Raw genomic sequence first — 121,896 nt, 5'->3', positions numbered from 1 at the left:
GCTAGTAAGTGATGCGAGTCACGGTAACATCTACTTGAGTCTGGTCTTAATCACGATGATGCTCCTTTGACGATTTCTTCGAGTACTGGGCCCTATTCAACCTCATCTTAATATCACTAAACGCTCATGAGTGTGTCAACACTGGTGATTACATCTTCCCAAACTGGATTTTAAATGAATACAGTGAACCCTAACGTTTTTCAGGTTTGGATAGTAAGTAGGCACATTGGGGTAACAATACTTAGGCTTCCATAATTGAAAGCATTTTTTAAAATGAAGATGGCCCTATTTTGGAAATGCAGAAAGGCGAGATGAAAGCCAAACTCCAGTGAGTATAGAAGAACTAATTAAACTTCGGAGACCATAAAACCAACAAGTTTTTTTTTATATGTAAGTTCTAGGGTACATATGCACAACGTGCAGGTTACATATGTATACATGTGCCATGTTGGTGTGCTGCACCCATTAACTCGTCACATTTACATTAGGTGTATCTCTCTCCTAATGCTATCCCTCCCCACTGCTCCCACCCCACGACAGGCCCTGGTGTGTGATGTTCCCCTTCCTGTGTCCTAGTGTTCTCATTGTTCAATTCCCACCTATGAGAACATGTGGTGTTTGGTTTTTTGTCCTTGCAATAGTTTGCTGAGAATGATGGTTTCCAGCTTCATCCATGTCCCTACAAAGGACATGAACTCATCCTTTTTTATGGTTGCATAGTATTCCATGGTGTATATGTGCCACATTTTCTTAATCCAGTCTATCATTGATGGACATTAAAACCATCAAGATTAATGTTACCAATAAAACAAAACAAGGTGACAGGGGCAGGAAGACCGATGCTGAGTAGAAAAAGTATTCTATACACACATTCTACATATTAAGCAGTCAGCCTGGCTTGGTGGCTCATATCTATAATCCCAGCACTTTGGGAGGCCGAGGCAGGAGGATCACTTGAGGTGAGGAGTTTGAGACCAGCCTGGCCATCATGGCCAAACCATCTCTGCTAAAAACAGAAAAATCAGCGGGCATGGTGGCGCATGCTACTGCCTGTTACTCAGGAGGCTGAGGCACGAGAATTACTTGAACCCAGGAAGCGGAGGTGCAGTGAGCCAAGATCGCACCACTGCACTCCAGCCAGACAGACAGAGCCAGACTCTATCTCAAAAAATAAATATTAAGCAGTGAGACATGACTCCACTGAACTTCTCATGTTCACCAGAATACCAATTGTGCTTCCCATCTTTCCACTACTCAGTGAAATTAAAGTCTTAAACTAATGTTTTAGCCATCCCAGAATATTCCCGAACTTCCCTGAAAGCTGCAGAGATTAAGAGGCAAGAATGACACTGCCTCTAAGACACATACACTATCATCTCAAATGTTAAGGGTCCCTCTGTAACATGATAAAAAATAAAATTCCACAAGAGATCTTGCCCCAAGCTTATAGCTTATATAGCAAGGCTCAAAACTATGAAAACATCTTTTTCTAAGGGCTTTTTTAAAACGAAATGCAAAACATAAATTATATAGTTCAAAAGTAAAACAGCGTAATGTCTTAACTACAGCATAAAAGTAACAAATCTGCATGTAAGTAGATATTCAGGATCAGCTCATCAAGAAGATAAAATCACTTCCCAAAATTTATAAAAAGACTTCAGCCCAATGGTCTAGAATAAGGCTATTTACACAAACACACCCCCCACACACACACACGCACACACAAATCTAAGTGGAGGAATGAGAATGATCGTGTAGACTGAAAGCAGAGGGCTGAGTACAATTTGAAGTAAAGGCAGAACCTAAATTGGGCTTTGAAAGAAAAGCAGAGAAGCAGAAAGGAAGGTCTACTAAACAACAGAAATGTTTTCATTAAAAGCATAGAGATAGGAACGTGTGGGTCCACCATGAAAAGAACTGATACTTAAGAGATCAGATATGCCTTTATTGGCCAGATCACAGAGAGTTACTCTTTTCCTCTCTCCTCCTACAGAATCTCAAAGGTCTGTAGCTAGAAATTATAAATTGACAAAAAAAATTTCCCTAAAATAAATGTAAACTAAATTTTCAAATGAAATTTCCAAAAACATAAGTGTCTATCCCCATCTTATTCCAAAGGGTATCAAACTCATGGTGAGGTTATCAGAAGTTTTTCAGTGCAGAAAACACAAAAGGAAAGTGTTCCACACATGCCAAATGAGAAACACACCAAGACCTGTAATTTTCTATTAAGGAAAATAATTCATAATAAAGTTAGTCACTAAAAACAAAGAAAGAGGCCGGGTTCATGCCTGTAATCCCAGCACTTTGGGAGGCCAAGGCAGGCAGATCATGAGGTCAGGAGATCAAGAGACCATCCTGGCTAACACAGTGAAACCCCGTCTCTACTAAAAAAAAATACAAAAAATTAGCCGGGTGTGGTGGCAGATGCCTGTAGTCCCAGGCTACTTGGGAGGCTGAGGGAGGAGAATGGCGTGAACCCGAGCCAGAGCTTGCAGTGAGCTGAGATTGGGCCACTGCACTCCAGCCTGGGTGACAGAGCCAGACCCCGTCTCAAAACAAAAAACAAAAAACAAAAAAACAAAAAAACAAAACAAAACAAAAAAAAAACAGAGAGAGAAAGAAAGAAAAGCCCTGGAGAGTTCAGTATTATAATGAAAATCATTACACATCACACAGCAAGATTTCTAAAATCAAGGGGGAATAAATGGATCAGCCTTTTCTTAGAGAGCTTTAATTTCAATTATTTCTTAACCAGCAAACGCTGTTGTGAAACAAACACTGTTTTATTTTTTTCACAACGTTTCCTGTTTTCTCTCTCCTACCAAAGCCTAGGAGTATTAGGAGGCCAGAAACAGACATCACTCATTTACCTTCCTCTCCTATCCCATCTCAAGCTGAGACAGAGATGTGGTTCTCCTAATAATCAGAATACAAAGTAAAGACAATAGCCAACAACTAATTAAGTAGATTTTTATTGCTCAATCAACTTCAGTAACATCTCCAAAAAAATAGTTTTCATCTAACAATTATGAAACAAATTTGAAAGGCAGGATCATTCACAATATAGACCTGGTAGAAGCTTATACTTCATATAAATGAAAAAATATCAGTTCTACAATTTAAATGTTTACTTTGGATTTTATTATAGAAGAAAATATCATTGTAATTATAAAAGCCATAAAAATTGGAACTGTACTGTGAAATTACATCAAGGTATCAAATTTTATATAAATGAACAATAAAATTCAATTTTTATTTATTTAAACATAGTAAACATTGGAAGACAATCTCCCCCATGGGGGAAAAAAAAAAAAACCTTGAATAATAAAGCAACAAAAAAAAGCCACAACACAAAAACTAATCAGTGTGCAAAAAATCTGACTTAAAAAAAAAAAACAACAACAACCTGGGGTTTAACAATTACTCTAAGTCAAATGTTGAAGTCAGTATGTGTTAATTAAATTTCATTTTTAAAATGATCTTTGGATGATTACATTTCCAACTATGTTTTCCTATAATTGACAATGTTACTTTTTGAAAAGTCAGAAAAGAAACCAATTTATATTAAGATGGCCAAATTTTGCAATTTGAACACTATTTTAAACTTTGAACGTCCTTAAGGTCTTTAAATTTACTTTCTAAAATAAATAATTGTTGGAATAAACCAAAAGACATTTCACATATTTGCACTGCATATGATAAAAATGATGCGATCTACATAAATAAATTTAAAACATTAAGTTATTTCATATAAACATTTTTAATTACAATGTTATATCAATGGCTTACACAGTTGAAATCTGAGCACTTTAAAACAGGATTCACACCTTAAACTGCTGAGCACATTTATAGAACTGATGTACATCATATAATCCTTTAAACAGCAAACTCTGGTGTTATACCTCAGTTTCAAAAAGCATTTTTCTTTCAACAGAATTTTGAACCTGCCTTTGTGAAAGAAAAAAATTAGAAAGCTATTATACCCACACAGAAAATTTAAGTATGTGGAAGAAATAAACTTTTTTGGATGAAGAAAACAAGTTGATTTTGAGTGGTAAACAAATCTGGTTTACAAATACATGCATTAGCACATAAAATATTTTGTCCTAGACATCTTTACAGAAGACTTGGCAAATATGAACAATGGTATGCCACAGCTTTTTAAAACGACGTTTAACAGATATAAGATCAGAATCATTCACATTCACACAAACACACACACACTTTAGAAAGACTGTGTGCTTTGCTTCAGCATATTTAATATCATTAAAGAATATATAGAATCATCCTTTTATCATAAGGAATTTACGTCATTGTTTTCTCAAAAGCTGCTATTTTAGATTGAAACAGCATTCAGAAAAAAGTACATTTCAGATGGTCAGCATCAGGATTTACTACAGACTTTGTAAACAGGTATCTATAAATAAATAAAACTAGGGTGGAGAAAAGAATATCCTGAGGTGGCTCTGTGGCCAGGGTATTCAGTAGCACTAAGCTCCATTCTGGAAATCAAGGCATCTAAAGAAAAGTGCAGGGCTGAATTTATTTTGTAAATGGAATATGTACAGGTTTAATTATTTTGCACCTTGAGGTAAATCAGTACACAGCAACTACTACTGCTTATATACACTTATTTAAGGCAACTTTATTTAAAAATCAATATATGTAGTAAATTATATCTGTCACTGTCTCAATGAATGTTATCTATGATTATTTTTCAAAAACAGTGGAAGAAATATAATCACTTAAAACAAGCAGTTAATTACTTAAACATGAGTTACCTTTGCTCTTAAACGGAGTAGTCAGATCATTTTGTCAGTCAAGTAGTCAAAAGAAAGCAGAAACCAGTAAAATTAGAAGCACTGTGAAAACATTTTGAGTGCAAAGTATTTTGCAAGTGACGGTTTTTCTGGCACTGGATACTTACTATACATAAATTAAATAAAATCACAGAAACACTATGATCCCAGGTAGTTTTCAGTTTTAAAATTTCTTCCTGTAGAGTAAGTACAGTTGTTACCCCCGATGTCCAGACACAAGGAAATGATGTGAGGAAATCCTCTTGTTCAGGTACATCAGGGGAGTTTTAAAAATAGCAGCAAATACTGGGGTCTTTGGAAATAATTATGCTGCTACAAATGAAAAGGAATCATTACAATGGAAGCTCATAAACAATAATAAGCACCGTGGGTAATACTCTATCAATTGCCAATAGAGTCTAACTCTTTTTAGGCAGTACCAAATGATGACAGCTATATATTTTCTAAAGAAAAGCAGCTACATTTCCAACCTCTCATCCAAGGCAGAAGTTGAATCCATCATTTTAACTAGACTCTTACAATATGGTCTTAGAGGAGGACATTACCTTAGTTAATAAATAGTTTATAATGAATTTAAAACACCAGACTTGCTAAAATTTCAGCTTTTGGCATTCCTCATGATCCTTTATTAGATTAATTATGTATACTTTTATAATTTAATTATATGGTTAAAGGGCATTGGAATTTCATTAAAATTTTCATCCTAATAGTCATGTCACCATTTTTGATATTTCTGTGGCTTCTCAATACTCATTTGATTTTTGTAAATTATTCTCTTGTCAAATCAGTTTCACAACCCCCTTCATCCAGTCCTACAGGCTTAACAACATTTATTTATTTCACGTGGAGCTAAAAGTATATAAAAGATGACTAACAAGATTTGTTAGACTGTAAAAAGCTCAGAAAAGCAAAAACTAACAAATACACAAAATAAAAATGCCATTAATCTGAGCTACATATAAAATGTCTAATTTCCTTTTAAAATATAAATATGGCAGTGCTTTATATCAAAGATGTAAAATCTATCAATTGCTTTAAGATAATAAACATAAATGCAAGTGAGCACCAACTATTTACATTAACAATTTACTCTATTTGTTACTTTTCCAAATGTTTATATAATATTTAAGCATCATATCAAAATAAATATTTTAAAATAAAATCACAGGTAACAAGCTATTAAATGTAATCTACAAAAGAATAACATAAAGAGAAAATGAAAGGTAATTCTTAATAAAGTAATACTGATCACAGACCCATCTGAGAGAATTCTGACTCCTGATTATTTACGCCCACTACTTATAAGGAATAGTCAATAACTTGAACCTGATGGAAACTAAACCATTTTAAGACAAAGAGAGACAAGGCAGAGAACAGAGTGGGAAAAATAGGATTTAAAAGAGTATAAGGATTCAGAAAAAAAAATTCTACAAAGGCTTCAAAATCTAACTACTGCAAACTGGCATTGTATAACTTTTTAAATTCATGAAGTTATAAATGGTATGGGTGCTTAATTATCAAATCACCTGCAATTGTACTTGTCTGTCACAATGGATACCCAGATATGAAGGTTTTGAGATTAAAAAAAATTTAAACATAAAAGTTAAAAACTACCATTATTAAAGTTTCCATTGTTCTACATTCATCTCTATGGCTAAGAAAACGCCAGTTAGTGAAACATGATGGACATCTACAGAAATGAAACACAGAGAAGCCCTGAAATGTTTCCACTTTTCCCACAGCACTGGTATAGACTCCCTATTCTTCCCATAAAGCACTAACAAAAGTGAAATAATATGTGAAAATTTCGAGAAACACATAAAAATTATAAACATAAACAAAGGATCACTTCAGGTTTTTATGAATTGCCATTGATGAACAAAGAGATGTAAGAAAAGCAGACTGAAAGCATTTCTCCGCATCCTTCTATTGCAAAACAGAAATTTTTTTTTTCTAACAGAATAAATATTTGAATAGTTAAGAACCATGTACCTCACTTCAAAGAGAGCATTTCATTATACACATAGTCTCCACGGTGCTCATTACAAACTCCAGACACTACTTTTAAAAACTCAGTAGTCACACATAAACAGCATGACATACAATATTCTTATATATAGTGACATGATACGCACACCTTACATATGTATATATCTATATGTATAATGCCTCTTGGTTCAGTTCTATAATGAAGTTTCAGCATCCACATATTTCTTTCTTGGTTCATCTTCAAAACTTATTTTCACACTCACAGGTTTATCAGGACTATTTAAAACAAAGAATGAAAATAAATAATTTTTAAACATAAATATTCAATTCTAAACATGGCTAAGAATGAATATATTAAACCTTCTGAGATTACTATTAACACTACAAACTTATGACTTGCTAATATAATTTTACCTTTTTCTAAATCAATAAAGTGGAAAGGCAAATATTAAAAATTCTGTTTTTAAAAATTACAAATATTAAAAATTCTGTTTGCAATTTAAATTCATGTTCTTCTTACAACTAAAGAGGGGGTCCTTAAAATAGGGCAGTATATGGTCAGAATCTGTTGGATTACTTTTATTTAATATATGAAGAGCTATAGCATGAGACTTTTATTTCACTGAAAAATCTATTAATATATGAATCTTTGTTAATAGATAGGTATCAAATAATTTCCAAGGTTATAAATTTATAAAACTTCACTCCAAATTTGATTCATAAATATAAAACCAATATATTATATATATTCTATATACATACTGGTTCTGTATTTATGAATTTTATTTATGAATTTTATTTATGAATATGTATTCTATATATGTAGAACAAATATTTGAAATATATATATATATTTTTTTTTGAGAGACAGAGTTTTGTTCTTGTTGCCCAGGATGGAATGCAATGGCACAATCTCAGCTCACTGCAACCTCCGCCCCCCAGGTTCAAGTGATTCTCCTGCCTCAGCCTCCCAAGTAGTTGGGATTACAGGCATGTGCCACCATGCCCAGCTAATTTTTGTAGTTTTAGTAGAGACAGGGTTTCTCCATGTTGGTCAGGCTGGTCTCGAACTCCTGACCTCAAATCATCCGCCCACCTTGGCCTCCCAAAGTGTTGGGATTACAGGCCTGAGCCACTGCACCTGGGCGACCTATTCTATATTTTCAACTTAGTATCACACAGTGACTCCATGTACATGGATTTAATTAATTGTAACATATGAATATCTGAGTTCTGGAAAAGGTTTTGAGAAAGTGTAAAAACACACTATGGTTTGCTGTCTTCTCTAGACAAACTGAAGAAAAGACCCCCTTCCCCAAGCATTTTCCTGTTAAACAACAAAGCCAAGACATTCTCTTTCTTCCTATGTGATTCTGAAGTGCAAGGCAACCCAAACAAAAGGTAAAAGCATAAAACGTATTAGTTATTATTGTAAGGCCTTTATTTTTTATGATAATTATACTAACAGGGCCGGGGGGGCTGACACTGTGTGAACAATTACTAATAGTAAAAAGAATATTTAGAAAAATTCTGGCTGTACTGAATGATCCAAAATTACAAAGAGTTTAACTTTAAAACTTTTTAAGTTAAAGACAGAAGAAAGGAAACAGCCAGCTGAGAAATCAGAACTCAGATGACAGAAGAGAAAAACATAGGATAGAGAGTAAGTAGGAAAAAGGTTCTAAAAGAGGGTAGTCAAACAATGACAAAAAGCTAATCACTTATTGTCAGAAGACAGAGCTAAGACAGCAAGTGAACCAAAACAGCTACGTGACTGAGTGCCTAGAAAAGTTTTCATCTGATGCCCAAGCAGAATATACAGACACCCAACATAGCATCTTGCACAAACTGTACATAAAAAGAAGTATTTGCTGAGTATGAATGACTGAGTACCCTATAAGACAGTAACTCATTTCTCCAGAGGCTTAAGGGATTAAAGTACTGATGATTACCAAACAGAATCCCTGAGGGCTTAGTTCTTGAAGTGAGAACAAAAGAAAGAAAATAGGTTATATAACAAGAAATGTAAGAAAGAGGTTACATAATACTTTCAATACATGGTCCACTGTAAAACTGAATGGTCTTTATGTCAATGGATTCGATTTCTTCCAAATATCTCCAAGCAACATGTTTACCTCACCTGAACAAATGGCATACTAAACCAAAACACAAGAAGGGAAACAACTTGTGTTTCTCTTTTCTTAGATCATCAGAAAGCATGATTGAAATAGTATTCAATTATAGTAGTTAATCCCTAGTAGTTATCTTTATACGGTTTCTGATCTTTTTTATGTTCACTCCATACTGCTATATGAAATTTATTTTTATTATAAAATAGCTCGAATTATTATTATTACTATTTTTGAGACAGAGTTTCACTCTTGTCCTCCAGGTTGGAGTGCAATGGCACGATCTCGGATCACTCAAGTGACCTCAGATGATCCTGACCTCAGACGATCTGCCCACTTCAGTCTCCCAAAGTGCTGGGATTACAGGTGTGAGCCACTGCACCTGACTCAAATTCTTTTTTAAAATAGGTAACTATATAAAAGACAAAAACATAATCATTATTTATACCTTATTCCAAGTATACATTAAAATGATGGATGAAAGAAAGAAAGAAATGAAGCTATCATAAGTAAATGAAAATTGGCTACAGTTAGAAAACACATAAACAGTTATAACTACCTCATATTAGATCTGGTTACTTTGGCATTCTCAGTATTCATGGAAAGTGCCTTCCACTGTGCAGTTTTGGCCATTTCATCTGATATGTTAACAACTGAGGGATCAACACTGAAGAACAAATACACTTTTTGGTTAGTATTCAGTACTTGCAAAAGCATTAATATTGTCATTCTTATTATCTGCTTTCATCAGCTAAATTGAGAAAACCTTTGCCATGCACTTAAAGGTCTAGCAGGATATCAGAATTTGAGTTCTGTTACAGAGTCCTTATGAAGAATTACATCTTTCTTTCTAATCAAAACTAGGAGTAAGATTAACTAAGTTAGCAAGATTTATTTATGGAACTTCGCTTCAGAATCCAATTTGGGGTTTCAGCAGTCCTTCGGCAGCACTCTAGCAATGATGCCCTATTATCATCTTGGCTGAAAATATGCTACTGAAATAACATAAGGCTATGTTAATATGTTTATGCATACAAAAAATAATGCAATCTCAAGTCAACTAGAAAACATTTATAATTGGCACACATTTAATCTTATCAAATAAATACCCAAAGTATATAAGGAAAACTTAAGATTATGATTTTTAAAATCTTATTTTTCATAGCTTTTACAAATCATTATAAAGAATGCTTGGAAAGATAACACTCTGAAATTGAAAACAAAGTTCTGAAAATATGTCACATATTTAGTGTGATAAAGGTGGTATTTATCAAGTTCATCAAAATTAAAAGAACAGAGTAGGCCGGGCATGGTGGCTCATGCCTATAATCCCAGCACTTTGGGAGGCTGAGGCGGGCGGATCACAAGGTCAGGAGTTCGAGACCAGCCTGGCCAACGTGGTGAAACCCCATCTTTACTAAAAATACAAAAATTAGCCGGATATGGTGGCACTCGCCTGTAATCCCAGCTACTTGGGAGGCTGAGGCAGGAGAATCTCTTGAACCTGGGAGGCAGAGGTTGCAGTGATTCGAGATCGCACCACTGCACTCCAGCCTGGGTGACAGAGCAAGACTCATCTCAAGAATTAAAAAAAAGAAAAAAAAGAGTACTATCCATTTATTACAGTAAGACAACTGTTTCTGTTTCTGTATTTCTATGAAAATTACTTCAAGACCTCAAATCCAATAATACCCATAAATAATTAATTTGGGGCTCAAGGTTGTCCATCACAAGTAATAGGAAAGTATCAAAGTTAATACAAATACATTTGCAAGTCCTTTTTCTTTGATTAAAAAAATACATTCAGACAAACAAGATACAAATACAAATGTCAAATTAGGTAATGTTAAATTAACAATGTGATGGCAACTAGTTTACAAATGACTAAACAGCGGTCATTTAGAAAGTGCTAGCTCTGTTCATACTTAAAGTCAGAATGTTATTTACAAATTTTAGATTGAAGAGAAATGTGAGGTGGTCACTGAAAAGTCTCTATGAATGGTTTCTTTACCTTCGCCACGTCAGATTTTTAAAAGTACACAAAATCTGAATACCAAAGTTTATAATGGCATAGCCATCCAACTTGAAACTGCCTACCCCGAGTAAACATTTATTCACTTGGTTGCCAACTTCATATAAGTGAAGAAAGGAATTCCTGATAAACTTTCTAGCTTCTAAATATCCTCCACTATGAAGAAAGTACATGTTTTTTTTTCCCTCAAAATGAAATTAGATGGGAAAAACTTAGCCTGCATTATATAAATTATTTTCATCTTTTATAAGGGCTTTACAGTTTCCAAATACTTTCATATATCATCTCATTTGATCTTCCACCCAAGTAATCCAAAGCTATTTAAGATATAAAATTCTGGCAAATAAGCACATTAGCCATTTCCTGGCATTCCTGATGTTAAAAATTTTAAACATAGCCATATTAATCATGGCTCATGTCACCACTTAAAAGACAAAAGGAAAACTACAGATATCTTTTTCTTTATCAGACTATAGACTCCACTTAAATTTATCAAGGTTCATATATAATTACACTGAAAAAGTGATAAAGTAGGGTACAGAAATTAAGCGCAAATACTCTCAGCAAGTTGGTGATAATTACTAACAACCATCATGGCAGTTCCTATACTCTTTTTAGAAGTACATCAATGAAGTTAACATATTAAATCATTTAACAAATATTTCTAGAACCCATCAAAGCAGATCACTGTGGCTGGATATATTAAATATCCATATTAAATGCCTCTATGCTTGGCATTTAAAGTATACAAAAATTTCAAGAGAATAATTACAATAGTGAAAATAAATAGCAAAATGTATAGAGGAAAATCAGTTGAATTCATTCATCACAACTAATCAACATGTACAAGTCAAATGTCACTCCTGTAAAAGCTATAAATAGCTAAAAAATAAAAAAAAGAAATGGAAGGAAGTTAATTAAATACCAATAAACATTTTCTATCAACTGATCAGGGAAGAAACCTGTACATTTTCTAAGACTGATTTCGCTAGCTAATCAGAAATGGAATAGATGTGTAGAAACAGGAGGGCCAGGAGCTGTGGTTCACGCCTGTAATCCCAGCATCTGGGAGGCCAAGGCGGGCGGATCACCTGAGGTCAGGAGTTCGAGACCATCATGGCCAACATGGTAAAACCCCGTCTCTACTATAATTACAAAAATTAGCAGGGCGTAGTGGCAGGCGCCTGTAATCCCAACTACTCAAGAGAACCGAGGAGGCGGAAGTTGCAGTGAGCCAAGATCACACCATTCCACTCCAGCCTGGGGGACGAGAACGAGACTTCGTCTCAAAAAAAAAAAAAAAAAAAAAGAAAAATATAGAAATCAGGTGTGTACACAAATATAGGCTGTTATTAATATTATTTTGAGACTGAGTCTTGCTCTGTTGCCTAGGTTGGAGTGCACTGGCATGATCTTGGCTCACTGCAATCTCTGCCTCATGGGTTCAAGCAATTCTCCTGCCTCACCCTCCTTCGTAGCTGGGATTACAGGCACCACCACACCCAGCTAATTTTTCTATTTTTAGTAGAGACGGGGTTTCCCCATGTTGGCCAGGCTGGTCTTGAACTCCTGACCTCAGGTGATCCACCTGCCTCAGCCTCCCAAAGTGCTGGGATTACAAGCATGAGCCACCGCACCCGGCCTCTAAGACTGATTTCTCTAGCTAATCGGAAATGGAATAGAAGTGTAGAAATAGAAATCAGGTGTGTACACGAATATAGGTTAATCTTTTAATACTACAGAAGTCTGCATTTCCCAACCTCTGTATCTTTAGTTCTTACATTTAAATATAAATCACCAAAATCACACACAATGAATTATACATATTTATTAATTCTTGCATCATATGAACCCTCACTGCCAATAATCAAATCACATCTTTGAAAAGTAAGAGACTTCTAGGGCCTCTAAACATAGTTATATATTGGAAGGCTATCAGAAAATGAATTACTGGTATCTGAATGGATACTGACAAAGATTACTGAAAACTTTTATTTTCCAGCAGCCACTGACCACAGCCCTAATGAAGGGCACAAAGGAAAAAGCTACACTACTGGGAAAATGGAAATATTCTCAGACTCATGTACTGATTTTAAACTTCACTAAGACAGATGGAGTGATAGAAGACAAGTCAATTTTATTGGCTTGGCATGGAAGTTTGTTTAAGGCTCTGGTCCAAGTCCAGCTTGGGTGGGAAAGGAGCAAGGGACTTCCTTTTCAAATTGTGTGACACCCTCCTTTAGTTGATACACCATATGCAGATTTTATCATCTTTTATAAAATAGAAATCATTTTAAAGAAGCATTGTATAGCTTATTAATACACTTGACATGTATATAAAAGTTTTAGAGCATAAAGTTATATCTCACCTATACTTTAGGGCCTTAACTGGAATTTGCAAGAGACTTCCTCCTTCAAATGGAAGGTGCACAGTATCATCATCGTCTTGAAGCATCCGTTCAGCTTCCTTTAGAACACATGTGTGAAGAGGTTACTTTTCCCAGAAAATTTTCCAACAGAATCGGTTAATATATAATGTTTTAAAGACTTAGAAACCCAAACTGACATTATTTAAATATAACATATCTGCCATTACTGAAAAATTAATTTTATAATCATGAAGACATACTTTTAACATAAAATAAAAACAACCACTTGTATAACAGGACTAATTTAACACTGATATAACTTTCATTTCTTTATGTAAATCACTATCACTCATACTATTTAACTACAATCTAATTACATAAATGTGATTATCAATTATTATGTAGGTTTATAATGAGAGAGAACATTCTGTGAAACCTTATCACAATATGATACGAGCGGAATGTCATTTAGATAAGGCAGGGTTTCTCAACCTCAGGAATACTGACATTTAGGGTATAATATTTATCTTTTGTAGAAGTCCTATGTATATAGAGTATTTCACAGCACCCCCGAATTCTACCTATCAGATGCCAGTAGCAGCCCCTCCAGTTATGACAATCAAAAATATCGCAGAAATTGAAATACTCTCAGCAATGTCTCAAATACTCTCAGATCAATTTGCTGAGAGTATTTGTTGTTTAATTCCCTCCAGCCCAACCCAGTAATAATTACTAATAACCATGACGGCATTTCCTATACTCTTTTTAAAAGTACATCAATGAAAGTACTATCTTAAATCATTCAGCAAATATTTATAGAACCCAGCAAAGCAGACCACTAAGGCTGGTTAAGATCAAGGCTCAAGCTCAGGTTGAGACCAACTTGGACAGTGGACACAGAAGAAAATTATGATGTTAATAATGGGGGTGATGGATAGGACAGTAGAGGGAGACACTGAGAGAACATTTGTATTTCTTTTCCTTACTAATAGAAATTCTACTATTTTGAGGTGCCAATGTGCCCAGATCTTAAAAACAAACAAAAACAAAAACACCTCTAAACTAAATCTCCCAGCATTCCTTGCAACTTAGTAGGATCATGAGGTGCAAGCAGAACTTACTGGAAAGAACATTCTGGAAAGACTCTTTAAACTTGACAATATGGTAAAGTTATTTTGCCTTCTATCCCTTCCTTTTTCCTGCTGTCTCTAATGCTAACATGACAGCTGGAGTCTGACAGCCATTTTGACTCATGAAGTGAAGGAGAGGATGGAAACTATATGCTGAGGTCAGGAGAAAAGTACAAGGAGCCCCTGATAACTTTGTGGGGCTTAACACTACATCATTTGCTTTCAAGAATTCTTTTACTTGAAACGCAAGAACAACCTTGTGTTTAAAGACCACTTTTACTTTTGTTTTTTGTTATATATGACTGAACCTTATTCTAATTAATACAGAAAGTAATAAACAGGCAATTTGGCCCATATATTTTATAGGTAAATTACATCCCATTTCAAAAATCACCAAAAACTCATACAGGCCAGGTACAGTGGCTCACGTCTATAATCCCGGCACTTTGGGGGACCAAGGCAGGCAGATCACCAGAGATCAGGAGTTCAAGACCAGCCTGGCCAACATGGTGGAATCCTGTCTCTACTAAAAATACAAAAATTAGCCCAGTTTGGTGGCGGGTGCCTGTAATCCCAGGTAGCTTGGACCCGGGAGGTTGAGGTGGTTGCAGTGAGCCAAGATCATGCCACTGCACTCCAGCCTGGGCTACAGAGCAAGACTCCATCTCAGAAGAAAAAACCAAAACACCTTACATATATAACTCTGAAGAAAACCAAAATCTTAATTTTAAAAATCTGGTGTCTTAATTCAAATTAATATTGTAATTAGTATCTAATTAAAGAATTTCAATTTTTGTTGAAAAATAAACATAAAACCAATAAAATTTTAATCTCTATTTAAACAGGACCATAACATTTTAAAATATGTATCTTTCTTATCTTTGATTTCCAAACAATATTCTGAATGGGAAAATGGAGCAAGGAAATACAATCAAAAAACCATCAATGCTATATACTCAAGTCTCTACTTTTCCTTCTTATTAACTGATAGTATTGAGTTGGTTATTAAAAATCAAATTCCAATTCAGAATAAAGTATGTTTAAATCTTGGCATACAAATCAACTAATGGTGGTACACAGTAAGTGCACATAAAGACTAAAACTTTATTATACTTTTTCAAAAAGATAATTACTTAAAAATCCTTTTTGTCATTACGTATAAAATTAAATATATGCTAAAATTTATATTAAATGTATTTAACGTTTACTCAGATAATATACTCTGATGTACAACTATTTTGTGTTACCTATATTTTAATATTGCTAAAAGCTGTAATTCTTCTGATTGCTGATTAAGTAAGCACATGATATTTAATTTTTGAAAAGTATTACTGTGTCAGAGCTATGGAAGTACAATACAATGAAATAGTTAAGAGCCTACATTTGGAACAGTTACCTAGTCGCTCTCTGCCTCAGTTTCCTCATTTGTAAAATGGAGATAATAACAGTACCTACTACACTTTATACAAAGTTCTTAGAAGGATGAAAGGAACTGATTCATGTAAAGTGATTATAATGGTGCCTGCAATATGGTACAAAATATTAAATAAGGAAGCGGTGTAAGTTTAAAATGGTTATCTTTTTACCTCCTTCTCTTTTTTCTTTTTGTCATCTTCTTTCTTTTTCTTACTTTCTGGCATGAGATCATCAAGCCAACTAAGTTCTCTCTTCGTGAAACACAGGTCCATGAGTTTGCGTACAAACACTAATGCAAGAACCTTTAAAAAGGGGAAGGAAATATTAAGTAACACATAATATAAACTGTATCACTTAAAGAGCAAAAGCATATTTGTTAAATCTTATAATAAAAAATGCTTCATATAGTTTAAAAATTATTCACACATTATCTTGTTTCAAAGGAATTGAGTCAATTATTTCTTTTTTTTAACTTTCTGCTAAAAAAAAAAAAAAAAGCTATAAAGAGAGGAAAAAAGGAAATGGCATTCTTAACCTTCTCCTTAATAAATCTCTTGCACTCCACATGAAATTATGAAGCAGGTTAAACACTGACTATCAAAGCAAAAACATTACTTTTTAAGACATTATATATTATGTAAGTATATATAATTTTTAAAAATCTCTTGAGCAATGCATTAGAGTACCTATTCCCAACATTAGGTTTTAACTTTTCAATCATATGGGAGAAATGAACTACTACTTTAATTTGCTTTAACTGCTTCTGAAGATGAGCATGTTTTTGAATGCTGATTGGCAAATGAGATTTCCACTTCTCTACTTGCTATTTCCTAACCTTTGACTGTTTTTTCTGTTGGTTTTTACGACTTTTGTTTATGAATTTATGAGTTCTGTGTAGTTTGAATAGAAATTTTTTATCTGTGTTATATGTTACAAACATTTTCTCCCAGTTCAGTCTGATTTCACTGTTTTTTATGCTTTTTGAACACATAAGAAACATTTAATTATCATGTGGTCAAATATAGCATATATCTTCCTTTTACACTTGGGTTTTCCTATGTTCTTTGAAAAGTTAGTCCCAATCAATGGATTATACAATACTCTTTTACATTTTCTACTACAATTTATTTTACCATTTAAATACTGAATTCAATTATGATTTTTGAACATGGTCTCAGATAAGGAATACAACATTACTTAGCTTCCGGTATACATTTAAGTCGTCCAATACTAAATTCTCCCATACAAAAGAAATATTACCTTTAATGAAATAACCTGCTTATGGTATTCAAGTGATAAAATTCCAATGTATTCAGATACATTTCTGGACCCATTTGTCTATTTTTCTGATTTGTCTATTCATATGCCAATTCTATATTATGGTGGCTACACTGATTTGTCAGCAATTTTTAAATATTTGGTTATCAAAACAGTACAGTATCCGCACACGAACAGTGAAGTGGATGACAAAGCAAAGCCCTCTATGCCCAATCCTAGCCAGGAATCCTTCTTAGTTATAATTATCATTATCTTGTCATTCTCTAGTAGTTATGTCTCTCTAATGAATATATAATTTACATACAGAAAAATTGAAAAATAGCACGTGTACAGTTTGATACTTTTGACAAATGTATATACTATTCATATAATGCACACCCAGACAAGATACAGAACATTTCCACCATCCACGTTTTTGAGTCTGGCATTTATTTTTTTCTATAAGCTTCCAAATTATTTATCCAGTTCACAATGACACCATCCCCCACCCCAACACATACATTCAGATAAAACTCCAGTAGAATTTGTACTTGGCACTGTATTACATTTCAATGCGATTTTTCAGAAAGCTGAAAGTTTTATAATATGAAGTCTTTAAAACAAAGAACACGGTATTTGTTCAGGTCTTATTTGTTGTCCCTTAATACTGTTATTGATTGAATTTTGTTCCCCATTAATAGTTAAGTCCTAACCTCCAGTACCTCAGAATACGAACTTATTTGGAAATAAGCTGTTGAGGAACACCAGGTGACAACAAAGGCCCCAATTTCAGTTACCCAGCTGCAAGCCAAAGGAATGCCAAAGACAGCCAGCAAATCTCCAGAAGAGAGGAAGAGACAAGGCAGGATTCCCCTGGAGGTTTCAGAAAGAGCATGTTGCTGCCCACCCCCACATACTGCCTCTGGTTTGTGGTACTTTGTTACAGCAGCCCTTGGAAGCTAATACAACCGCTATTATAAAGCCTTTTTCTTTAAAGGGGTTTTTCTTTTAAAATTTATTCTTAAGTATTTTATGGTTTTTGATCATTGAGAGAGACTGCCTACTAATTCATCAAGTTTTCTAACGTGCAGTCACCCTAACACAATTCTTATTAATTCTATTACGGGCTCAGTCTTTTTTGTTTTTAACTAAAATCACTTGGGTTAATACGTATACTATGACATTTTCAACAAATATGTTAATAATTGCTTTGAAGCCAAAGTATCATTGTCTACTTAATTAAGATATATTAATCTCAGAAATTCTGCTAAATTTACTTGCTAATATTTTAGTTTAAGGTTTTTGCATTTATATTAGTAAATAGGAAGGCAGCATAGATTTTTTGTGCAACTTAATTAGCCTTGGATGTTAATAACTTGCTAGTTTTTTTTGAGAAAAAAAATGCATAGGTTTCCATCTTTTCCTTTGGTCTAGAATAATTCAAGAGGGCATTATAATGATCTGTTCTTTAAAATTAAGCTTTTAACCAATCTGACCCTGATACTTTAAGGACAGGTCTTTAACCACTTTTCCAGTTTCTTCTATGCAACTGGGCTATACACAAATTTTATACTTCTAGTGTCAATTTTGGAAATTTAGATATAGTATGAAAATAATCCATTTGTTCCAGGTCAGAGGTCAGCAAACCATAGCACCTGAGTTAAATCTCATCCACCATCTATTTTTGTATAGCCCATAACCTAAGAATGTTTTTTTACAGATAAACATTTGGAATTAACTTGATAGTAGAGAACAAAAACCATGAATCCCGATTAAAATAATGTCAAATAAAAAGTAATTCCATTCTTCTAGTAGTCCTATATTTTTAAAATTATTTCTAAAATTTCATCAGTAAGATTACGTAATTACCCACATAACACTCTCGTGACCTACAAAGTCTAAAATGTTTACTCTCTGGCCCTTTACAGAAAAAAGTTTATTGACCTCTGCTCTAGATATTCAAATTTACTGATATTCATGCAAGTGTTATTTTCATCAAGTCCCTCGAATCACATCCATATCTCTGGTTATCTCTCTTTTCTCCTTCTTAATCTTGTATATCCATTCTCTCATTTTCTTCTTTACATGGGCTTGGAGTGGTTTATCCATTACTGATTTTTTTTTAAAAAAAACTTAGCTGCATCGAAGTCTTCTTGAATAATAAAGGCAATGAAGTGCATACACCTTCCTCTCAGTGTTTTAGTTGTGCTCAAAGTTTTACAGCAACATTGTTATAATTTTCTCTCTTTCAATACCTCTAGATGGTTTTTTTATTCAGTTTTCTATTCAGAAATTATTTAGAACAGTGTTTAATTTCCAAATATTCAAGATTATTTTAGTGGCTTTCCATTATTTATTTCTAATTTAACTATTAGAAAATATTACTTGAGTAATTTTTATAGCTTTTTAAATTCTGTAAGGTTTTCTCTGTGGCCATGTACAAAACCAATTTTTACATGGCATTTACAGAAGAATGTACATTCTCTATTTGTAAAATGCAATATTCTGTGATAATTTAATGAATTATCTTGTCTTATTAAAGTCATCGGTAGTCTTCATTACTTTTTAACTTCCAGATCTGTCAATTTCTGAAAAAGATATATCAAAATATTTTAATAATGAACCATGTTGTTTTGGTTGCTTTGCTTTTACATTTGGAAATGTATTTGTTCCATGAACGTCCTGAATTCTGAAGTTATTTAAAAATACAAAACCAAGTCCTATAGCCTAAGGACTAAAAAGAAAAACAAACAAAAATTTACAAAATAAGAAAACCGAGGCTGGAAACAACTGGTTTGTATCAAGTAACAGCTAATTCACATTTTTCAAACACCGAAGGTACTTAGAACACATTATTCCTTTTCTCAAAGTCAATGATAAATATTAATAAAAAATTACTGTAAAAATATTATTAATTAGTGACAAAGTAAGTGTGAAGAAATCTTACCATCATAGGAAAAACCACTGCAGCAGCTGAAACTTTTATCACCCATAAAAGGACCAAACAAGTAAGCTGAATGACTGTGAAAATATGGACCTTCCAGAGCGGCACGTAACGGAGGTATATCAAATCAGGCTGATGTTTAGCAGGCATTCCAAATAATTTTATACGGTCAAATAACTACATATAGAATAAAAAACAAAGAAGTTTTCAATAAAATATTTCTGCTATTTAGGAGAAGAATCTATACTCAACTTTAGGATTTTGTGTATTAAACTGTAACTTCCTTGACATTTTCTGATAGTACAGGAGAATGTTACAGCAAGGATTCTCTGGATCCAAAGCAGGGAGAGGGGTAGGGGGGATGTGGCGGGCAGGAACCAAGCAACCACCTGCACTGCTGTAATTAATTTAATCAGAAAACCCAAGCCAAAATGTTTAATTCAGTGGATTAAAATATCTAGACAAACTTATCTGCTATAATTGAATAACACTCTCGTGACCTTTGAACTTGTTTTCTAATGTGCACGACAACAGAATAGTCTGAGTGACTTCTAAGGTTCTTTCCAAATCTAACCAGAAAATAAACTGAGATAACAATTACAATTCTTTACTAATTGAAAATAAAACTGAGCAAATGCCTTCATCTTTTGGAGCTTTAATTTCATCATTTACACACTGTGAATAAGATCAGCACAAAACTCTTAAAAATCACGTGAGATAAGGAAATAATTTCTGGACCAGTGAAGAGTAGATCCCGGATGGTGTTGAAAAAATAAAGATGCTTTCCTGCCACTAGCCTATAAGTTGGAAACTTTAGACAACATCCTTTTCATGAGAAGAGGTGGTCATGTAGTGCTAACTGTGCTTTATGATCATTTTATTTTATTTTATTTTATTTTTTTGAGACGGGGTCTCACTCTGTCACCCAGGCTGGAATGCAGTGGCATGACCACAGCTCACAGCAGCCTAAAACTCCTGGGCTCAAGTAATCCTTCTACCTCAGCCTCCTAAGTAGCCAGCACTACACGTATACACCACCACAGCCAGCTAATTTTTAAATGTTTTGTAGAGACAGGATCTCACCGTGTTGTCCAGGCTGGTCTCAAACTCCTGGCCTCAGGTGATACTCCTGCCTCAGGCTTTCAGAGTGTTGGGATTACAGACATGAGTCACCATAGCCAGCCTAAATGTTTTATACTAAAATTACATTAGTACAAATCTTAAGAAGTTTTATTAGGTTGTTTCCCAGTAACTACTAAAACAAAACAAAATAATGAAATCACTGGCTTAGCTAATAATCTTCAATAAGTCCTTCTATTTCTGTTTCCTGATTTATATTAGGATTTCTTCCTTTCCTCTCTCCCAACTGGTTAGTGTTTTGAGGATCACAAAATGATGTATCTGCTAGGCTTCATAAGCTGTATTTTGTTACACAAATGGTGGGTCTTGCTATTTTTATAGGAAACTAATATCTACCTTTTTAAGTACCAAAACTTTTTTTCAGTCCAATCCTTTTGATCTTCCCTCTCACTATACTAGTCTTTATTGAGTTATAGGGCTTTTCATTGGCTTCAATTAAAAACAGGTAAGGACCATGTCAGCCCATGACCTCACTCTCTGGAGGAAAAAATGTGCAGTAAGCAAACAATCACTTGGCAAATGTCTGAAGTCTTCAGTTAGGAAACTAACCTGCCCACAAGATGTCAGAGTTGAGAATAAATCACTACCATCATTAAAATAATCTTTACATACTTAAAATATCAAGTTTCTATAGAAAATCATTAAATACTTAAAACTTGCCTGGATTCCTTTTAATGAGGAAACTCCCATATAAAGGAAAACACCATACAGAACAGGCATCGGAATAAACTGTAAATAAAATGACCACAATTAGAACTCATGAGTAGTAAGTACACAAAAACATAATCAGTGAGTAATTACAGGGCTAGAATTAAAAGATCTTTCAGTCATGAGGATTAGACCGACCTAACATTTCCACACATAAAAAAATTGCTAATATACAATAACCTGCTTGAAAAATGGCTCATCTTCTACATATTGTTTCCTAAAAAGGGAGTATGTTCACTTAAGAGCAGGGGTACTGCAGTCAGACTTAGTTTTAAGTCAAACTTAACCTTTCTGTACCTCGATTTCTATATCAAGATTATTGTGAAGATTCAATGACTTCAAATACATAAAACACTCAGAAAAGCACCTGATACATATTAACCACACAAAAGGTGACAACCATCATTATTGCTATCACTACCTGCTGCAGTGAATATTATTATGCAGTACACTTTACTGAATACAGTAATTAAAATCCACCTCAAAATAAAATCCTGAATACTTTGGCAGTTATGACGATCCCAAACTGTCTACACAGTTCACACCTATTCATCCTGCAAGAAGGTCTGGCTATTAACAGAACCCATCCATTTACTCGAAAACCACAAAAAGCAGTCTGACCTACGGGAGAAGTGTACTATAAGGAAAAATGAATTAAAAAACTACAGAGGAAAACCACATCTACTACATCTCTTCTAAACAACTTAGCAGGTCTTTCTAAGGACACTGGAAAAAAAGAAAACAATTTATGAAGCAGACATATTTTTAAAAATCCAAGCAATGCCTGTAATCTCAGCATTTTGGGAGGCTGAGGTGGGTAGGTCACCTGCGGCCTTAAGTTCGAGACCAACCTGGCTAACATGGTGAAACCACCATCTCCACCAAAAACACAAAAAGTAGCTGGGAATGGTGGCATGTGCCTGTAGTCCCAGCTACTCGGGAGGCTGAGGCCGAGAATCATTTGAACCCAGGAGGCAGAGGTTGTAGTGAGCCAAGATCATGCCACTGCACTCCAGCTTAGGTGATGGAGTGAGACTCAAAAAAAGAAAAGAAAAGAATGCTCGGAAAAGGAAACAATAAGAATGGGAAAAGCTCATGAAAATTAAATCTATAAACATCAAAATAACTAAAATTTTGTAGTAACAATTTTGATAAGACTGAAGACCAATATAATGATATGAAAAAAGGAGGAAATTTTCTTTAATAGCAAGGGGGAGGAGGGATAAGAATGTTAGACCAAATCCAAAAGGTCTGAGATCTGTTTAGCTGGAGTTGAAGAAATCTGTAACAGAGACAGTAGATGAAAGGGAAGTAAACGGGGGAAGAAAATTCCCCACAGCAGAAGCCACAAGTTTCTTGAGGAAACTCACAGAGACTAAGCAGGGTAAATGAAAAGCCCCTAACTGCCCCCCTAAGGATCTGAATGAGATTTCACAAAAATGAAAGTTAAAAACAATTTTTTTGGTTTATCTTACAGAAAAGAGGGAAAAGGTCTCCATAAAAGTACAAAAACCAAATAGATTTCAGATTTCTCATTAGAAAATTGGTCTCTAGAAAACAATGACTTGAAGATCCAAAAGAAAATTATTTTGAACATCTAACTATGGATCAAAGGTTGAGGTAAACAGAGACATTTTGAAATACGCAAGAACTCTGAACAAGTTCACCACTCATGGTACCATGTGTAAAAAGAATGTATCAATACAAAAAATGAATACAAGGAAAAACGGGAACCTGCATATACAATTTTTTACAGTAAGGGAAGGCAACAGATATTAGAAAGACTTATTTGGCCTCGAGGCTTGGGCTGGAGTAAAATAGGGTGTATTTCTGCCTCCCTGCAGGCAAATCACACTGCTTAGTCCTCACAATCATACTGCTTAGTCCCCAGCAAATATCATCATAATATCATTTATGTGTTCCCAGAGGGTATAAATTTCTGTAATCTAACTTACAGGAGAAGCAAGGAAGGCTTATCATCATAGCACAAAATGTAAATGTTAATAACAACTTTTACAATAATAAAATTAAAAATAAAAGCCAACAAGAGGGATGTGATGGAAGAGAGAATGAGGATAGAGTCATAGGTGAAAGACACAACAACTTTAGGTCTGAAGCTCTCAAACTCTGCGGTCTCAAGACCCCTTTATACACTTAAAAATTACTGAGGTCATTTCCCCTCCCCCACAAATACTTTTGTTTATGAGTGTTTTATACATATTGATATTTGCCATATTATTTTTTGTTTTTTGAGACAGGATCTCACTTTGTCACCCAGGTTGGAGTGCAGTGGCCCAATCACGGCTCACTGCAGCCTTGACCTCCCAGGTTCAAGCGATCCTCCACCTCAGCCTCCTGAGTAGCTGGGACCACAGGAGCACGCCACCATACCTGGCTAATTATTTTTATTTTTATAGAGACAGGGTCTCACTATGTTGCCCAGGCTGGTCTTGAAACACCTGGCCTCAAGCAATCCTCCTGCCTTGGCCTCCCAGAGTGCTGGAATTACAGGCGTGAGCCACTGCACCTGGCATACATTATTTTAAAAATATACACAGCTTAACACTGAAATGCTTGCTATACTAAAAACCCAATGAAATTATTTCCCAAGTAAACTGTGGAAAATAAACCCAATTTTAGATATTTTAAGTTTCATTTTCACATAACTAAGTATAAATGTTATAATAAGACTGTAAAACATTGCAATAAAGAGATTTTACCTTTAGGACTGAAGTCATGAACACAGAGAGGCCCATTAGAATAAAAATCATTAGCCCTGTAACCCGCTGTTCACGAATTCCCAAAAACTTGGGTTGTTCCCCTGGAGCAGAACATTCAGATTCAACTTTTAAGCTGTTGACATGACTTATTGACAACACTGTTGCAGCCACAAACCATGGAAGTCCCATGACAGAGCAAACTCCCAACATAATGCCAACCATGAGCAAATCAAGGTGATAGCCAGCTCCTTTCTGAAAAGTGAAATGAACATAAGTATCTGTAAGTCTAAATTGTTCCCTCAATTTAACATTCTACACTAATTATAAAGAGGGAAGAAGCTAATTTTCATCTTACATCTTTTAATGTTCCAATCATTACGAAAACACCTCAAACCCTTGAAGAATCACAATGCTTAAGGCAAATTCTAAAATTACCTTCAATTTGTGCTCCTTTCGGTTTATAATTACAGCTGTGATTTGTTGATCCATAAAAATGAGAATAGTACAAAGCAAAGCAGGAATAGCAGCTATTAATAAGGTCCACCAAGGATTATCTCCCAGTGGGTTTATGATCCACCCTCTCTCTGGATGAGTAGGCTGTTAAAAAATTAAAAATAATTTTTAAAAAGTCTCCTTGCTGTATTGCACTAAATTTCCATAACACAGACTCGATCTGTTCCAAGAAATACCAAGGAATGGGAAATAACTTAAATCTTGAACTATATGGTGAATTATTTTCAAAGATGGCCACAGTAATTCTTCCTATCCCTACAAGTGTACCTTCTGGCATGTGACTCAGTCAATCTTTCCACCTAGAGGTGGAGGCTGCTTCCTTAACCCCTGAAACCAGGATGACCCTGTCACTTACTTTAACCCACAGAATAAGGCCAAAGTGATACTATGTGATTTCTAAGTCTGAACCTTAACGAACCTTGCAGCTTCTTCTCTAGCCCTCTTTGAACCCTGAGATTATTACGCTGTTGAGTAAGCCTAGATAAGCTTTCTTGAGGATAAGACTATCCTCAATATAGTCTATATGGTAGTGGGTGTCGGGGGCAGTTCACCAGGCAACTATCCCAGCTGCTTCAACCATCTGAGCTGAGGCCTCAGATATACGAATGAAGGCATATTGCCCCCACTGATGGCTGCACCCCATAGAGCAGACCACAAACCAGCTAAGCCTAGTCTCAACTGCCACAGAATTATAAACAAATAAAGTGCTGTTATTCAAAAGTTTGCTATGTAGAAATTGATAAGCAAACTGGAATGTCATTTCCACATGTTCCAGCATAATTCATATAAGGTAAAATCAATCTATCTACTAAACTCCTAAACTAAACTGCTTTATAAGTCCTCAGACTTAGTGATTTTGACAGGGTCAGTACTAAATCAGAACTAGTCCTCAATACATGGTATTTTCAAAGAAACTACTAACAAAAATAAGGCACTTTATGAGATACTAATACATTTTGACAGTACAATATAAGATTTATTTTATAGCAATTTTTTTTTAAGATCAAGAGAGTTTAGTATGTTTGGGAGAATACCGCATATATTGAAACCAAAAACATATGTTTTTGTTACCTCAACTCGGTATTAAGCTTGTTTCTTCTTCATGAAAACATTTGTCAATATAAAAGGGAAATTTAATACTTTCAAAGTTCAGGTAATTCAATCTTTCCACACTAATATATATTAAACTACCTCACACTCAATATTGTATATGAATAAAAATATTTTATTCTACTTAAACAATACCATTTACTCTTAAGAGTTCCTTGATTTTCCCTAAGTATATTTTATGCCCCCTGAAATCAGCCTATTTATTACCTCAAAGTCATATCAATAAATGAATAACAAGGACATATTTAAGAACTAGAACAAGGAACTTAGGCCAGGATTATAGGAAATTACATCAAGTTTTGAACCAATACTAATTCACAGTTTCATTTATTTATATATTCTCATAAAATAAGCTTAAAGTTTAATATTCTCATATTTTTATGTTAGAAACACAGACTTTCTAAAAATTGTTGGCAGATCATTTTCCACCTGTGTACCCTACTTTAAAAGACCACTGGCTTTAAAAATAACATTTTTTGGTCTCAGTGCAATATTATAAAATTAAATGATCTTCATTATATTCCTTATTTCAGATCCCCTTTAAACCAGATGCTTCTGAAAGAAGTCATATAACTTTAAATTAAATATAACCAGTGACACTACTCAAAATGTCTTTCCTTTTAGAATAAACAAAGGAGGATGGAAGAAAACAAAAACAGAGCAGAAGGAAAATGAATGTATTCAATTTGCTAATGAAAGCAGAAAATTCAAATGGATGTTCAGATCAAATAGCATTTTTCTTATAGAACACATTTCGTTTTCTCCTTATGCTACCGGAAATTGTTACATGGAACTTTCCAACTACCGTCAGATATATTACCCTTCTAGAAATTTAACTAGACCCTCTGTGCCACTCCTAGAAAATTCAATTTTAGGTTACCTTTTTTTTTTTTTTTGAGACAGAGTTTCTCTCTTATTGCCCAGTCTGGAGTGCAATGGCATGGTCTCAGCTAACTGCAACCTCCGCCTCCTGGGTTCAAGCAATTCTCCTGCCTCAGCCTCCTGAGTAGCGGGATTACAGGCGCCCGCCACCATGCCTGGCTAATTGTTGTATTTTTAGTAGAGACAGGGTTTCACCATGTTGGCTAGGTTGGTTTCGAACTCCTGACCTCAAGTGATCCACCTGCCTTGGCCTCCCAAAGTGCTGGGATTACAGGCACAAGTCACTGCACCCGGCCTGGGTTACTTCTTTATAAAAGAATAAAGGGTGTTTCCTTCTCCCTGGAAGGTACAGCAAGAATTCCAGGTAGCAGAGCAAAGACTTTTTTTTTTTTAATGGCTCCCTACATCTTACCACGATATTTTCATTCACTCTCTCTAATGGACCAGCATTGATACTTTTAAGTTCACATGTCTCTTTTCTGTCCATATTGTCATTGTTTATATATATATGAAAAACACATATAAATTATTTCCTTTCAAAGCATCAGCTCTTCAGAGAGACTACATACTTTTGAAAAATAACTACTGAGAAAATAGTATCTTGCATTAAAGTAGTATGGTATTCCCAAGTAACAAACAGCCACTCGTTTTAATCCTTACCTCAAATTTTTCAGGAACATGAAGTTTAGGAGATGGAACTCCTACAAGGTAGTCAATTGTAACCATTATTACAATTGTGAGAAATACGGCAAAATCACTGATTGTCGATCGCACCTATGTTAAAGGGATCATGTTAATATAAACACAGAAATACTATGTGTTCTTGCTAAATAATTCACATTTTTCATTGATAAAATTGCCACTACAACGTATAAATGGAGCTTTTAACTAGTGACAATGTTAACAGTGAAACACATTTATATTTAATTCTTTCCAAAAATATAAGAAACACATTTCACAACTAATCTAGCAACTCTTATGGTACTGTCATCTTCCTACTGTGAGCTCAGGCATGTAATATACATTTTTCACTATGAATAATTTCTTTATTAACCAGCTGGCATAGAGTATTAACCCCAAAAAATGTATTACCGTTTTGAAATAAACCAAGGAAATAAAAACCAAAAATATGAGCATTACCAGAATTCCAAAATTATATCAGTTACCTTGGTAGGAAAGTAACGCTTGGTCTTAAATTGCTTGAGGAATGAAGACAGAAAAAATGTTGTGAAAAACAAGATGACACACCAAAAGAGCACATCTGGAATATAAGGTCCATGATGACCACAAGCTGACCCTAAGAATACACCATGAAGTTTTTTACATTCCTGGAAAAAAGGAGAGAGAAAACAGAGAATAGGGGATTCTTAAGTATTCAATAAATTATTATGAATTTCATTGACTCATGAGATGCAACTGATTGTAAGAGGCACGATTATTTTGTTTTCCTTACAAAAAAAAACCTCATCCAGTCAACTATAACACACTACCAACTAATTGTAATATATATCCTGAGTTCAAGATATTATAATTTGAAAAATACGTGCATCTCAAATCACTAAAATACAGTATTTTGCCAAGTCACTTCATATACTCCTTTCTTTCAATTCCATATTCCCTATAGTGAAAGCCTCGTAGTATTATTTGTGAAATGTTTCTTCTGCATTCTTGCTTGTCCACAATTTTACCGCTTTTGTCTCTGAACAAGTGGTTTAAAACAAAAGCAGCAGATAGAAAATTAATACTACGCTCTTTTATGATGCTGGACAAGACACGGCTACAGTATCTAAATTAAAATCAGTAATAAAAATTGTGTTTAGTTTTTCTGACTTGACTCAGTACCTTCAGACTAAAAGCACAGGACCATGAGCAGTAAAATGACCGTTAAAATATTTCCATTAACAAAATCAGTAACATAATAATATAGCATAATAAAATGCAATTATAGAAACTACTGACTTCATTTTCAGTTAAAAAAAAAATAACTGAAAGGCAACCAGAGATTAACAGAAGTACATGCCACTAAAGTTCTCCTTTTTCTTACTTATAATCTAATGAAGCTCATTTTAACAAGTCAGTTGTACCAAAAGAAAAATAGTTAAATGTTCCATTATTTTCACATGCCATGTGCTGAGATTAGTAAACCTAATCCATCCCATGGACCATGAAATTAAAAGCTATACCATTACCAGAAACACAAAAAAACCCACCCGGCAAGGCCCCATGGGATAACATGAAAACACTTACATCAATGAAAGACATCTGATCCATCATGAAATGAATTCTTTGTTACAAATCACTTTCATTTGAACACCTCTATTAACTATACCTCTTCCTTAACAAAAATGACTTTTTAAATATAAAATAGTAAAGCATGAATCTATGTTTTATCTTTTATTTGTTTTTAGAGACAGGGTCTCATTCTGTCGCCCAGGCTGGTGAGCAATGATGCTATCACAGATCACTGTAATCTCCAACTCCTGGGCTCAAGTGATTCTCCCTCCTTAGCCTCCCAATAAGTTAGCTACACACGTGAGTCACAATACCAGGGTAATTTTTTAATTTTTATAGAGATGGTGCCTTGCTATGTTGCCCAGGCTGGTCTCTAACTCCTGATCTCAAGCAATACTCCCGGCCTTGTCCTCCCGGAGTGCTAAGGTTACAGGTGTGAACCACCATGCCTGGCAATTTTTACTGCTTTAAATCAGCACTGCCCAATAGACATATTAGATGATGCAGATAATGTAACATTTCAATCACAGAAATAATGGAAATACAGAAGCCAGTAGTCACATGAATTGACTGAACATCTGAAATGTGGCTAGTTAACTGAAAAACTAAACTTTTAATTAATCTTAAGTTTAAATAGACACATGTGGCTAATGGCTACTGTATTGGACAATACAGCTTAAATTATCAGTGGGATTAAATTTCAGTTAATATCCTTCAAATTATATAGTTATAAACTATCATCTTAGTAAGAAAGGAATGACCTACAGTTACTTATACGATATAAAAAGCACAAGGGTAGCTCAAGGGACCTTAGTCTTAATTCTAACTACTGGCAAACTTTACATCATTATTTCTAACTCCCAGGCTTGAAAATGTCAAAAATAAATATTCCAGGGTTAGGACAATATTCCCCCAACAGAACACAAACATCTGTAACAGTATTCAGCACACAGTAGGTGTTCATTACATGTTGTTATCCTTTTTCGTTTCTCTTCCCTTAATGTTCAACCCAGACTAGTCTTGATGAGTTAGACAAGGTTAACTTAGACATTTAGGACATTAACACAGCTCTTCAAGATCTTCTAAATAAGCTGTCAATGGAGCAGATGAACTGATAAAAAGGCAGTATAAGTGGATATAAAATATTGTAAAGTCCAGTATATGCAGCCACAGTCCCAGTAAACACTTCCTTTGAACGTATCAATCTAAGTAGAATTAGAAAACAGAAGTATATTCACATCTTTATACTGTTCATATCTTGGAAGTCAAATATAATTCCCCTTATCTCTCGTGCCAGTTCCATTCTTTTCAGCCTATACTTTTCAGCGCATGATACATAAAAAAGTGGCAACTACTATCTGGTCAAAACAACACTACGTACTGAAAACATACTACCTATCCATCAATCAAGAAGAAAATGTATGTCTAATTAGAAAAAGCTAAAAGAACCAGATCAATATCTATTACAAAACCCTTTATTTCAGAATTTACTCACAGAAACAGTAAGATTTCTCCAGGAAATATTGTGTGCTGTTATATTCTCTTTCTTCCATTGTGCTAGAGTTTCATTGCTGGGGTTAGGAGGTTCAGTACATACACATCTGAGAAATTAGAGTAGTATACATTTTTAAGGATCCTGAATTTCATGTTTACATTTTACTAAATCAATTACACAATGTGGTAGTTTTTAACTTCTTTTTTCTTCCTACATTGCAAAGCATGGAGACTAGAAAGTGAAAAATACATCAGAAACAACAGAATGAAATAAAGTTTGGGTTATAGAAATAAAATAAAACCAATACAAATATCAAAATGTTTAGTTAATGAAGCTAGTTATGTCCCTGGCAGGGGGCGCTATTTTACTTAAAAATCTGAGATGATTCCACCATGTTTATCAAGATTAGTCTCCACTAAAGCTGATCTACTCAACCTCCATAGCGGTCACTGCTGTCTCCCCCCACTCCCCCATAGCATGTACAGATTCCCAATAAGTTATACTACCATTAATTATTTATAACTGACAAGCCCTACCTACTCACAGTCACCCTTTGTTGATCTTAAGGCTCATTCTTAAAGAAATAAATAAAAAATAGTTTCTCATCAGGACAGGACTAGGAGAGTCATAAGGAAATCAGAGTTCAGTTCATATCCAGAACTATTTCAACCGCCTAAAGCTAGAACACACATAAGCAAAGAGACTTTTAAATATGGACTTAAAAGATGAAAAGAAATAATCATGAACTTTCCAAACTAGATTATGAACTGTTTGAGAAAAGGCAAAAAGACAAACTTTAGAGTCCATTCAGGCGCTTTTAGTAGCTGACTGACCTAATGCAAGTTTTAACCTCCAAGGCCGTCAGCTTCTTCATACACAAAAGGGGCTATGATGTGAATAAGTAACACTACAAATACAAATTTATAATATAAATTAGGCAACACTCCTAACACAGTGCCTGCAGACGCTCACAGAATGTTGACCAAATAAATGTAATTCACATGTAATTACCCAGTTAACTAGAAGGAAACACTGCTCTAACTGGCTGACACTAACTATAAAAGGCATGCTTTATAAAGGTCAAAGAAGCAAAAGGCAAGGAAAGAAAGTTAAAAAAAAATTGTTTAAATTAAAGCTTCTAAGAGGAAGGAAGATAGCATATAATAGATTCGGCATCATAGTGTCACTAGTATATTCAAATAGGTCAGTGTCTTCAAAGGAATTTTCATACCCTCTTTATTCCGTCCGTCAAAGTTGAGAGTGTGCAAGCAAAGGTAGCAGGGGAAGAACAAATAAACAAAAGGGGGAAGTACATGTATCTGGGGCTTAGGTGGGTAGAAAAAGAAAAGCTGTATCCTTCTGTGTCTTTTGGCAACCATATTTTTCCCTGTAAATCAATCAAATGCAGTTCCACATTTACACCAAGCGTGACTGCTAAAGACAGCAAATAAAGGCATCTACTTAAATATATCTACTTTCAAAAGCCTATTTTACACTTATTGAATATACTTGCCAAACTTTTGTAACTATTATACATTTATTTTCAAGTCCTATTTTATTCTAGAATTTAAAAAGATTTTCATTGCACATTTTTCTTATCAAAAGGAAAACACTAAACAGCAGACGAATGTATTGCAATAACTTTCAGTAAAAATTATCAAGCTTCAGCCGGGCGCAGTGGCTCACGCCTGTAATCCCAGCACTTTGGGAGGCCGAGGCAGGTGGATCACCTGAGGTCAGGAGATCGAGACCAACTTGGCCAACATGGCGAAACCCTGTCTCTACTAAAAATACAAAAATTAGCCAGGCACGGTGATACCTGCCTGTAATACCAGCTACTGGGGGGCCGAGGCAGGAAGATCACTTGAACCGGGGAGGCAGAGGCTGCAGTTAGCTGAGATTGTGCCACTGCACTCCAGTCTGGGCAACAGAGAGAGACTCTGTCTCCAAAAAAAAAAAAAAAAAAAAAAAAAAAAAAATCAAGCTTCAGAAATATTAAAGATGACGAAAAATTTGAAAACCATTTAAAAAAAGTCTACATTACATTATACATCTAGGATTTAAATATAAGATCCAATGTAATAACTGCCTGATTCAAATATATAGTGGATCAGTTGCCAATCACATTTAAATTGGCCAATCCAATTCAAACAGAAGATCAAAACATATACATGTGAATAAGCTATTTCAGTGAACAAAAAATACTGAATTTAATCAACTATATTTTTGTCCACTGAATGCTGTGACAAAAATCTCATCTGAAACAACCACATCACTAACACATGGCTAATTAAGGAGTTATAGCTAGTTACCCTATTAGACGGCAAAAAAATTCATTTTCTGAGGCTCTGACATCTCTGTAAAAACACATTTTAGTATTAGGAGAAAAGAGAAATACTTACGAGTAGCTGGTCAGTTTATCTAAGTTGTTGTGCATATTAAATGCGTATGTTTCTCCTAAATCAAAGAGCTTCTCCAAAGCCTCGTAGATGAATATGATGCAAATAAGGGCTGCAAAAGCCTCTTCTGTAAATCGAGTAATATAACACACAAGGCTGCTTGCATCTGTTGCAACCAAAACAATGCACAAAAAAGAAGTCCACAGACCAATACTGGTTCTCAAAGACAGATAAGAAAGTTGATAATCTCTGTTTAGAAAGAAAAATATGAATATGATAAACATGTGTGGAATAGTATTTGTACCTAAAATTTTTCATAGCAAGCAATGGAACAGCATGAAAACATGATTCCTTAAAGAGAATGAATTACAGAATGACAAAATAACGACTAGAGAAAACTATATCTTTTTCTGCTTCAACTGAAGACTAGCTTATTAATAGATTTGTGTATTACACTTACATAAAAGACTTACAGTGAAAATCTACTAGGCGATAAATATTTCAAAATCATTACAGCTCACTTTCTAAATCAGTTATGAGTAAATGACAGGTATGGTGTCTATATGAAAAAACAATTGCATCTTACTCTCTCTAAAGATCCAGACATCATGTGTATCAATACAGTAATCAGCTCCAACATTATTACCATCACTACCACTACTCTCCTCTCCCACCATTATCACCACGGAAAGTGATTTCTTATTTTAAACCTCAAGAAATTACTACCAGAATCTATACTTCAGGTCACTGCATTCTCTATTAGTCTACGTGGCATGCCAGACTGGAATCAGATTCAGCTTGTTTAGTGAGTACAGAATCAGAAAGAGAGCTGGATCCATCAAATATGTAATAGCATCAAGTTGTTTCAAACTAAAATATACAAACTTCATTAATGTCACAAAAGGAAGAATACTAGAGGCTGGGCGCGGTGGCTCACGCCTGTAATCCCAACCTTTGGGAGGCCAAGGCAGATGGATCACCTGACGTCACGAGTTCGAGACCAGCCTGGCCAACATGGTTAAACCCCATCTCTACTGAAAATACAACAATTAGCCAGGTGTGGTGGCGGTGCCAGTAATCCCAGATACTTGGGAGGCTGAGGCAGGAGAATCACTTGAACCTGGGAGGCAGAAGTTGCAGTGAGCCAAGATTGCACCACTGCACTCTAGCCTGGACAACAGAGTGATATTCAGTCTCAAATAAATAAATAAATAAATAAAATAAGGAACAGTATTAGCCATGCTGAATTCAAAGTCTAACAGCTACAGTACCCTATATTCATTTCTACAGTGTGAGCAACCTCACCAATGGAAACTGACACTTCACTCTGATTGCTTCAACCCAATTCAAATTAACACCTTCTTACTGGTTTAAATTTGTTAGCACAAAGGATTTGTATTTAGCCCTCAAGTGATCTGCTTATCAGCATTCAAATCCACTGATTTTATACTCAAGGACAATCTTACTTTCTTCATCTCCAAGTTACTGGATTAAGAATGGAAGGGGCCAGAGTATGGTCAATCATACAGTAGCTCAAAAATAATGAGAATGTGCATATATTGACCAAATTACTTTTCAGCAATTAAATAACTCCCTTGTAAGTTAATAAACAATTTCATATATAATTGTGTGTGTGTGTATATATATACACACACAAACAAACACACACACAAACACATGTGATAAGTAGAGAGGGCTATTACTTACCTGCAGAATTTATATAAAATTTTTTCAAACACTAGAACTGGACCTGTGCTCCCCAATATTGTTAGAGGTTGCCCAGCAAACAAAGAATAGGCAATCCCAGTTAATGATGCTCCAAAAAGAGACTCTATTGCACTCTGTTTAAGGAAAAAAGAAATGAATAAAAGCAATACATCATAAACATTTCTCTAACCTACTATAACACTTGTAAGACATCTGGAAAATAAAAATACTCATCAAGCAGTTATAAAACCAACACCACTTTAAGTTTTTAATTTAAAATATAAAAAATTACAAATACATTTTAAATACACAAGAAAAAAATTCTTTCTTTTTGTATATTAAAAAACTTTTGCGATCATCCTTAATTCAAAACTCAATACAGGTTGAGTATCCCTAATCCAAAACTCCACACTCCAAACTTTCTGAGTGCCAATACGACACTCAAAAGGAAATGCTCATTAGAGCACTTCAGATTTCAGATTAAGGATGTTCAACCAGAAGTATAATCCTAAAAAAAAATCCAAAATCTGAACTACTTCTGGTTCCAAGCATTTCAGATAAGGGATACTCAACCTGTGCTGTGGGATGAAAGGAGCAAAGAATAAATGGGAGAGACACACACAAGGGCTTCAACTTTATAAGTTTCATTTCTTAAGTCTGTGAGTACAGAAGGATATGTATTATTTTCAATACTTTTATATGGCTGAAATAGTTCATTTTAAAAATAAAAAATAGTAATATGGTGCTACAAAAAAGAACTGCTATAAAAAGATCTTTCAAATAGGTGATAAATCAACATGTGACTATCTTTCTCAAACTGATTTCTAAACGGCAAAACTTTCCACATATTTTCAAGAAATTAATCTAATATGATAGGCTTAATCAATTATCAAAACTGAAATACTTAACAAAATAAATGAGAAAAATCTCAAAATAATTTATAGTAACCATAAATGACAAAGTATCACTAAAGTTTGGCAAGAAAAGATAAAGAGAAAATGAAAGACTAAGAGAATTTAAACGTTAGCACACTAATTTTGTACAACCACCACCATTGCATTCTAACTAATTAGGCTATCAGATGATTAGCTATGCCACTAGAAAAAGGAAGTAAGGAATGAATAGTTTACCATATACAAACATCAAGGTCAACTGGAAAGTACTATCCAGAAAAGCCAGCCCATTAATTGGTAAAGGGAAGGAAAAAAGAAGCTTGTAAGAAACAATCCTGCTGAAATGAGAGGCAGCGCAGCAACAGGCAAAGAGGAGGGCTTCCGAAACTAGATTTCCAGTGGGAAGACTGACTACTACTAGGTGTTCAGCCATGGCCATATCTTAACCTTTCTAAGCCTAAGCTTTCTCACTTTGAAATGGAGGTGATAACTAGAACATAAATAGTATTTGCAAAAACACCTAGCAAGCATGGTGTCTGGCACACAGAATACAGTCAATGAATGGTAGCAATTCTCATCATCAGCTAGAACAGCATCTTCCAAAATCAAAATCACAAAATAACAGTAAGCAATGAAAGTATACTTCCACTATTAGAATAAAAATAGGACCAAACTCAAAGATAAACAAATTTATCTTTTGGCAACATAAAGGGGAAGTGTCCATGTTAATGACACATTTGTTAATTATATGGCCTAAATTTGTTTTCTTGCCTGTGGAGAAAATGTTTGTTCTTAGAAGACACTGCTAAGCCATCATAAAATCCTTAGTTCAATTACAATAAGCATATTTAGGAATGAATTTATGCAGAGCTTAAGTCAAAGGAAAAAAATGGGCCAGGCGCTGTGGCTCACGCCTATAACACCAGCACTTTGGGAGGCCAAGGTGGGTGGATTGTTTGAGCCCAGGAGTTCAAGACCAGCCTGGGCAACATGACAAAATTTTATCTCTGCAAAAAAATACAAAATATTAGCTAGGCGTGGTGGTACACGCCTATAGTCCCAGCTACTCCAGAGGCTATGAGAGAAGTCCAGGGAGGTCAAAGCTACAGAGAGCCAAGATCATGCCACTGTACTACATAGCCTGAGTGAAACAGTGAGACTGTCTCAAAAAAACAAAAAGTAGAAACAAAGGAAAAAAATGTCTAAATGGTATACATACAAAGAGAGAAAGCAAAACATTGAGACAAGAAGCAAGGAGATGTCAAAAAAGACATTAACAAGGGCAAATGGGTATAAAATTAAGGTTCCCCTCTCCTAATCTTGGGTTGAAAAGCAGATGTTGCCATATGAACACCTTTTTTTTTTTTTTCTAATTTTTGAAGTGTTTCTATGTTCACTGCCATACTGTTACCTGTCTTTTCCCTAAAGAAATCACAGCCTGGCCAGGCACGGTGGCTCATGCCTATAATCCCAGTACTTTGGGAGGCTGAGGTGGGCGGATCACGAGGTCACGATATCGAGACCAGCCTGACCAACATAGTGAAACCCCATCTCTACTAAAAATACAAAAATTAGCCGGGCGTGGTGGCAGGCGCCTGTAGTCCCAGCTACTCAGGAGGCTGAGGCAGGAGAATTGCTTGAACCCGAGAAGCGGAGGTTGCAGTGAGCTGAGATCGCACCACTGCACTCCAGCCTGGTGATGGAGCGAGACTCCACCTCCCAAAAAAAAAAAAAAACCACAGCCCATTACACTGCCTGCCTACCTCATTCTCACATTCAGAAGTTTCCATTGTACCCATCAGAAGGCCTACCTACCCTTACCTTCCCCTCACATACCATACTATTTTGTCTTTTACACTTTTTTCACTTAGAATCCTTGAGGACGGGAGATACTGGCTATTCTTACACTTATCTATATTCCTCCAATGCCAAACACATTGTCACATGTACAAGATATCAAACAGCAAGATTAGATGGGCAGGTAATGAATGACAGTCCATGAACAAAGAGGCAGCAATTCTACGATGTAACAGATAAAACACATTTCCATGGGGCCAGCAGAGTGACATGCACAATTTGTGACAGCACATAAAGCAACTCACTAAAAATATAGACCCTTGATACAATGATTAAAGACTAAGGTAAAAAGATTTACATAATCCAAAATAAATTCAGAGTTGAAAGAAAATTTCAGTTGTTAGGTTTATTTCATGTTTAGATCATGAAATATTTTAATTAGATAATTATCATGCCTTAGCTTTCGTTATTTTTTAGCCTTTGATCTAAAAAAAAATGAATGTTCTCCCAAGAATAAATACAATTAAGTAAAATACACTTAAGAATTACAAATTGTCTCATTTAAACGCCTTATTAAACTGATTAAAATGCATATCAACAACAACAAAGAAATGCCTTTCATTTTACAAAGCACCATAGCTCTGAATACAGTATAACCAGGTACAGGAAAACATAAAAACTTTCATTTTAGTAATATCAAAGAATGAAGCTTTCAATTATATTTTCCAAATAAAAGTTTTAGCTACTTTCACATAGATTTAATAACTGCAAAATTAAATGCCACTTCAAAAAGCCACAATTTCCACAATTATGTTCTATTCTTCCAGTCTAGTCTAGGCCTACCAGCCAGGACTGAGGAGTTAATATTCATCATGTGGCTCTAACTAATCCTATGATCTCTTATAGGATATGAAGTAGGCCCACTGATAAAAACCCCCATGACCCACCCAGAATCAGTTCAACTGGTGTCTTCTCCCAGTCCACCCCACCTCAAAAGACAATCCAAGCCTTTTACTCAATTTATAAAACCATTCATCCAGCAAGCCAAAGCAAACCTTTTTTAAATTTTTTTTTACCTCAACTGTGCATCTTCTGTTCAAATGGCTTCCCCATGTTTTCCACAGCAATTACCTTTGGGGAAAGTCTGCTTTGGGTCACGTTAATCATGCTGTGGGTAGACTCTTCAAATGAAAGTATGAATAGTGAGACAAATGCATACAGACACTTGCCTCTGAAGAGCTAAGAGCCTGGCCACTACCAATCTTTGTACTCACTATTCTGCCTTCTGTAGCTTCTCCAAGCAGCCCTCCAAAAGTGATTACAGGAGACATACAGGCACAGTATAGGAAAAGAATCGAGGCCAGGCACTGCAGGCTTAATGCATCCTTGAAGTCACTCAAGAAAAAAGGTGCTTTCCTTTTGATGTCAAGTATCAAACCACCAAAAAGCCTAAATAGGTGAGATGAAACTCGTCAAACTGTACACTAGAGGATTCTAGCTAGTTCAAACTACAACTATGGGCTACACAAAACTGCTGGTGCCTAGGTGTTTTGTCAACAAAATGTTAAATCCAATTTAACTTATAAATTACAGAAGATACACTCATTTAATTGAATCTACTGATAGAGGAATGTTATATTTCATTAAGAGACAGATATCTGTATTTTACGGACTATATCATGAAAAGATTGCAGGCAAATGATTTTATATGAGTAAATGTAATTTTGGACATAAATGTGCAAGGCAAGGTATAACAAAATAAACGAAACCAAACAACCCATTTATGAAAATGTGCATAAGCAATTCTATTAATCGTTTGTATTAAAATCTTAAAGGCAACAATCACAAATATGAGGAAGGCAATTATTATCCAAATACACTTTCATATAAATGTAGTATGTTGTGCTTAGATGCACAAGTAGTATGAATTCAATAACTTCAAAAGCTTTTAAAACTAGTACTTCAATCATATAAACACTTTGTCTAGGGGGAAAAAAATTCCTGAAAACCATTTCAGGATATTTAATTTACTGTGTATGTAGACAAACTAATATGTACATAAATAAAACAGGTTTCAATTAGTAGATTAAAAATCTGTTTATACATCAAAGCCATACCATTTCAACATTTTTAACAATTAGTCTTATGGATACATCTAATTTGAAGACATTCCAATAAAATATAAGCTCCATAAGGGGAGACTTTTTCTTGTTTACTGCGTTATCTACAGTGTCTAGAACACTACCTGGGAAATAGTAGGCACTCAACAAACACTGGTGACTAAATCGGTAATTCGTTTTAATACTCAAAAAATAAATAATCATTCAAATTCCAACTGCAAGAAAACAGACCCAAAAAACTAACATTAAGCTTTCAAATGCTTTGGATATTTCAAGTTTTACCATTGTAATTTTTTTAAGTTAATACCGAAATAAATCCTAAACACAAATTGACAAGTAGTACTCTGTTCATAATCTGACAGCAAGGGGAATCAGCTTGCAATAAAAAAGTTGCCATCAATAATCTAAAATATGAATCTATAGTATATCATCAAATCGATAATTACTTAGTAAAGGGTGTACAGATGCTCTCAAGTGACTGAGATCAGTGGAGGCCTGACACAGTGCTTCTCAATGACTAACCCTATCCCAGTTTGAAGAAGCGATAATAGCTAATAACAGAATAGTACTGTTCATACAGGGTCAAAATCTTTTCTCTACAGGGTCAAAATTGTATTCACAGAGACTAACACACTTCATTAGTCAATGAATTCATTGTGAATTTCAGTTTCTCTAAAGTCTATATTCAGAATGCCAGTTACTTATTTTTATGATATAGTACCCTTTAAGGATGTCATCAAAATCCCTAATATTGTATCTGTTTAAGATGTTGTTTAAACAAATATTTAATATTTAAGATTATTTAATTCGATACTGACCACCAGTGGACAATAAAGAATCAATAGCCACATGCTTTTCCACAGTATGAAAATACTATAACATTTATCTACTTCTACAAAATATTAAGGCAATGTTTGCATCTGCCAATATTTCTATTTTTTGTTACAAAAATTAACTTCTTAAACAATTTTTCTAGCTGGGTTTCCAGAGAGCAATTCAATGGTTTAATCATGCTTGTCCATGGAAGATTACCTCATGATATAATGCTCATTTAAGAGTTTTAAATCTGTGCACATATACAAAGAAATTATTAGTTGTAATTACTCTCTGTTCCCATAATTCTGTAACTCAATATGAAGAATTATAAGACTCTACACCTTCTTCAAGAACCTTCTGTATAAGCAATGGAAATTAACCTACACACTATATAACTGCAATACTCTGAATATACAGTCCATTATTTTCCTTTTAAACTAAAGCTTGATACATACTAATACAATTATTTATAAATTTTCTTATATATTTATACATATAAATTTTCCTTAAATATAATAATACACATTTTTCTAAATATGAAAAAATACTACAGATGATTAGGTTCCAAACACTTGGAAAAAAATATAATATTTATGTTTTCATCAAATCATCCCCCAAACCCCTCAAAATATCAGTATTTGCACCCACCGTCCAGTCCTCTGTAGCTCAGGCCCAGCATGATGAGCGGCCTCTTTAGGAGTCTCACCCGATGTGGGGGTAGATCCATTGTGAAACACAGGAATCTTTCTCTTTTCCTGAATTTCACAAAACACATTATTTTCAGAATTCTATTTTAAGAAAACTTGAGACAGCATCTTCAATTACAGTGAATATCAGATTTTATATTGATTATGTATCTAATCAGTTCTCCTAGAAAAGAATGCTTCCTAAAATAAACTCTCTTCTGAAATAGATTGCTCTTTAAAAATAGAATCTACTATCAGTTTCTATTAATATTTTAAATTTCTAATTAGCTTTTTGAATCTTATATTCTAATTATCAACACACTATAAAATATATTCACACATACCATTTCAAATTCCTATTCACCAATAGCTACAAACAGAAGTAACCTCCAAAAAAGCAGCTCTCCCACCAAAACTTTAAAAATACTGCTCCTGTTAACTATTGAAAAATATGCTTTACATTAAGAAAAAAGTAAATTTCATTTTTCTTCTACTAAAATACTTCCCTTAAAAAATAAGAGCTGTTTGATAAACATGTTTCCACAAAAATCAACTTCGCATGACATTTTATTACAAATTCAAGAGTACTATTCACATGATACAGGATTTCTCCCCCTCTGTTGAAGACAAAGAAATGAACTTTTAACTTGTTACATCAAGAGATTGCCGGGGCTAAAAATACATGTGTGCATGTGCACATACAAGGGGAAAGATGAAAGAAAAGGAAACAGAGGTAAAGGGAAATGTAGACAGAGATCTGTCATCCCAGGAGGTTTACTGGGTCAAAGTCTCTAGCTGAATTAAAGACTTAGGCTAGCCAGTTTACATGTTCCATATTTAGAGAATAGCAAGGCCCATCTACAAATACAAGATTGCCATCTGAAAATGTCAAAATCTCACAAAATTTCAATTTTCAAACTTACATCTTAAAGAGGAAAGGGATAAAATATTACAACTCCTAGGAAACAAAAATAATTTGAAAAACTACAAATTATAAAATTGTGGTTTTGGCCATTATTTTTAATTTAATTAATCATTTAATTGATTTAATTAATCATTTACTTGATTTGATTAAAGACAATGGCTGAAACCACAATTACTTTTGCACCAACCTAATACAACCCATGAGACCCAGCCAAAGCACATTCAAGAAAATTAAGCAATTATATTAACAAAAATGAAAGGAAAAATAGTGAATTAAACAACCACCTCAGAAAATGTGAAAACAAAAAAATCTTTCCTGGATGAAAGTGAAAGGAATGAAATAAAACAGCTAACAGCAGAAACTAAGATACAAAATAAAACGCATTTTTTAAAAGTACTAAAATAAATTTTAAAGGATGCTGTTTGAAAAATACAATAGACCTTTAACTAATTAATAACAAAACAAAAAAGGCTAAGAGGCAATAATTTCATAGTGAGCACATTTTATATACATACATATATACATACTACACTTTATATAACTCCATGCAAATAAATTTGAAACCTAGATGAATCTGGTAATATACTAGGAAAACGATTTACCAAAACTGACACCAGAAAAAATAGGAAGTTTTACATATACCGATTTCCAAAGAAATAAGCTAATTGTTGAAGTCTACATGACAAAAGATTCAAGCTCAAAAAACTTTACAAAGGAATTCTTCCAAACTTTTAAAATCAAATTATTCCATACCATTTAAAACCGTTTAACACCACAAATGAAAACTTACAAATTTTTTTATGAAACAAGTATACTGATGTGAAGTATAAAATGTGAAGATGGCACAAAAATCTATAAACCAATCTATAGTAATACAAAGTAGTAGACACAGACCACTACCACTTTAAAGTCCAAACTGAGTTGACTCCAGGAATTCTTTCACATTCAAAAATCTATTCATAAGATTTACTATAATAATTGATAAATAAAATTAATATAATCATTTGCCAGAGATGCTGAAAAGGCATTTGATAAAATTCTACATCAATTTATATTTTAAATATAAATAAAAAAGAAATAGTTACTTTCTTAACATGATGAAATGTATATTTTGGCTCCAATGTCATTATCTTACTTAATGGGAGAAATACTGGAGATATTTGACTATAGTGAGAAATAAGATAAGAAATGCCTATTTAAAGCCCATGCTATTTAACACTGTACTAGAGATTTAGTCAATACAATTAGACAACAGAAAACAATTACAAGTATAAGATTTAGAAAAGGAGGAATAAAACTCTCTCTTACTTACAGATTATATGACTGAAAAACTATTACAAACAATTAAGGATGGTAGCAGGATTAAAAATACACAGTTGAGGCCGGGCGTGGTGGCTCACACTTGTAATCCCAGCACTTTGGGAGACTGAGGCAGGTCGATCACCTGAGGTCAGGAGTTCAAGACCAGCCTGGCCAACATGGTGAAACCTCGTCTCTATTAAAAATACAAAAATTAGCCGGGCATGGTGGTAGGCACCTGTAATCCCAACTACTCGGGAGGCTGAGGCAGGAGAATCACTTGAAACCGGGAGGCGGAGGTTGCTGTGAACTGAGATGGCGCCATTGCACTCCGGTCTGGGTGGCAAGAGCGAAGCTCCATCTCAACAAAAATAAAATACACAGTTGATTCTTGAATAAACAAGGGAGTTGGTACCAACTCCCATGCAGTTGAAATTTTGTGCATAGCTCCCTGAAACTCAATCTAATAAGCCTACTGTTGACTGGAAAGCCTTACTGGTAACATGAACAGTTGAACACATATTTGGCATGTTAGAGGTGTTATAACCTACATTTTCACAATACAGTAAGCTAGCAAAAAGAAAATATTAATGGAAATACATCATAATTTCTATTTCACTTATTTCATTTCTCTTAAAATGTGGACAGTACCAATCCTTGTTTCCTTTAGTACCCAAACCATAGAAGGATCCATGTCGCAAAAGAAGTTAAAAGCAATCCTGAATGATCAGAACCCTTCTGCCAGATCAGCTGATGTCAATTTGTTTTCTGGCACTACTAATTCTATATCTTTGTCCTCATCACCGGCACCGGTTCGGAAGCACTCATCTCCATCGAGTTGTGTTCTGTTAACTCCTCTGGTGTGGTGTTTATTAGTTCTTGAGCTTCTCCAAGATCCACATCTTGAAACCCTTCAACTTCCACCTTTTTTGCCATATACACACTTTCCTTGAGTGGCTCTGTCGTAAAACCTGTTAAGTCATGCACAACATCTGGACGGTTTCACCAAGAAGGAATTTACTATTTCAGGTTTGATGATGTTCCTGGCTTTTTCTATAATAATGATGGTGTCTTCAATGGTGTAATCCTTGCAGACTTTCATGATGTCCTTGCTATCCAAGGTTCTCTTCCAGAGCATTAATAATCTTTTCTATATAGCATCTAATGTAACAAGCCTTAAAGGTCCTCAGTCCCCTAATCTAGAGACTGAATTAGAGACGTGCTTGGGTGCAGGTGGACCACTTCAACACCTTTGGTGTTGAACTCACAGGTTTTGGGTGGCCAGAGGCATTGTCTAATATGAAAAAAATTTTTTAAGGCAGTCCCTTACTGGCAAGGTACTTCCTGACTTCAGGAACAATGCACTGATGGGACCAATCCAGAAAAAGGGTTCTCATTCAGGCCTTCTTGTACAACAAAAAAACTGGAAGCTGGCATTTATCTTTTCCTTTCAAAGCTCAGCATTAACAGCTTTATAGAGAAGGGTAAATATCATAAATTGGAATGCATTTGCACAAAACAGTTAGCTAACCCTTCCTGCATTAAATTCTGGTGCTCACTAATCTTCCTTACTAATAAATGTCTTCTGTAGCATTATTTCCAGAACAGGGTACTTTCATCTGCATTAAAAACCTGTTCAGGGGATTTTCTTAATAGGATCTGATCTGGGAACTCATCTGCTGTCTCCTGGACGGCAGAAGCTGCTTCTCCAGTTATTTTGACATTTTTTAAGCCAAACTTCTTTCTAAAATTACCAAACCATCTTTGCTGGCACTAAATTATCCGATCCTTCACTTTTCTTTTGCTTTATGTTGTCGTAAAATGACTGTCTTTCTTGGTCATATCAGAATCTATAGATATGTCTTTCTTATAGTAATCTGCACCCACATAAAAGTTGCATTTTCAATATGAGATAAAAAGGTATTTTGCAAAAAGCAGAAGTGTTTATGCCTGCTGGCATAGCTACAGTGACGACTTTACGTTTCCTTTTCTTTTTACAATGATCCTTACACTAGATTCATTTATCTTGAAATGGTAGGCAATGGCAGATGTCATTCTATGGTACATACCAAGCGAATCAACTTTGTCTTACATTTGCATGACTTTTCTCTGTTTCTTAGGAACACTTACTAGTAGCACTAATGGGACTTCGTATAAGTCCCATGTTGTTATTCAAAAGTTCCAGCATTGCAGTCAACATAATGAAAAATATATGAGAACCTCATGATCACTTTTTAGGGTAAACACAATTTACTGGAGAGACAAACTGCTGATGTGGAGACGATGAGCAACACACAACATTTTATGCACGTTAACTTGCAATACTTGAGCTCACTGCAACAGCAACAGGCAGTAACTATGAAATTACAATATGACAGCAGTACAGTATTTACTATAGTTAATTTTATGCAGTTAGGATTTAATACTGCATCTTTACTTTTATTTACATTTCTCTCCACTGAGAATGGTGCCATGTACAGTCTTAGTGTGTATAAGTTTTTGATAAATTTTAGTTTAGAATAGATTTGTATATATTTTATGCTAATAATTATTGAAGAAGACTAGTATGTACATATATTTTACACATTCAGGAATACCTAATTAATCTTAATTTTTTGATATTTCTAGGCTATGAAGTTTGTATGCAAATTTTTTCAAATTATCAAAAACCTTTCCAATGTTTACTGAAAAAAATCCACATAATTAGAGCTGCACAGTTCAAACTTAAATTGTTCAAGGGTCAACTGGGTATGCATATATGCACATAAAAAATAACAAATAGCCTTCATTTCATATAAAAGCAACAAAGATACAATACTCATGAATATACTCATCAAAAAACATGTAAATTATAAGTAAGGAAAACTTGAAACATCCTTTAAGAAGACAAAAACTTGCTTGAAACAGAAAATCAACTGGTGAGAGACACTCCATGTTTTTGAATAGAAAGACTCAAGTCATGAAGACGTTAGTCTTCCCTCAGTTCAATGAGAAATTTGTCACAACTTTTAAAAAACCATTACGCATATTTCTGAATATAGAAAGCTGATTTTAAAGCCTACACAGAAAAATAAATACGCAAGATAGCCAAGAAAATTCAGAAAAACGAGTAAGGAGGAGAGCAAGAACACGTCTAGACCTACCAGATACTAAAATATACCAAAAAGCCTCAAAAATTGGAGTGTGAAATTGGTCCATGAATAGACAGACCAACAGAAAACAAAACAAAGTCCAAAACAGGTCTAGATGCAAATGGAATTTTAGTTAATAAAGGCAGCATCACCAACCAAGGGGAGCAATGTTTAGCTCTGTAATGAACAGGGAGAAACCAGGCAGCAATTCAGAAAAAAGATGAAGCTGGGTCTATACCCACATAAAATATGCTATGAAAACCTCCAAAGGATCAATGAACAATTTAAATGTTAAAAAAAAAAAAAAAAATGCTGGTGGGGCAATGAACGAAAGATAATCAAGAATATTCAACCTCACTAATTATACAAATGCAAATTAAAACCTCATTAAAAGGCCGGGAGCAGTGGCTCACGGCTGTAATCCTATAATTTTGGGAGGCTGAAGCAAGAGAATCACTAGAGCCCAGGAGTTTGAGATCAGCCTGCACAACAAAGTGAGACACCATATCTACAAAGTATCAAAAAATTAGCTGGGGCTTGTAGCACACACCTGCGGTCCAGGCTACATAGGAGGCTAAGGCAGGAGGTTTGCTTGAGCCCAGGAAACTGAGGCATGTTCACGACATTGCCTTCCAGTCTGGGTGACAGAGCAAGACCCTGACCCATAAAAACTAAATTAAAAACCTCATTAAAATACTTAAAATAGGAAGATAAAGATATCTATTAGATTGACAAATATCCCAAGTTTGGCAACACACAGTGTCAGTGAGGATGTAGGGAAATAGGCCCTCACTGTGGGAGTCCAAAACAGTCCAGCTGATGGAAGGAATTCTAGTAATATCTACGAAAATTATAAATAAATTCCCCTTTGATCCAGCAATCCTATTATTGGGGATCTATTCTACAGATACATCTGCACAAGACTAAAACGACATGTGATTACTGTCATGCATGGTTTGAAATAGCAAAAGACTGATAGAACCCAGGAACAGAATATGGTACTATGGTACACCCATGCATAGAAGACAACAAAGCTGTGAAAAAGTGAATAAGGAACATTTTCATGATTTCTTACATCAGATCTCCTAGATATACTTTTATATGAAAAAGCAAGGTACAGAACGGTATACGCAGTACATTAACTTTTGGTAAGAGAAACAAGACTACATGTTCATAGTTTCAAGTACTGAATAAAAAATGAAAAGGATAAACAAAAAACTAGTAAAAAATGGTCCACCCATAGGAGGTAAGTGTGGGGGTAAGAAGGTAAAAGGGACGAGGTGGGGATACAACTTCTCTGTTTTAGTTTTTGAATCATAGCTAATCAAAAATAATTGTATTAAAATAAAGTAAGTTACAGAAGAATAGCTCTGGATTCTTACCTGAGAAGGGACACTTTTTGGTGGTTCTATGCGTATAGAAGGATCCCACTCTCCTGGAGGTAGGACAGTTACTTGATCTAAAAATTCATCAATTCCAGATAAGAGGTCATTTCTGTCTTTTGCTTTGTAAGCTACATCATGGAAGATCTAAGTGAAAAAAATATTGAGTAAAAAGATTTTAAAGCTGAAAAAAAAACTCTACACATAGTCCACTCTGGATATCACAAATAGCTTCGCAATAAAGATAATCACCTGAACTCTTATCTCAGGCAGGTATTCAGCCCACCCTGGGTAACAGCTATAAAAAGTAATCCACTCAGTATTATCAGATGAATAACAACAAGAAACAATGAAAGAGAACAGCTACATGTTTAGAACAATTTTTTAAAAATAAAATTTTGCCTGGGAAATAGTAATTGATTAGAAAATAAAACACTGTAGCATGTCACTCTACTTCTATGACATTTAAATGTCATTTATCCTAAGAAAATAGTCATGGATATGCAAACAACTTTACTTAAATAGTTTATTTAATGATCAATAGCTACTGGCTAACTACTAACTGCTAAAATACAATTCTAAGCATGGTGGATAATGTGATGGTGACAGGTAAGGCAAGTTTCCCTATATATTCAATAACCTTTGTTTCTAGGAGGAAAGACAGTGAAACGTGTTATTAAATAATTATAGGTATTGATAGATGTTCTGATAAAAAGAACGTAGGGTACAGAGAGGGAAACAGATGGGAAGGAACAAAGTAGCCAGGAAAGTTCTCTTGAAGGAGGTAACTGACCAGGCACAGTGGCTCATGCCTGTTAATTCCAGCACTTTGGGAGGCCGAGGTAGGCAGATCGCCTGAGGTGAAGAGTTTGAGACCAGCCTTGCCAACATGGTGACACCCCATCTCTACTAAAAGTACAAAATTAGCCAGGCATGGTGGTGCACGCCTGTAATCCCAGTTACTCAAGAAGCCGACGCAGGAGAACTGCGCCACAACGCCCAGCTAATTTTTGTATTTTTAGTAGAGATGGAGTTTCACCATGTTGGCCAGGCTGGTCTCAAACTCCCGACCTCAAGTGATCCACCCACCTCAGCCTCCCAAAGTGCTGGGATTACAGGAGTGAGCCACTGCACCCAGCCAAAAGTTTAAATTTAAATTTCACTATATGATAGGAAGTCATTAATACCTTTGGACAAAGGAAATGATACATTCAAATTTGCATGTTACTGAGAGTGCAGAGAAAAATACTATACAATAAAGACCCATAAAGGCTACCTGAATCCACAAATCAAAGGGTAAACCAGAGAAATGGCAGTAGAGATGGAAAGAATATGACAGATTAAATGCAAAACACATTGAAGAGGTAAAAAGAATCTGGTGACTGGCTGGTTGAAAGAGGAAAGAAAAATGGGACAGGCACGGTGGCTCACGCCTGTAATCCCAGCACTTTGGGAGGCCAAGGGGGGCGGATCATGAGGTCAGGAGATTGAGACCATCCTGGCCAACATGGTGAAATCCCATCTCTTCTAAAAATACAAAAAAATTAGCTGGGCATGGTGGTGTGTGTCTGTAGTCCCAGCTACTCAGGAGGCTGAGGCAGGAGAATTGCAGTGAGCCGAGATTGCACCACTGTACTCCAGCCTGGCAACACAGTGAGACTTCGTCTCCACAAAAAAAAAAAAAAAGAAAAAAGAAAACTTAGGTCAGGTTCAGATATGGGGCATTTCAAATACCCTTGGGACACACAGCATTGATGTTTGGCAAGAATCTGATTACAAATCTCTCTTCAAAAGAAAGACAAGGTCCTGATTAACATGTAGGTTATCGTCAAAGACCAGGACCCCATATCAGAGAAATTTACAGGAAAAAAAATGTTCTGAGGAAAACCTAGAGAAATTATATTCTGAAATCCAGGATTTAAAAAATCCCAAAATTTCAAAAGTTCAAGAAGGTAGTCAATAATTACAAATGTTTAAAACAAAAAAAAATTTTTAAGTACCCACTGATCTTGAAATAAAGGTCTTAAAAACCTAACTGAAGGCAAATAGCTGAGGAGTAAATACAAGATAAAACAGTATACACAGCAAGGAAAAGTTTTAAAGCTTCATTATGAAAGAAAAGAGAACTACAATTTAATATATACTGTATGCTGCATAATCAGTGTATACTTCAAAGAGACTTGGGTATTTTGATTACCTCATCTGTCATGAGAGTGGCTATTGATCTTCCAATTTCATGGTACTGTGGTGCCTTGCCTGCTGGACCCAATAACAAAAACAAAAACCTAAGGAAATACGAAAATACAGATTTATAATAAACATCATACACCCACAAATCTAGGCAATCATAAAAAAGAAACCATTCCAATATAAAGAAACAACACTCAGACATCTTTTCTACTCCCCCACACCAATCACTGAAAAAAGATGGCAACTCCACCTAGACTAATTAGGAAATCACAGAACTAGGAAAAGCATCCATAATTAACTTTCTACCAAACTCCTGACCTCAGGTGATCCACCCACCTCGGCCTTCCAAAGTGCTGGGATTACAGGCGTGAGTCACCGCACCCAGCCGATATTTATTTTATTGTACTTTTTAGTTCCAAAAAGAAAACGATTTTATACCCTATTCATAGTGGTCTTATATTCAAAGTACTTGGTACAATGACTGAATATTAAATATTAAAATGAGCTTTTGGCTGGGCACAGTGGCTCACACCTGTAATCCCAATACTTTGGGTGGCCAAGACAGGCAGATCACTTAAGTAGGAGTTTGAGACCAGCTGGGACAATGGCAAAACACCATATCTACTACAAATACAAAACTGAGCTGGGCGTGGTGCCGCACACCTGTGATCCAGGCTACTAGGGAGGCTGAGGCAGGAGAATCGCTTGAACCTGGGAGGTGGAGGTTGCAGTGAGCTGAAATTCTGCCACTGCACTCCAGCTTGGATGACAAAGTGAGATTGTCTCAAAAATAAGATAAAATTAAATAAAATGAGCTTTTATTACATAAATCAACACGCTTGTTCATTCACTGGATAAAAACTTGTAGATTTTGAAAATGCTTAGAGAATGTTACTTGGAACTAACTCTTTACCTGGTTGGAACAGGGACCTCAGTCAACCCTGTGAGGAGGACAGCAGGAGCCAGTCTCACAAATGCAATTATAGGCCTTTCCAAAAAGTCTACTTCGCCCACCAGGACATTGGATGCCTCAGCACCCGTAGGAATTTTTCTCATGAAATTCATATCAACCTATTGACAAATAAAGAATAATTAAAATTAAAGTTTCCATGGTACTTGTAAGACTAGAGAGAAATAGGAAAGAAAAACTGCTTTATAAGACTACTATTTGCTAATCAAAACTTGTGATCTAATGAATGTTTAAAATGTCAAAATTTTCACAACTATAAAGAATGGAGTAGACAAATACAAAAGAGCAAGCAAACATATTTGAATCAATGCTACTGTTTTAACTGTCACAATCTTTACTACTTCAGAGATCTAAATTATCAAACATGAACTTGAGAAATTATTCAATGAATACTGCACTATTCATTAAAAACTATTAAGGACAAATATATAGCTCACAAACTAAACAATGGTTCATGAAATTATACACAGTGCTAAAAAATATCCATGGTTTTATATTACTTAACCTTAGAAATAAATGAATTGGATCCTTTACATTTTATGTAAAGTCCTCCTAAAAACAAACCAAAAAAGAACTCTGGGCGTTCCCCAGTATTTTCATTAACAGGAAAAAAATCATAACTTTTATTTCATTAGTAGTATTTTTGATACAAGGTCTCACTCTATTGCCCAGGCTGGAGTACAGTGGCAGGAACATAGCTCACTGTAAACCTCAAACTCCCGGACTTAAGCAGTCCTCGCACCTTGGCCTCCCAAGTAGCTGAGACGACAGGCATGCGCCACCATGCCTGGCTAATTTTTGTTGCTTTTTGTAGAAGTGTGGGGCTTGCTATATCGCCCAGGCTGGTCTTGAGGTCCTGGCCAAGTGATTCTCTTGCCTCAGCCTCCCAAAACACAGGGATTATAGGCATGAACCACTGTGCCTGGCCCCTTGTTTTCATTTAAAACAAAAATCTACAGCCCTTACTGGCACAGATATATGATAATGCTATAGTAGTAAAATTTAGTTTTCTGTGTATAATTACAAGGAAAAGGTTACACATGATATCAAACTATGTGAACTTCATTTATACACAGTTTCACACAAGTCACTAAACAACCACTTACAGGGCTATCTATGAAAAATAAAACCAGCACTTACAGCGGGCCTCTTGAGTCCCACACCCAGTGTGCCACAACTACAGTGCCAGGAGGCAGACTCCTGCCCAACAGGAGACAAGGAGGTATACACAAAGATAGGCCAAGTAAAAAAAAGTAAGACTGTGACAGAGGAAGAAAAATAAATGGCAACTGCCATGCCTAGAGGAACTCTATAATGTAAATTATATTAATTTATTCACTTAAGAAATAAATTGCAATTTTGCTACTGAGTACTTTGCACTATCTGAAATAACGTGAGCACCAGTAAAATATGATCAGGATAGATCAGAAAAATTTAAAATACAACAGTCTTTCTGCACAGCCAATGTCCGTAATGCAAGGCTTCCTATAGTTTTAGACTACAACACTCAACAAAGCTATAATGCAAACCATTTAAACTCGTTTTCTGTAAAATATATCTTGTAGACTTTTCATCAAAGAACAAAAGGCTTAAGAAATGAAATCTGCTTGACATAATTACATTTATTAAAAAGTCTTATACTGGATACAAAAATATTAAAATACCATGAACATCCACCTATAGCAAATTAATATTACTAAAAAATTAGTGGCTAGATAGAATCAATTGTTTGTAAGAAATACTCATAAAGTACATTTTAAATTCAGTTATAACTTGAACTTATTAGTCTTTTACCCTGTTCTTTTAAATTAAGGTTTATCTATTTCAACAAAACACTCATTTACCAAAATTTTAAAAATCATAGTTCACACAGGTATTTTTTTAAAATCCACGCCTTTACCTACCCCTGGGGAAGCACCAATATATTTCTCAGTGCCATTCCAAAAGTACTAACACCATAAGACAGTAATTCTGGGATCGCATTACAGCCCAGGAAAGACTGAATCACTAGTGCTGTAACATCACTCCCAGAATTAACCTTCTAGTGGTGGTAGCTCCAGAACAATGACTGTAGTTCAAAAAGTACTAACGTTTCACGATATCTATGGATAGGTGTGGATGGAAATATCGTATTACTCACATATTCTTTTTCAGAATTTCTAACACTAGTAATGGTGTAAAGTTACTCAAGTACTCACAGGTTAACTGTAACCCTTCTCACAGTTGTTTACCTTAAATTAATATATCACAGGCATCACATGCAGGTTTGTAAGCACCAGTCTACTAAAAAATTACTATAATCAATGTTAATAAAGCCACAAGTTACTACTTATTTTCTCAATAAGAATAATTGTGAGAATTTTCAGTTAATGATAGAATTACCTTGCTGAAGTCAACAGTACTATTTTCTCTGCTTCCACCACTTCCATTACCTTTAATTTCTCCACTTTTACTATTGTCCAAGTTTCCAGGAGCAGACTGGGGAGAGGCCAAAATACCTATGTTTAAAGACAAATTCCAAATTAGTAAGAAGAAAATTTACTTTGCAACCTGACTTTGCTCACATTCTGAAAGTGATGATTTATTAATATAATAAAAGCAAATGTGCAAGGTCAAAAAAAAAAGTGCCCAGTGTTAGTAACATACCAGCAAAACTAGAACAACGTTTTAAGTAATAATAAAGCTACACATTTTAATATTTAAAATAATACAATTAGAATTTACAAAAATTGTGGCCTTTTGCAAAAAGAAAAAAAAGTGAGTTGGTGTGAACCACAAAAGATAGAAGACCTGAGTCTGATTACCATTAAAAATACTTAGGGAATATACTTTTAATTATCACAAACATGTGAACTGCATGGAGCTTAATGAAGCCTAGCTATACTTAGCATGCTTTCAACAATAAATTCTCTGACAAACCCTAAGTGTAACTCAGAAAAAAGCTACATTAAATAAATGCAGGTTGAATTAACATAATCTCCAATAATCAGAAGTTTCCTCAAGACTTTTCATTTTTCTTTGGTAACGTTTATGTCTATAATACCTATTATCATTACTCTTAAGAAATCCAACTTTAAAATATAATAAGCAAGTTTTTTACAATGAAATTGGCAGAGTAAGGGTTTTATAACCAAAGGGATCTGTGTTTAAATTATGCACTCTCTGCCACTTTGTATCTATGTGACTGTAAGCAACTCACTCCATCTCTAAAAGTCAGACAAACTCACAAAAATAGCTTATTTGGATTAGATATAATAGTTGTTTGAATTGCAAAGGACAGACACATATTGAAGCATTAGTATATTCATTTCAAAACTGACATTCAACACCAACATTTAATAAAAACACTGCTTAATATGAGACTAACCATTAACATTATGAATTCTAATTCTGCAAAAAAGTTAAAATTTAAAAATTTTAAATTCAGCCGGGTGCGGTAGCTCACACCTGTAATCCCAGCACTCTGGGAGGCCAAGGTGGGTGGATCACCTGAGGTCAGGAGTTCAAGACCAGTCTGGCCAACATGGTGAAATCCCATCTCTACTAAAAATACAAAATTAGTTGGGCGTGGTGGTGTGTGCCTGTATTTGGGAGGCTGAGGCAGGAGAACTGATTGAACCCAGGAGGCAGAGGTTGCAGTGAACCAATATTGCGTCACTGCACTCCAGCCTGGGCAACGAGAAAGAAATTCCGTCTTTAAAAAAAAAAAAAAAATAGGGCCAGGCGCTGTGGCTCACGCCTGTAATCTCAGCACTTTGGGAGGCCAAGGCAGGCAGATCACCACCTGAGGTCAGGAGTTTGAGACCAGCCTGACCAACATGGAGAAACACCCTCTCTACTAAAACTACAAAACTAGTCGGGCGTGGTGGAGCATGCCTGTAATCCCAGATACTCGGGAGGCGGAGGCAAAAGAATTGCTTGCACCCAGGAGGCAGAGGTTGCAGTGAGCCAAGATTGTGCCACTGCACTCCAGCCTGGCCAACAAGAGCAAAACTCTGTCTCAAAAAATATATATATATTTAAATTCAAGTGCACTACACAGACTTCTACTATTAGGTTGGTGCAATTTCCTTTGCTCCAACCTAATATTAAATGCATCTCATTTTTTCAAAACATCCAAGGTTTTCTAGTGCAAGAATATTGACTAATAATTCATAAGACATTGAATATTATAGCAGGAAAAGGTACTGAAATACAACAGACTTGACTTTTTGTCTTAACTGTCCCGTGCACAGCAACACATGGAAGTTCAGTTAAAATCTGTTCTGTGGTTAGACTCTATAAGGTCCGAAGATGTATTGGTAATCAAGCTCCAGAATTTAAAGTACATCAGATATACTTGACACATCTAAAGGAGTTTTCACTTTTGTAAAACAGAATATACTATAACCAATGAATACTGAAACTAAGTCTTCTGGGTTTATGGCTTACGCTTAATGACAGAGACTTCCCTGTAAATACCTAAACTACAAAGTTGATGTGATGAAAAATCTTAATTTGCAATCTATTTAGCCATGTGCTTATTTTCTGGAAAAGTCAAACAATTCCGAAATAAAAATGTTTTCCCAAGCCTTAACTCATTTCTTACAATCTTAGCTTGGCACACCAAGAAGATTCCTCTTCTTTGACCTTTGTCCCTAAGCTTCCAGAAGAGTCCCTGCCTTGCTCAAGAGATAAAAAGTTAACCAGTATTTTTCAGTGACTTCCAACTACTTCCACACAAGAAAATCAAGAATACCATTAGGCCCTGGTGGCAAATGCAGCTGAGCATTACATACTTCCAAAGGCTAAATGTATTCCACCTGTGTATGTATAATCAAAAGCATACATAATGCACAGTTTTCCAGAATAGTCCTAGCTGCCAGATTTGAGGGAGAAAAGTGCAATGATGAGAAGGCTCTGAGGAAAAGTAAGGCTATCTCAGCAATGAGAGGAAGAAATAATGAAGAACTCAACACTGACCAAGTTAGCAGGTATAACCTGAAGTCACATGGCTAACCTGGTCATCTTGAAAACCGTCCCTTTTTCAAAACTGGCACGCCAGATGCATGCTAGGGTTCTTCATCATTATGATTTGTGTATCTTTCCCAACCTCAGCTAAACTAAAACTGTTTTCTCAATCAGTCAATCTCCCTACTCCTATAATAAATTCCTAGGATTCAGAATTAAATGAGCAAATTACCAAAAAATAAAGCTATCATTAGCACAAACACAGAAGGACGATATTACTTTGCTTTAAGGAAAAAAAAATGTATTCATAAGTAAATCAAAGATAGCAACATTTTCTGTCATTAAAAATTTGAAAGTGAGGTAGTTAGAGCAATGGTGCCCCACCAGGAAAGATTATGACCTCCAAGGAACTTGTGGCAATGTCTGGAGACATATTTGGTTGTCACAACTCGGGGATGCTACAGGCAGCTAGCCAAGGATACTGCTAAACATCCTATAAAGCACAGGACTGCTCCCCTGCCACCTGACCACCCAGCCAAGAATCATCCAGCCCAAAATGTGGATAGTGCTGAGACTGAGAACCACTGTGTTAGAAAAAGGTATTTACAAGTACAAAAAATAAATTCACTTCCTTTTTTTTTCTTTCCCTAGAGATGAGGGTCTCACTATGAACTCCTGGCCTCAAGTGATCCTCCCCTCTTGACCTTCTAAAGTGCTGAGATTACATGCATGAGCTACCACGCCCAGCCACAAGTTACATACATATTAATTTATATAATTTATTTATAATTTTATACATATAACTTTTATACATATAATTATCTTCTAAAAAGTAACTAATGGGAAATACCACTTTATTATTATAGGTATGCGCAAATTATGACTCCATGACACAAAACTGCATGCTGTTAGTCACTTAAGACATAATAATGCTGAGGCCACTTTCTTCCACTAAGACAGTACCAGATATCAAGGAAACTCCGTTAGAGTTTCTAGGTGCTTTAAGCACCAAAGGTAACTGAACAGGGAATAATGTGTAGCTGTCCCTATTATTGTTCCTCAGCAATTACATACTATCTACAGTTGTCTTTTTAACCGTAATTCTTGTCTTTAGAAATTCCCTGTCTCCTCTCCATTCTAATTTCTTCTGTTCAAAAACGCCGATAAATCTCATCACAAAAACTCATGGGAAAAAAATGTATGTTCGATTCTCAGTTAATTTATCCCCTTAACATGGCCTAAGAAGCCAATGTGAACCTACCTCCCCCTTCCCTCCTATATAAAATTTATAGTTCCTAATCATTTATAACACAGAAGCTGGTAAAACAAGAAGTGTTCGTTGTTACTGATCGATGTAATATGGGAAAAATGGAACGAAGTAGCTTTTAAAATCACTTTTGCTCAAGGAAAAATAGTAAATCTTCTTAGGTCTTAAGATTAGAATGCTGATTACTTCTGAATAATTATTTATAGGGTTGTTTTCCTTTTATGTTCAGTTACTTTATCATTAAATTTTATCTTTTTCATGAACTGATAAAGTTCACAATGAAATACTCTACTATAGATTTTGTTGTAAGTGGACCTGAGTTCAAATCCCTGCTCTGGCTGATCTTAACACCTCCCAGTCTTTCTTCACTGAAAAACAGGAATAACACCAACCTCATCAAATCGTTACAAAAATTAGAAATATATTTGAAAAGCACTTATCACTGTATCTGGAACAAACTATAAAACAATGGCAGCCATACTGCTATTTTAACTAATGTCATAATGATTTAGCCATGAAGCTTCTATTTGTACTTTTAAAAGTATATCCTTTTTTGCAACTACAATGACCTTTGGCTAAATGTAATTGGTGTGTTTCCATAAAGCCAACAGAAAGAGAGGTTTACTTCACAATGATAGGAACACAAGGATTTCCAGTCAGAGGATTTAGGCTATCAGTCACCAGTTGTATGATGCAGGGGAAGACAACTAACTTTTCTAAGTTTCTGAAAATGGGTGTGTCCATCTAATTTACACATATTTGTACACACATTAAAAATAGGCTAATTTAATAACCAAGCTACCACTTAAGTGTTGGATGTTATCAGTATTTTGGAGAAATGTGATAATACTTATGTGATTAAAACCAATGGTTAGTATTAGTATCCATCACATTGAGGCTTAGCTGAAATAGTAAAAAAGTCACTAAAATATACTTATTTTATATTAATTAGGTAGAAAGATATATGTACAAATGTACATGTAGTCAATATAAGGATAAGCCAAATTTTCATACTTTATAGCCCTTAAGTTATAGGCTGGGCGTGGTGGCTCACACCTGTAATCCCTGTACTTTGGGAGGCCAAGGTGAGTGGATCATTTGAAGTCAGGCGTTCAAGACTAGCCTAGTCAACATGGTGAAACCCCGTCTCTACTAAAAAAACAAAAATTATCCGGGTGGTGGTGGCACACGCCTGTAATCCCAGCTACTGAGGAGGCTGAGGCAGGAGAATTATTTGAACACAGGAGGCGGAGGATGCAGTGAGCCGAGATGGTGCCACTACACTCCAGTCTGGGCAACAGAGTGAGAACCTGTCTCCCCCCCTACCCCCCCCACCCCCCAAAAAAAGTCTAAAATGTACTACATTCTTTGGAGAAAAGCATTAAATAGAAAAAAAGGTACGGCTGGGCCTGGTGAGTCACACCTATAATCCCAGCATTTTGGGAGGATAAAGCAGGAGGACTGCTTGAGGCCAGGAGTTGAAGACCAGCCTGGGCAACACAGCAGGATCCTGTCTCTACAAAAAAATTACCCAGATGTTGTGGTACGTGCCTGTAGTCTCAGCTACTCAGAATGCTAAGTCAGGAGGAATGCTTGATCCCAGGAGTTCAAGGCTGCAGTGAGCTATGATTGTGGCACTGCACTCCAGCCTGAGTGACAGAGTATGACTCTATCCTATTTAAGGCACATCGCTTCACTATAATTTATTTGTATGTGTTCATTCACCTTATGAGCCAACTTCATGCGCGCGCACACACACACACACACACACACACACACACACACAAAACCAAGCTACCAAGGCGGGACGCAGTGGCTCACACCTGTAATCTCGGCACCTTGGGAGGCCGAGGTGTGTGGACCACTTGAGCCCAGGAGTTCGAGACCAGCCTCGGCAACACAGTGAGACCTGATCTCTATAAAAATTAATCAGGCATGGTGACATGCCCCTGTGGTCCCAGTTAATTGGGAAGCTGAGGCAGGAGGATTGCTTGAGTCCAGGAGATGGAGGTTGCAGTGAGCTGAGATCATTCCAGCCTCCAGAGCAAGACCCTGTCTCCAAAAAAAGAAAAGAGAATTACCAATCTAAAAAATGTTCACCCAGCCTGACCAACATGGTAAAAACCTGTCTCTATACAAAAAACACAAAAATTAGCCAGGTGTGGTGGCTCACACCTGTAGTCCCAGCTACTCAGGAGGCTGAGGCATGGGAATCACATGAACCCCGGGTGGCAGAGGTTGCAGTGAGCTGAGATCGCGCCACTGCACTCCAGCCTGGGCAACAGAGTGAGACTCAGTCTAAAAAAATAAAATAAATACATCCATAAATAAATATAAAAAAGTTCATGGCAAATTAAAACATTATAAAAAAGTCTATGTTTTACTGAAGTGTTCAACTGCCTTGACCTCTAAATGTAAGTGAAACTTTTTTAAAAGGCCTTAAATTATGTGTAGTCTTCTTTGTAGTCTTTTTTAACTCAAATTTTTAATAATCTTACTCTTTTTTATTAGGTTGGTGCAAAAGTAATTAAGTTGTTGCCACTGAAAGTAATTTTTGCCATTGAAAGTGAAGCAAACTTTCAACGGCAAAAACCACAATTACTTTTGCACCAACCTAACACAATATACCATAAAGAAAAAAAACATGCAGAAGTCAAAAATAAATTATAAGCATTATCTACATATGCTGCTTAAGCTATGTGCTAAAAGGCATTCCAAGTGCAAGTGACTCAGAGGCAGAAAGCACCACACATGGAGGATTTTGGATAGTTGCCTGGAGTTAAGTCAACATTTTCCTCATTCTTCTGCTCCTCGCCTTTCAGCGCTGCTTCTAAGTCTTCCTCGGGCGGATGAATTACTACTGTGGGAATACCATCACTGGCAGGTGAAACCAGTAGTTCTGGGGCCTGAAGCTGACTCTGTTGGGAACTTCTGGAGGTCAGGCGGCTGATGCTAGGGCTAGAAGGAGGACTGTTTTGAGGGGTGGGTACTGGGGTTGTACACCTTGAGCCTGCAGGGGTTCCAGCTCTTGAAGAAGGAAGAAGATGACCGAGAAGAAGAGATAAAGGTGATTCTCCTCTCAATGAAAGGTTTGAGGCAGACAGACCTGTTCGCAAAGAGTGGCGGGAGGCTGAAAGGCCTTCCCCTGAGATAAAACAAATAAATGAAAAATGATGAAGTTCACTGCAGAAGGCAAATAGAGACATTAAAAAAAAAAATCAATTTACACTATAAATTGCATACTTCAAAGGCCCAAAATTTCAAAGTCATGTTGTGATGGTTAGCATGTCAATTGGGTTTTTACATGTTACAAAGTCACTAAAACGTTGCTTAAAACTGTAATTAGTTCTCAGAACATACAAAAAAAAAATTGTTAATGACAGATGGTGGGGGCAATATCCTGTTAGAAATTAGAATGACCAATAGCATGGCATTTTTTACAATGACAATATCAATACAAAGTCAATGCTTAAACAATAAATAGCAAATGAAAATATGTAATACAAAATTAATATAATAGAACTCAAACCAAAAACCACCAAAAGTAATAGCTTATATTTAGCGTATTTTTCCTACATTTTACCAAACAGCTATGAGATAATTATGTCTTAGAGAAAAAGTTCATGTTAATATTAATAATTTCTAACTTAAAACTGATATTAAATATTTATAATATTAAGTCAGTAAGACACCATATACAGGTGGTGCTGCTCTCAGGTTTGTAAAAAAACAACAGCAAATAACAGAAATTTTGTAATAAGAGAACCACAATGTCAATTTTAAAGGATACATATTCTTGAGCTCTCTAAAAGTATTAATAAATGTCCTGAAGTATGCTTCTCACTTCTAATATGTAGCAGATACATTAAAACAAATACACATAATTTTTTATTTCACTAGCTAAGAGTAGAGTACTTCTCACCAACAGCAATATGGCAGTAGGTCTAAAATATTTCAAAAGGTCATACATACTTATAATTAAACCCCTCATATTTCTACTAAGTATATCTTAAAATAATAACATTCTCTATGAAAAACATGCAAATACAATAATCAATTCCATATAGCCTAAGTAATCAAAGTTACGTGCTCAAGGGTTTTTAGAAATATTTAAAGGTTAAACTATAATCCATTAGAAAACACCATTTAAACAACAAGCTACATGCAGGAAAAACTCAAATTGTAACTATATTTCAACAAAAGAACATGCTAAAACAGCATTTAAAAGAAAACAGCCAATGTTTTATGATGACCAAATTACAACTGGACAATAAAGAGGAATTACTGCATATGTAAAGATTAAATAGGGTCCCTCTGGATAAATGAACTTATTTCACCAAAGGAGAGAATATAAACAAAAAATAAAAGACAAAAAAAGAGAGTTAAAATGCGCTATACATGGCTTGCTTTTACATTGAATTCTGGTCCATAAGAGATATTCTTTTACTCTTAAGATTGTTTAAATACACGATGACATAATTTTAAATGGATTAAAAAGGGTTTTCATGGCCAAGTGGAAGATACAAAAGATGATTATTGTCAGCTTTAGATATATTAGACCCTATCACCTATGCTTGCTTGTTGGTAGAACACTTAAAAGTCATACTATTATTTAAGGGATAAAAAAGATGAGCAGGCACCGTGTCCCATACTCCACTAGTCCTCACTGTAATCCTCACAAGCTTTGGGTAATAGTAGCAGCTTACAGCAACTGCTGGAGGCTATAGTACTTCATAAGCCACTCCAATCCTTTGCACCCGGGTTTTCCAGACTCACTGTCATCAGAGTTCTCAACCCTACTGATGCATTCCTCTGCTTTACACAGAAGAAAATAAGGAATGGCAAAACCTCCAAGTGTGCCAGCATTAGGACACTGACAGAGGTAAACAACTGTGAAAACACTGTCTTCCCACATGCCCCTCAACCTGCCTGTAACCTAAGAATGAGAGTGGAAAGGCGGAATATGTAGACCTGGGTCTGAGCCATTCTCAATGGATTAGAAGACACCAACTACCCTTAGTATAAGACTGGAACAGTCATAAAAGCCTTTCACAAGTTGTACAAATAAAGAGCCGTGAAATCAGCAAACCAATCCAAAAACACTTGTTTATACCAGCAAACCAAGTATATTCAGGAGGAAAAAAAAGTAGGAAAAATCTAAAATAAAGGTTCAAACCCAAGATTTAGAATTTCAAAAAGGTAAAATTAAAAATTATAGATCATAATTTATGCCTCTTTAATTAATTATACGAGAGGCCTTGAAAAGAAACAAAGCAGGGAAGAGAAATAATTCAGAGGTAGGTATAGTGAGCGTTTAAAGATCCCCAAATGTTAATCGTAATGTTCTGGAAAGCTGTTACAGTAGAAGTGTTAGCAAAAAATTGGATGCCACAACTTATCTCACCATTCCTTTCAAGCAAGTGAGGGTCAGAATGTTTCTTGCCTATATCTGCAAAAGATCGGACAAGGGGAATCCGACTGGTGAATCTTTTCTCATTCTGATGATGATGTCTCTTCAGAAGAGCTTCTCTGACATTCTCTCGTATAGACTCGTCTAATTGGCCAGAAGCTATCATGTTGTCTAATACCATATCTATTCAATGAAAAAAAACAAATTACTAAACACTCAGATGACCATAAAATACAGGAATAAACTGTGAGTGAAATCTTATGACAAAAATTAGAATCTTAAGTAACTCTAGAAAGGTTTATTATCACTATTAAATAATCAATGCATAAATGAATATTATCCACCCAATAAAAAGGAATTATAAAGACTCCCTTATTTTAATACTATTAATTATAAAGAGGCTACTATTATATACTAATTAGCCTTCCTATAGCTGTAAGTGCTTTCCTGTATGAATACAATAAATTCTATTAAGCTGAATATTCAATAATACTACCTTCCTAAGATGTAAAGGTATTTTATTGCCAAACCACGTATTCTCCCCCAAAACTGTTCCAGCAGATGAGTATCAGGACCCACTCAGTCATTAACTGTTCACTGAGTGTCTGCTATGTGTTAGGAATACAGCAGTTTAACAATATCAAAACAGAGCCAAGTTTCTGCTCTCTTCGAGAGGTAGAGAAACCAACATACAAATAGGTAAAACGTCATGAGGTCGTAAGTTCTAGGAAGAGGAGTAAAATCAGGTTGTGAAGGGGATGTGGGGAATGGGGAAAATGATGGCAATGCCATTTTATACATTACTGAAGTGATTAAACTTTTTAATTTATAAAATATATATTAATATTTTTAAACAGTGGCACTAACTTGGAAGAAGTGGGTCAAATTTTCAAAACTATATGGTAACTCTAAAAAAAACCCTGGAAGGACCAGCGTAATAGGTAAACTGTTAACATTAACACAATAACTACAGCTTACCAAATAAATGAACACTAGATTATACAACATATACTAAAAGTACTACATGGTATTATGTGATAATTGCAAACCAAAGTCTGAAACCCATATGTATTATACAAATTCAATATTCCCAACCTTAACTTAATTTTTCAGTTACTCATGTAAGACAAGAAAGTAAGGACTGACAATTTAAATATTTGCAGCACACAGTCAAATCTAACAGTTGGCTAAAACTGAAGTATTTCTAGCCTGAGAAATTGTATTAAGCTTATGGTTCTCTTGAAGACTAAATACCACAGATTTTTGTTTTTCCATGGGAGAAATCTACAATGGTAGTCACACCATCAAATTCATTACCACCAAACTTAATTTTGGTTTTCATTAATTTTAGTTAGTGGACAAAAAGCTGTATTATAGCTGCCTTTTTCTACTTTCTACCTCCACATTATCCTTCAAATCTCCCCCTTTGATTTTCATTGCTCAACCTACCAGAGCTCTTTCCTTGCTTAGACTGTTCCTAGAGAATAACTGGCCTACTTGCTTCTAAACTCTTCCTAATCCAAAGCCACCCTACATTCTGTTGCCAGAATGATCTTCCTAAATGTATCTCAAATCATACTGTTCCTCAACTTAAAAACCATCAAGACCACCAAAATGCCTACCAAATAAAATCCTATTTCTTGGCTAGGCACCGTGGCTCACACCTGTAAACCCAAAATTCTGGCAAGCCAAAGTGGGCAGGTCGTTTCAGTTCAGGAGTTCAAGAACAGCCTGGGCTACATGGCGAAAACCCATCTCTACAAAAAATACAAAAATTAGCCAGGCGTGGTGGTGTACACCTGTGATCCCAGCTACTCAGTAGGCTGAGGTGGGAGGATCACTTCAGCCCAGGAGACAGAGGCTGCAGTAAGCCGAGATCATGCCACTGAACTCCAGCCTGGATGACAGTGAGAGATCCTGTGATCCCCCTCCCCCAAAACAAATAAACAACAACAACAAAAAATTCCAATAATTCAAGGCTAGTCACAATCCAGTCTCTAACTGGGTTTCCCAACATACCTCCTACCACTACTGAAGAAATCTGTATATTCACACAGAACTGACTTTCCTGAGATTCCTGTCTATACTACTCTAGACTTCTTTACTCTTCCTTAAAATACTTTTTCTCTTGTATCACCTACTCCTCGTTCCCATGTGTTCACATTTTATGAGTAACTTGTACAGTTAATGTTCTCTGTGGCTATTCCCCACATCCCCATTCCAAAAAACAAGGAAACAAAAAACTCTTTACTGAATTTCCAGAGAACAGACTCTGTATTTGCTTGTGCCACTATTCACTCTCTTACTGATACTACACTTACGTCTGTTTAATTTAATCTCATCTGCAAATTTATCAAAAACAAAAAATCTATCTTATTTCCTTATACTGTACTCCACAGAATAGAAGCTCAGCATATAGTTATTAAATGATGCCTAAAATTCCCCTACATCTTACATATTTTTTAAAAGTCAGTTTACTATAACCTGCTATTTCATCTAGAGTGCTTGCTCTCATATCCAGCATGACTGTTCCATTGAGGATGCAACTCCTTAGTTCAAAAAGACTGTGCAAAGAGAGAGTTGCCACATAAGGTTTACTCCATCGGTCACCGCCATCTTCAACATCCTCTTCAAATTTCAGCCATCTGAATGCATAATATATAAAAATATTTTATAAGTAATGAAGATTCCATTTGTTAATGTGATAAAGAAAAATTTGTTCTTAAAAAAAAAAAAAAAAGAAACAAAGAAAACGACGACCAAACAGACTATGGTTACAAACACATTTTCACAAATTATGCTAATGGTCTACAATATGTATAGTCACAAACCTCCTTTGTAGTTCCTCTTTCTATTCTAGCTATCATAATACTAAGTCTACAAAAACAAACTATGGAATTTCATATAGTTTCTACTTCTATTCCTCATCTAAACTTGCAATACACAAAATTGTAGACATTAAAATCTACAATGACATAATTTCTTTATTAAAGTATAAAGGATTATTTAAGTAAACAAATTTGAGAATAAAGGGAAATTCTATCTATAAAGATAGAATTTCTACCAATTAATAAGGAAATTCTCTGCTCACTGGTTTAAAGCACCAGATATCTCATACTTTCAACTTAATATTCCCATTACAAAAAGAAATCAAGGAAAGCCAATTTAAAAATGAGATTTAGGCCGGGAACGGTGGCTAACGCCTGTAATCCTAGCACTATGGGGGACCTAGACGGGAGTATAACCTGAGGTCATGAGTTTGAGACCACCCCCATCAGCTCGGTGAAACCCCATCTCTACTAAAAATATAAAAATTAGTCAGGCGTGGTGGCGAGCTCCTGCAATCTCAGATACTTGAGAAGGAGGCTGAGGCAGGAAAATCACTTGAACCTGGGAGGCAGAAGTTGCAATGAGCCGAGATCGCACCATTGCATTCCAGTCTGGGCAACAAGAGCAAAATTCTGTCTCAAAAAAAAAAAAAAGGGGGAGAGAGAGAGACTTAGCAGTATTACCTAGCAGTTTCTTTCCATTCATATTCTTCTCCATCTCTGTAACACAGTTCATCCATTTCGGTGAAGAGATCATGGGGAATATGTTCTTCATCATCATCTTCAGTACCAAGGATAAACTGAACTCTCTGGGATGGTGTATCTTTAATAAGAATTTAATAAGAATTCACATATACTCAAATTTTTCCTCAAGTCATTCAAAGATAAATTTAGTCATTCAAAGATAAATTCAGTTTTGAAAATGAAACACTTTTGTTACCTGTATAAACAAATATATTTCATCAAAACTCTCTTAATTATTGGACTATCACAATTCTGAAAGGAAACAAGAACCAACAATCCAGGAAAAAAAAAAAAAAGTCATAGAAAGATAACTCCATAGAAAAAAAAGAAAACTATGTTAAAAATAAACAAGTCAAACTAACTTAATAACTGATCTAAACAAACAAAAATAAAAGTAACATTCCAAAACATGAACATAATGTTCAAAGGCAGCCCTTTTTCCTCACCAAAACTACATGGAAAAGCTAGAACAGAATATTTAAAATACAAGCTAAGGCCAGGGACTGTGACTTATGCCTGTAATCCCAGCACTTTGAGGCAGAGGCAGGTATATCATCTGAGGTCAGGAGCTCGAGACCAGCCTGGCCAACATGGTGAAACCCCGTCTCTACTAAAAATATAAAAATTAGTCAGGCATGGTGGTGGATGCTTGTAATCCCAACTTCTCGGGAGGCTGAGGCAGGAGAATCGCTTGAACCTGGGAAGTGGAGATTGCAGTGAGCGGAGATCATGCCACTGCACTCCAGCCTAGGCAACAGAAACTCTGTCTCAATAAAATAAAATAAAAATAAATTAAATTAAAATAAATAAAATAAAATAAAATAAAATGCAAGCTATGTTAAAGAGTAAAAAATAGAAAATCTCCAAGTTTCAAAAAATGATGAGAAAACTCAAAACTTCAAGTATACAGAAACTATATTTTCCTACTATCATGGAGAAACAAAACTGTAAGCTTGGGGTTTGGGGGGTAGAACAAGTCACTACAAGGAACAGATAACCCACTCATGGCATCCGATATTAAACTACTCGTGTAGTATAGGAGCCCGAAACAGAGGAATTAGCATAAATACTAGTCCAGGACAGTTGAAAGCCCTAGGGCCCCATATAAACAAATAAACCACCACAAATAGTTACCCTGAATATGAGAGATGAGTTCTCACTCAAAATTTACACCTAAATGAACAATCCTCCAAGTACTTGTGGATGCAACAAGGATATTTGAACAGGATAAAGAGTAGATTCGATAGAATTGTCTTTGTAAAAGTCAGATCTGAGAAAATTTCAGAGAATGTAGAAACAACAGATAAGAAGGAAGAAAACATAAAAGATTAAGAAGGATGTAGAAGGTCAAGAACTCCAGGACAAGAAAAATATAAAGAATAGGAAGAGAAGCATATAAAAAACATCTGAAAATTTTCCAGTATGTTTATGTCATGAGCCTTCATATTGAAGAAATAACCTAAGACCTATACAGGATTAAAGAAACATATTGTGATTGAACTTCCTACTGTATTAAACTTTCCAGCATTTAGGTCTTGCACAAATCTTTGTCAGAATGACCCCTAAATGAAATCTCATTACTCACTGCAACTATATAGAAATATAATTGATTTTATGTCCTGTGACCTGTTAAACTCACTTAGTTCTCTTAAGTATTGTAGATTGCTTAGGATTTGCTACCTACATGATCCTGTATCTGCGAATAAAGACCATTTTACTTTTTCATTCCAATCTGTATGCCCTGTATTCTTTCTTGTCTTCTTACACTGGCTAGGTCCTCTAGTAGAGTGTTGTATAAAAGTCATCAGAGAGGACATCCTTTCCTTTTCCCAAATCACAGAAAATATTCAGTCTTTCATTGTGAAATGTGATATTGACTACATGGTGGCTTTCTTGGTTTTTGGTTTTTGTAGATGCCTTTATCAGGTTAAGGAAGTTTCCTGCTATTCTTAGTTTGCAGAGAGTTTTATCACGGATAGGTATTGAATTTTGTTAAAGGTTTGCTTTGAACTTATTTAGATGGTTGTACTGCTTTTCGAGACACTTTGTATTATTAATGAGATTACTTAGTTACATTGACAGTTTTAAACCAACCTTAGGTTCCAGCTTGGCCATCAAGCTAGTAACAAATTTAATCCACAAACCTGGTGGATTAAATAATACAAATTTATTCTCTTACAGTTTTGGATACCAGAAGTCCAAAATGAGGGCTAAAATCACGGTGTTGGCAGGGCTGGTTCCTTCTGGAGGCTCTAAGAAAATCAAATTCCCTTACCTTTTCCAGCTTCTGAAGGCAGCTTACATTCCTGGGGTCAGGCTCCCTTCCTGACATCACTGCAGCCACTTGCTTCTTTCTGTCACATCTATATCCAGTCTGATCTTCTGATTCCTCTTACTAAAGATCCCTGTGACTATATCAGGCCAACCTGCATAATCCAGGATAATATTCCCACTCCAAAATTCTTAACCTGGCCAGGCATGGTGACTCATAGTTGCAATCCCAGCACTTTGGGAGGCCGAGGCAGGTGGATCACCTCAGGTCAGGAGTTCCAGACCACCCTGGCCAACATGGTGAAACCCCATCTCTACGAAAAATTCAAAAATTAGCCGGGCATGGTGGTACACACCTGTAATCCCAGCTACTCAGGAGGCTGAGGCAGAAGTATCACTTGAACCCAGGAGGCAGAGGCTGCAATGAGCCATGATCATGCCACTGTACTCCAGCCTAGGTGATACAGCAAGACTCCATCTCAAAAATAAAAATAAAAACAAATAAAAAAAAAAAATAGGCCAGATATGGTGGCTCACACCTGTAATCCCAGCCACTTTGGGAGGCCAAGGTGGGTGAATCACCTAAAATTGGGAATTTGAGATCAGCCTGGCCAACATGGTGAAACCCTGTCTCTACTAAAAATACAAAAATTAGCCAGCCATAATGGCGCAGGCCTGTAATCCTAGCTACTTGGGAGGCTGAGGCAGGAGAACCGATTGAACCCGAGAGGCAGAGGTTGCAGTGAGCCAAGATCACATCATTGCACTCCAGCCTGGGTAACAAGAGCGAGACTCCGTCTCAAAAAAATTTATAACAAAACAAATTAACCTAATCACATCTGCAAAGTCCTCTTTGCCATATAAGGTAACATTCACAGGTTCAAGGGTTTAGGAGATGAGTATCTTGCAGTCCATTACTCTGCCTACCACTCCCATGATATATTATCCTTTTTAAACATTGCTGGATGCAATGTTGTAATTTTGTTAGGGATTTTCTAATCCATATGCACAAAAAAAATTTGTCCATAGCTGTATTTTTCCTGTAATATCCCTGATTAGTTTTGCTATCAGGGTAATGCTGGATTCATTAACAAAATCGAGAAGTGTTCCCTCCTCTTACATTTTCTAGCAAAGTCTTTATTATTTCTTTCTTAAGTTTGTTTTATTTCATCCTTGATGCCATCTGAGAGTAAATTTTCATTGTCAGAAAGTTTTAGACCACAAATTTAATGTCTTTAATCCATTTCTTCCTTTTTTTATTTACTTATTTTTTTTAAGAGATGGTATCTGTTGCCCAGGCTGGAGTGCAGTCACACAAGCATAGCTCACTGTGGCCTCAAAACTCCCGGGCTAAAGGGATCAATCCACCTCAGCCTCCCCAGCAGCTGGGGAGATGCACATCACCACACTCAGGTAATTTTTTATTTTTTGTTGTGACAGGGTTTTGCTTTGCTGCCTAGGCTGGTCTTGAACTCCTGGCTTCAAGCAATCCTCCTGCCTCAGTCTCCCAGTGTTAAAATTACAGGCATGCGTCAACATGTCTGGCTTCTTTAATGCATTTCTGCTTGGTAGTTTATATTCTTAGAGGAACTTGCCCATTTCATCTAAATTATCAATTTAGTTGCCACAAAGCCATCCATAATATTTCTTATTAGTTTGCTTTTTTTTTTTTTTTTTTTTTTGAGAGGGAGTCTCACTCTGTCACCCAGGCTGGAGTGCAGTTACACCATCTCGGCTTACTGCAATCTCCGCCTCCCAAGTTCAAGCGATTCTCCTGCCTCAGCCTCCCGAGTAGCTGGGATTACAGGCATGTGCCACCATACTTGGGTAATTATTTTTAGTAGAGACGGGGTTTCACCACGTTGGCCAGGCTGTTCTCGAACTCCTGATCTCAGGTGATCCACCTGCCTCAGCCTCCCAAAGTTCTGGGATTACAAGCATGAGCCACCACTCCCAGCATTGATTGTAGTTTTGAAGAATGGACTAAAATGTCATGTCCCTAATATTTTCACCCTTAATGAATTGTATCAGTTATCTTTTATATTAAATATTATATTGAATAGACCTTGTATATCTTTAGAGAAACATGATCTTTATTGAAACACAGAATAACCTATGTATCCCTCTATACTTTATATTCATATAAACAACTCCCAAATGGGTTTTATCCTTCCGAAAACATGAAAACGTGACGTCAAAAACTACAGCTCGCTTTTTTTTTTTTTTTTGAGACGGCGGCTCACTCCCAGGATGGAGTGCAGAGGCGCAAGTTTAGCCCACTAGCTTCTGCCTCTTGGGTTCAAGTGATTTTCGTGCCTCAGCTGGGATAACAGGCACGCCTGGCTAATTTTCGTGTTTTTGGTAGAGACCAGGGTTTCACTGTGTTGCCCAGGCTGGTCTCAAACCCCTGAGCTCAAACAATCCGCCCGCCTTGGCCTCCCAAAGTGCTGGTGTTGCAGACAAAACTGGGTTCTTGTCACATGGCAGGGAAAGATCAGGCACGCAGACACTTTGAAAGGAGTCCTGCTAACAGGCTGTCCACCTCACCAACTGAATTCCTGATTACTATCCAGGAACAGGAGGGGCCAGGCTGTTCCCTTCTGCAAATGGCGCGAACTTTTCACTGCTGCACCCCATCTTTCCAGTGCTTGTAGACTGTCTTGGGAGCCGTTTTTACTTGGTTGTCTCACTAGGATTATAGGCATTAGCCACCGCTCTGGGCATTTTTTCTTTCTTTTTTTCTTTTTTTGAGGTGGAGTTTCCCTCTGTCACCCAGGCTGGAGTGCAGTGGTAAGATCTCAGGTCACTGCAACCTGCGCCTCCCAGGTTCAAGCGATTCTCCTGTCTCAGCCTTCCAGTAGCTGGGACTACAGGCGCGCGCCAACACTCCCGGTTGATTTTTTATTTTTAGTAGAGACGAGGTTTCACCATGTTGGCCAGGCTGGTCTCGAACTCCTGACCTCAAGTGATCCACCCGCTTCGGCCTCTCAAAGTGGTGGAATAACTGCGACCGGCCCTCTAATTAGTTTTCTAATTTCTGTGGGATGTATACTGAAATTTTCTAATACTGGTCATTTGTGGGGGCTTTTTGTCCTCTGATCAATCTGGCTTTACAGTTATCAATTTTAATAATCTTTTTTCAACGTACCAGATTTAGCTCTGATTGAGGTCTTGCTATTGTTTTTTTCTGATTTTTACTTTATTCATTCTCCTTCAATTTTGTTTCCCATCTTCTCCTTACAATTTGCCCTATATTTTTTCCTTAGTTTCTTAGGCTAGAAGTTTAAGTCCCTGATTTCAACTTTTCTTCTGTTCTAATATGAGGATTAAATGCTACAAATCTTTCTCTAAAGTACTGCTTTCGTTACATCTAACAAATCTGAATGTTAGACAGTCCTCACTCTGCACAGTACCATGTATAAATCGTGTACATATCAGAACTGTCCTTACTTGGTAAAAATCTATCTCAGTTACCTGCCTACACTATTTTCATTTTCAATGAGTTCGAAATATTTTCTAATTTCTGTTGTGATTATTTCTTTAACCCATGATTATTGAGAAGTATTTTCTTCAATTTCCAAATACCTAGGAATTATTCTTGATGACATTTCTAGTTTAATTCTATTGTAATCAGAGAACATACTTTCACTTCTTTTAAATTATACTGAGACTTGTTTTATGGACTAGAATATGATCTTGGTAAATATTCCATTTGCACTTATAGAGGATGTATTCTGCTGTCCTTGGGTGAAGTGTTTTATAAATGTCAGTATCAGTCTGGTTGGGCAGTGTTATTCAGGTCTTCCATATCCTTATTAATATTCTGTTTGTTTATTCTGTTAGAGAGGAGAGCTAAAATCTCCAACTCTAATTGTGGATTGATCTATTTCCAATTTTATCATGTATTCTGCACCTGTTGTTATATGCATACACATTCAGGCTTATTACATTCTGATTCTGGCTATCTGATTCTCATGAGCCATTATATGTTTTCTTTATGTTTCTTCTTGGGTTTTGTTCAGTTCCTTGGATCTATGAGTTCAATGTTTTCATTAAGTTTGAAAATTCTTCAACTATAATTTTTTCAAGTACCTTTTCTGATACCTTCCTTTCTGGGATTCCAGTCATACATGTTAGACTACATGATACTGTCCCACAAATTATTTATGCTCCCTTCATTCTTTTTCAGTCAGTTCATTCTCTGTGTTTCATTTTGGATAGCTGCCATCACTGTCTTCAAAACCACAGATTACTTTTTTTTCCTGCTGTAGCAAATCTTCAGTTAATCCTATCCAGCGTGTTTTCCATTTCAGATGTTGTATTTTTTCCTCTCTAGAATTTCCATTTGGGGCTTCCTCCTATTTTCAATAGCTCTCTTTAACACAATCATATTCTTCTCTATCCTTTTGAGCATATTTATTCTAGTTGCTTTAACATTCTTATTTTCTAATTCAATCAACTCTGCCATTTCTAGATCTGTCTTATTAATTTATGTTTCTCCTGGTTTTGGTTCATACTTTCCTGCTTCTTTATATCCCTGATAATTTTTGGATTCCAGATATTGGGAATTTAACATGGTCAGGTGACAGATTTTATCTTCTTTCTTTTAGTAGTGTAATACTTTGCCCTGGCATACAGTTAACTTAATTCTTTCAAGACCTGCCTTTAAGAATTTTTAAAGCAGATTCACTGCAGTCTTTAGTGTAAAACTAATCTAGACTCACTACTAAGGCCAGAGCCTCCTGAGAACTCTATCCATTACCCTGTATATGTCGAAGTCTTTCCACTGTGGCTGAAGGGAACACAAACTATTCACAGTCTTGTGTGAAAGTACAGAAACTGCTTATACTACTGCTATTTTCTGGTAGGTTTTTCCCAGGCCACAGGTAAGTTTCCTCTCAAACATGGCTAGACCAGTGATCAGCCGAACACTCAAAAGGATCCTTCTTCAGATCTTTGGAACTCTTGAGTATTCTCTGCTCTCTTGAACTCAACACCTCAAATTCTAGCCTCTTTTACCTCCCCAAATTCCAATCTATGCTCCTCAACTCTAGGTTCTGTTTGAGTTCCCCTCCCTGTGCTGTGGCCTGGAAACTGTCTCTCGGTAATAAGCTCAGGTCATCATAGGTATTATCTCACTTGCTTCTTCCCTCTCAGAAATCAAAGTCCTGTGCTGCTTTTTGTACAATGTCTTAAAACTACTGTTTCATATATTTTATCTGGTTTTCCAACTACTTTAAATGGGATGGCAGTTACAAACTTTCAGTTATTAGAAAAATGAATTCTGGGGATCTAATAATGTACAACATGATGACTATAGTTAATAATATTGTAATGGCGGAGCACAGTGGCTCACGCCTGTAATCCCAGCACTTTGGGAGGCTGAGGCGGATCACTTGAGGTCAGGAGTTCGAGACCAGCCTGACCAACATGGTGAAATCCTGTCTCTACTAAAAATACAAAAAAAAAAAAAAAAAAAAAATTCGCCTTGCGTGGTGGAGGGCACCTGTAATCCCAGCTACTTGGGAGGTTGAGGCAGGAGAATCGCCTGAACCTGGGAGGCGGAGGTTGCAGTGAGCTAAGATCACACCACCGCACTCCAGCCTGGGCAAAAGAGAAAGGCTCAGTCTCAAAAAAAAAAAAAAAAAAGAAAAGAAAAAAATGTATTGTACCCTTGAAATCTGCTAAGAGAGTAGACTTTAGTTGTGTGTGTTCTCACTATACACAGTAAAAGGCAACTATATGAGGTTAAGGATGTGTTAATTAACTTGATTTGATAATCATTTAACAATGTATATGTGTACATATATATATAAATCATACTGTACACCTTAAATGTATACAAATTTTATTTGTTAATTATATCTCAATAAAGCTAAAGGAAAATGCAATGGAAAACAGTCCCCAAATAGGAATAATTATTAAAATAAAATGGGGAGAAAATTTAATCCCTGTTATTCCATCCTGTTTAGAAGCAAAGTCCTGTGTAATCCCTTTAGAGAGCCGAAACGAAAAGACTTCATTTTTAGCACTTTCTCAGATACAAATTGGTAGTTAAAAACTTCAGGGACATAAATCTTTTCTAGGAATAGTTATTCCTTTGAAAAGTCAAATATTTTCTTCATTATAATCTATTTTTGAAGCCCCTATACTTACACTTTTAATCCCATATCCTAGTTTAAAACATCAAACCACATACTTAGGTGAACATATCTAAGAGTTAAGTAACAACATTTCTGTCCGGAAAAATACTGTGTGCCTTTTTAACTCAGTATGAATAAGAGAAGCATACTGATCCATTCACCCACAGAAGAATCCAGGATATCCTAAACTGAATGGCTGCAACGTACAGCACAGTTTTTTACTGTTTAAGTATATTTTACTTCTAAATTACTTAGTATCATCAAAAAAAGTTCACTAGTGACCCTTTCTAAATTCAGTGTTTGTTTTTCCTTTGCTAGCTACATGACGACTTAGTATTATATTTACTAGATTTACTAGGTCATCAGTATCTCTTAGTAGAGTTTCTTGGTATTTTTTTGAAACGGAGTCTCGCTCTGTCACCCAGGCTAGAGTGCAGTGGTACGATCTCTGCTCACTGCAACCTCTGCCTCTTGGGTTCAAGCAATTCTCTGCCTCAGCCTCCCAAATATCTGGGATTACAGGTGCCCACCACCATGCCCAGCTAACTTTTTTTTTTTTTTTGTATTTTTAGTAGAGACGAGGTTTCACCATGTTGGCCAGGCAGGTCTTGAACTCCTGACCTCGTGATCCACCCGCCTCAGCCTCCCAAAGTACTGGGATTACAAGCGTGAGCCACTGCGCCCGGCCTAGTACAGTTTAATAGATTCCTGTCAGTCTTGCTGGGCTAAAGTTTCCTGATCTATAAAATGAATTTAACATCTGTATTTTTAAAATGCTAAGATAGTTATATATTAAAAATACTAAGACGGTTAAATATAAGACCATTTGTCTAGGGCTTAATAGAATGTTTAGACACATAATTTGCACTTTAGATTTTACTATGCCATCAGTATTTTCTTTCCTATGTTCATGCAGTAACTATATTATACATAATATTTTTTTCTTTGCCTTTTCACAAAAACTTTCTTTTAGCGTAGCACGCGAGTGCCTATAGGATGTGGCTCACATAGCTTTCTTCACTAGAAAGCACTCACTAGGACCCAGGATGTACAGATGGCCTTATACTAATAATGCCCTGTATGCCAACTAAGTATAATGTCTAAGAATCCTCCTCAGGTTTTACAGCCTTTTTTTTTTGGCTCTCTCCTTTCCTACTCTCAGGGCCACTTAAAACATGGCTATCTATGCTTATCATCAGATAACAGTCTTGTCCCTGTTTTTCTTTCTGATTTCTATTGGTACCACTAACTTCTCTGCTTTCAAGTAACAAACAAAAAAACCCTGTCCTTTTATATAACTAATATTATCAAATAAGAATACTCTTTTTTGCACAGAAAACCAAGTAATCCAGCCTAGTGGATAAAATCTTCTGGCCAAAACTGTGGTGTAAGAAGGAAAAAAACAGCCAGGCATGGTGGCTCACACCTGTAATTCCAGCACTTTGGGAAGCTGAGGCAGGTGGATCACTTGAGGTCAGGAGTTCAAGACCAGTCTGGCCAACATGGTGAAACCCCATCTCTACTAAAAACATAAAAATTAGCCAGGCATGGTAGTGTGTGCCTGTAATCCCAGCTAATTGGGAGGCTGAGGCACAAGAATTGTTTAAACCCTGGAGGTAGACGTTGCAGTGAGCCGAGATCATTACCACTGCACTCCAACCCAGGCTGGGTGACAGAGCAAGACTCCATCTCAAAAAAAAAAGAAGGAGAAAAACTTTAATCACTTCCATGACAGCCTCAGCATTCCCAATGTATATCCATTGCATATGTAAGTAATTAAATATATAGTAGAGGAAAGAAAATGAAACACTACTAAATTTGAGCCTAAGTGACTAGGCATAACTTTTACAATTCCAAGGATGGGATACAATGAAGAAAACAAAGTCCTTTATTTTTTCACTTATACCAAAGAGATTTTGACCTATAAAGATTTTTCTTATATAAAAAAAAATTCTTACTTCAATTGGTATTCCCCAATGTATACAATGTGACTACATTACTGCAGACACACAATTTTTAAGAGAAAATATTCAATTAAAAGAAAATACTTTCCAGGAAAATAGGAACTTCAAACTGTTAAAGAAGAACTGTTTTCTCTTACCATAAGAAGGAGATTCCCGTCCATCTTCTTTATCGGATTCTTTATCTTTTCTTCTCCGGTGGTGATGTTTGTGTCCGCGATGCCTATGACGCCGACGACTCTCTTTACTAAATGGGACGTGAACACCAATATATACAGCTCTATGACCTATTAAAAGGTTCAGAAACATTACTAGCTTTCCAAAAGAGAAAAAAAGTGATATATACAAAAGTACTCCAAAATCTACTCTGATAAAGAATATAAGTTCACGTAATTAACAATGGTAGTCTCCAGTTATTTCTCTTATTTTACAAAGCACTACACAGAATATTATGCCCAGGGCTAATATCACTGACAGATGATTACACTAAATCTACAAATCACTTATGTAAGTATTTGCACATCTAAAAAGATATCTTTTGTTTGTTTGTTTGTTTTTGTATTTTTACTAGAGACAGGGTTTCACCATGTTGGTCAGGCTGGTCTTGAACTCCTGATCTCATGATCCGCCCACCTCAGCCTCCCAAAGTGCTGGGATTACAGGCGTGAGCCACTGCGCCCGGCTTAAAAAGATATCTTAAGAAGGAAGAGCTTAGATCACCTGAAATCATACTATGTAGACATATATATGTGTGTGTGTGTGTGTGTGTGTGTGTGTGTGTGTGTGTGTGTGTGTATATATATATATTTTTTTTTTTTTTTTTGAGACGGAGTCTCACTCTGTCGCCCAGGCTGGAGTGCAGTGGCCGGATCTTGGCTCACTGCAAGCTCTGCCTCCCAGGTTTACACCATTCTCCTGCCTCAGCCTCCCGAGTAGCTGGGACTACAGGCGCCCACCACCTCGCCCGGCTAGTTTTTTGTATTTTTTTAGTAGAGACGGGGTTTCACCGGGTTAGCCAGGATGGTCTCGATCTCCTGACCTCGTGATCTGCCTGTCTCGGCCTCCCAAAGTGCTGGGATTACAGGCTTGAGCCATCGCGCCCGGCCTGTAGACATATATTTATTCCATCTACATTTATGGCCAACCATAGTTACTAGAGGTCCTTAAGAGATACATTTTAATAACAATTAAATACATATAATAAATATAACATATAAATATTTAAAAATATTTATTTACTAACTTTTTAGTTTAAAAAAAAATCAATAAAGACCAAAATAAAAATAAAGTCCAAATTACTGAGAGCTACATTAAATGTAAATAATCCAAATAAAGGGTAGAAACTGTCAGTTTAGATAAAAAAGCAGTAAGTAAAGTTATTGTACGCTTTTTAACTAGAAAAAGCTACCACTGATATTGCATTATCCTAACTTTGCAGTATAACAACAAAATAGTTACGAAAGGCAGTCTCTGCTTTTGCCCACTAGATGAAACTGAATCAGGAAAACCACAGAGCTAGGAGCACTATGTCAAATATCAAATGAGTGTTCAGTGAAGAGGGATGTGAAGTACAAGGTCAACTAATCTGCAACTATGTACACAATTTAAAATGTTAATAGGCTGAAATACAAATGATTAATGACATTCTTTTCCTAAAAAATTCCGTAAGATGGTCAGAAAATAAGTACTTCAAGAAACTTAGGACTGCCATCTTTATATGTGGTTTGAATGTACAGTTGATCCTCATTATTCATGGGATTCCATATTTGCGAAGTTGCTGACTCACTAACATTTACTTGTAACCACAAAATCAATACTTATAGAGATTTCATGCCATTTTTCAGACAGGCACAGAGCAGTATAAAATTTGCGTTGCCCGACACTCATGTACCCAGGTAAGGCTGAAAAATGTGATACTCTGACATCTTATTTCAGCTGCCAATATATTAATCTCATAAAGTAAATAATCACCTTTTAAATTAAAAGAGGGACAACGTAACAAAACATATTGAACTAAAATGATTTGTTTAAACATCTTCCAGTACTCAGCCTAGCAGATGGTAAGTACTCGATAAATGTCTATGGAATTAAATCTCAACTACCATAAAACAAAAATTCCAAATGTAAAAGCTAATTATACAGGGTTTCTTTTTGGAATTATAGATACGTTTTGAGAATTAGACAGTGGCATTGGTTGCATAACATAGTGAACACATTAAAAAAAATTGTATACTTTAAAATGGTCAATTTTATATTATGTGAATCTCAATTAAAAAGTAATAAGAAATAAATACAACAAAACAATTTTATTTTAATGAAACTATTTCCTTCAGAACATAAAGAAAAGTGGAAATTAAAGAGTCAAATTCCCATTACTGCACTGGGAATTACAAAGTTGTTCTTCCAATTAGTACTAATGAGTCTTGGCACAGAAGCCCCAATGCACCAAGATAAAAATAAATGCTATGAGTGTGCAGTTTAGAAAGACTAGATAAAATAAATAAAAACACACTAGAATCCAAAGATTGGTTGATTAAGGTTTATTGTGTTTTCTTCTTTTACAATTGCCTCCAGTGTCCTGTTGTAATTTTTTCCTTTTTCTTTCCTTTTTCTTCTGCCCTTACTTTATTCTATCAAGACCGTATTTACTCGAACTCTCTTAGATAAACTTAATCTATCCCTCAAACTTGATACCAAACTTATAGATGTGCACAAAGTATGCAGAGCTTAGTGCCTGTGATAACCAAAGGAAGCGAAGGAACATTCAGGTTACATATAGGTGAGGGGTGACATTAAACATTAAATATATTACTGTACATTTGAATTAGTAAAATTACTGCTAAAAATTTTAACCTCCCTAGCTCCTATAATTCACAGGATCTAACAATAAGCTTCGAGATAACTGAAGTTCTTTTTGGAAACCCTAACAAGCCTAGACTCTTACAGCCAATCTTTAGAGTTAAAAAAAAAAAAAATCTTTTAGAGTTAAAAAAAAACAAATCTTACAATATAAATGAAAACATTTACAACATAAATGAAACTTTCTCTTTTTTTAAATAAACAATAACTCAATATAGTAGTAGCTCTCACAAAAGAGTTAAACTTAAGGATATAGTTCCTAAAAACATCCCCCAAAAATGTCTATCAAAATATTTGCCATGAACACCACCTCAACCATGTGTTCATGGTTAACATCATCAATAGTAAGTCATGTTGATATCATACACAGATATGGTGCACTGAAAAGGGAACGTTACTTCTGTAGTATGCTTCCCAAATATCCATAACCTCCACCTATTCATGCCATAACATCATACTAAACCCAAACTGAGAAACACTGTACAAAATATCTAACCACTACTTTTCAAAAGTGTCAAGGTCATGAAAAACAAAAAAAGAATGAGAAACTGGTATAGATTAGGAGACTGAGGAGACTTGTAACTAAATGTACTGTTACAGATCCTAAACTGGATCAACTGAATCCTAGAACAGAAAAGGCCATTAGTGGAAAAACTAGTGAAGCCTAAATAAAATCTGTGGTTTAACAGTAACCTAGTAATTAGTCAGATTCTAATTAGTAATTAACCAATGTTAATTTCTTCATTTACACAAACGTATGATGGCTGCGCAAAATGTTAACATTAGGAGAAACTGGGTGAAGTGCACGGAGGAACTATGTGCTTTCTTTGCAGCTATTCCGTAAATCTAAAATTATTTTCAAAAGAAAAGAAACCATTTGCCAGGACTTCTTCCTGTCTAAGGAAGAAAGATGGGCAAGTAACTCAGTTGCTCTACAACTCTATGCAGAGGTTATTGCAACATTTTAAAAGGCTAATGTAACACCTATAAAATGAATGCTGAGATGACAACAAATGATAACTGTCGTTTATTAGTCTGGCACTCTAGTGTACTCATAACACAAATTATTTAGCCTGCTAGAAATGAAAAAAATAAGAGTTAACTAATTTTGTGACTGTGTCCTTTCAGTCTTCCAAGTTAAGGTAATTAATGGTAACCATCACTAAATTTTGAAAAGCATTCTGAACTCTATCTTTTGCCAATACTTTCAAGTGGCACTCTTCTAAATGTATGCTTTACCTTACAACAATAACAAAAAAAACTCAACAAATATGAGGTAAAACTTAAAAGGATACTTACAAACATTAATTAGTAATTTATCCTGCTAAGCAAAGTAAGCTATTTTAAATCAACTTACTTTCTAGTTCTTCTTTTTCAAACTTGGTGTTCACAGTTGAGCTAGTTTTGCCAAGATCCACAACAGCTTCTTCATCAGGACCCTAAAAACAAATAATTCTCATTAACTCATGAGATAACAATCAATTGAGGACCTATTATATGCATCCTTTGAAATGGCAACAAAATATAAAACAGACTGCTTTCTCTCAAATAACTGAACTCTTATTACAGCTAACTGCATTCTTTTAAAATTACGTTTATAGGCTTTTTAAATCCACAGAAGATCATTCAAAAGTCTCATAGTAAGAAGTGAAATGGCAAAGATTTTTAAATGGATTTCCATGCAAATACTAAATAACTGGTAATATATTCATTTCATCCTCAAAAGACAGACCTTCCAGGGTCAGAGATTAAAGAAAATGTGATGTGAGGGGAATCCTTAGATGTCAACATGGAATGCTTTCTTTCTTGATCTTTGCTCTTAAGTCTCCTAAATAACAGGAAACAGTTATACCGGATTGAATTATGGTCAAACATAAAATTGTCAAAAATGAGCAGACTCAACATGTAGTACCACTTTAACTGATTAATCAAGGGCTAACAAAAGTTAAAAGAACTTTTTCTTTTCCCCTAAAGTAAAATGCATGCCAAAATTTAACCTCTAGGGAAATTCTAGCTTCAGTTGTGGAAATCCCACCTTCATAATTTTGTTCTCTTTTCAGTTCAACAAAAAGACTAAACATATTTATTATAAAATGTAGAGGCTATTTTTAAAAGGATAAAATTCTAGCTTTAACTTCCCTTCTCAAGTTGCAATAACTTTCAAAAGGACATTCTAATCATTAACTACTTATTATTAACTTATTATGCACAAGACTCTATGCCACTGCTAGAGAGAGAAGAACAAATACCCTTCCCTCAAAAAGTCTTTGAAGCCGAGCGAGGTTGCTCACACCTGTAATTGCATCACTTTGGGAGGCCAAGGTGGGTGGATCACCTGAGGCTGGAGTTCGAGACCAGCCTGACCAACATAGAGAAACCCCGTCTCCACTAAAAATACAAAATGAGCCGGGTGTGGTGGTGCGTGCCTGTAATCCCAGCTACTCAGGAGGCTGAGGCAGGAGAATCGCTTAAACCCGGGAGGCAGAGGTTTTGGTAAGCCAAGATCGTGCCACTGCACTCCAGCCTGGGCAACAAGAGCGAAACTCTGCCTAAAAAACAAAAAAAAAGTTTTTGAAATCTAGTCCTGGTTTCTAGCCGGACCAGCTACAGCTTGCTCTGGACCCATGCCCAGCATGGGGCTACTGGAGTTATGCAGGGAAACCCTTGCTGACCTCTACCAGAGCTGGCTAGGCACTTCCACACTTTTTCACAATGCATACAAAGTAAATTGAGATACAACTGTTGCTGCTATGGAAACCCTCAGTGTCCAAATTCTCAGTAAGTAAACTCAGGAACTGAACTATTTGATTAAATTTTCAAATAAATTCCTTGCTATCCAAACTACCACTACTGACTTACCTAAAACTCAGAACAGGAAACAGTATATTAAGAAAATGCAGATCTTCTGATATCCAAATTTACTTTCTAAAGGCTAGATATCCAAACTGTATATCAAATACATTTGGATATCAGGACATACATGTATACGACTCTGAATGATTCTTCAATTTAATATAGGTAACAGATGTTAAATGACTTGCTATAGTTCCATATTTAAAGGAGTGGGAGCAGGCCATGTAGACCATGAGACAATTTCATACAATGGACTAAGAAGATGGGCTGGGTGTGGTGGTTCACACCTGAAATCCCAATACTTTGGGAGGCTGAAGTAGGAGTATCACTTGAGTCCAGGAGTTTGAGACCAGCCTGAACAACATAGCAAGAACCCCATCTCCATTTATTTAATACAATTTTTAATTAAAAGGAAACTTAAGGCTAGGGACGGTGGCTCACATCTGTAATCCCAATACTTTGGGAGGCCGAGGTTGGTGCATCACCTGAGGTCAGGAGTTCGACACCAGCCTGGCCAATGTGGCAAAACCCCATCTCTACTAAAAACGAAAAAATTAGCCAGGCATGGTGGCAGGCACCTGTAACCCCAGCTACTCAGGAGGCTGAGGCAGGAGAATCACTTGAACCCAGGAGGCAGAAGTTGCAGTCAGCCAAGACCACGTCACTGCACCCCAGCCTGGGAGACAAAGACTCCATCTCAAGAAAGAAAAAAAAAATTTTTTTAATAAAAAACGAGACAGACAAATTAATCAAGTCACTTTACAGCATTCACTTCCTCAGCAACAAGGAAAAGCCAAAGTAGGAAACCAAACCAAACCCCAAAAGTGCAAGAATGAATAATAATTTCCATCCATCAACCAAGTCATATTCTAAAATCTTTAGCTACATGTTCCAATGACTTCATGTCATTTAGTCTCTGAACATGCACAGGTACAAAAGATAAGCTCTCCTAAGTAAAAAGGCACAGAAGTTGCATCCTGAGAGGTAGCATACTGCCTATTCTAAAAGGGATTAACTGCTCCCATTCCAAACTTTCATTTAGGTTGCACAATTGCCAGGATATGAAGCAAAACAATTAACTCTCACCTTCAAATAACAACAAAAAAGACTCAAAAACAGCTTAAGTTATATAATCTCACAACACTTATAAATATATTATTTACTATACTTATTTAAAATACACATAACCTTTGACCTCTAAATATCTATCATAGATAAATGCTCCCACATGTACCAAACATGACATGTTAAAAAAAAAAAAAAAAGAGCACATCATCTCATGGTCTACACAGGCTGCTCCCACTACATACTGTCTGTGAAGTCTTGGGCAAGAGAAAGTTCAACTTCTCTGAACTTTCATTTTCACTGAGGCATTGTTTCCAATATTTAAAAAAATGAAGCAAAAATGTGTGCCAATAGTAAGGAGACAATCTCAAACCAAGGAGTGCTAGGAAACAGTTTGAGAAACCAGACTCAAAAAAAAATGGAAGTAGATCTATATGTCCTGGTAAGAAAAGGTCTCAAAGATATCTGTTTAGTGCAAAAGCACATTGTAGTGAATAAGATCAAGTTTATGTTAAAAATATTTACAAGACTAAACCAAAATTTTATTTCCATACACATGTTTTCATATGTATTTCTTTGTATTAAGTAAAAAGCAGCAGAAAAGGCTTGATGGGATCCACACCAAATTCTTAACTCCTCGTTTCTGGAAAGGGAACTGGGTTTGAATGGAAGCCAAGTTAGAATATTAATTTATTGTTATCGTTACGGTTTTCAATAAGAATGTTTTCATGTGTAACTTGCATAACTAAATTTTTTTTTTTTTTTTTTGGAGACAGTCTCATTCTGTCGCCCAGGCTGAAGGGCAGCTTTTGGGAGGCCGAAGCAGGCAGATCCCTTGAGGTCAAGAGTTCAAGACCAGCCCCGCCAACATGGCGAAACCCTGTCTCTACTAAAAACACAAAAATTAGCTGAGTGCAGTAGAGCGTGCCTTTAATTCCAGTTACTTGGCTCGAACCCAGGCAGTGGAGGTTGCAGTGAGCGCACAGAGTGCCACTGCACTCTAGCCTGGGCAACAGAATGAGACCTTGTCTCAAAAAAAACAAAAAACAAAACCTAGTTCATAAATTTAAAAACCCAGCATCAACACATTATAAAATCAAAATTCAATTCAACATGCAAACTCCAGTAAAATCAAATCTAGTTTTGTGAGAAACAGATTTAGGCCTTCATAAGATATTTTACTAATTCCTCTCATAGTTATTTATCTTGCCTGAAAAAGCAAAATCCACAATTTAAATTTTTGTTGGTCAATCAAAAACAACACCTAACATGCCAAAGGCAAAGTATTAGGGAAAAAAGATGTTCAAATATTCCTTTAAAATATATTGTAAATCTAGTCTAACATCCTTTTGACACCCTGAGGTTTACAAAAATTCATTAAAACAGCCATCAGAGATCCCCGTCACAAATTAATTTTTCCATTATATAAGACATATGACTATAGTATAAAGTAATGCCTCCCATAAATTATGATTAACCATATGGAGTAATTTCACAGTTATCGAACACTTTAGCTTCAAAACACACTTAACCATTAAGATAAAGTGATTTCTTTCCTAATATTTTAACCAAATAATTTTTAAAGACTCATTCAAGTAATATTAACTAACCAAAGAGTGAGTTTTATAGAAGAATAAAGATGCTACAAATATTTTTAACTTTACACAAGGAATTACTCTTCAACAGATGACTTCCACACCCAAGGACACAGAGGATGATACTATTCTAAGCCAGTGCTAATAAGCCTGACATTTCTTCAAGCTTCACTATTAAACTCTGATTCAAATTTGTTTGTAAATAAAAGACAAGATCATAATTAGGTACATACAGGTAACTTCTTCTCCAGACGAAATCTTTCCATAGTAATATAGAAATGCCTTGTTTCTGATGATGTAATGCAGTAAGTCTCTTGAAGATTCCAGGGACAGTGAGCACATATCTGATTTAGGTCACTGTGCTTTGCAGAGATGAACTCTTCTAAGTTACTTTTATGGTACAGCCAATCACCGTGTTCTAAGTTACCTAATCTTCCAAGCTAATAACTACAACTTACACAGGGTCACAGCATAACAAATTTGGAAAGTAATATATACATTTAGTTATAAGTAAAAATACCAAGAGGAATGCAGCAATCCGTTTTCAACTAAAACCTTTCTGCAATGTTATACAAGAGTGTATACTCTAAGAATATATGTGGATGGACGTGTGAGAGTATGGTTTATAATTATTTTAACCAAAAACCAAAGTATTAACATGGACAATAGCTAGAAAAAAAAAAATAAGTAGCACCCCTCTAACTACTGGACTTGGGATTCTCTACATTCTTAAAAATTCCTAAGACCTCAAAGGGCCTTTGTTTATACAAGTTACCACATCAGGATTAAAACAGAAAACTTCAAAGTAGTTATTCAGAATTACTTAAACCATAATAAAGCCATTACATGTTAATATACATAACACTGTAATGAAAATAACTTTTCAAAAGCAAGATAAAACTTAAGAGGAATACCTCTGTTTTACATTTTTACAAATCTCTTCAACTATCTAACTTAATAGAAGACAACTGGATTCTCATATCTACTTCTGCAGTCAATCTGATGTGATCCACCCTTGGTTAAAGCACATTTAAAAATCCAGATTCACACAGATATTCTGCTGGAAAGGGGAGGCATATTTCAATATTCTCTTCAGGTAGTTATGGACATTCCTCTTTGATACTTCATCAAACTCAACAAGTATATTGTTTCTTTTTTTTTTTTTTTTTTTGAGACGGAGTCTGGCTCTGTCGCCGGGGCTGGAGTGCAGTGGCCGGATCTCAGCTCACTGCAAACTCCGCCCCCCGGGTTTACGCCATTCTCCTGCCTCAGCCTCCCGCGGGGACTACAGGCGCCCGCAGAGACGGGGTTTCACCGTGTTCGCCAGGATGGTCTCGATCTCCTGACCTAGTGATCCGCCCGTCTCGGCCTCCCAAAGTGCTGGGATTACAGGCTTGAGCCACCGCGCCCGAAAAAGTTAGTTGCAACGTAGAATCTGAAACTATTCCAAATGAACATTTTATACATTGTTACATCAAAATTCATTTGTCTACTATGCACTTTGAATGGATCTCTCACATGTTCCGAACGTATGTGTTCACTGGGTATTAGAGCTTTTCCATATGTCACATTTCATTAAACAATATCAAAATTTTTAAAAAATCACACTTGTTAATAATATCACCAACAATCTCTTAAGTCTAAGTATTCAGAAATTGTCAAAGTCAGGTTAGCAGATGCAAGTTTTCCAAAATTCTAACTTTTGCCTGAAAGCTGGAATTATTATCATGGGTAAAAATACTATCAGTTGTTTTTTTTTTTTTTAAGTTACAACTTCGCTTCATTCATTTTTGACAAAATATCTGTCAAATGCCCACGTATGATTAACCATAGTCTGTCAGTTTTTCTTTCAGGTAAAAACGGTGTTCCATGAAAATAACAGCTAGATGAGCTCACAATTCAGGCAATTAACCAGTGATTTTTCTCCAAACAATCATTCTATTTGGATACACAGCAGAAATGTTTTTACGAATGCTTATTTTGTCATTCAGAATATTAAAGCAATACACAAAGGCAAAAATTTAATAAGATAATTAGTTTTTACTGCTTCATCAAAGTGCTCTTTGTATATATAGATTTGCTTCTTGGTACCCTCAATTCTATAAGGTAGCAAAATAGATGATATTTAATATTTTCTATAAAAATATCTATATTCCACAGCTAAAGTCTTACTACCCAGCTCATCCTGGAGAATTCACTGATGACGTGCACAAAATAAGTAACACAATAAGAAATTATTCTTTCACAACTTTACATAGGGAGACTGACTCTAGGTAACAGCTGATAGACATGTCATACACTTCAAATACAACTAAAGCTTCTAAACTTCTCCAAGAATACAAATCCCAGTAACATCAACAGCTACATAACATATATAATTAATTACATATTTGAAATCTTCACCCTTGTTACATGTGATATATACTTGGCAAATAAATATAAATCTGAAGAATCAAATACAAGAGTAAGACATATGTCAGTCAATGACTTTTTTAAATTCTCAAAACATTAAGCCCCAAAGAATATCTGAAAACAATCAGGTTAAAAACCAATTTCTGGCTGGGCAAGGTGGCTCATGCCTGTAATCCTAGGACTCTGGGAGGCCAAGGCAGGCAGATCACCTGAGGTCAGGAGTTCAAGACCAGCCTGGCTAACGTGGTGAAACCCCGCACCTGTACTAAAAATACAAAAATTATACTAAAAATACAAAAATTAGCCAGGCATGGTGGTGCCCGCCTGTAATCCCAGCTACTCTGGAGGCTGAGGAAAGAGAATTGCTGGAACCCAGGAGGTGGAGGCTGCAGTGAGCTGAGATCATGCCACTGCACTGTACTCCAACCTGGCAACAGAGTGAGATTCCATCTTAAAAAAAAAAAAATTCCAAAATGACCTCTTGAAATATACTTCCTGTGGAAAATCTTGGCCCTCCCCACCAGTACTTAAGAGATTAACCACCTGGTCAAGCACACGTCTGCCCCGTTCCTCTCTTCCCCCACTGGATTATAAAAACCATAAGCATAGGGATTTAAGTGGGAGGAAGGGAAGGTTAAGCAACCTCAGAGGGAAAAGAAGAAGAAACTAGGTGCGCGTACAGACTTTTTAATTTCCCAAATACAAAATACTATACACCAAAATACGGAAGAAACACTTCTCCAACATTTCCCACTGTAAGTAACACTATCATGGACACTACTAAACCAATATTCCAATAAAATTTTTAAAATCAAGGTTTATAGGTGAAATAGGTAAATTAGTTTTAGTTTAATACATTATTTGATAAAATAAAAATATAAAGTAACTCAACAAATAAACGAAACTAACCAGTAGGCTTTTGTTTGGCTAATTCTTTAAAGATTAATTTTCAGTATAATTTTATTTAATAGGAGGCATACACAGACATCTCATTTGATCCCTTAGTCTCTTCATTCCATTTTCAGCCTTCTAATATTTTTATTCTTACAAAAAAGACAGCATTCATTACACATTTACTGTTTTATATATAACTTGTTTTTTTCACTTAAACTACATTTTTAACTAATTTATCAAATTAATCTGTAAATGGTAGAAAAATCCAAGGTTACAAAAGTGCCCCCAAATAAGCAAGTATTCCTCCCATTTCCACTTCCACTTATGAAATATAACCACATTCTGTTGTGTCTTGAACTGTTTTTAGTTGCTACAGTTGCCATTATAACTTTAAATAATTTATTTCACATCTTGGTTCATCAATTTTAGACAGTATCTGTTCCACAATAAGAAAAGAAAGAATTTTCTCTAACACAACCCATATCCTTTCATTTACAATCTCTCTTCCACACCTCAGTGTTTTATTTATATATGTGTGTGTATATATATATTTGTGTGTATATGTGTGTGTGTGTGTGTGTGTGTGTGTGTATATATATTATTTTTTTTTTTTTTTGAGACAGGGTCTTGCTCTGTCACCCAGGCTGGGTGCAGTGGCGCAATCTTGGCTCACTCCAACCTCTGCCTCCCAAGTTCAATCGATTCTCATGTCTCAGCCTCCCTAGCAGCTGGGATTATAGGTGTCCGCCACGACGCCCGGCTAATTTTTCTATTTTAAGTAGAGACCAGGCTTCTCCATGGTGGCTAGGCTGGTTCCAAACTCCTGGCCTCAAGAGATAGCCACCCGCCTAGGCCTCACAAAGTGCTGGGATTATAGGCGTGAGCCACTGCACCCAGCCTATATTTTTTTGTATCAAGAATCATAACATTTACATTCTATTCAATATGTAAAATAAAGCCTTCTAAGCTGTGTCCTCTGGTTAATTCTAAAACTGAAAACTCATATTAAAAAGCATATGAAGTACTAGAATTACTTAAATACGTATAGTCTAGTGCAGAACCAAGAATGAATATTGGACCATCTGAATCAATGTCACGAAATCCCTACTGCTCACAAGAGACTATTTCAAACATTAAAATAAAGTAGATCCCTCTATTAATTTATTATCAAGGGTGTTTTCCCCTAATTTGTCTGAGTGACGTTCAGCTCATATTATTCCTTTCTCATTTTCATTTAAGGTCTTGAGAAATATGCTTCACAATGAATATATGGGTGATAAAGAAAATCTTTTCATGTTCAAAAATCATTTTACTCGATACGTATTTTGTATAGATACCTTCTCTCAGGTACTGCACCCAGCCTTCAAGAATCTAGTGCTACTGACCAGAAGCCTAATATCCACCAGGTTTTTGTTTGTTTTTCCGTTTCTGGCTCAATAATTTCATCAAGATGTGTCTAGATGTGTGTCTTTTATTATTCCTTCAAGACTCCCAGTAGACCTTTACAACATGACTCACGTATAATGAAAATAAAACGAACCTGTCCAAAAGTAACAAAATTATAACCAGATACCAAGAGCAAACATATTAAAGTGTAAAATACTAAAGATTTCACTTGTTACGTGAGCTGTAGGATTCCACTGTTTATAGGAAAATCCATCAATTTGAATGTGGAGCTACTGTAATGAAAATAGAACAAAAAAACAAAATTATCTTTATTTGCAGATGATGTGACTGTGTACCTAGAATGACATATTCAACCAATTAGCACAAAAAAAAAAATTCATTTGGCCAGGCATGGTGGCTCATGCCTGTAACCCCAGCTACTTGAGAGACTGGCAGGGAATACTGCTTGAACCCAGGAGGCGGAGATTGCAGTGAGCCGAGACCGCGCCACTGCACTCCAGCCTGGGTGACAAAGTTAGACTCTGTCTCAAACAAAAACAAAAACAAAAACCAACAACAACAACAAAATAGATTCAATTGAAGGCAGCCAATTACAAGATAAATTAAAACCAAAAGCTTTTCTTTAAGCAGTAACAGGCCAGGAATGGTGATAATCCTGCAACTTTGGTGGACCAACGCTGGAGGATCGCTTGAGGACAGGATTTTGAGACCAGTCTAGGCAACACAGAAAGACCTCGTTTACAAAAAAACAAAAACAAAGACAAAAAAACAAAACAAACCAACCAATAAAAGATGAATAAATAAGGAAAAAAGGTATACAAAAATGGACTAAGAATATGAACCATGGCTGGGCACAGTGGCTCACATCTGTAATCCCAATACTTTGGGAGGCCGAGGCAGGCAGATCACTTGAGGTCAGGAGTTCGAGACCAGCCTGGCCAACATGGTGAAACACCATCTCCATCAAAAAAAAAAAAAAAATTAGCCAGGCGTTGTGGCATGGTCCTGTAGTCCTGGCTACACGAGAGGCTGCGGTGGGATGATCACTTGAACCTGGGAGGCAGAGACTGTAGTGACCCAAGATTGTACCACTGCACTCCAGCCTGGGAAACAGAGTGCGATTCTATCTTAAAAAAAAAAAAAAAAAAAAAAAAAGTATGAACCAAGTAATTCCCTTATGTAAAAATACCAATGGCCAATAGCTAAAGGGACACTCTCACTAGATGTTTAACAAATGGAATTTAAGACCCATTAGATTAGAAAAACAAATTTTTTTAATGGACCATACATGAGATTTAATTTTTTATTTCCATAAATTTTTTAAATTCACATTTAAAACTAGTAATGATAGGGAGACAGAGACACCCTCGTACTTCCTACTTGGGAATGTAAATTACCCAAAACTTTGGAGAGTAAGCTAGCAAGAATTCATTTACAAATTTTTCAGCATACATTTGGTGCAGCAATATTACTTCTGGGTATCTACTCAACAGAAACAAAACCAACAAAATACAAAGTCAAGAACGTTTGGGATTTTTTAAGACACGTTCGCAGGTACTGGGGAGCTCTGGTCAACCCACTCCTGCTCCTGACTCACATTATGTTCTTGAGTCATTGACGTTTGGTGTCACTGAGGAACAAGTTGGTCAGGAAGCAATACCATAGCCATGCTTCTAAAAATACTGGAAAGAACCAGAGGTGGCGATTCGACAAATCAGAATTATGCTAAGCAGTCACAACGTAAAATACCTGAAGATGTGTGCTGGCTGGAACAGAGATGCAAAGGAAAAGAATCTTAAAAGGACCAGTTCAGATGCCTAAGACTTTGAGAATCACTACAAGAAAAACGGTGAAGGTCCTAAAACATGGGATTGCTTCCACATGAGAATCTACAAGCAACTCACAGACTTGGAAAGTCCTTCCAAGACTGTTAAACAGATTACTTCCATCACTACTGCACTAGGAATTGAGGCTGAAGTTACCACTGCAGATGCTTAACTATTTAATAAACTCATTACAAGCTGGGTTTAAAAAAATGTTTACTGTTCAAACTGGCAAAAACAAAGAATCTGAAAGCAAAAAGACAGAGGAATGGCTGATTACCATGGAATATTATAACTATACTATGAATAATGAGTTACAATTACAAAGTCCCATGCAATAGATGTCGGTAAAATATTAACGAAAAAGCAGGGCCCGGTCGCAGTGGCTCATGCCTGTAATCCCAGCACTTTGGGAGGCGAGGCGAAGGCGGAGGTGGGCGGATCACCTGAGGTTAGGAGTAGAGACCAGCCTGGCCAACATGGCGAAACCCCGTCTCTACTAAAAACACAAAAATTAGCGCCGGGCGCACTGGCTCACGCCTGTAATCCCAGCACTTTGGGAAGCCGAGGCGGGCGGATCACGAGGTCAGGAGACCCAGACCATCCTAGCTAACACCATGAAATCCCGTCTCTACTAAAAATACAAAAAATAAAATAAGCCAGGCGTGGTGGCGGGCGCCTGTACCCCAGCTACTCGGGAGGCTGGGCAGGAAAATGGCTTGAACCCGAGAGGCGGAGCTTGCAGTGAGCTGAGATGGCGCCGCTGCATTCCAGCCTGGGTGACAGAGCGAGACTCTGTCTCTTAAAAAAAAAAAAAAAAAAAATTAGCAGGACGTGGTGGCAGTTGCAGTGAGCCGAGATCGCACCACTGCACTCCAGCCTGGGCAACAAGAGTGAAACTCCACCTCAACAAAAACAAAAACAAAAAAAGCAAGCAAGCAAGCCCAATGTGGTGGCTAATATATGTAATCCTAGTGACACAGCCAAATAAAAATGGCTCCCAAGAAAATCTACGAGTTGCTTGTGCACTGGGAGGCTGAGGATGGGGTGGAGCCGCGAAAGTTTGCGCCATTTGCAAGGGGGAAGAGCCTGACCCCTCCCCTCCTGTTCCCATTTGCAGCGGGGAAGAGCGTGACTCCTCCTGTTCCGGGATAGTAACCTGGAATTCAATTGGTGAGATGGACAGCCTGTTAGCAGGACTCCATCTCACTTTGCTGTGTTGTTGTTTTCGCCCAGTAAGTTCATAACTCCTCACCTTTCAAAATGTCTGCCTGCCTAATCTTTCCCTGCCGTTATCTACAACACCAGCACTTTGGGAGGCCAAGGTGGGCTGATTGCTTGAGCTCAGGGGTTTGAGAGCCAGCCTGGGCAACATAGTGAAACCCTGGTCTCTACCAAACACACGAAAATTAACCAGGCATGCCTGTTATCCCAGCTACTTGGAAGGCGGAGACACGAGAATCGCTAGAACCCAGGAAGCGGAAGCTAGTGAGTGGAGATTGTGCCACTGCACTCCAGCCTGGAGCAAGACTCCGTCTCAAAAAAAAAAAAAAAGAAAAGAAAACATGCTGTAGTTTTTTAATACCACATTTTCATGTTTTCGTAAGGATAAAACCCATTTGTGAGTGTTTATTTGAACACAAATATAGATACATGTTAGTCTGTTTCAACGAAGATGTTTTTCTTAAGATACTAAAGATCTACTAATTCAATATAACATTTAATATAAAAGATAACTGGTAATTCATTATGGGTGAAATAGTGACATTTTAGTCCGTTCTTCAAAACTACAATCAAGGCGGGGGGCGGTAGCTCACACCAGTAATCCCAGCACTTTGGGATGCCAAGGCAGAGGTCAGGAGTTCAAGACCAGCCTGGCAAACATGGCAAACCCCTATCTCCACTAAAAATACAAAAATTAGCCAGGCGTGGTGGCAGGCGCCTATAATCCCAGCTACTCAGGAGGGTGGGTGAGGCAGGAGAATTGCTTGAACCTGGGAGGCAGAGGTTGCAGTGAGCCGAGATCGCACCACTGCACTCCAGCCTGTGCAACAGAGCGGGACTCCGTCTCAAAAAAAACAAAACAAACAAACAAACAAAAAAAAAGCCAGCCAGCCAGTCCGGCGATGTCTGTAAATCCTAGTAAGACAGTCAAGTAAAAAGAGCTCCCAAAATAATCTACGAGGACTGGGAGGATGGGGGATGGGCTGGAACCGCGAAACGTTCGCGCCATTTGAAGTGGGGGAAGAACCCGGCCCCTCCTATTCCGGGATAGCAACCTGGAATCCAATTGGTGAGATGAACAGCCTGTTAGCCAGGACTCCATTTCACTTTGCTGTGTTGTTCTTTCTTTTTCGCCCAATAAATTCGTAACCCCTCACCTTTCAAGGTATCTGTGTGCCTAATCTTTCCAGGCTGTGTGACAAAAACCTGGTTTTTTCTACAATACCAGCACTTTGGGAGGCCAAGGCGGGCGGATTGCTTGAGCTGAGGGGTTTGAGACCAGCTAGGACAACATGGCGGAACGCTGGTCTCTACCAAAAACACGAAAATTATCCAGGCGTGCCTGTAATCGCGGGCACCCAGGAGGCTGAACCATGAGAATAGCTTGAACCCAGGAGGCGGAGTTTGCAGTGAATCGAGATGGCGCCACTGCACTCCAAGCCCGGGAAACAGAGCAAGACTCTGTCTCAAAAAAAAAATAGTAATAATAAAAAACAAACCTACAATCAATTCTTGTTTTAAGTAGATACAACTTCAATAAAAAAGCAAGTAACATTTTTGAAAAAACATTTCACAAGGTCAGCTACCTACAGAAGGTGGCTCAAAATTTTCCTAACCATTTTCCCATTTTCCAAAAACTGGTAGGCACAGTAAAAAATAAAAAATAAATAAAATACTAACATTTTTACTGCTTTACAATCATTAAATTATATAATCAAATTAACTGATTTTTTGAAATCTTAAAATCAAGAAAATGAAATACTACATAGCTTAAATTTCTAATTGTGAATTTCAATTGGCCAAAGGGCGGGGGGAAACCAAGAAATTTTAAATTAGGTAGAAAACTGTACAGGAATTAAAGTGATTAAGAAAGCATATGTGGTATCCATTTAAGTTCCTTTACAGATGGGAAATTACTTTTTCTGTATAGGAACGTAATACAGGAATGTAATTAGATGAAATGATACTGCTGACAAAGCAGAGGGCCCATGTTTCTCTTTATATGACAGAAAAGGGGGGGTACATTAAGGTGCACAATTTTAATTATGAGAAGATATGTTTAAATTCTTTAAAATTTTTACTTTCTTGGATGGGTGCGGTGGTTCACGCCTTCAATTCTAGCACTTTGGGAGGCTGAGGTAGGTGGATCACCTGAGGTCAGGAGTTCGAGACCAGCCTGGCCAATATGACAAAGCCCGTCTCTATAAAAAATACCAAAATTAGCCATCTCCATAAAAAAATACCAAAATTAGCTCAGTGTGGTGGTGTGCGCCTGTAGTCCCAGCTACTAGGGAGGCAGAGACAGGAGAATTGCTTGAATCTGGGAGGCAGCAGTTACAGTGAGCCAAGATCCCGCCATTGCATTCCAGCCTGGGCAAAAGAACAAGACTCCGTCTCGAGGAAAAAAAACAAAATTGTTTTATTTTCTTTATATTTTCCTAAACTCTTTAGAAATAGAAGTTTGGGAAGAATAATCTCCATTAATAATGGATGGGTAAGGAAGTTCGTTTTATTTAGTATTCCACAGTCATACACTGTGGTTGTTACTAGCTTTTATAATAGTCTTACACTAAACAATTTTAGAAGCAAGTATTACTCTCCCAAATATGTGAAAGAAACTTGAGACTCAGAAAACTTAAATAATTTTCTCAAGGTCCCATTGCTTCAGCTTGGATAAGATACAATTTAAAATCACATCCCACCTCCAGGGACAATGCACTTTTCATTGGGCCACTTACAAACATTATTTTTAATTCTCACAAAAACTCCTTATGGTAACACAGCTGATCATTATTCAAATCAGGGGTATCTGATTTCAAAGAGCCCATGTTCATTCCACTAGGCCACATACCTTCCCCTATATTAAACTACATATAATTTTACTCACATGCCTTATTTATGGAATTGTAAGTAAAACATAATTATATCAATCACAAAAATTTTCACTATTATTTTAAAACACTTTGCTAGCAATTCAGTATCAGCTAATAAAACTGAAATCACAGCAATAAGCAGCATAAATGTCAACAAGAAAAGAGGAAGGAGAAATCCCATAAAACAAATGGGAAACCTGTCTCACTTCAAAACATATGTTTCAGTGAGGAGTACAGCCAGTCCACTCCTTTCACACTGCTAAATAGCACTGCTGAGTTCACATTGCTTAATTTGGGCAACCATTTCAGTATTTTAACACCACTAAAATTTAGGCTTCACCAATATATAAGATCACCATCTAGTGGTTATGATTAGAACCATGGAATTTTTCTCTCTTGCTATGGTTATGGTTAAGAGAATGACTCTAAAGGCAAAGAAATTCTGAGTTTGAAAAAACTTCTCTAGTAGTTGCTTTAAGAAAGCTGTACATTTAATTTCATTCAGAAAAACAATTACCAATGCAAAGTACTATTAAATATTTCATTTTTATATTAGCCAAATTTAGGACATAGTAGAGTAGTATTCAGATGGGCACTTTATATGTAAATAAAATCCTCTCAGGTTCAACAGATTCTCCTGCCTCAGCCTCCCAAGTAGCTGGGATTACAGGTGCATGCCACCACACCCAGCTAAGCTAACTTTTGTATTTTTAGTAGAGATGATGTTTCGCCATGTTGGCCGGGCTGGTCTTGAACTCCGGACCTCAAGTGATCCGCCCGCCTCGGCCTCCCAAAGTGTTGGGATTACAGGCATGAGCCACCGAGACCAGCCTTATAAATTCTTATTAAGAGATTAAAACAATCTATACCTGTTTGACAACAGCTTCTAATTAATGACATAATCCAAAAAATTATCTCCACAAATTATATTATATTAGGATAAAATTAAGACTAGATACTGAAAAACTGTACATAAACATGCAATGCAATTTGTCAACCAATTTATTTTGGCTGAAGACAATATATGATCTAAGCTGACCTGTCACACTTAGTCAAGAGACTGAGGTGGAGGATTGCTTGAGCCCAGGAATTAGAGCTGCACTGTGCTTTGAAGCCACCTGTTAATAGCCACTGTACTCCAGCCTAGACAACATGGCTCTAGGAAGAAATTAATAGTAATCATAATAATGTAGGTTCTAGATCTAGTAAGATTGCCTAAATTGAAATCCTGGCTCTTCACTTACTTACTAAGCTGGGTAGATTACTTAGTCTCACTGGATCTGTCTCCTCATCTGTATAATGGGGTAACAACAATACTTATACAAATGATAGGCTAAAAAAAAAATTAAACAAGATGTTGCATGTAATGAATATAGTTTAGAAACATTTCTGGTACAATATAAGCATTCAATGAAATACTAGGGGTGGGGCGTGGTGGCTCACTATTCTCCATTCTGTTCCTTTCTTTTCTAACACTTATAATCCACTAAATTGTTTTTATAAATTATTAGTAAGTCACAATCTGCAGTTTGGAAAAGATTCAATCTGCAGTAAGGAACAGATTCAGAAAATGAATATTTGGGGTATATCCTTCCTGAATTTTATTTAACAATAACTACATTAAAGCAGGCAGAGGCTAGTCGGGATTTCAGCCCCACAGCTATTCTGCTTGGAGAACAAGGTGAAAGGGGGCAAATTTGAAGCTTTTTTTGTTTTTGAGATGGAGTGAATTTCACTCTTGTTGCCCAGGCTGGAGTGCAATGGGGCGATCTTGGTTCACCACAACCTCCGCCTCCTGGGTAACTGGGATTACAGGCATGCACCACCATGCCCCAGCTCATTTTGTACTTTCAGTAGAGATGGGGGTTTCTCCATGTTGGTCAGGCTGGTCTCAAACTCCCAACCTCAGGTGATCCGCTCGCCTTGGCCTCCCAAAGTGCTGGGATCACAGATACACCATCAACAAAGTGAGTAATAAAATTCCCATTACAGGTCCCAGGCCTGCATTTTATAAACTGTGGTTCACGTTACTTTGTTTCAGATGACAAACTAAAGCAAAAGCTTTGACATTTGAGTGACTGAAGGCATTAAACAGTAAATGACTCCTAACCAACAGGCCCAACAAAAATTTGTCAACCAATGCTCATCTTCTACACTTGATATGCCATTCCTGTGAGGCCGATTGAAAAAGCTGAAAATATTATCATTCTGGCTTTATATGAAAATCTTCTCAATGAACAGTATTTACTCCTCCAATCAGCTATTTATTCTAGATTAGCAGAGAGGCAGCAATCCCCCATCTGAAATTCACTGCTACCAAATTACAATCTCAAACTGCCCCTCACTGTTCACATCTCATAACCATAACAAAGAAAGCACTGACATGGTATAAAACAATCCCTCAGTGCTAATCCAGTCAATACTCATTTCTTAACCTTTTAAGCCATTTATTGCTAAACCAATTCAATTAGCAAATGATAGCAAATAAATTATATAAAAATTGAATACATAAGCTGAAGTCAGTGACAAGATATTAAATTTAAAAATGTCTTTTTTAAATTGAATGCAGCTGGTTGCAGCAACGCACACCTGTAATCCCAGCGCTTTGGGAGGACAAAGCAGGCTGAACACCTGAGGTCAGAAGTTCGAGACCAACCTGGTGAAACCCTATCTGTACAGGTTGCATCACTGCACTCCAGCCTGGGCGACAGAATGAGACTCCGTCTCAAAATATATACATATAAATAAAAATACATATAGAAATAAAAATAAAATTAAATAAATTGAATGCAATGATATAGTGTATAATTTGCATTTTTAGCCGTGATCTGAAATGACGAAATTTAATCTCAAAATAATTTCCTCCACTCCTTTTACGACTTTATCTCCCACCTCTTGCCATCACACCTCCAATACGAATTCACATTCCGATGGGCCTATACTTTGCTATGGAATCATATTAAAATACTGTTTTAATTTCTAATCAATGAAACAATTTCTATTTGTATCTTACCTCTATCGAAATTGCTTTTCAAAAAAGAATTGAATCAGGCTGGGCACAGTGGCTCATGCCTATAATCCCAGCACTTTGGCAGGCCAAGGCGGGAGGATCATCTGAGGTTAGGAGTTTGAGACCAGCCTGGCCAACATGGCGAAACCCCATCTATACTAAAAATACAAAAATTTAGCTGGGTGTGGTAGCAGAAGCTAATAATCCCAGCTACTCGGGAGGCTGAGGCAGGGGAATCGCTTGAATCTGGGAGGCGGAGGTTGCAGTGAGCCCAGATCACACCACTGCACTCCAGCCTGGGCGACAGAGGGAGACTCTGTCTCAAAAAAAAAAAAAAAAAAAGATTAGAATCGGCTTAAAAAATGGAAGAAAATATCTATCTCAAAAATTGATAAGCTGGGCATGGTATGTGTGTATGCACCATTAGTCTCAACTACTTGGGAGGCTGAGGCCAGAGGACCACTTGAGCCCAGGAGTTCAAGGCTCCTGTGCACTATGATTATGCCTGTGAATAGCCACCACATTCTCACCTGTGCAACATAGCAAGACCTCATCTCTTAAAAAAAAAAAAAAAAAAAATTGCAATTAATAAAGTCAGTACATATACGACCGGCTCTTTAAAACAAGTTGAATTACTTTAAAATTCCTACTTTAATGACCCCTTTGAGAAATCACACTTTTGTAAAATAGAAAGGCAGCTTGTGGTCAGGCTCACACCCATAATCACAACACTTTGGAAGGCCGAGGTAGGCGTATCACTTGAGCTCAGGAGTTCGAGACCAGCCTGGGCAACATGGCAAAACCAAAAATACAAAAAATTAGCCAAGTGTGGTGGTGCACGCCTGTAGTCCCAGCTACTTGGGAGACTGAGGTGGGAGGACTGTTTGAGCCGGGGCGGGGCGGGGGGTGGAGGCTGTAGTGAGCCGAGATCATACCAGCACTCCAGCCTGGGTGACAGAGTGAGACCTGAGACCCCCATCTCAAAAAAAAAAAAAAAAAAAAAAAAAAGGCAGATTGAGTATATTAACCCAATAAAATTTAATGCTACATAGTTATTCTGGAAATTCCTAAACATCTTAAAGTTATCTAATGATCCAAACACATATATAAAATGACAAAGTGCGTATGTGCACAAATTGTATGTGTACACAAATCAAAATTTAGATTATCACTTTACCCAAAAAAATTCATGGTAATTATTTCATATTATAGAAAAAATATATAAATGGTAAATTTAAGATGAAACTATGACTACGAACCCTTTATAAAGTATAATTTATTATCATCCTGCCTCAACAGAATAACAACTAGAAACTATCTTATGCCTATTCGGCCGAACACTATGCTAAGCTCTCTGACTTTCTATACCCTGTACACTAAATTTTGAGAGTCTAACATTATCAAAAAGATACAGTAAGATCTCATCAAAACAGAATGAAGTATCTACAACAAGCCAAGAATCAGAAAGCAGTCTTAGGAAGTAAAATTTGTGTCTCAGAGAGTAAATAAGTGAGATAACCGAGGCCTCCATCATCATCCCCATTAAATAACTGTGATTTTGTTATCAGTAACAAATCTACAGCAGATAAGAAATTCAATGATAAAACAGTTAAACACAGGGTAAGTTTTAAAAACAGTCTAAAGCTAGTGACAGTACTCTATTGTTAAAAGGAGAGATATAATCACATTTTAAATATTTTGTCAAAATGGCTAAAACATTTAAAGGTAATCCCAGCACTTTGGGAGGCTGAGGAGGGCGCATCACGAGGTCAGGAGTTCGAGACCAGCCTGGTCAGCATAGTGAAACCTGGTCTCTACTGAAAATACAAAAAATTAGCCCAGCATGGTGGCAGGCACCTGTAATCCCATCTACTCGGGAGGCTGAGGCAGGAGAAACACTTGAACCCAGAAGGCAAACGAGATCACGCCATTGCACTCCAGCTTGTGCGACAGTACGAGACTCCTGGAGACAGTGACTCCAGGAGACAGTGTGAGGCTCTGTCTCAAAATAAATAAAAGAAGATAATTATATTACGCTTTAATGAGGCTTTTAAACATTTTTGTCAACATGTCATATCCTTTAAAATGTGAAGCTTTAGGCAATAAACCAGTATCAGGCCAGGTGCAGTGGCTCACGCCTATAATCCCAGCACTTTGCCAGATCACTTGTGGTCAGGAGTTGGAGACCTGTCTGGCCAACATAGTGAAACCCCATTTCTACTAAAAATACAAAAAAATTAGCCAGGCATGATGGCGCACACCTGTAATCCCAGCTACTTGGGAGACCAAGGCAGGACAATCGCTTAAACCTGGGAGGTGGAGGTTGCAGTGAGCCGAGATTGCGGCACTGCATTCTGGGCAACAGAGCGAGACTCCGTTTCAAAAAAACAAAAAAACAAAAAACAAAAACAATATCAAATCCCTACCCACAGAGTTATCTAGAATATCTAAATACCAGGGGTTTAAGGATAGTCAAGATTTTTTTTCTCTTTCCTCATTCTGTACACAAACTCTTTTAGAATTTTATTATGTAGGATACTCCATAAGAACACAGGCTGATTATTAATAGCAAGTTTCCAAGAGGCACATTCAGTATTTTATACACAGTATTCTACCTGATCCTAAGACGAGCCCTACGAGGTAAGTTTAATATAGTAATTCCAATTTGCAAATGAGAAAAGTGAGATTCAAAGATGTCAGTTGCCCAAAGCCACCTAAGTGGCAGATTAGAAATAGGGAACCCAGGTATATCTGAAACCCAAACATGTACTTGTTACATCTAGGTTAAGCCACCTCCAAATTTTACCTTGTTTTGAAAATGAGGGTTAGAGCCTATGATTATTTACTGAATTTCCTATTACTGAATAAATTGGCTCAATAAGATAAAATGAAAGGCCAAATGAAGGCCAATTTTAGACTGAATGAATCCCTTATTCCTAACAAATGACCAACTTCCCCAGATACAAACAGGCTTATAACAAAGTCTTATTCCAAGGATACTGCTAATGGCATATGCAAAAATGGATAAGGAAGTTTCTCTTGGACATTTTATAATCAAGGTCATTTGGGAATAATTATGAATAAAACAAAAATAAAGACAAAATATTACTGAAAAGACTCTACTGAGTCAGTGCATTGGCTAATTACAGCACCTGTATAAACATTTATGCATGGATTGGCAGGTTAGGGAGGCAGAGTCCAGGAAGGAAGAGGGTTCGCAAACCTCAAAATCACAAAATTAAAAGCAGATGAACAAAAAAAATTATATTATGTATGTAATAATTCTAAAGAATAGGATAGCATAATTTCAAACCAATACATATAACAGCTGACATGTAGACTCTGAAATTGCTTGTCATTGGTGTTTTTATAATCATATATATCAAGTCACTGCTTTTCATAAAGTAAAATCACACGAGTATTAAGATTTAAGCAAAATACCCAGTTTTCCAACAATCAATGTAAATTTATTTAAAAGTGGTGAAAATAGGATAAATTTTCATAAAATTTTCATTTTAATGGTGCTTAATATTCACTTGCCTAAAATTTTCTCTCAGGTTTAAAAAATGTTATGTACTCTTTGGAATCAATCTAGCTTACATTTACTGCATGTACTCAACATTCTCACTCAAGGAACCAAGGCAAGAAACGTTCTCTTCTACTGGCAGTTGTATCAAGCAAAGAAGCATCCTTTTTCTTATTGGTTAATACTATAAATAAAAGTCATATAACATATTACTTGACTAAACAATTAACCAGCAGTATATTCACTTTCAAATCTTATTGAGTCGTAGTATCATCTGCTATCATTTGGCTCTGTGTCCCCACCCAAATCTCATGTCAAACTGTAATCCCCTCATGTTGAAGAAGGGGCCTGATGGGAGATGACTGAATCATGGGGGCAGATGTCCCCCTTGTTGTTCTCATTAGCTCTCATGAGATCTGGTTGTTTGAGAGTGTGTAGCACTTCCCACTTCTCTCTCTCCTGCCACTATGAGAAGACTTGCATACTTCCCCTTCTGCCATGTTTGTTTCCTGAGTTCTCCTAGCCATGCTTCCTGTACAGCCTGCAGACCTGTGTGAGTCAATTAAACCTCTTTCCTTCATAAATTACCCAGTTTCAGGTAGTTCTTTATAGTGGTGTGATAACAGACTAATAACATCATCCTAACATTCATCCATTGAACAAATATATTTGTTCAATGTGTTAGACCCTAGGCTAGACTTAATTGAGAATTTAGCAATGAATGACCCAGGAAAACTCTATCCCCAGCCATCTGGGAATCTGGAGGCAGAGAGGCAAATTTCAGATACTTAATTTCTATAACATTAGCAACTTAATTCACAAAACTTATGTAATAAAACCTTTTAAAAATAGAAGCAACTACAGCTAAGTCTGAATTAATAACTTCAGCATTATTCTAGCCCCTCAGAATAAATAATGAAACTCCCCTGAAAGTTCTACCGTACTCTTCTTCTAATCCTAGCACTGGGCAGGAGGAATGTCATGTTTCTTGCATTTATGCAAATCCTAATGTAAGATTTATGATTTTGTCCTTTGTTGTGTGGCAAGTTAGTGAACAGGTAACTTTTTAGAGAAAGCCTACTCTGAACAATGCATTGTATTAGGTCTCTCATTTAATCACTTATTATCTCTGTGTTAAAGATGGGAACTCACGGGCAGAAAGAGATTTTCTAAAAATTTTCAGGCCCTACCATTGGAGGCTAAGTTAAGATCTGAACCCATGGTTGACACCAAACCACTGCTCATCCCCTTCTCGTTTCTCATTAGGCTGGAATAATCAAAGATCTCTGTTTGGCAATACATTTAATATTAAGCTGCATTCTCTCCCCATCGAAGTTTAATGTCTTTATTTATTATAAGATTTCCCAGAGCCTTTTTTTTTTTTTTTTTGGAGATGGCGTCTCAGCAGGCTGGAGAGCAGTGGAGCGACCTTGGCTCACGAGCCCACCTTCATGCTCTTTTGAAAAACCATTCCACACTCCTTTCTGTAATGAAACAAAAGAGGCATCTTCCAAGTGTGAATCTACTGTCAAAAGTATAACCCCTTCTCATGTTCCTAATCAGAAAAGATACACAATTCGACAGCTTTTCCAAATTGGGAAATCTGGCTGAAAAGAAGCAATACAGTCATGGAATCTAGAGAGAGGGAGAAGACAACTTCTCTACTGCCCTTAAGATGTGAGTGAACAGAATCAGAACACATGACACTAGTTCACATAAAATTCTCTGAAAAGTGAGGGAAAAAAAAAAGGTCATTTAAAACATTAAAGCGGGCAGGGCACAGTGGCTTACACCTGTAATCCCAGCACTTTGGAAGGCTGAGTCGGGCGGATCACCTGAGATCAGGAGTTCGAGACCAGCCTGGCCAACATGGTGAAACCCTGTCTCTACTAAAAATACAAAAATTAGCCAGGTGTGGTGGCATGCGCCTGTAATTCCAGCTACTTGGGAGGCTGAGGCAGGAGAATCGCTTGAACCCGGGTTGGGGGGAAGGAGGTTGCAGTGAGCCAAGATCACACCACTGCACTCCTGGGCGAAAGAGCGAGACCCCGCCTCAAAAAAAAAAACAAAAAAACAAAAAAACAAAAAAAAAACCCAACAACATTAAAGCATCTTCCCTATTTCACTATTAACAGTGGACTGTCCTTTAACCCCTTGATACTGAAAACTGCTTAAGAACACTCACTAAAATGGCTTAAGAAAAATTAAAACATTTTAAAACATCCTCTTTTGAAGAAATCTGAAAATCTGCTTAAAACCAACAAACTAGGCCAGACGCAGTGGCTCACACTTGTAATGCCAGCACTTTGGGAGGCCGAGGCAAATGGATCATCTGAGGTCAGGAGTTCAAGACCAGCCTGGCCAACATAGCGAAACCCTGTCTCTACTAAAAATACAAAAAAAAAAAAAAAAGAGTGAGAGAGAAACAGATGGGGGCATGGTGGCACACCCCTGTAATCCCAGCTGCTGGGGAGGCTGAGGCACAAGAATCTAGTGAACCCGGAAGGCGGAGGTTGCCATGAGTCAAGATCGCACCACTGCACTCCAGCTTGTGTGACAGAGTGAGACCCTGTCTTAGGAAAAAAAAAGAAATGCCAAACTAGAACCTGTCTGTATTGGCATATTAGCTCCAGATAAAATGCAAATCTATATCATAAACACATTAACTTTCTAAACCAAGTACTGAAAAGATGTGTCGGCAAGGTGTAGTGGCTCACGCCTGTAATCCCAACACTTTGCCGGGTGGAGGAGGGTGGATCGCTTGAGCTAAGGAGTTCGACATCAGCCTGCGCAAGATGTTGAAACCCTGCCTCTACTAAAAATACAAAACATTAGCCAGACGTGGTGGTGTGCCTGTATTCCCAGCTACTCCGGAGGCTGAGGTGGGAGGATCACGTGAGCCCGGGAAGTCCGGGCTGCAGTGAGCCATGATGGTGCCACATGCCACTTTAGGGCAACCCTAAGGATGAGACCCTGCCTCAACAAAAAAAAGAAGTATTAGGCCACTCTCTTCTTTTAACAGTCATTTGAAAATGTCTGGTCCATGGAAGGAAAGAGTCACTAATTTAAGCAACCTAGTCTACTCTAATCAGCTAACCCTCTGCCTTAGGGAAGATTGTCAACAGCAGCACTGCCAAACACTACCATAAGACTATGTCAACCAAAGACCTCTTATGATTTGTCACCATTACAATTACAAATAATCCTAAATTTTCCCAAACTGCAAAAATGCAACAAAATACACAACACTGCCTGCTAAATGAAAATAGAGGTAAAATTCACTGTAAGCTAGAATGTACATGCTCATTGCAAAACTAAAAATACTGTATGCATAAAAAGTGATAGCTACAGAGGAAATCGTAATCATCAAGAAACTATAGTATAAATCAAAAGTTACATTGATCTGTAACTAATCTTTAACATTAACCCTATGGAAATATCTGTAAGCGCCTAAATGGCCCACACAGTTTAGTCAGTTGCAGATCCTATCCACTTTAAGATCATATTTGTGGTAAGATACAGTAAGAAGGAGGGGGAGGAAAAGAGGAAGAAAACAACCCATTACAGGATGTTGACAATTATAACTAGCAAAGTTTTAGAATATATTGGTTAGCATACCACATACCACTAAAATAATATACCAGGTTCCTCCAATACCAGGTTACTTTGGCTCTGTATTCTAACCTATTCAACGACAAGAGTCTAATGTAACAAAATTCTCTAAGCTCTTAGAAGAAAACCTGTGTACTTCCCAGTCTCAATTACCAGGCAAAACAATTCATCAATGTCCTACAGCTTTGTTTCATCTTTTATTGAGACAGGGCCTCACTCTGTCACCCAGGCTGCGGTGCAATGGCATAATCACAGCACACTGCAGCCTCAACTTCCCAGGCTCAAGTGATCCTCCTGCCTCGGCCTCCCAAGTAGTTGGGACTACAGGCAAGCACCAACACACCTGGGGAATTATGTTTTGTAGAGACAGGGTCCCACTATGTTGCCCAGGCTGGTCTTGAACCCCCTAGGCTCAAGTGATCCTCCCACTTCAGCCTCCCAAAGTACAAGGGTTACAGGCATGAGCCACAGCACCCAGCCTTGTCCTACAGCTTCAGATTTGCTCTCTCCCTTTATTACAACTCCATGGATTGTGGTCCAAAGATACTTAGAATAAGGCAAAAGGGTAATTGAAATCCTGATACTATTCCTAGAGTGCTGTATCGATACCTAGTATCAATACCTAACTGCAGTTCCTCAAAGAGAATGCCTACTTACAGACCCACAAAAACTTCCATTTGCCAATCAGTACTGGGTTGTCTGTCATTTATTCTAATGACTATTTTTTTTTAAATTTCTTACAGACTCATGAAATGTTTTAACTGGCACTCACAAATGGAAAGCAGAAATGTAAATGCCATCACTGTGTTCACACCATATGCCAAAATAAACTCAGCAAAGGCAGAATTCTGTCTACCTTGTTTGACTATATCCCCATTACCTAGCACCTATAGGATATTTAATAAATATGTGCAAAATGAATAAAATCATAACAAAATCATGGAAAAATATCATGGTCCCAAAACGTAAGTGGTATCAGAATTGTGTTAAATCATGCACTGCTTACAAGAAAGTATATTACCTGCTAAAACTTAGAAACCTTCTAAACTATGCTATTTATAATAGGATTTAACCTATATTGGAAAATAAGACTGACAACAACAAAAAAGACTGACAAATCAATTCCAAGTGAGGCTTACAATTATGAGGCTTTATAGCAAAAGCAAAAGACAAGTTACATTTTTTCAAGATTAATGACTTTCCTCTCTCTATCCCAACACCCTGATCAGTGAAAATTATAGAATTTTAGGAGCAGAAGAAACCATAGAGGCTAAACTATGAAACAGATGGGCTCCAATTTCAGAGTAATATAAACTGCCACCAATCTATTCCACATTTTTTTGCATAATTACAAATCTAAGATGAGATTTTATGAATATTAATTTGTTCTATTTTTTGGCTGCTGAGCAGTCTGCTGCAAGTTAGAATTATGACTGATGAATATCATAATCTCTCTTTTATGACTTTCATTTACCAAAACTGGGTGAGCGAAGATTTTACCAACGCCAATAGTTCCTCTTTCCTGTTTTCAAGTCAGTTCAACCTACAGCTTTACTATTCTCCCATTCTATTCTTAGACCATATGCTAGTTTACTGTATTTGATTTCTATTATTTATTTATATATGTTAACTGTAGCCAAGCCTTATCTTCTCAAAGACTTAGGAGGTTTACCCTCCTAAAGTGCTCCCCTACCACGTCACTAACAGCAGTGTTTAGTAATTCCTTTGTCATCTGTCTCCCAACTCAAATATCACTTCTATCAGGATAGAGTTGGGTCGGGTGCCATGGCTTACGCCTGTAATCCCAGCACTCTGGGAGGCTGAGGTTGGTAGATCACCTGAGGTCAGGAGTTTGAGACCAGCCTAACCAACAGTGAAATTCCGTCTCTACTAAAAATACAAAATTAGCCAGGTGTGGTGGCACATGCCTGTAATCCCAGCTACTCGGGAGGCTGAGGCAGAAGAATCACTTGAACCCGGGAGGTGGAGGTTGCAGTGAGGCAAGATCAGGCCATTGCACTCCAGCCTGGGCGACAGAGCAAAACGCCGTCTCAAAAATATATAAATAAATATTAGGATGGAGTTGGTTCTGCCTTGTTGGACACTACAGTAAATAGCGTAAATAACAGTCTAAATAGCATAAATACTAGTCCAAATAAGTGTTATTACAATGAATGAATAATTTGGAGGGCAATGGCCTTATCATATGCTTCCTCTAGTAGCTAGGCAGGCAATACTTGAGAACACACCATAGTTTCTACCCAGCTCTGTGAAAACTCGAATGCACTTTACTGCTCGATTGAAATTAAGAACAGACAACATCACACTTGAAACACACAGAGAAAGTGATATAAAACAGTTTATTCAAAAGCAACACAAAGAATTACAGAAGGCCAGGCGAGGTGGCTCACGCCTGAAATCCTAGCACTTTGGGAAGGCCGAGGGAGGCGGGCGGACTGCCTGAGGTCGAGTTCCAGACCAGTCTGAGCAACATGGCGAAACCCCGACTCTACTAAAAATACAAAAAATTAGCTGGCTGTGGCGGTGCGTGCCTGTAATCCCTCCTACTCCGGAGGCTGAGGCGGAAGAATGGCTTGAACCCGGGAGGCGGAGGTTGCAGTGAGCCGAGATCGCACCACTGCACTCCAGCCTGGGCGACAGTGCGAGACTCTGTACCAACATAATAATAATAATAATAATTATTATTATTATTATTATTACAGATTATTTAGGATGAGTTTGCAGTATTCCATTACCATCACTGTGAATGATCTTCCAATAAACACTGCTAAATGACTTCACTGTCTGGTGACTGAGTTTTCCTCTGTTAGAGAACTTATATGAACGTACTAAACTCGTGAATGACTACTTTCCATAACCTTAACAATAATCCTGAAAGTTAAAAGGGAAAGCCTACAGGCAGTTTTAAAGACAACTCTTGAATAAAAACATAGAAGTAATTTTTCTCTTACTTGTGAAAGACCGGACAATTTTCCCTCCAACCTTCCCGCCTTTGCTGGTTGCATAGTAAAAATTAGAAGTAGGAAAATTTAGAATACTTCCATCTCCTTTGAGTCACGAACTTGGAAAGGAGACACAACTGCGGGGACAGACGCATGTGCTCTAATGAAAGCAGGAAGTCCGCTTCTTGAGCATGGGCCATTCACCCATCATCACAAATGGGAACACCGGCCTTAAGTCCATCCCCATTCCCTTCTAACCCTGAAGCCAAAGCCAGTCTCAGTAGGAAACGCGATTTTGCTAGATGAGTTAGAGAAGGAGCACCAGACAGCTCAGGACACCCTCCTCCTTCTACTTGGCCTGCGGCAGGAGGATACTCCCCGGGTTCCAGCCAGTGGAGAAGGCGGACCCGGCAGGCAACAGCGAAACAGCCTTGGCCGGGAAGGAGCGCGGCCAGTCCACGCGGCCGGAGAACTCACCGAACAAAGCGCACCGCGGAGCGGGAGGGGACACTCGGAAAGAGGGGGAAAGATTCAACCAGCTCTTCACCACTGCCTGGGGCTAGAGACAGGTGGAGCCGCCGTCCTCCTTAGAAGGAGAAGAAAGATAGGTGTTCGAGGGCTAATCTGAAACTCCTGCGCCAAAGCAACCGGAACCAGGACCCCGCCTGGGGAGCGCGCTGAGAAACAGGGGAGGCGAGCACTGAGGGAAGGGATGGATGGTCGGGGTCACAGGCGGCCTCTGTGGGGATGTCGGGGTCCCGCCTGAGCCGCGCAGAGGATGCCCGCGGCGCGTCTCCGGCAGCCCCGACTTGGGCCTCCCGGGCGCAGCCGCCGGCCCCCTCGCACCCGCGCCCCAGGCCGCCACACAAAGGGGACGGCGAGGCGCGCCGGCCGCCGGGAGGTGGAGGGGCGACGGGCCTGGGACTAGGTGGCCGAGCCGCGACGGCCGCCGCGCCCCCCGCCTTTGTCTGCCTCGCCCCGCGCCCTACCCCCGCCGAGGAGCCCCACCGCCGCGGCGCCCTCACCCTGCTCGTTACCCGGGTGAGTAGCGGTCTCATCTGCTCGCCGGCCCCATCAGCCTCCATGGCCGGCCGGCCAGCCCGTGACGGCCGCTACGGTATTGCCCCGCGCGGTCTGCCTGCTTCTGCCGCTGCTGCCGCCGCCGCCGAGCCCCCGGCGCGCGAGGAGAAACGTGGGTGCGTCCGTGCGCGAGGTGTGCGCGCGTGGGGAGAGCCGGGCGCCGGGCGCGGGAGACGCGGGGCGTGCGTGTGCGCGCTGCGACCGCTGGGCTGGCTCTCGCAGAAGAGCGAGGCCGCGGCGTGGAACCTGGAGCTAGAACTGAGCGAACCGAAGGACCGAGCGGGAAGGAGGAGAGTCGCGTAGGAGGAGGGGTTCGGGGGCGGAGCCGCAAACCGTGACGAGCGCGGCCCCCGGGCCAGGCAAGACACGCCCTCCGCCCCGCCTCCTAGGGTCACGCCCCCTGCCAGTCTGGCACCGCCAGCCTCCTCAGCGCGCCCGCGGGCCGCGCCGCTAGGCCACCCGGAGATGGGGCGGGAGGGACGCGGAAAGGATATTTGTCCCAGCCAATCGGCGGCTGGCGGACTTCCGCCCAACTCCCCCGTGCCACCTCCTCAGGACGCCCCGCCCCTCTTTGTATAAGCTTAATTGACCGAAGCTGAGCGTCTAACTAGTTTTTCAAGTCGGAAGCTCCCCTGACGTTCTCAATGGGGTGGGGGGTCACCACCTCCCTTGGCTCCTAACTACATTCTTTAGAGACTGCAGGGAAGGAGGACTCCACCTCTCTCAAGGACGCCCAGGATAACCTCCGAAGCAACTAACGGGTCTTCACGACTCCTGAAAGTTTCTTTTCTGTAAGTCCAGTAGGCACAAACCCCAACTCGGGGACCGTGAAAGATGGGGTACACTTGACCAGGTGTCCTCCTGTGCTTGCTCGCCCACTGAGCACCATGACAGCTGCCACTTTTTTTTTTTTTTTTTTTTTTTTGAGACGGAGCCTTGCACTGTCGCCCAGCCCAGGTTGGAGTGCAATGGCATGATCTCGGCTCACTGCAACCTCCGCTGCCTGGATTCAAGCTATTCTCCTGCCTCAGGCTCCTGAGTAGCTGGGACTACAGATGTGCGCCACCACCCCCAGCTACGTTTTGTATTTTTAGTAGAGACGGGGTTTCATCGTGTTGGCTAGGCTGGTCTGGAACTCCTGAGCTAAGGTGATCCACCCGCCTCGGCCTCCTGAAGTGCTGGGATTACAGGCGTGAGCCACCACACCCGGCCAGCTGCCACATTCTTGAGTCCACCCTGTAGGGCGTCTCTCAAATATCCCTTTTGTAACGGGACGATTCTAATACCTGCCACACAGGCTCATTGAAGGATTAAGGGGATTTCTATTCATAAAAGTGTCTGGCACATAGCATCCTGATAATTGTCATTATTGTTAACAGGTTTCTCTTGAGTGTTTCATAAAGATAGGGAGAGGTTTGGCCGGGCGCTTACGCCTGTAATCCCAGCAGTTTGGGAGGCCGAGGCTGGTGGATCACCCGAGATCAGGAGTTCGAGACCAGCCTGACCAACATGATGAAACTCCGTCTCTACTAAAAACACAAAAATTAGCCTGGCGTGGTGGCATGCGCCTGTAATCCCAGCTACTCAGGAGGCTGAGGCAGGAGAATCGCTTGAACCCAGGAGGCGGAGGTTGCAGTGAACTGAGATCACACCACTGCACTCCAGCCAGGGCGACAGAGCTAGACCCTGTCTCAAAAAAATAAAAAATAAAATAAAAAAAGATAAGGAGAGATTTAGTTGGAAAGAACTGAAGCCGTGCAATGGAAGGATATATAAATACATCAGCGGATCCGGAGCTCACATCCTATTCATCTCCACCAGGGTATTAGTACAGCTTTTTGTCAGCAATAGGTAGCTAGGTATGCTGGATGACTCATTCCTTGTTTGAGCCCTAGTCCCCTTTTGTCCTAAATTTCCCAGAGTTACTTCTAGTCCAGCACACATTGTTCACTTACTTGTACAAGAGCAGATGTGCCTCTATTAATAGCTACTATGTAAAGAGGCCTACAATTAGAGACTGTGACATTTGGCAAACATATTTCATCTCTAATCCTCACAATACTGCAAAATATCTGCCGTCCTCTTTTTCTTCAGTGAGGCGGCCGAGCTGCAGACGCAGAGATGCAGATCTTTGTGAAGACCCTTACGGGCAAGACCATCACTCTTGAGGTCAAGCCCAGTGACACCAATGAGGATGTCAAAGCCAAAATTCAAGACAAGGAGGGTATCCCACCTGACCAGCAGCATCTGATACTTGCCGGCAAACAGCTGGAGGATGGCCGAACTCTCTCAGACTACGACATCTGGGAAGAGTCCACCCTGCACCTGGTGCTGCGCCTGCGAGGTGGCATTATTGAGCCTTCCCTCCGCCAGCTCTTCCAGAAACGCAACTTTGACAAGATGATCTGCCGCAAGTGCTATGCTTGCCTGCACCCCCATGCTGTCAACTGCTGCAAGAAGTGTGACCACACCAACAACCTGCACCCCAGGAAGGTCAAGGCTCTTCCTTCCTCGAAGGGCAGCCTCTCTGGAGCCTCAATAAAGTGTCTCTTTCGTTGACTGGAGCAGCAAAAACAAACAAACAAAAATACTACAAAATATGTTATAGCTCCATTTTACAGATGAGGAAGCTGAAACTCACAGGAATAACTGATTTTAAGTTCTGGTGAGTGGAACTACTCTTACTATGGCACCATTCTTATTTATTTATTTTTGAGACGGAGTCTCACTCTGTTGCCCACGCTGGAGTGCGGTGGCACCATCTCGGCTCACTGCAACCTCCGCCTCCCAAGTTCAAGCGATTCTCCTGCCTCAGCCTCACAAGTAACTGGGATTACAGGTACCTGCCACCACGCCCAGCTAATTTTTTGTATTTTTAGTAGAGATGGGGTTTCATCATGTTGGCCAGGCTGGTCTAGAACTCCTGACCTCAGGTGATCCACCTGCCTCAGCCTCCCAAAGTGCTGAGATTACAGGTGTGAGCCACTGTGTCTGGCTATAACATTCTATATATTTTATGACTTATTATGCTTATTGTCTACACACACACACACATGCACAAATGCAAGCTCCATGTAAGCTTCATGTGTACAGCAAACTTGGTTTTTGGTTTTTGGTTTTTTTCTCAGATATCCCTGTGTCTACCTGAGTGTTTGGCCCTTGTAAACTCTCAGCACATGTGTTAAATGAGTAAATGTACAGGTGGGGTAATACATCTGTTCTTAAAACCTAAGAGCATCTTAGGTGACAGCTGAGGATGTGGCCATAGTAACAAGAACAAAGTAGGAGTCAAGAACCATGGTGCCAGAGTTGAAAGTGTTAAGTAGTCAACTTCAAGAAGGTCTTAAAAATACATGCTTGGCAGACCTTGCTAAACAATGAATTTCTGTTCATCTATCTTGCAAGAAGAAAAAACTATTGGTTTATTTAATCCACAAATATTTTTTTAGTGATGTCTTTGTTGCCATGCACTTTTTCCACTCCTCATTTCATCCCAACTGCTAGAAGAGAAATGTAGCAAAGATCTGAATTATAAAATTTATCACTCAGTTGCCCACTTAATTCAACCTCAGCCAAAGTTCATTCAAGAAGATAATGTGTTAAAATTGCTTTCGTGCAACTAGAGATGGCTATAAAGTGTTCCAAGGTGCTGAAAGGTAAATTGTATTCTCGAATATTTTAAATATTCATCTGGGGCCAGGTGCAGTGGCTCACGCCTGTAATCTCTACACTTTGGGAGGCCAAGGTGGGCAGATCACCTGAGGTCAGGAGTTTGAGACCAGCCTGGCCAACACGGTGAAACCCTATCTCTACTAAAAATACAAAAATTAGCTGGGCATGGTGGCAGGCACCAGTAATCCCAGCTACTCAGGAGTCTGAGACAGGAGAATTGTTTGAACCCGGGAGGCCAAGGTTGCAGTGAGCCGAGATTACACTATTGCACCCCAGCCTGGGCGACAGGTTCAGACTCCGTCTCAAAAAATAATAATAATAATAATAATGTGAAATGTGGCACAGGGAAACATTTACTAAACAAAGGCAAATGTAAACCTAAATTCATCAGTAGCAATGAAGTGGTAGTACCTAAAGTTAATGAGTTTTAGCTGTATCCTAATTTCAGAATACTTCCTGAGTATCTGGAGCAGTAGGTAATCCTACAGACCTCTTGGCAACATTTCCATCCTGAGGAGTGAATAATCTTCCCAAGAACAATTCTCTATAGGCCAAGGTATAGTTTATAAAGACAGAGAGCAGCTTCTTTGGCATTTTGAAAAGCATGAAACCATTCTTTTCTTTTTCGAGGCAGAGTTTCACTCTTGTCCAGGCTGGAGTGCAATGGCTCGATCTTGGCTCACTGCAACCTCTGCCTCCCAATTCAAGCAATTCTCCTGCCTCGACCTCCCAAGTAGGTAGGATTACAGGTATGCACCACCACGCCTGGCTAATTTTGTATTTTTAGTAGAGACAGGGTTTCTCCATGTTGGTCAGGCTGGTCTCGAACTTCCGACAACATCAGGTAATCTGTCCACCCCGACCTCCCAAAGTGCTGGCATTACAGGCGTGAGCAACTGCACCTGGCCACGTGAAACCATTCTTAACTTTTAGCAGAGGGTTCTTTGGCAACTATATGTATCTTCATTGCCTCTTCTTGGTCATAGATAAAATTTAAATGTTTTCTATCATCTGATCCTATAAGGAAAAGTAAAATCATTGGAATAGTGTTTTCAAGAGCACCAGAGCAGCCTCAATGGGGCAAAGACGCAAGGAAAATGACTTCATTGTTCTTCATTTCTATAGGCTAGGCATACAGATAAATATTCAAAAGATGAAGAAATAAAAACAAAAACAGACCTTGTCCCTGGTCTCATGGAGTTCAGAGTGCAAAACACCAATATATAAACAACTATCAACAATGCAATGCGTGTAGTTCTGAGTCCTAGGAACCTCAATGAAAGAAATCGAATGAATTCCACTGAGGGTGGGAGGGGATAAGACTGCCCTCTGTGGGACAAAGGTGAATATGAAGATGTTTGGAAAAGCTACAGAGAAATGTAGTAGATTTAAACTGATTCATGATGGTATATGTGGTATAATATAAAACATATTTGGTTTTGTCCTAGGTTCCTATTATAGCACTTTTAAAACCTTTAGAATTTCCTGAGTGATAGCAGTGTCTTTTGTTATTCAAAACAAGACACTTTCATAACTTCTGAGTCTATGCTAACTAATGTGGTTACCTACAGTGGGACCACTAGATAGTCCAGTCACCAGAAATGGGGTCAGTCGCCAGAAAGACCAATTGATTAGAGGATTAGAGGCCTGGAATGTTCAGCCCCACCTACCAACCTTTTGATAGAAAAATAAACTAGTAATCATCAATATGTCAGTCAAGGGAGATTGGTTACTTCTATTTTATTACTACAAATGATGAAATGCAATTTATGATTAAAAAGAATGAGTTAGACAGGTGTGCTGAGAAGGAAAGGGTTTCAAAATATATTGTGAATATTATTAAGTTACAGAAAAAGACAAAGTTAAGTAACAAAAGGGTATACTGTGATTCCTTTTACAAGCTAAAAAAATTATATATCTATGTATCTATTCCCTTCTGGAAGTAAGTTAAGACACTTTTAAGAGTGAGTATCATTGGAGGTGAGGGTATCTATCTTATTGTACTTTTAACTTTTTTGAGACAGGGTCTTGCTCTGTTACTGAGTGCAATTGTGTGGTCACAGCTCACTGCAGCCTCAACCTCGCAGACTCAAGCAATCCTCCTAACTCAAACCTCCTGAGTAGGGATCACAGGCACAAGCCACTAACTCAGCCAATTATTTTTTTTGGTAGGGACAGGGATCTCACTATGTTGCACAGGCTGGTCTAAAACTCCTGGGCTCAAGCATCCCTCTTGCCTCAGCCTCCCAAAATGCTAGGATTATAGGTGTGAGCCACCACACCTGGTTTTGTTTTTGTTTTTATTTTTTTTGAGACAGAGCCTCTCTCACCAGGCTGGAGTGCAGTGGCGCTATCTCAGCTCACTGCAACCTCTGCTTCCTGGGTTCAAGAGATTCTCCTGACTGAGCCTCACAAATAGATGTGACTAGAGGTGTATGCCACCACACCCGGCTGATTTTTTGGTTTTTGGTTTTTTTTTTTTTTTTTTTTTTTCCGAGACAGAGTCTTGCTCTGTCACCAGGCTGGAGTGCAGTGTCGTGATCTTGGCTCACTGCAACCTCTGCCTCCCGGTTCAAGCGATTCTTGTGCCTCAGCCTCCTAAGTAGCTGGGATTACAGGTGCCCACCACCACACCTGTCAAATTTTTTTTTTTTTTTTGAGACGGAGTCTCGCTCTGTCGCCCAAGCTGGAGTACAATGGTGCAATCTCAGCTCACTGCAACCTCTGCCTCCTGGGTCCAAGTGATTCTCCTGCCTTAGCCTTTTGAGTAGCTGGGATTACAGGCATGCGCCACCACACCTGGTTAATTTTTGTATTTTTAGTAGAGACAGGGTTTCACCATGTTGCCAAGGCTGGTCTTGAACTCCTGACCTCAAGTGATCCACCCGCCTCAGTCTCCGATTGTCCTGGGATTTTTTGTATTTTTAGTAGAGACGGTGTTTCACTATGTAGGCCAGGCTGCTCTTGAACTCCTTGCCTCAAGTGATCCACCTCCCTTGGCCTCCCAAAGTGCTAAGATTACAGGTGTGAGCCACTGCCTCCAGCCACCTGGTCTTTTTATAGGTTAATATTAATGAAAATTGTATCGACAGTAAAAACAAAGGTCATATATTGTTTCTTTATGTTTAAAAACCTTTTATGGCTGGAGGTGGTGGCTCATGACTGAAATCCCAGCATTTTCAGAGGCCGAGGAGGGCGGATCACTTGAGGTCAGGAGTTTGAGACCACTCTGGCCAACATGGCAAAACCCTATCTCTATTAAAAATACAAAAAAAAAAAAATTGTTGGGCATAGTAGCTGGTAATCCCAGCTACTAGGGAGGCTGAGGCAGGAGAATTGCTTGAACCTAGGGGGCGGAGGTTGCAATGAGCACCACTGCACTCCAGCCTGGGCGACAAGAGTGAAACTCCATCTCAAAAAAAAATGTATTAAATAACATTTCATTTTTGATGTTACATATTTTTAAGTGTAATGTAGGTAAGTTATACAATGAGATTTGATTTATCCTTACCTTCACATTTTAAGAAGTAACCTATTTGGTAGAGTCTTCTATTGGTACTTCAAAAATTCTCTTTTAGGACGGGCACAGTGGCTCACACCTGTGATCCCAACACTTCGCAGGGCTGAGGCAGGCAGATCACCTGAGGTCAGGAGTTCAAGACCAGCCTGGCCAACATAGGGAAACCCCGTCTCTACTGAAAATACAAAAATTAGCTAGGCGTGGTGGTGCGCGCCTGTAATCCAGCTACTCTGCAGGCTGAGGCAGGAGAATCACTTGAACCCAGGAGGCAGAGGTTGCAGTGAGCTGAAGTCTCACCACTGCACTCTAGCCTGGGTGACAGAGCAAGACAGTCTCAAAAAAAAAAAAAAAAAGCCCTTTTAATCATTTCCCAGTATGCTCTCTAATCAACGAAGTTCTCACTTAAGAAGAATAGAAATTTTGTATTATCACAACAATATAAAACATCACCTTAATTTTTTTTTTTTTTTTTTTTTTTCAGACGGAGTCTCACTCTGTCACCCAGGCTGGAGTGCAGTGGCATGATCTTGACTCACTGCAATCTCTGCCTCCCAGGTTCAAGCAATTCTGCTGCCTCAACCTCCACAGTAGCTGGGATTATAGGCATGTGCCACCACACCCAGCTAATTTTTGTATTTTTAGTAGAGATGGGGTTTCACCATATTGGCCAGGCTGGTCTTGAACTCCTCACCTCAAGTGATCCGCCTGCCCCAGCCTCCCAAAGTGCTGAGATTACAGGCATGAACCCCCATGCCTGGCCACCATTTTTTTCTTCATCACGATATTAGTTATACAACTCTATAGATGCATTTGTCAAAACTCACAGTACTGTACGTTAAAATGATGAATATCATTCTGTGTAAGTAATACCCAATAAACCTGACTTAGCACAAAAAGTGACATATATAAAATTGATCAAGATACATTTTACAGTCTGTGAAATATAATTCCCTTTAGCACTCACTTGATTTTTATATCAAGTGATTATGCGCCAATTCTATGTTGCTGTGCTTTAAAAGAGTATGTCACAGTGTATTAGTTTATTTTCACACTGCTGATAAAGACATATCAGAGACTGGGTCATTTATATAGGAAAAAGTGTTTAATGGACTTATAGTTTCATGTGGCTGGGGAGGCCTCACAATCATGGTGGAAGGAAGGAGGAACAAGTCACATCTTATATGGATGGCAGCAGGCAAAGAGAGAGAACTAGTGCAGGGGAATACCGCTTTATAAAACCATCACATCTTCTGAGACTTATCCACTATCACGAGAACAGCATGGGAAAGACTTGCCCCCTTGATTCAATTATCTCCCACCAGGACCCTCCCACGACTTGTGGATCTCAAGATGAGAACACAAGATATCAAGATGAGATTTGGGTGGGTACACAGCCAAACCATATCACACCGCATCCTTAATAAAATAATAATTTTTTGAGTTCTCTTCAATTTTTTTATGAATATATACCAAACTATGTGTATGTCTGATTCTGAATTCTATTATACCTGTATGTATTCAGAAGAAACTACGTTTATCAAAACTAAAGTCTCGCCAGGCACAGTGGCTCTCACCTGTAATCCCAGATTATAGGATTACCTGACCCGAGGGCGGATGACCTGAGGTCAGGAGTTCGAGACCAGCCTAGCCAACATGGTGAAACCCCGTCTCTACTAAAAATACAAAAAATTAGCCAGGCGTGGTAGTGGGTACCTGTAATACCAGCTACTCGCTACTCAGGAGGCTGAGGCAGGAGAATTGCTTGAACCTAGGAGGCAGAGGTTGCAGTGAGTCGAGATCATGCCATTGCACTCCAGCCTGGGCAACAGAGTAAGACTCTGTCTCAAAAAATAAAAATAAATAAATAAAATAAAGCCTGGAAGCACTGTCATGATCAAATAACACAGATAGGAAGTGTTCTGGAACTGACCCCTAGACAGGCTAACATTCATCTCATTGTTTCTTTTGCAATGCTGACTTTTTCCAAATCAGATTAAAGTAATTGATCACCACATAGTTTGCTCAGGCATCAGGCTCAAATGCTGTAATCTACCATTGAGTAACAGGTGGCAAGTACTGAATAGTGTACATTGGGACTCCAAGATGTGCCAGCAAATTTCTTTTAAAGATCATTACATGTTTTGATTTAGGCAATGTTCTTTAAAAGTTAGAGTCCATATCGGTCACACCTAGGTACACCTGGGTGTGGTTTTTTTTTTTCAGTTGTTTCAGAGGACTGTTCCTGTTAGTGCTTGAGCTAGGGAAGCATTAGACAGATCCCTGTTGCTCATTTGATATAGAGAGAATCACTCTTTATACAGCCCTCAATTACAAGAAACACTTCTTTTAGGAAAATCGTCCCTTCAGCCAAGTCCATGACTAGGACTGAGATGAGTTTTGGAGAAGAACCCATATGAACCAAAGAGGACATCTAAAATCCCAAGGTCCCATTTTAAGAAGCACAGAAAAAGATAGAATAGACTTTTAAGGAGCCAGAGGTAGAGAAAAAGATTTCTTGCCATGGTTTCGAAATTCTAAAAACAAAGTGTTTTCATGCAATCGTGTTAAAATAATTGCTTGAATTGGATCGAATCATCTTGGAATATTCATAATTATTTTACAATAATCTAAAACTGGCAAAAAAAAAAAAGGAGACTTGGGTTCTACATGACACATGACATGTCACTTAACACCACTGGACTTCTGTTTTCTCATCTGTAAATGGGAATAATTCAGGCCTCAATCTCTTCTCCTCAACTGTAAAATCCATAGAGCCCGAAAGATTAATAGTGTTCTGTAACTTATTTGACTGCAAAAAAAGCCTAACCAAATTGACATGAGGCTGTTTGTAATCTTCATCACATTATTGTGAATATTCATAGATCTCCTTGCAGAAATGTCTATCTGATAAAAAGATATTGTCGGCCGGGCACGGTGGCTCAAGTCTGCAATCCCAGCACTTTGGGAGGCCGAGGCGGGTGAATCATGAGGTCAGGAGTTCAAGACCAGCCTGGCCAAGTAGGTGAAACCCTGTCTCTACTAATCATACAAAAATTAGCCAGGCATGGTGGCAAGTGCCTATAATCCCAGCTACTCAGGAAGCTGAGGCAGAGAATTGCTTGAACCCGGGAGGTGGAGGTTGCAGTGAGCCAAGATCACGCCACTGCACTCCATCCTGGGCAACAGCGCGAAACTCTATCTAAACAAACAAAAAAAAAGATATTGTTCCAGACCCTGCAGTGAGTGTCTCATTACATACGTAACTGTCATTATACCACCTATCTAAACTTTAAAAAGTTCTGAAATCTAAAAATATCAAGCCCTAAGTGTTTCACATAAAGGACCTCAGACCTGCAATACTTGTATTTATTTCAAAGACATTAGAAAGGCCAGTTAAGATAACAGATAAGAAAATACCTGGCAGGATAAAGAGGGAGCTGTAGGGAGCCATGGAGAGCCATAGAGATCCAAGTGTCTAGAACTCCTTGGGTGGGGAGGCTCTCTCTTACACTGGAAGCAGTTTTCAGCTTCTACCTGTCCTATAGCTCCTTCTTTCCCACACCTATGCTCTCTCTCCCTCTCCTTAAAGATCTCTTTAAGAGCTCCTGATACCAAAGACTGGCAGAGACATAACAAAAAAAGAGAATTTTAGACCAATATCCCTGATGAACATCGATGCAAAAATCCTCAATAAAATACTGGCAAACTGAATCCAGCAGCACATCAAAAAGCTTATCCACTGTGATCAAGTGGGCTTCATCCCTGGGATGCAAGGCTGGTTCAACATATAATAAACGTAAGCCAGCATATAAACAGAACCAAAGACAAAGACCACATGATTTTCTCAATAGATGCAGAAAAGGCCTTTGACAAAATTCAACAGCCCTTCATGCTAAAAACTCTCAATAAACTCAGTATTGATGGATGGAACTCAGTATTTGAGCTATAAATAGCTCAAATTAATAAGAGCTATTTATGACAAACCCACAGCCAATATCATACTGAATGGGCAAAAACTGGAAGCATTCCCTTTGAAAACTGGCACAAGACAGGGATGCCCTCTCTCACCACTCCTATTCAACATAGTGTTGGAAGTTCTGGCTAGGGCAATCAGGCAAGAGAAAGAAATCAAAGGTATTCAGTTAGGAAAAGAAGAAGTCAAATTGTCCCTGTTTGCAGATGACATGATTATATATTTAGAAACCCCATTGTCTCAGCCCAAAATCTCCTTAAGCTGAGAAGCAACTTCAGCAAAGTCTCAGGACACAAAATCAATGTGCAAAAATCACAAGCATTCTTATACACCAGTAACAGACAAACAGAAAGCCAAATCATGAATGAACTCCCATTCACAATAGCTTCAAAGAGAATAAAATACCTAGGAATCCAACTTACAAGGGATGTAAAGGACCTCTTCAAGGAGAACTACAAACTATTGCTCAGTAAAATAAAAGAGGACACAAACAAATGGAAGAACATACCATGCTCATGGATAGGAAGAATCAATATTGTGAAAATGGCCATACTGCTCAAGGTAATTTATAGATTCAATGCCATCCCCATTAAGCTACCAATGACTTTCTTCACAGAATTGGAAAAACCTGCTTTAAAGTTCATATGGAACCAAAAAAGATCCCGCATTGCCAAGACAATTCTAAGCCCAAACAACAAAGCTGGAGGCATCATGCTACCTGACTTCAAACTATACTACAAGGCTACATTAACCAAAA

The 121,896-nt window shown here is 37.4% G+C and overlaps 1 protein-coding gene and 1 non-coding gene across 10 annotated transcripts; one reads left to right on the top strand and one right to left on the bottom strand.

The window, feature by feature from the left end:
- Positions 1-2,959: 2,959 nt before the first annotated feature.
- SLC4A7 (solute carrier family 4 member 7) lies at positions 2,960-110,234 on the bottom strand. 9 transcript variants are annotated; one of them, XM_077994141.1, is made up of 27 exons: positions 109,932-110,070; positions 109,372-109,480; positions 80,995-81,076; positions 76,919-77,065; positions 66,344-66,482; positions 65,316-65,476; positions 62,826-63,014; positions 60,195-60,566; positions 53,587-53,702; positions 51,148-51,305; positions 50,242-50,329; positions 48,045-48,191; positions 41,270-41,376; positions 38,960-39,134; positions 34,996-35,129; positions 33,292-33,537; positions 30,890-30,995; positions 28,329-28,490; positions 27,823-27,936; positions 25,093-25,254; positions 24,658-24,909; positions 21,890-21,958; positions 20,093-20,266; positions 16,059-16,190; positions 13,343-13,440; positions 9,501-9,608; positions 2,960-7,088 (listed from the first exon to the last, which is right to left on the bottom strand). In XM_077994141.1, exons 5-27 carry the CDS (start codon positions 66,397-66,399, stop codon positions 7,007-7,009), a joined length of 3,408 nt encoding a protein of 1,135 aa, XP_077850267.1. In that variant the 5' UTR covers positions 66,400-66,482; positions 76,919-77,065; positions 80,995-81,076; positions 109,372-109,480; positions 109,932-110,070; the 3' UTR covers positions 2,960-7,006. The 9 variants fall into 9 exon arrangements, with proteins under 9 accessions (XP_077850267.1, XP_014987805.1, XP_077850268.1 ...); XM_015132319.3 differs by lacking the exon at positions 109,372-109,480 and having other exon boundaries at positions 109,920-110,234; XM_077994142.1 differs by lacking the exon at positions 60,195-60,566 and having other exon boundaries at positions 109,932-110,234.
- A 389-nt stretch (positions 110,235-110,623) lies between these two features.
- On the top strand, positions 110,624-112,663 carry LOC704498 (ubiquitin-ribosomal protein eL40 fusion protein). The gene is made up of 2 exons (XR_013414511.1): positions 110,624-110,765; positions 112,069-112,663. It is a non-coding gene; the product is annotated as a ubiquitin-ribosomal protein eL40 fusion protein (transcript).
- The last annotated feature ends 9,233 nt before the right edge of the window (positions 112,664-121,896 follow it).

Source organism: Macaca mulatta, chromosome 2 (genome assembly GCF_049350105.2).
Source record: "Macaca mulatta isolate MMU2019108-1 chromosome 2, T2T-MMU8v2.0, whole genome shotgun sequence".
Lineage (NCBI taxonomy): Eukaryota > Metazoa > Chordata > Mammalia > Primates > Cercopithecidae > Macaca > Macaca mulatta.
Note: the sequence above shows the minus strand (reverse complement) of the source record. Positions and strands in the feature narration are given on the sequence as shown.

Excerpts from the sequence above, each read along its gene's own strand:
- SLC4A7 (XM_015132319.3), bottom strand. The coding sequence starts at position 109,979 with ATGGAGGCTGATGGGGCCGGCGAGCAGATGAGACCGCTACTCACCCGG. Across the intron at positions 65,477-66,343 it reads GAATGGAAAGAAACTGCTAG|ATGGCTGAAATTTGAAGAGG; the intron begins GTAATACTGCTA and ends TTATGCATTCAG. Across the intron at positions 50,330-51,147 it reads GAGGTCCCTGTTCCAACCAG|GTTTTTGTTTTTGTTATTGG; the intron begins GTAAAGAGTTAG and ends GTATTTCCTTAG.